The sequence below is a fragment of the Leuresthes tenuis genome, unplaced genomic scaffold (genome assembly GCF_036924035.1).
Source record: "Leuresthes tenuis unplaced genomic scaffold, fLeuTen1.0.hap1 SCAF_9, whole genome shotgun sequence".
NCBI lineage: Eukaryota > Metazoa > Chordata > Actinopteri > Atheriniformes > Atherinopsidae > Leuresthes > Leuresthes tenuis.
In genome coordinates this window covers 31,845,298-31,989,476 of record NW_027325363.1, presented here as the reverse complement: position 1 = coordinate 31,989,476, position 144,179 = coordinate 31,845,298, and the positions used below count along the sequence as shown (strand labels likewise).

Sequence of the window (144,179 nt, the reverse complement as noted above, 5' to 3'; positions counted from 1 at the left end):
AGAAGCAACTATATATGTGATGAGGGAAAGCAAAAACACAGATCACAACAGGAGCAGTGACGGAGAAGGAGAGACAGAGCAGGAGGAGATACATGTCGGCTGTGTGTAAGGAAGGGGCATTGTGCGAGGGACTGCAGGAGCAACAGTAAGATAGAGGAAGAGTTTGGGAGTCAGTTATGACTAGATAAGAAAAAAAACAGGAGCTGTAACCAGGATAGAAGCAGGAAAGCCAGAAAAAGTGTTAAACTTAGAGGGAATTGAACTTATCTTATAGTATGACATCAAACCTGAGATTACATTGAATGTTTCCGGGACGGAGGTAACTTTTCTATGCGACACAGGTGCAACACGAACTGTAATCTATCCTGATGACATTCTGGGAGTTGAGGAATCCAAAGAAATTATTTGGGTCAAATCAGCAAATGGTAAGAGCCATCCTGAGCGTTTATCAAAACTCTTGACAGTAACAGATACACGGAGTGGGGTAAGTGCTGATTGTCAAGTTGTCTTGTCCACTCTGGGTCCCTGTAACTTACTGGGAAGGGATATACTCCATTTATTCCAGCTAAGAATAGTTCCAGAAGAAAAAGGGTTAACTGTAGTTCGAATGAAGTCCGCTCAAACAATGATTCAGCATGAGACCACCTTCATACTGGTATAGTTTGGATCTTGTGTCTACAGGCCCCAGCTCTATCACGCTTCCTCTCCTTCAGAAGGGAAAAGAACACGTCTCAGGAGAGCTCACCCTCAGGTCACCACATGAAGTACACTTCACTGTGTCTTACGAATATACTCAAGGGGAGGACATATTTTATTTTTTAAACAAATGAGAAAGGTAAAACATGCTAAAGTTAAAACACTTATACTGGAATAAAGAGGGTTGTTGTGCAGTCAGCTGCTCACTCTCCCACAGCATGAGAAAGTTTTTAAGATCATGTTATGCACCCCATGTGTCACTCTCCAAACCCACAGATGACCACTGAGGGCGTTTAGGGGTGTTTATGACTGCATGTGAAGAAGCCTCAGATTGGGAGAAGGTGGAGCCAGGAATAGAGTATTCTGAGAAACTGTATGCATATACTTACTTGCATATACAAGGACAAATGTGGAAGAATAAAGGTGCCATTTACTATGAAATGTAGAACTTATACTGCCAAAGAGTTTGTTTAAATATGCTTCAGTATCGAGCCATGGAGCACGTCATGTCTCTACAGGAGGGATGGTAGCAATAATGAACAAGGTTTTTGCAGTGTATGGTTTTATTTATAATAAATGATAATATCATAACATGATAATAAAGAATTTTTGTCTAACATGTCAAATATGTGCAAAATATGATCCATACATATGGCCTAGGACTGGGGCGAGGACAGTTCCCGAGGCCGGAGGACCCTTTTCAACACGTTTGTATGGATTTCATTGAATTAAATAAAGGTGTCTCCCTGGTGATTAGTGATGTTTTACCAAATGAGTTGAAGTATTTACACATGCACAGGCAGATGCACTCTCAACACCGGTGAATTAAATGTTACCTAGATTTGGAATTCCTGAAAAAATATTATCTTCCTGATGGCAAAGAACTTAAGAATAGATCAGAAACCACTGTGCATATCATCCACAATCAGCAGGTTTGCTGGAAAGACACAATTGAATAATTAGGTCAAGACTGAAGAAACTGGGAAGAATTGGGTTTACTGTTTACCACTAGTAGTCCTAAACATGCATATTACTCTAACTAGCATAGGATTAACTCCATTTGAGATAATGTATAATGTATGACCATTTTTACTACCACAGTTAAAACTATTCACCGAACATGATGAAGAAAGAGAAGAAACCTTAGCAGGATACATGGTTAAAATGTTAGCAAGTAGAGAGATCTCTTCTGTCTAGTCTGTTCCAGGTGAACCTGTGGAGGAATCTCTAAAACCTGGAGACTGGATCCTCATCAAAGTGATAAAGAAAGAGAACTGCTCCAGCCCAAGGTGGGAAGGTCCATATCAGGTACTGCTTACAGAAACCACAGCAGCTAAACTAATATATTCTGGATGCACTTATCACACTGTAAACTAGTAAGGCCACGACCTGCGAAGTAGGGAAAGATTAGTTACCCACCACCGTTCTCTGAGGCATGAGTCTGAGTACAAAGGGGAATTCTCTCAACAGGAGGGGGTTCGTCTCAACCTCAGTGAAGAAAACAACGGCTAAAACGAGAATATAGGGTGTGGCTAAAATAAGACAGGGATAGACAGACAGCAGCCGTGGCATCCATTTAGATTACCAGGATTCACCAGCTGTGTATTGTTAATCATTATTCTTATTATCGTATTCCTAATTCTATGGGATTAAGCACAGATTAATAAAAAAAACTAAAAGATAATGCATTACAATGAATCACCCTCAGACCCATGACACAGACTGACCACAGAGATAGGAGGTCCCTCAGGTCCAACAGACAACTTGTCAACCTATTTTTTGTTGCAGGAATAGATGGGGTGGCTGACATTGACTTATGCTCAATTATTTTATCTAAAGAAGACCAAAAAGCCCATGTGTATTCTGAAAAGTACATATGTGAAATGTATGTTAATACAAAATTTCTGAAGAATCGTCTGTGTATCAGTTGGAATTTTGTTAGAATGTATACAGCATGACAAAATAACCAATCTAATTGTATTGAATGTGCAAAAGCCAGAATTTAAATTTAGAAATGAAGCATTACAATTGCATTACAATTGCAAAATTAATCTTTTGTACCTAACACAGAGCAATGTAAAACTCTCTTTGTTGTTCCCAGCAGTTAAGAAAAGAGACAACTGCCCCCAGCGTTGGCTTATAAGGGTAATTATATATGTTTCATCCACAGGGGTACAGGTAAGAATGTGGGTACACTCATGTCAGATAATTGTCAAGAATCCATCTATTGTCACTCAGGACGCAGGTAACTACTCAGCATCTTGGTTTCGGAACCAGACTTCCATGAGAGCAGACCTCTGGTGGCTGTGTGGGGATATGAAACTGAGGTCCGTCCTTCTGCCTAACTGGCAGCTGCACAATAACCCAACTACTGATGCCTTTCCGTCTGTTCCCTGTGGGGGATTTTAAGGCCTTGGGTGAGAAGCTGCAACGTCTCAAGCATTCAACTGCGTCTGGAGGTTCATTTGACAACAGAGTGTACCTGGATAGTATTGGGGTTCTGAGGAGTCCCAGATGAGTTTAAAGCTAGAAAACAAGTAACTACAGACTTAGAATCTTTTCTTTTCTGGTGGGCAACAATAAATAAAAATGTTTATTGGATAAATTACATCTACAAGGCATTGCTAAACAATTAAAATGTTTGGAACTTTTTCCTGTTCCTTTATTCCTAACAACACTTCCGCAGATGGCAGAATCACAAAGAGGGACTCGCATCACTCTCTGCAGAGCTGATAGACAATCAACGACCCCTTCACTGACATGATGGAGAATGGGTTGGTCTCTGTCTATTGTAGAGGGAGATGATGACAACGAGCGACACATGGATGATGGAGACGATGATACAGATAACATTTAAAGTACAAAGTACTTTGAATGACCCCGAGTGAATTCTCAATGATTTCTTTAATGATTATTTTTGCGTTCATATGAAAGACCAATGAACATGGGAATTGGACCTATTAAAAGACAATTCCTGAATGTAGAGCATTGTAAAGATGATATGTTGCTTTTTCCTGCTAACATTTGTCCACAGGTTAAATGAACTGCATCAGCAGCAGAACCACTGCAGGACTCAAAGTCAGGGAACTGACCAGGTTTCTGGAATTCTGGAATTCCCATCATGCCAAGATGATGGCGGAACAATCACAAATTTTTATCCACATGTGTACAAAAGGGTGGACGGCGAAGCTAAGCGCTCCACCCCAACTGAATGAAAAGCTGATTTGAAGAGTTCATTCCACCAAGTAACGTCTAACAATCTACAGCCTCCAACCACTGTATGGCTGAATTATATCCTGAAGTGTCCTAAAAGAGGATTAGTTAGGGAATAAGAGGTGGTAAAGACCTCTTCCTGGAAGTGAAGTGCTAGTAACCTCTCCTTCCAAGATAGCTTAGCAGTTCCAGACCCAGCCGGACTGATGTTCGGCCAGAAGCAGACGATTGCAGAGTGGACTGAATAAACTGCATTGTATTATTATTATTACTATTATTGTTTGACTATTCTTGATTTTCATTTATTATTATTTTTCATTTTATTAATTTTTCCATTTAATATCAATTTCATATTATTTATTAATTGCATATAATCATATTTTCGTTTATTATTTATTATTCTTATTTTCATTTCATTAATTTTCCATTTTTATTATTCCATTGTATTAATTTTGTTCATTAATCATTTAGTCATAGTTTTATTGATTTCCATTTTTATTGATTTTTGTCCTTTTTGCCATGTATTTTTGGTTGTGTATCCGTTTTGTGTTTGCTGGTCACACCTAGGTCCATCACCATTCATTGAAATTAACGGTTCGGAGTGCGACCTTTGATACTGAGTGAGTGACTAAGCGGTTGGTCGCCAAGGAGAGAATGGGGCCATAGGAGAATTTTCCCGTAAATAAAGCAAATGGGTTTTTCGCTCCTATGCACTGCGAACGATAGAAATACATTCAATGTTAATTGTACGGGGTGCAGGGTTTTTGGAGTTTTAATACTTCATAGCATAAACAGGAGGGAATGTTGGAAAAATTATATAGTTATACTATGACAGAAGAGTCATTCCATCTGTTCATCTTCAAGCAAAAGTGTTTTGACTCTGGTACTAGACTTTCCCATAATATTAACTGGTGAGAAGCACCTCTTATGTTCCTTCCCATAACAAGGAATGGGGAGAGAAGCACCTTTCCCCATAACATTGAATATTCCTACCCATAATAATGAATGGTGAGAAAAGCGCCTTTTCTCATAACATTGTGTGATCAGCAAGCATAAGCAACATAAATAGCTGGAGCACCATTTTGTCGGGAGACAACTCTGAGCAGTCTTCCCGACAGGTTGTGTGGATTTGTGCGGACTTGTCTCTTTCTTGCAAGAAATAAATGTTTTGTGTAAATTAATCGTATCCAGCGACTCTGAGCCTAATTTTACAGAGAATTTTTCTAACACCCACAGATCAAGAAAGTGGTGTAACAGAATTTTCAATGCTATACTTAGCATAAGTATGGTGAATGCTCACATAATTTACTGAAGCTCTATTCCGGCTCCTCACAAGTCTCTGAAGGTCTTTGTGCAAGACGTAACTGGTTTACTGGAAGGCTACTCCAGGAAAGAGAGCCATAAAGGGTGGAAGAAGTCATCGGGAGAAATGCCACAGAGACTCACAAAACGTTACTTTCTGTATAAGGCTGATGACCACCCAGATTCTGTCGTATGTTCTGATCGAACCCGGCCTAAAGGCCGCCGTCAGACAAAATACAGGTGTAGGCAGTGTGGGGTGAGTCTTTGTGTGATACCATGCAATGAAAGGTATCATACCATAAAAAAAGTACAAACAGTGTCACCTGGATGGATAGGTATTGGCCAATTTTGACCTCTGCAGGCAAACTTGAGGTTATCGCTCATGTGCATTTTTTCGGCCATTTATTAGAAATAATTTACAGTGTTGGTTTACTCTTTGCTATTTCCCTGAACATTTTGCATTGTCTAGCACACTGAATATAGAATATTGAATATAGCACAGAGATTAATATGGGCATATTTGGGGAACAAGGCTGCATTTCATCATTAAAACATGAAAATTTCATAAAAATTCTATTATACAAGATTGTATATTGACGCATGATGTCATAATATGCAAATTAGGTGTGTACATTTGTTTCCTACATAAACTTTGGGTCATCCTTAACATTTCTCTAATTTACAGAAAGTCTATATCTTATCAGTTTTAAAACATAGCCGTTTGAAATGTATTTGTCAAAATCAAGGATTGTAGAAAAAATGCCTACAGGGTTAAATTGAATATTAGCAGAGAAAAGTGGTGTTTGCCACATGATTGGGGAAAAATGTTATGTCTGATGGGGTCTGATGGGGCTTTTACAAAGGCTTTTACAAAGGCAAAATCAAATATTTGAAAGGGGAGCTGAAGGGAAATTCTGGTGACAGTGACTTGTGGTGGAGTGGTCTAGATGGGATTTTGGGAACTTGGGGAGCGATGACAGTTATGATGGGAATGACTGTGTTGCATTATACCATTATACTGAGGAACATTTTTAGGAGGTGGTTGCTACAATTGGTGACAAAGAGTGGAAGCAGCCAGACTGCAGCTGACCTTGCGAGGTTTGGTAAATGGACTTGTACTTGTATAGCGCTTTTCTAGTCTAACTGACCACTCAAAGCGCTTCACTACATGCCGCATTCACCCCACTCAGACACACTCATACACACTCATAAGATACACATAACTACGTGCTTTCTAATCATTCACACACATTCATACCCCCAATGATACACTGGGGGGGCAACATGGGGTTCAGTGTCTTGCCCAAGGACGCTTCGACATGTATCCTGGGGAAGCCAGAGTCGAAACACCGACCTTGGTGGGCGACTGCTCTTCCTCCTGAGCTACAGCCGCCCATTGGTCTGAGGACCAATGCATAGAAGAACTGGTCAGCAAACGAAGGGTGCCAATGAACAGTTCACAAAATTCTTTCCTTATGTGTAGAACCAAATATAGCCTAACAGGGAGATGAGGTGGTAAAGGCCTCTTTCATGGAAGTGAAGTGCTAATAACCTCTTAAGATAGCTTAGCAGTTCCAGACCCAGCCGGACTGATGTTCGAAGCAGACGACAGAATGGGACTGAATGAGCTACATTACATCTTATTGGGGGCCTAGCAGCGAAGTTTTTCCTATTATTCTTCTACTTTCTTCTGCAAGTGAAGTCTATGGTAGCCCCAAGAACGCGATAGTTATTCTCTGAAAAGCCTCCAGCTGATCCAAAATGCTGCAGCCAGAGTTCTGATGAGAACTAACAGGAGAGATCATGTTTCTCCAGTTTTAGCTTCTCTTCATTGGCTACCTGTTAGATTCAGAATAGAATTTAAGATTCTTCTCCTCACATATAAAGCTCTTAATGACCGAGATCCATCATATCTTAAAGATCTCATTGTAAGATATTTTCCTAACGGAGCACTTCGCTCCCAAACTTCAAGTTTACTTGTTGTTCACAGTTTCTTAAAGTAGAATGGGAGGTAGAGCCTTCAGTTATCAGGCCCCTCTCTTGTGGAATAAGCTGCCAGTAAATGTCCGGGAAGCAGACACCCTTTCCACTTTTAAGATTCGGCTTAAAACTTTCCTTTTTGATCAAGCTTATAGTTAGGGATGGCTCAGGTAATCCTGAAACATCCCATAGTTAAGCTGCTATAGGCTTAGACTGCTGGGGGACCTCATCTGTCACACCTTTCCTCACTTTGCTCTCTTTTCCCCCTGTTTAATTTCTCAAATGATATTATGTACATGTGACATTATTGTGGTTATTAACTTGTGTTTTGTTTCCCTGTTCCAACAGATATCCTTTGAATAGCGTTATGGTGTTTTTTTCCCCCCTCTTTTCCCTCTTCTCTGTCTTCTCAAACCCCAGCTGGTCGAGGCGGATGGCCACCCTTCCTGAGTCTGGTTCTGCCGGAGGTTTCTTCCTGTTAAAAGGGAGTCGTTCCTTTCCACAGTCGCCACAGGCATGCTCAGGACAGGAGATTGGACTGAAGACAAGTTTTGGTGCGATCTGTTGGTTTCCTTAGCTAGGATATTATTTTTTGAATTGGTTCTATATGAATTAATTGGATTCTGATTACAATGAATTGAATTCCAATTGGCTTGAATTGGACTATATTACTTAAGTGCCTTTAGATGACAATTGTTGTTATCTGGCGCTATATAAATAAAATTGAATTGACTTGAATAGTAAAAACGTTCTGGCACACATATTACTACTCATGTAGTGAAGCGCTTTGAGTGGTCAGTTAGACTAGAAAAGCGCTATACAAGTACAAGTCCATTTACCATATTCAAGACAGTGGCATTAGCAATGTCAAGAAGTTTTGTGCCCAAAAAGTTAACTCTCTAGCGCCACCAACAGGCCAAAGCTGGAAGTGCATTCAGCTGCATAACTTTGGACTCGTTGATCCAAACTTCACAAATGAGGTACCGTTGGAATCCCTGGATCAAGACGAGTCCAACGCACGCTATAATGTTAACTTCTGCCAAATTCGATTTCCACCATTTTGATTTTGTTGAAAACCTTCAAAAATTTTCAGTGGTTGCAAATTTTGACTGATTCTCATGAAAATTGGCACAGACTATCTTTGGACCAATCTGCACAAAAGTTAGAAGACGGATTTTTCAATTTCAACTTTCTTCACCCACTACAACCAATCAAATTTTGCGGCGATTGCGCCAAACAGGAAGTGAACAGGAATTGAGGCATGTCTTAGCAATCAAAAATGCATTTTTGCTCATATCCTTAGACCCGATGGCCCAAATTTCACAAATGAGGTACCATTGGAATCCCTGGATCAAGACAAGTTCACCCTATGACGTTATTTGAACCATGTTGGATTTTCCACCATTTTGAATTTCATCAAAATCCTTCAAAAGGCATTTCAGGTCACCCAGATTGTCTGATTTCCACAGGACTTGACACATAGAATCTTTAGACCAAGCCTCATAAAAGTTATGTGTATTTTATAATTTCGCTTCTGTTTGCCTGTAGCAGCCAATCAGCGCCAACATGCCAAACAGGAAGTGAGGCCATAGCTCTGTGATGCGTTGATGTATCGATGCCAAGCTTGATGTATGGACTCATGCCTTCCTGAGCAGCCATAGGCTTGCTTGCTATGCTGCTACCACTATAGCAGCTATTATTGTGATTTCCTTGTTTTATCATTGCTTTTGCTACACATATATTCCCTTTTGTAATACTTCCATTTATTCAATATATTCTATTTCATTCCATTATGGTAGATATGCTTCAATTGATCATTTTTGTTTATTACAATAATTTAGTTAAAATTTTGTGTTATTTCTCTTTTAAATCACTAATAAGCTATTTCAGGGGAATTATGTGGGGGAACAGAGCCTTGACACTGCTCTACATATTGTGCCTTGAGACGGCTCAACAACGTATTGTGTGCTGACACTGCTCGAATCAGATTTTGTTGAGGTCAGAATGAACCCTGTCCAGAGAATGATGAAGATGTAGTAGCATTCTCAGACAGCAGGCGCAGAACAGAGATTGGGTTTGGGCCACATACACACTGAATGATATAGAAAGGTATTAGAGGATGTCATTGGGAATTTCCGTGCATGCTGAAATGTACATGTCTCTGTGACCTTCCCTTAAATAAATTCCCCCAAAAGAGGCTGACCACGACCAGTCCGACTATTCATTTCTCCACAACAAAACCTAGTTATTTCTGCATTTTCATAAGGTGTATCAATCAAGTCTGTCCTGATAGTTATTTCTGAAATGCAATCACGAGGCTCTCCATCTCGTGGAGAAGGCAGCAGTGTGGATGGATTAAGAGTAGTACATCTTTCTACAGCGAGGTGTGGCTGTGAAAGGAGAACAATTATACAGGACAGGTGTCTGGAGGGAGACAGATAAGATATTTGGTTAAGTAACAATATCACAGCCACTGCATGAGGAACCTTATGTGTTCATAGGTGAAATAACACTATAGTTGGTGATGCCTGCACTGCCATAGATGCTGCTACTACTGGTTGAATGCAAAGTATTAGGGCTCTGGCCACGGATTCAAAAATACGATCTTGTCACCCTCCTCCCCTCCAGTGGAAGCTGGCCTCTGAATAACAGCAATTCAGCTGGAGGTCTTTCATTAGGAGCCCTGAACTCCCCCGTGCATGGTTTCAGCTCCGACCCTGGACTGCGGAAAGGATATCGAGATCCGGTTGGAAGGACCCAGTTATTAAGAAAATTCTCCCAATTAAGCTCAGAGTTGCTGGAGTCTGTTAACACTGATTTTATATATCCCTCTTTACAATCTGTTGTTTGGACAAAGTATTTTGAATTATCTGGTAACCCTAGATCAGCTAAACTGGTCAATAGTTGTATTATTCTTTCAAATGCCTCAATGTCCTTGTTCAGTGCTTGTGCGTGTTAGTTTAAAGAACTTGTGGACTGGCATGTTCATATGCCAGGTTTAAAACTGCTATGGCTTGGGTACAGTCGGTCCTTTATCTGCCTTTTTGGAAAGTCCAGCATTTGGGTTTTGGACTCTCACATACAGTTATTCAGTGAATAATTGAAAAATAAGGACAAAACTCCAGCACCTTAAATTCATGAAACGGACCACAAGGTAAAGTTCTAGGCATCCAAGCAAATAAGATTAACCCCATTATATAAATTCTGAATATTCTAATAAGCCAAGTCTATTTTACTGTCTGGTGAAGAACTTTGCTGCGGAATCATGAGACTGTTATGAGACTCAGCTGATCCTAAGTCAGTTTTATCTTAAGCCAAACGTGTTCCTCTTCATTTTCTCCTTTGGTATTGATTTTAAAAGCCAATAAACACCCGTCCATCTTCTATACCGTCAATCCGTTAATCGGGTAGCGGGTGGGCTGGAGCCTATCCCAGCAGTCATCGGGCGAAAGGCGGGGTACACCTTGGACAGGTCGCCAGTCCATCACAGGGCCACATAGAGACAAACAAGACAAACAACCATGCACGCTCACACTCACTCCTACGGACAATTTGGAGTCACCAATTAACCTGACATGCATGTTTTTGGATGGTGGGAGGAAGCCGGAGTACCCGGAGAGAACCCACGCATACACGGGGAGAACATGCGAACTCCACACAGAAAAGCCCCAGGCAGGGATCGAACCTGGAACCCTCTTGCTGTGAGGTGACGGTGCTATAGTGCAGCCCAGCCAATAAACAAAATTAAATAATATCTGTCTGATTTAAACCCCAGCACTTCCTCTAGAATAATTCCCTTTGTAAATTTATAAATTGTATGTAACCAGCTCACACATACCAAGTCAGTCGTCAAAACGCTTCTCTATATTCTGCACTGTGAGGACATTCTTCACTGTGGGGACATACACACTAAATCAGAACATCTTTCTTTTCTCTCACACTTTTTTTTTTTTTAGATTATACTTAGATTATATGCTCCTGTTCAGCATTATGGCAGCAGAATTGTAGTCTGAATACCTTTGATGCCAAACAGATTTGCTTTGCCAAGGGAAGTTTTATAAATGTAAAGCTCCTCTTGATGCCCATTTATTTATTTCTGTTTACAATATATGACATGTAATAGAACTGAACCGGACCGGGGGACAAGGAAAGAAGAAGAGGAAAGAAGAGGAAACAGAACAAAAATGGAAACAAAAACCAGACAACCAGCTGCTACACCTGTAAAAAACAAAACAGACAACAATCCATGGCCTCTGAGGGGAATCCAGCCTTAGCGCCACCAGGAGCACCTGAAAGCAGACAAGCAGAGAAAAACAAACACACAAACAACCAAAAACAAGCACAAGATGCGGCAATCGCATACAACACAGCTGTGGATATAGATGACCTGAGACGACATAATACATCAACTGCAGGCAGAGAGACCCAGGTCACCAGCAGCCCCCACGGAGCACAGAACCCAGGAAGCCCACCGCAGGGACAACCAGGCATCCACCCAGAAGACTGCAGAGGAAGCCCCCGGACAGAGCCCCCATAAAGCATAGGGCAGAGGCCCCCTGGGAGCCAGGGGCAACAGCCCACCGACCCCGCCAGGCCCCAGCCGCCCAGACATGGGCCATGCACCGGACCCGGGCCCCAGGAGCCCGAGCGCCCCCAAACCCCCCGGCAGAGGCCCCACCCAATACCCGGGAGGGCCAAGCGCCCCAGACAGCCACACAGTGGGTCAGCGCCTGCCCCAGCGCCCCTGGCCAAGTGCCCTGGGAGTCAAGACGTGCCCACAGGTGGGTGAAGTCGCGAGCAGCGGGGAGAGGCAGCGGGGAGAGGCAACGCCCCCCCCCCCCCCCAATCGGGAGAAGCACAGGCAGGCCAGGCGACAGCAAGTCCCAGATCCAGGCGACAGCAAGTCCCAGATCCAGGCGACAGCAAGTCCCAGATCCAGGCGACAGCAAGTCCCAGATCCAGGCGACAGCAAGTCCCAGATCCAGGCGACAGCAAGTCCCAGATCCAGGCGACAGCAAGTCCCAGATCCAGGCGACAGCAAGTCCCAGATCCAGGCCCAATCATTACCACACACACTTTCACATCCCATACATCCACACATCCTCCCTCCCTCGACTCCGCTGGGGTGTAGCGCAGCGGGCACACCAGGGAGTCCAGCAGCCCCCCAGCCACCACAGACCCCGAACCAGCAGAATAATTCCTGGCCCCTCCCGCCCGAGCAGCAACCAGGAAGCAGGTGTGTGAGAAGACCCCTCCCCTCTCCCTTCTGGCTCTTCAATATTAACCGATAGTGAGCGATTAAAATTGAGGGGCAGCCAACCTTGTAGAACGGTGGGTCTTCTGTCCGAAGGCCTGAAGCAATTAACCAGCTGTTCCATCCACACACTTTGCTGTTATCTTTTCAACATCTGATAATTCTGTTGCCTTTAGAGGAGGATCGTTGTCTACCCCAGCTGTCATCGGGCGAGAGGCAGGGTACAACCCTGGACAGGTCACCAACCAGGGCCACTCACTCCTAGGGACAATCTAGAGATACCAATTAACCTAATATGCATGTTTTTGGACAGTGTGAGGAAGCTGGAGTACCCAGAGAGAACCCATGCATAAATGGGGAGAACATGCAAACTCCACACAGAAAGGCCCCAGCTGGGACTCAGACCTGGAAAACCTCTTGCTGTGAGGTGACGATGCTAACCCCCACACCACCATGCAGCCCCAAAGCAAAGCATGGGTTATTTAATTTTCATCAGACAAAGCCTTGTATCAAAGTAAATTGCCTTGTTCTCTGAATTCCTTGCACCTTAACTGCCATAGTAATGTGGACTGAAACATCAACCAATATAAACTCTAGTGCCTAATACTCTAATGATGTTCCTGAAACTTTGCCATATTGAATCATTTCTTTTTCTATTTTGCAGTTAGGTTTGCATGTCGGTCATTACTATGTTTTCTTTTTACAATTTAGGGCATGAATGGCAGAGCAATATCTGTCGTCCAATCATGACAAAAATCAAGTGTTGACTATTGGCGCAGAAGCTGAGAGAGAGAAACATAGGCCATACTTTGGAATCACACATGTAACAATTAATGCATTCTATTTAGATGAAAATCACCAATTGCTGCTGTTTCTCTCTCAAACCAATCCAGAGACAATGGGGCATACATTTATTACCTGCAGGGTTGACTACAGTAACGATCTTCTGGTTTCGAAAAGAAAAAATCGTTTCAGCTACTTCCTTAAACCTCTGCTGCACATTTAGTCCCTACAGGAGTTATGCGTATGCACAGATATAAATTTATGATTCATTTACAGATTTACAAACTCTTTGTGGGTTCTTGTAATGTCTGTTTCTCAGATATTCTGTTGTCCAAAGAAACCTCAGATCTACTGCTACCTTTTGTTTATTTCTGACAACACACAACCATTCTGTTACTTGAGGGATAGTTCAGTTTTTTTCAGGTAGGCTTGTGTGATGTTTTTGAGTGATGTACTTGTGGCTGTCATAGGCAGCAGTCAGAGCACTCTATTTGAAGAAGCAGGGGCAAAGTTCTCTTGGGGCAGCAAAGCTAACAGCTACTGAGAGAATGGACAAAAGAAGAGCACATTATTGCCATCTAAAACAACTCATACATTAAAAAGTTTGCAGCAGTTGAGCAAACACTACAGTTTAGATTTTTTTAAATTTTTTTAACAACTCGTCACTGTTGCAGACCGTTGTCTACTTAGTAAGGCAATATTTTCACAACCAAACTCTATATCACTGCATGCACTGCGTCTGCCGAGCCTATCCTGCCGCCATTGACTTAGTTTCTGGATGAACATTTTCTCTTATGAAAAGTGTTATCGTAAGCAGAGCTCCCCCAACTGGAGGTTTTTCTATGCAAGAGAGGAGAACATAAATTGTGTTTGAACTAGTAAAAGCTTTAAATTACTGTTAAGTAATAGCAAGTGGTATAACTTATTTATTCATATAAATATGTTCCAGATTTTGACTTGAAAAATCTTTCCTAGTTAGAAGAGGTCAAGAGCAAAATATTCCAACAGCAACCCATCCAGCCATTTACATAAAACAATTCATCTTTAATGCTTGTCTTGGTTAACTTACAACATGGTTGAAGTTTTGAGTAGAAATTCAAGCCCTGATAGAGGCAGATTTCCTTCCTCAGGACACATGAATCATATGTGCCTATCAAAGGTAAAATGTTTTGCCTACAGAAGCAAGAGGTGTCATGTGTCTGACTGTTGCCTGGAAGCAGACTACATATTTAAACTAACACTTAGGTGACACATATTTATGGTTGTGAAGGAATCTATTTTAATCTGCTCTGCATGGATACTTTGGGGTAAATGACTAATATCAAGATATCTTAAACCTTTGTGCCGCCCTTGAGATTTGATTTTTTTTTTTTTCAGGAAAATTATTCCACGTGTTAGAGTGTTTTTACATAGGTCATTTCAGATAGGACCTCTAACAACTCTAACCCTACCCCAGTTCTAAATCCCCGGTTCATTTAGTGTTTGCTAAACAGTGACCTTTAGTGGGAGTTGAGTTGAGGGCTCAGAATCAAAGCTGTACTTCTGAATTCTACCTTTAGTTCTATCGTAAAAGAAATGTGTGCGTAAGAATGTTTGAGTAATTTGCTGAGCATATTCAAGCTCGCTGGCTGGATTACACTGCAGTGTATTCCTCCATGCTATTACCATGTGCTGTCTCATCAGCAGGTTCTGGGCCAACTGTCTGCCTGTCTGCATTCACTTCATTTGACATTGTAGGAGTTCACAAAGTCAAAAGCATCAAAATTAGAGCACCAGTTGGACAGACAGCATATTGCTGCATGACATCTTGTCTGTCAGTTACTGTTCCAGAAGCCTATGTGTAGTCAGTTCAGCACCACTGAAATGGAGATGATGCACTGTTTGATAACTCTGTTTAATAATTTGCTAAAGTGTCACCAGGAATTATTTTCTCTTTTAATCATGCATTTATCTGGAAGTATTTTAATGAAATAAGGCTGGGTAAAGGTATGGTTGGGAAAACTTTTATGCAGAACTGTACAGAATTGTTCAGGTATAACTGCATGAGCTGTTTAATATTCATTTTGACTAAACATTTGCTATTTAACTGGATAAATATGTATGTATGTCTCTATACATATACTGTATGATTTATCAATTTGGATATTATAGTTGTATTGCTTTTTGTGCTGTGTACACATGAATCTCCCGATGAATGTAAATGAGTTAACATCCATTTGCTTACCTTTAGTTTATTTTTACTGGTCCTGTTAATTTACCAGGCCAGATTAATCCATATGGGATGGCGAGCTAAGAAGACCAGGACTGGCAACCTTACGGACAGCAGTATCAGTCCCTACTAGTTAGGAGGCTGTTACAGCCTGTCGGCCCACACACACCTCACTCCACTGATGCCAACCCCCCCCACACACACACATACCAAAAAGGACTGACTCAATCAACCTTCACTCTGACCCCTGCGGGTTATGGCATCAGTTGGGAATCCATTTACCACTCATGGACTGGTTGTGTTGATTTGAATATTATTAGGGCCGAGCAGTGAACTGCGAAGCCATGAGGGACTAAAAGTTATGGAAATGTTTCTCAAACTTTAAAGGGTGTGGCCGTGACAAAACCTCAAAGTTTGACGACTGGCCATTGCTCGCCATGAAAAACAAAGAAGCTTTTAACTCCCACATATAATAACATATCTACCCCAGACTGCATATCTTGCACTTGGGCTCCACCCAGAACGCAAACATATGACCAAATTTACACATCTTTATAGCGCCACTTACTGGTGGCCAAATAAATCACTTCTCCATACATTGTCTGATCTTCACCAAACTTCATTTACGGTGCTTTCACATGCGTGAAAACTCACGAATTTTGGCATGCGTGTCAGGCCACGTGCACACTACGTCACAGTGAAGTTGCTTCAAAGGGACTCTGTTGCGCCCCCTACTGATTCACTAAATACACGTGTCGTCCAGCTTAGTTTTGCGTAGCTGGACAAAATTCGCTGCATGCCTTCGTCATGCCAAGGCGCACAAAACAGCCTTCGAACTTCATAGCACCAGGTCCACAGGAAGTCGGCCATTTTGAGTTGAACATGCAAATTGGTGCCATTTTGCCTTTTTACACACCTTGCATTTGATCGAACTCCTCCTACAGATTTAATGTTAACGACTTCAAGCTTGGTGTGCTTACTCTTCAGCCATGGGGGATTAAAAGTTGTGATCAAATTTTCCAAATTCTAAAAGGTGTGTCCGTGACAGACCCTCAAACTTTGACGACTCGCCACAAAACACAGTCACTCATAACTTTTGCATACATTGTCCAATCTTCATAGGCTTGCCGGGGACTCTGCCCTGACTGCATACATATGCACATACTGACACTCACCTATAGCGCCACCTGATGGTCACTCTGTTTCCACAGCTCATATTATGATCGAACTTCTACATCATGTTACAGGCTTCAAACTTGGCCATGTTACTCTTCAGTCATGGTGGACTACAAGTTGTGCAAAATTTTCTCTAACCTTAAAGGATGTGGCCAATTAACAAAACCTCAAAGTTTGACGACTGGTCATTGCTTGCCATGAAAAACAAAGAAGCTTACAACTCCCAAATACATTGTCCAATCTAACCCAAACTGTATAAGCTGCACTTGGGCTCCACCCAGAATGTATACATATGCCCAAATTTACACGTCCTTATAGCGCCACCTACTGGTGGCCAAATAAGTCACTTCTAACTTCTCCATGCATTGTCCGATCTTCACCAAACTTCATAGGCTGCACTTGGGCTCCACCCAGAATGCATACATATGACAAAACTTACACACTTACAATGTTGGTATCAAAACATTCAGCTTGTTCAGGAGATAACTGCTATGACTTTTTGCGTTCATTCAGCTAATACCAATTGGTGCAGCTTTTTCAAATATTAAGCCACTTTTGAAATATAACCGTTTCAAAAACATGAACAAATTCAAACTTTTTCTCCTCTTTTCAACCAAACTAATCCTGCATACTTTCACCAATTTCAACCATTTTGGTATCAAACCGTTCGGCTCCTTCAGGAGATTTCTGCTATGACTTCTAGTGTTTATAACTTTTATACTTTTTAAAATATCTAAACATTTTACTAAAATTTTCTGCAATTTTTCTGCAAATTTCACATTTCAACTGTTTCTTCACTTTTCAACCTAACCAATTCTGCATACGTTCACCAAGACACACCATTCAAACCTCAAACGGGCCACAAGACATTCAGCTATTACCAATTGGTGCAGCTTTTTCAAATATTAAGCCAATATTGAAATATAACGGTTTAAAAAATGTGAATAAATTTAAACTTTTTCTACTATTTTCAACATAACTACTCAGGAGATTATGTCTCTCACTTTTTGTGTTTGTAACTTTTATACTTTGTAAAATATTTAACATTTTATTCAAATTTAAGGCAAATTTCAACTCTTTCTCCTCTGATCAACCTAACTACAGCTACATACTTTTGGCATACTTTAGAAACACCATTCAAAGTTTAAACGGCTCACAAGACATTCAACTATTAGGAAATGGGTCAGCTTTTTCAAATATTAAGCCTATTTTGAAATATGACAGTTTCAAAAACATGAAAATTGCTGCTCCTTCAGTTTTTATGAAAAGCCAGCTGAGTGGGACTCAACGAGCCCCAAACTGCCCTATTTTAGAGGGCTCATAACCAGCCACACGGTATCACAGAGACATCATTCAAAGTTTGCATGTGACAGGAAAGAATCAACTTTAACTGTGGTAAAGGGCTTGTTGATAGATTATACAGCTTTGACACAAGCAGTTTACATTTTATGTAGCCAGAAGACCTCGTCTCATGCAGCTCACACTCCAACTCCCACTCTAAAATCTTTTTTTTTTTTTTTTAAACTTTCTCAAACAAATGTCTTTCACGTCCAAAATATCTGCCTGATCTGGACAAATGTTACATTAAAACGTAGGTATTTTAATCATCTTTCACCCAAAGTCACTCTCATTGAGCTTGGCCTCATAGATTTCCAACAAATAAACTCCAAGCCCAGAGAGGCGTACTCCAGCTCTCATAGTTTTCCATTATAAACCAAGGCCAAGCCATGAAATCGGTGTGAAAGACTCATTTTAATACTGACATAAAATACAAACCTCATACAGGAGCAGAATGAAGTGAAATGGCTTGCCCCATCCCTTCTGGCATTCATGGTTCAAGAATTATTCGGATACGACTTCTACTTTTCGAACAGCGACCGTTTGTTCCAGACTTGTGCTTCATTATTAAACCCCAAGATTTTAAGGTGACAAAGTGAGGACACTTTGTCTCCTGTCTTACACACATTAGTGTCTGTTGCCCACAGACACTAATGATGAGGCCAGACCCAAGATGGCTGCCCTATTGTAAAAGCTTTATGCCAGCCTGTGTTATGTATGCTCCTAATACAATGTAAGATGATGTTATCTGTCTCTCAGCGATCACAGCACAAACTTCCATTTTAAAGAAGCTGCACTTCTCTCCTTTAAACTGATAGTGAGGGCTGTGTTAAAACTGCCATAAAACCTGTATTCTACACAGGACCTTAATAGAAGATACTTAACTGTCTGCAGCATACCTTTGTTATTAACGGTTACAATTTTTTTTCACTACGATTTATAAATCTATTGAAGAAGCTGATTGTTCTGAAGAGGCAGAAGGATGTCCTAAGCCAGAGACACAGAGGAGGACAGATTGTGTGTGCTTTCCCTCATACTGGCTTGGTAAAACCTTACTGCTTTAGGTATCATGACTGTCATATTTCAGACTGGATTTGAAATATCGAATGTTTGACTGGCAACAAGCAGGTCTCTCAGCAACGCTTCTGTCTGTCAGCGGGCAAAGTTTCTTCAGAAATTGTCTAGTTATGGGTGCCAATGCCAAAGGCAAGGCAAACATATTACTATTGTGGATACTTATTATTATGGGTGCAAGCTAAGGCATTGGCATTCAGACTGGTTTTGAAATATCTAATGCTTGACTGGCAACTAGCAGGTCTCTCAGCACAGCATCTTCCAATTGCCAGTCCTTTTTGCATGTTTCTTCTCATTTCTGTACTCTTCTGCTTTTATAAAGCTCCAGCTCCTTTCCAAAACACATTTCAGGCCTTTAGAAACTACAGCAAATCATTTTCTGTTAAATGTTCACATTTTTCTTCAGTGTCTCTCTTCTTTTTGAGTTTATTAACTTTTTGTTTAGCATTTCTCTTCTGTTTCCTGTACTTTTCTGCCTTCATACAACTCCAGGTCCTTTCAAATGTGCATTTCAGGCCTTTACAAACTCCAGGAAATAATTTCCTGCTAAATATTCACATTTTCCTTCATCGTTTGTCATCTTTCTGATTAGTGCAGTTATTAAATCCGCAATTGGCGGTGGGTCTGTTATTACTGCGCATTTGGACTGTAAAATCCGCAATCGGCGGTTCTGTGGTTGTTGTGAACAGGCGATACACTAAGTGTTTGCATAAGGACAAAGGGCTAAGTTTGTTATTTTTCATGAAAATGTGGGGTGGTTTGCTACTTGGTTGATATTTTACTGTGTTGGTAGAAGTGTATCGAGCAGTCGAGACTGATCGAGAATTCCTACACTGACACAGACCTCAAGTCGTTCTGTAAAAGGGGGGCATTGGACTAGAAAATAAAGGGGAATTTAGTTAGGGTGTTACAGAGATTGTGCACTTGATCGCTGGGGGTTCTCCCAGTCTCTTCACTCGTTTTAATTCACCAGAGTAAAAGATTCTGTGTAGAAGCTTCTTGATCGGGTCCAACACTCGGGCATGGCGCCATTCACCCATTCTGATTAACACGTGAAATATCTGCATATGTCACAAACCTTTGTTGATAAGTGGAAAACATGTAAACCCGGCTCATTGGGGTCGGTATTATTTGACACGTTGACTAGACGGCAGAAAAAAAAGTTCCAAGAGAAGACGAAAAAAGAGGGACAGATAGATTTGTAAATTGGACGAGAGAAATGCAAGGGAAAGGAATGTTTGGAGGGTGTGAAAGTGCTCCACCGCAACTGAGTGATTCCTCTATGTTTTCAAAACAAGCAACAGGCAGTAGGAATCAAGCAACAGCAAAGGTATAGGAGGCAGGCTTATTGCAGAAAGCAAGGGCAGAAAAAGAAGAGAAAAAAGCAGTAACATTTCTTGCAGACTGTTAGTGTTTGTTAAATTCTCTATTAAGACACAGGCTTCTGCAAAACTACCACATCATATGCCAGACAAGACGTCATCTTCTCCAGGGACACATCCTACAACACTAGAAGATAAGACATCTTCCCAAAATCACGCATGCTCAATAACAGAAGCATGCCATTTAGCAAAAGAAAAAACTGACCATTTATACAGATTCAGCATAAACAGCTTAGGCTGTACATGTGGACATGTGTAATTGGAAAAGAAAAGGTTAGATATCCTTAGCTTTGTCATAAATGCTCTCACCCTAAGATTATTTCATCCCAACCCTGCTTCCTTCTTCCCTCACTCAGCCCTGAGAGTGAGGACAGATTCTGATTGATCATTGGCCTGTACTTAAAGAGTACCAGAGTTACATATAGTTATTTAGTCGAAAAAATTACAATGATAATGGAAGTTATTACTAGAGCATTTATCATCAATTCAGTAATTAATTTATTTTAAAATAAATTTGAATAGGAGAAATAATAAAATTGAATGGACAATCTGAAAACCGCTTTTCAATGCAAGTATCACAATGAAGAGATAAGAAGCAATAAAATTTCCAAAATAAATCCAAATGTGTAAAAAATCCAAAATAAATCCAGGAAGAACAGACTGTTTAAAACTCAATATTAGAACAAGTTTGTTGTTGAATTAAGATTTAACAGCTCTCTTAAAAAATTAAAGTCAGACAAAAATACATAGCATTTAAAACTTTGATCCTTTAATTGAAAAACTGCCTGAACAAAAGATGTTCTACAAATTGAGACTTTATGATTTCCACCTGAAGCAGGTCTGAGACCGTACAGTCATACCATATGACATATGTGAAAATATCATGATTTAACAGCAAGGTCAGGCAGATGGGTGTCAGACAGTTTATTACCATCTTAAAGCATTAAAGGTTAGCCTTTATTGTGTTAGAGATCACAGTAACATGACTTTTAAAATTTAGCTTATCTAAATGCTTCTTTTCAGCAATTCCGAGTAAATATTTATCATCAGTATTTATATTTGATCTCGTTAAACCATTTAACTATTGAACTGCAGCAGATCTATGAATCAATTGATCTGTTATCTTAACAGAGCAGCAAAGTGCTTTATATAAAGGTTTAAAGGGAGTGAGAAATTAACAAAAACACAGCAATAAAAAGGCAGTTTTATTTCTTAAAAGACAAAAACTCGAAAAGAAATTTAAAGACAGCTGCAGTGAGTCTGAGTCATAACAAGTCAAGGTTTTTTTTCATGGCACATTTAAAAACAGCCACAGCAACCAGAGAGCTGTACAGCCGAACAATATATCAATACTATTAGCAAATCCTATTACCAAATGATTCAGCTTCTTCAAATATTAAGCCAATTTTGAAATATTACAGTTTCAAAAACATAAAAATCATTGCTCCTTCATTTTTATGAATTAAAAGCCAGCTGAGTGGCACTCAATGAACCCAAACTGCCCTATTTTAGAGGCCTCATAACTCTGCCACACGGTATCACAGAGACATCATCTAAAGTTTATATGTGACAGGAAAGACTCACCTTTAACTGTGGTAAAGGGCTTGTTGATAGATTATACAGCTTTGACACAATGGCAGTTTACGTTTTATGTAGCCAGAAGACCTCACACTCCAACTCTAAAATGATTTTAAAAAAAAGAAAAAAAAAAAAAAACGTTCTCAAACAAATGTCTCTCACGTCCAAAATATCTGCCTGATCTACACAAATTTTACCTCAAACCGTAGGTATTTTTGTCCTCTTTCACCCAAAGTCACTCTCATTGAGCTTGGCCTCAGATTTCTCACAAATCACCTGAGCGCAGAGAGGCAGGCCATGGTTCCTCAGCAATAAGCCACCTGAACTATGTAACCTGCCTCTTCATTTGGACCCTCTGGAAGACACCTGAGCACGGAGTTACCCACAAAGCGATCAGAAGTGTCAAGACACTGAGGTTCCTTTGTGATCGCAGTGGGAAAATGATCACAATCAACTGCATGAATTAGCAGTTTAGTCATAGAGGCACTATGTATTCTCTCATACAGTTTATTGCCGAAAGTATTCACTCACCAATCCAAATAATTAAATTCAGGTGTTCCAATCACTTCCATGGCCACAGGTGTATAAATTCAAGCACTTAGGCGTGCAGATTGCTTCTGCAAACATTTGAAAGAATGGGTCGCTCTCAGGAGCTCATTGAATTCCAGCGGTTTATCGTGATAGAATGCCACCTGTGCAACAAGTCCAGTCGTGAAATTTCCTAGCTATTGAATATTCCACAGTCAACTGTCAGTGGTATTATAACAAAGTGGAAGTAATTGAGAATGACAGCACCTCAGCCACAAAGTGGTAGGACACGTAAAATGACAGAGCAGGGCCAGGCCTTCTCATCCAACATCAGTGTCTGACCTCACAACTGCGATTCTGGAAGTGTAGCAGCCCTTGGCATCAATAGACAGTGTAGAGTTCAACGGGTTCAAAACTTTTATTCCATCGAACACCGTGAAACAAAAAACATATCGCAAAATATTAGCATTTTCAAAAATTATTTTTACATATTAAAATCTTTAAAATTGTGTTTACTTTAAAAACACTATTACACACTACAGCAATAAACTATAACATTGCAAATTAAACTATGACTTAATTCATCAAGAATCTTTATTGTCACTCTGCAGGCATAATTAAATAAAGGAGCTCCTGGCTTAGAACACAAAAGACAAGATACACAGTATAATGATAACTAAATAATATGAAAATAAAATAAGAATAGTAAAAGTTAAAGTTACGTAAAAGTTAAGTTACATAAAGTGCAGTGTGAGTGTCTGTCTGCAGGGGTTTTTAATAATCAGTCTATGTGTCGGGGTGGGGGAGTGGATGTGTGGGGGTATGGGGTGATGGATTTTACAGCTCTGGGGAAGAAGCTGTGTCTCAGTCTTTTGGTGTGGGTTTTGACACTCCTGTACCTCTTTCCAGATGGAAAAGGCACAAACAGTGTATGTCCTGGGTGGATGGGGTGTCTGGCTATAGGACTGGTCCTCGTTTGGACCCGGCTGTCGTATATTGAGTCCAGGTGTGGGAGAGGACGCCCCACTATCCTCTGTGCCGTCTTGACCACACAGGCCAAATCCTTCCTGTCTTGTGCAGTGAAGCTCCCATACCACACTGTTGCACTAAGACAGAGGATGCTCTCTGTTGTGGCTCTGTAGAAGTTGGTCAGAAGCTGAGGGGAGAGTTCAGTCCTTTACAGCTTCCTCAGGAAGAAGAGCCTTTGTTGGACCTTCTTCACCAAGTGGGATATGTGCATGGACCAAGTGAGGTCAGATGGGATGTGGATGCCCATGAACTTGATGTTGTCCACACCGCTCCACCTCCGCACCATCAATGTGGAGAGGGGTGTGTTCTGTCTTCCTGGATCCCCTGAAGTCCACAATGACCTCCTTGGTCTTGCTGGTGTTCAGGACAAGGTTGTTATCTGAACACCATCCTTTCAGGTGCTGGATCTCCTCTCTGTAGCGAGTCTCGTTTTTGTCCGATATGAGACCCACTACAGTGGTGTCATCTGCAAACTTCACAACCATGTTGGCTGAGTGAATAGCAGAACAGTCGTGTGAGAACAAAAGTGAAAAGGGCCAGGCTGAGCACACATCCCTGCGGTGTGCCTGCCTAGTCCACAATTCTCACCACTTGAGGCCTGTTGGTGAGAGAGTCTCTGATCCAGAAACACAGGGGCCCAGACAGTCCCAGGTTGGGAAGTTTCAGCGTCAGCTTGTCCGGAATCACAGTATTGAAAATTAAACTGAAGTCCACAAATAGTATCCTGACAAAGGTGTTGGGATGCTCCAGGTGAGTCAGGGCCGTGTGTAGTGCTAGTGAGACTGCGTCCTCCGTCGATCGGTTCTCTCCATAGGCGAACTGATTTCTGTCCAGAGTAGCAGGAATGATGTCCTTGATGTGACTTAGGACAATCCTGTCAAAGCACATCATGATCACCGGTGTCAGAGCGACAGGGCGGTAATCGTTGAGGCTGGTGGCAGATTTTTTTTCGGCACCAGTACAATGATCGAGGACTTGAGGCAAGCAGGAACTGAAGCAAGCTGCAGGTTCAGGTTGAAAATGTCCATGAAAACTCCAGCCAGCTGATGAGCACACAGCTTAATAACCTGACCTGACTTCTTATCTGGTCCTGCGGCTTTGTTTGTGTTGATCCTCCTTAGGGTGGAGCTCACCTGGTGTTGATGCAGGACAAGAGTCTGGGATTGCTCCTCCAGCTGTGGCAGATGAACAGTCTCTCTGTTGCCAGGTGTGTCAAAGCGTGCAAAGAAACTGTTTAGGGGGTCAGGCAGGGTGAGGTTGTGGCTGATCTTCTGGTTGCTGATGCCTCGCCACATTTCCCTTGGGTTTTTGTTGGCAAAGTGCTCCTCAATGCACTCTCTGTACCTGTGTTTGGCCTGTTGGATGCTCTTCCTCAGTTCTGTCCGGGCCCTGCTGTAGGTCATCCTGTCACCTGACCTGTAGGCTGCATCCCGAGCTTTGAGCAGAGACCGCAACGTGCTGTCACAACATGGTTTCTGATTTGGAAACACAGTGATGTTTTTTGTGGGTAGAACAGCATCAGTGCAGAACTGCAAATAATCCAAGACAGATGATGTGTAGGGCTCCAGGTCTGAGCTATCTTTAAACACTTCCCAGTCAGTCAGTTCAAAACAGTCCTGTAGTGCTGAAGAAGCCTCCTCAGTCCATACCTGCACTGCTTTGGTGGATGGTTTTGTCCTGCAGATCAAACGTTTATATGCTGGAGTCAGCTCCACAGAAATGTGATCCAACATGCCCAGGTGAGGAGCTGCTGCAGCCTTGTATGCTCCTGGGATGTCGCAGTAAACTAATATGTTATTGTCTCTGGTGGGAAAGTGTATGAACTTCTTGAATTTTGGAAGTACTGCTTTGAGTTCCACATGATTTAAGTCTCCAGCCACAATCACAGCTGCCTCTGGGTTGGAGTTTACCAGACAGTAGAGCTCCTCTAGTGCTAGCTTAGCATTAGCCAGTGGTGGAATGTAAACAGCTGTGATGAGGATGGAGCAGAACTCTCTCACTGTCTTGAATGGCCTGTATTTCACAGCCAGGTATTCCAGGTCAGGTGTGCAGTGCATTCCGATTATGTGTGTGGCTGTACAACAGGAGTTGTGGATGTAAAACGCGAGCCCTCCGCCTCTGCTTTTACTTGAGGCTGCAGTCCTGTCTGCTCGAAACAAAGAGCATCCCACTAACTCCACTGCGCCGTCAGGTATGTTGGAGTTCCAGCCAGTTTTCCATGATAATGGCTTGACAGCTGTCCATCCTCCTCGACATGATCTTTAGTCAAATCTCATCCATTTTGTTGGCGAGTGATCTTGCATTGGCGAGGATGAGACTGGGAAGAGCAAGTTGGTGCGGGTTAGCATGTAGCTTAGCGCGCACACCGCTCCTCTTTTGTTTGCAGTGTCTCCTCCGTCTCTTAGGTGGCAAAAGCCATGGTGGTCCGTTGGAACTCTGGTGGTATGAAATCCAACTCAAGGGGTGCATCAGTTTGGCAGTTTCCACCAATGGTCAATAATTCAGCCATGCCGTACTGAACTAGTGCTTCCAGTGACTGGAGCAACAACAAAAACACGAACAAAACAAACAAAAGCCGAGAGCCCTGAGCCGCTGCGTGCATATGCGCTGCCATTAGAAGTTTTTGTTTTTTTTTTCATACCAGTATATCAAACCACACAATAGTCTTTAAAATGCCACATATCTCGCTTCGCCTACCAAGGGTGCAACCTCTTCTCATACAAATGGTCCACGGAAACAAGTACATGAACCAAACTGCACTTGAACAAAAGAAACACTTCACATGACTTTATTTAATTTAACTAAAATGATATGACCAAACAAATTAAACTTACTTGTGCTTCTTTGTTCTCCTTGCTCAACATAACCTGCTTCCTATGCGAGTCCCAGGTGAATGTGGCAAAACACAGGTGTGTGGCAATTAACCATATTTATACACATATGGGTTTGCTGAAACCCGGAACATGAATAAAGTATAACCAGTTCAGCTGACCACTAACGGGGAGAATGGTAAAAAATGGTCTTCTCTAAAAGACATGAAGATCTGGATGACTCAGAACTGTCTGCTTCTAAATTCAGACAAAACTGAAGTTGTTATCTTTGGACCTGAGCACTTCAGGGACAAATTATCTAGTTATATAGTTACTCTAGATGGTATTTCCTTGGCTTCTAACTCTACAGTGAGCAATCTTGGAGTTATTTTTGACCAGAATTTATCATTTGATTCGCATATAAAACAGTTTTCTAGGACTGCCTTCTTTCACCTTTGTAATATTGCCAAAATCAGGAACATCCTGTCTCAGAGTGATGCATTTGTTACTTCAAGATTGGACTAATGTAATTCTTTATTATTGGGCTGTCCCACATATTCTCTGAAAAGCCTCCAGCTGATCCAAAATGCTGTAGCCAGAGCCCTGATGAGAACTAACAGGAGAGATAATGTGTCTCCAGTTTTAGCTTCTCGTCATTGGCTCCCTGTTAAATTCAGAATAGAATTTAAGATTCTTCTCCTCACATATAAAGCTGTTAATGACCAAGCGCCATAATATCTTCAAGATCTCATTGAAGATATTTTCCTAACGGGGCACTTCGCTCCCACACTGCAGGTTTACATCCCAGTTTCCCAGTGTTTCTAAAAGTAGAATGGGAGGCAGAGCCTTCAGTTATCAGGCCCCTCTCTTGTGGAATAAGCTGACAGTAAATATTCGGGAAGCAGACACCCTTTCCACTTTTAAGAGTAGGCTTAAAACTTTCCATTTTGATAAAATTTATAGTGATGGATGGCTGGGGGACCTCATCTGTCACACCTTTCCTCCCTTTTCTCTCTTTTTCCCTTTTTCTAATTTCTCAGATGATATTATGTACATGTGACATTCTGGTCATCAACTTGTGTTTCCCTGTTCCAACAAGTATCCTTTGAATGGTATTATGGTGTTTTTTTCCCCTCTTTTCTGTCTTCTCAAACCCCAGCTGGTCGAGGCGGATGGCCACCCTTCCCGAGTCTGGTTCTGCCAGAGGTTGCTTCCTGTTAAAAGGGAGTCGTTCCTTTCTACAGTCGCCTCAGGCATTCTCAGGACAAGAGATTGGACTGAAGAGAAGTTTTGTGCAATCTTTTGGTGTCCTTGGCTAGGATATTGTTTTTGAATTGGCTCTATATGAATGAATTGGATCATTTTGAGATTAATTCATTGGATTTCATTGGATTATTATTACAATGAATTGAACTCCAATCGGCTTGAATTGGACTGTATTATTTTAGTGCTTTGAGATGACATTTGTTGTAATTTGGCACTACATAAATGAAAGAAAAATTCCCATAAATACACTCCTAAACCTTGTGGAAATCTTGCCCAGAAGAGTTGAAGCTGTTATAGCTACAAATGGCGGGGCAACATCATAGCAAACCCTATGGATTAAGAATGGGATGTCACTTAAATTCATGTGCGTGCAAAGACAGATAAGGGAATTTTGGCTATATATAGTACTTTTCTAATTAAAAGTGGGTTTGTTTTTATTTGATGTAGCTAAATGAACAGATGTTTTCTATTTAGATTAAATGAAATTGGCCTGAATCCATAATCTCTTTTGGTTCTGAGCAGAGAGATGCAAGTCTTCCAGAAAACTGAACCTTTCATGTCAATGTTTTTGATAGTTGGTGCAATATATGGGACAACACCCCCAAATAAGTGTAAATGTCTTTCTGAGGAGTTGATAAGGTTCATCCCTGATCTAAAGAATAATGACTATAAGAATGACTTAGATTCTGCAGATCATCTCCAATTGAATGGTATCTTGACTCAATGTTTGCTGTTTTTATTTGTTGAACTCTGAGGACCACAAAATAAACCAAGAAACAAAAAGGAAATACAGCTTTGATGAAGGCAAAGTCCGCTTAGCATACAAAAATTATAATGTAAAAAATAATGTATAAGGTAATTTGTTTTCATGACTACAGCTCTTGACTACATTCATAAGAAATGACCACTGGTTTTTCATAGTTACACTTATTCATGAAACATACAAAAAAATGAACAATAAAAAAATACAAAATAAATATATTAGTAAATGTATAACATAGAATGTCAAAAGTGTCCATAGCATAATATTTATTGCATATATTTAGAACACTTCTCAAAATGAATTCTTCTTGTCAGCCTTTAAGGGTGAACTGTTTTCAACTGCTTTATTTAGACTTCAAAGTGTGGGTTTTAGTGTGTTTGTGTTGTCACCATTTGTGTATCGTGTGTGATTGGAGTTGGGAGGGTGTGAAAATAAGTGAGACACATGGAGAGAAAAAAAGCTCCCAGTGAGGCCAGACCCACCACGTTAGTTAGCAAGCACACCGTGTCAGCCAACATTAACAGCTGAAATTCCTCAATGAGTGTAATGCTCAGTCAGACGCCATCACCCAACCATCATATCCAAATACAGTACAGCCCAAATATCCCCTTTTCTCTCTTTGTCCCTTCCACACTTTCCAAAACTGTAGGTAAAAGTTGGCATAGCAAGACACATGTTAAGTGCACCACCCTAATTTACCCTGACAGGTCTAGGTTCTTCACATATAGATGCAATACTCAACCCAAATTGAGGTCAGTGACATCATTAAAATGTTGCTTCCAAAATATTTGGACGTCAGTGCAGGGCCAGATGTTTTCCATTAGCATGTATGCTAGCCAGGACTCCCAGAGGAAGGACTCAGCTATTGAAGGTCATGTAGCTGTATACATTCTTAAGAAACAATTTTTTGTTGCTTCACAGCACATTTAAAAGATTTATTTTATATTCCAGAGTATCACTCTTTGCTCTGTGTTATATGAGGAAACAGATACATTTGATATCTAACTGAATAACAGCTAAAGTGTGATCAGTGTTGCATATCATGAGCATCCATCTAGCTTCAGGCTCATTTTTCCTTTACAAATGTTGACTTTACATATTCATCTACTGTTACATAATGCTCATATTTATACAACTGCCACAAGTAATACTAAAATAGCTGGCCTCATTGTGACAATAGACTTTGCCCAATTTATTGACCACAATCAAGTCAAACAGAGAAGGAATGTTAATCTCATAAGAGAAATACTACAATTAGTAAGCAACAAATAGTGGACTGAAATATCCACTTGAGCCATGTCATGCATGTGTTGAAAATGGGCTGCAGCATGATATAAATGTTAACGTCTTCCAAATATGGTGCGACCCACTGAAAGATTACATCATGAATGCATAAACCATTTTGTGCTGGAGCTCAGGCTGATGGAAAGTCCCTCTGTTTCTGGTGAGACGTAAAAGCAATGATTACAACACTGGCCGCTACCCCTTGCTACCTCCAGAGAGGCTGACCAATCACATAGGTATGTTCCAAACAACTGATCTGTGTGTCCTATTGTTTATGCATGTGGCAATGTGGAGATACGTGTGTGTAAAAATGCCTACAAGTGTGTGTGTCTGTGTTCCCATCAAGCAGTCTGCAGCAGGTGCAGTTGATTAACTAATCCCCCTGCTCTAAGAGGAATTTTGTAAAAGGAAAGTCTCTACTCCACTCCTCTCCCTTTGGGAACATTTGCTTTTTGTCCATTTGGCCTTCCTCCAGATTGAATAGAGAGATCTCAGCTGCTCTTGGGTACACAGTCTTCATCTACCAACCTGCAGAACTCCAGATTTAAAGCCAAAGTTGTTCAGTGATTTAAATGTGGTTATCATATCAAAATTTTCTAAAAAAAAAAACTAAAAAAAAACTGCTGCATTACAGTCTTGCCAGACAGTACTTTAGAAGGCTTTACTAACAATGCAACTGGATGCTAAGATTATTGAAACAAATCACAGCCCCAAAACAGTATAACCTTGTCCCGTAAAACCATGGACAGAAAAATAAAAATGCCTAAGACAGTAGTAAAAGTCTAAATAATAAAATTATCCTTACCCGTCTCTAAAGTCTTACTTGGCTAACAATATCATTGATATACAAGAATTAAAGATTATTCTGAGCTCTCTGCTGCATCTCACTCTTCATCAGTTAGTGATAGAAAAAGTCCTGACACCTTTGCAAAAGTCAGATGAAGTTAAGTATGACATAGTTGGGGCATGGAGTAGCTCAACTGTTTGAGCAGGCATCATCTTAGGTTTTAGAAAATAAAGGCCAATAGTGCCCAAACATCCTTTTGAAAACAGAATAGCTTATTGGACATTTACTGTTATAACACAACCCTTCATTCATATTTTTTTGTCCTCACCCTGGAAGGCTTTTTTGATGCAAAAACATGAGGTACTTCCATTACAGCAGAACGAAAATCTCTGACTGTACTCTCTGAATACACTCTGAATGTACTCACTTTTCAGCAGAGAAAACACAGGGTAAAAAGACTAAGAAACAGATGTTCACAACTACAAGTTGCACCTTGAATGTTTTGGATGTGCCTATACATGCTTTTGCATCACGGAAACTGTTAAGAAGTTTTTTTAGCTACTGGAAGAAGTGTACCCTCTCTTTATGCTGTCACCAGCATAGAGCTAGCTTTCAGTTTGTTCAGTTTCTTTAGTTACCGGCTCTGATGCTGCTGCTACCCCAACAGATGTCTACAAAGAAGATTGCACTCCCCGCCACAGACTTATAAAAGATATGCAACATCTTGGTGCAAACTCTGACATTTATGTAGACAGCTTTGATGTTGCATTTTCAGACTTGTGTGTTGTCCAGATAAACTCACAGCTATCTGTTGCCCACCATCTGCCTCTCTTCTCCAAGGATGGAAGTAGTTTTTGCTTATACATGATCCTCATAAAAATCCATGGTCATCTATTTTGTATTGTCCATGTTTAAGATGAGGTGGTTGTGCCCACACCATGGCATAAAGTGGTTGACCAGCTTTCTGCAGTCAGCCTCTTTTCCATCACTGAGTCATCTTAGTATTTCTAGAGATGACACCTACAACACCACAGGTAGAGAAGGAACGTTCCATTCACTCTCTCTCTCAACCTGGCTTGCCATCTGATAAATTGGAGATTCTTTTCCACGGGTGATCCTCAAGAAGCAGCAGTGGTTGGCTTGCGATTAGATTCGGCCTAACGCCTCCCTCCTTCAACACTTTCTTTCGTCATAACTCATTTTAACACACAACTCACAGCTGAGCAGCATCCGATGTAACAAGAGTCTGGAGACTCTGTACAGCCACTCTCAGTCACTTAAACACACTTTTGAGAACTAACGAAGCAAAGCAACTGTCATTGGTTTAACAAGAGGGTGTAATCTCTTTCATATACTGAAGCACAGTGGGGGGGCTGTGTCACAGCTACATCTTGCTCACCACTTTGCGTCAATCAGACGCGTTTACTGATCTTGCATCAGCCCATGAGAAATCAGTTAACCCTTGAAGTGCCAAGTCCCACACACATATACAGAGATGGTGGGCACTTCAACACTATACTAATATCCAGCTCTATGAATTCTGGGCTACAATAGTGTATATGTTGTTGTTGTTGTCTCGTTCGTCTCCATGACATAATTGCGTTGTACTGCCCTTATGCGTCAAGGGCCCAGTAAATCTGTCTTCGGTGTTGGTTTTCTTGTCCAAGTTTTCCCTCTTGTAAGCGTCTTGCCAGCCAAGGCTGAAGAGCATGCCCTGCTCTGGTTTGTTTCTCCGAGGTTTTCCTTCCCCGGGGTTCCTAATATGCATGCTTTTCAATCAGAATCAGAACCATGGATGGTGAAGAATTTTGGATGGTAGGAGGAAGCCGGAGTACCCGGGGAAAACCCATGCATACACGGGGATGACTGATTGAAAACATGAATTCAGCACCAGCCCTTCGCTGGTCAAGCTTGCCAGCTACTTTGTTAGCCTTTTTGGTGCTGCATTTAATGGACTTCTTTACAAATCAATGTTTTCTTTCTATGAAATTCATCAAAGAAATCACAATTTTACCACATACTCTGAGCAAATTTTGGAGAGGATGAAGAGCAAGTGGGATTTTGCAAAGCTGCTGCAGATTACATGGATTCCATAACAAATAAATGTGCATGTAGTTAACTTAAAGACATAAATGTTTATGTGCATAGAATACTTTTTAGAGATTTTCTTTTTTGGATGAGGAGGGTGGGGTCTTATTATTGTACCGCTGAAAAAAAAAAACAAGTCAAACCATTAACAAGATGAATGCGAAGTACTCTGTGCTACAGAAGTAAATATAAGCATCAGCCTTTAGTTGAGGAAATTTAATGGCATTCAATTTAATAATAATTCATTAATATATTATTTCCTCCAAAATTGGAGAAATTATATTTCCCCTTTGGAGAAATTATATTCTGCATTACAAATTATTATTAAAGATATGCTTTCGTAATAGATAAACAGCAAAATAAAATAGTGACAAACCGATTAAGAGATTGCCATGAATTAGTTGGGGTATTGTTTTTGTTGCTTGGCAACAACTGAATGAATTGGATTATTTTTAAATTAATTAATTGGATTTCATTGGATTATGATTACAATGAATTGAATTCCAATTGGCTTGAATTGGACTATATCATTTAAATGCATTGAGATGATAATTGTTGTAATTTAAATAAGTAGCTAATCTCCCCTCTACATTTAGGAAGGAGATCATACGGAACTGACACAGGACAGAGGACTCTTTCTCCTTTGGAATAAGAACGCCTCCTGACCATGATCTAAGAATAAACTGTTTCTCCCAAACTATTCTTAATTGCCTTCACAAAAACCTTTTTGATATCAGGTGCACTTTTATAAGCCTGGTAGGGGACTCCGTTTGGCCCTGGAGGCCGACAAAGCCTTTGCACGCCTGAGTACCTCCTCAACCTCTTTCCACCTAGGTGGTCTAACATCCATCTTATGAGCTATCTCTCCTAATGGTGGCATGTCAGGTGGAAGGCCTACTATTCTGCACTGCTCAAGATCTGAATATATATTTCTTAGATACTCTTCCACCTCTGACTTGCTTTAAGCTGCCCTCCTTTTTCCTGGTTAAACAACCCTTTAACAAACTTGAACGGGTCCCTGTAAAACGCAGCCCTTTCATATTATATCTTCTTTCTCTTTTTCCTTAGATATTCAGCCCTTCTGAGTATTGCTAGCCTGCTTATCAATTCTTCCTGCAAAACATTAATTCCCTCCCTCTCTTCCTCTATAGCCTTTTTTCACTGCTTTCTTAAGTTTCTTCTTTCCTTAACCAATCTCTCCATTTCTCTTTGCCGTCTAGACTTAACTAATTGTACTCTTTCAACCCTCTTTCTATCTTGCATCCCAAATCTTTCTACACCATAGGAGTAAATTATATCTCCCATCTTCTCTCGTCTATCACTTGCATTTCCTTTACCACACATCTCTTTCTTCCCTGATGCATTTTAAGGCCTCTAACTGACGTTACCTTCTGCCAGACACAATTTATGCTAGTGTAGTGGTATGATTGCCACCTTTCATGTGGGGGGGGAGATCTGGGTTCAAAACCCCTGCATGAAAGGTACTGTCTCCAGTAGGGGTCCTTAGGCAAGACCCCCTTACACTATTTGTAAGTCGCTAAAGTGTCTACTAAATGCATAAACATAAAAAACATAACAGCTAATCAAAAAGCATTAACCATAGAAATTTTTTATGATGGAAAACAACGATTGTTTGAATGTTTGTGTCAGGATCATGCTTGGCTGTGCTGTTGTTTTGGTTTCTGAGTCTTAGGTGGGCTGGGCAGGCTTCCCGGGAACCCTGGGCGGAGTCTGGTTTGCTCCTGCTATCACACCAGCTTCCCACTGGCCGTCATCAGGACGTCCTTATAGGAGCTGCAGAAGCAACCAGTCTTTGCCAGATTTTCTTACTTCCCAAGTGGTAATTTGGCTCACTCCTATGTTCAGTAGAGAGTTTATCTCCAGCGCTTACCTTGCTTTTTGTCTCCTGCAGTATTGCTGCTCGTATCCCTCGTTCGTTCTCCGTGCTCTGGTTTCCTCGTATCAGTATCATCATCCTTGGTTGGATTCCGTTCGTCTTCCTGCTCCCCTCTCTGCCTGCTCGCGCCACCACCAACTAAGGCCCTTACACCACAGCCAGCATCCCCCCCCCGCCGACCTAGAACCCCTCTGGATAACATGTAAGGACAGACCTACCTCATTGGACAATTCACCAGATGGATTAATCATCCTAATCATCTCCTACAGAGTTCCACACACTTCTAGTTTCATCTCTCAACCCTCCACTTGCACTCCTGTCAATAAATTCTTATCTCACCTTTACCCTCTCCTGTACAGTGTCTGCATCAAAGTCTGTGTTCTTGACGGCTAGTCCAATAGTCATGACAGTTTGTCTAAGGCATGGTACTCTCTTAATGCTTTTGATGACATACCATTCAAAATCAATAAAACATGTAGCTGCAAGCAGCAATGGGGGTGCATAGCAGCATAGCAGATAATCCTATGGCTGCTCAGGAAGGCACCATGAGTCCATACACAAGTTTGGCATCGATACATCAATGCATCATAGAGATATGGCCTCACTTCCTGTTTAGCATGTTGGCGCTGAGTTTGATTGGCTGCTACAGGCAAATGGAAGCGAAATTCAAAAATACACATGATAGCTTTCGTGAGGCTTGGTCTGAGGATTCTATGTGTCAAGTCCTGTGGAAATCAGACAATATGGGTGACCTGAAATGCTTTTTGAAGGATTTTAATAAAATTCTAAATGGCGGAAAAAAATGTGTATTTGACGTGATGAACTCGTCTTGATCCAGGGATTCCAACTATTTGATTCTACCAATCAAGGATAAGTGCAGAGACATCCATCTATTAATTGACTGTTGTTTCCTCAGTCAATTATTCATGATTAGATTTTACAATTAGAGCTAGTTTGGACCTAATTTTTATTCCCAAGTATGTAAACTGATCTATCACTTTAAATTGGGAAGCTTCTCTTTTCTTCTCATATTTCTGCCTCATATTTTCACATCTGTTATAGGGCTTTCCTGGTTTTGGCAACAGTGTTATTACCACCCGGTCATTGATTTTGGTAGACCATTTATTTTCTCATGTGTCTATGCATGAAATCTACACAGTATCTTTTAACTTATCTTGACTGTTGCTTGTTTTAATTCATTTGAATTATTTTATTTATTTGTATTTACATTCTTTTGCATATTTGAATGCTTTTTCTGCTCCCCACTACAATGCTTTTATTCTATGTAAAGCACTTTGAATTGTTTTATACATGAAATGTGCTATACAAATAAATTTGACTTTGACTTTGACATTCTTTTGAAGATGAAAATCTGTTTCCCCCTGATCGTAACCACTTGGTTATTTTGGATGATTTTATTTTTCAGGCCTCAGACCATCCTGAAGTGGTAAAAATGTTCACACAGTACAGACATCATAGAAATATGAGCATCATGATGTTGACTGAAAATGTATTTAATCAAGGAAAGTACAGTCGCACCATTAGTCTAAACAGTAATTATCTGGTGCTGTTTAAGAATCCCAGAGACAAATTCCAGCTGAATATACTGGCCCGTCAAATCTTCCCCTCAGAGAAAGCTCTCTTCCTGGATAGTTTTGAAGACGCTACCACAGAGAGCCGCATGGGTACTTAATCGTTTACCTGATGCACTCATGCCCAGAACAATACAGACTGACAACGGGTTTACTTCCCAGTCACTGGCCTGTTGTCTACGTTCCCAGAGCAAAGTCTTCATGTATAAAAAGGAATGCTCCTTTACTCAGAGCTCTGTACCATGTCACACTTTCGAAACGTAAAGATATCCTCACCCACTGCTCACCTGACTTTCTTAAAGCTTTTTGTGAGATTGCAGAGTGTTGAGAAGCGGTTTAAAACGTAAGCAGTTGGCTCTCAAAAGTCAAGGAGGTAGGTTTATTCTTCCCATCTTAACGACTCTTGCACCTATAATTGGTGACCTAGTGGGTGGAATCGTTAGAAGATAATAATCATGTCTCTCAGGACAGCGCAAAAGATGTTTATCATCTCATCCCATCAGTTCAAGCATTTGACTCAACCAGAGACTTGTATCAGACAAACGGCAGAGGACGATTTAGATAATAAAATGAGAGCGATACTCGATGAGCAGGGAATGACCTCTTATGAAAAAAATTAAGAAATATGATGCTCTGTTGCAAAGATACCTCACCCTAATCAAGCAAGGTCAGATGGAGGAGCCTCGGGTGACTGTGATTCTCCAATGAAACAGTCTTAATGACCCAATACCTGAATCAGATTGCAGTGAGACGGGCCATGTACACGAACCTGATCAGTTAGAATTGGATGCAACAGCGAGTGAGGTATTAAAAATCCTTCCCAAGCGCAATCGCAGAAATGGTGAATACATGTTGAGAAAATTATCTGAGAGGAATGGCTGGACCACCAGAGAATTTGTTTATCAGGGTCGCATTGTGAGAGGATCTCATTTGATTGAATTACTTCAAATCTTTTCCTCCCTTTAAAAAGAAAAGCCCAAACCCTGCAACCGATAGGTTGGACGAGTTTTCTCAATGTCCTGAATGAATTGAACATACCCATAACCTCTGTGAATGACCCACAAGCCCGTGAACAATACAGTCGCCTCAAAACGGAGCTGAACGGAATGGAGAAAATGCCTTCTGTAAAACCAAAGAAGAATATAACCCTCTCCCCACATTTTTCCAAGATCGGGACAGGGTGAGCGCGATGAGGCTGCAGATGAAAAAAGTTTGCATAAAAAGATAAAACCTCCACGCTGGGTCACCTTTCACCAAAATTTTTTATGAGAAATTAATAAAATGACACCATCATTTGTTCTCAATAAATTGTGTACAGAGTGATCACTTTCATGCATTCACAATTTGTAACAGTCTTTGAACATCTGTAAAGACCAGGCTCCATGATGAAATGAGGTACCACTATGCTTTCTGATGCATCTCTGATATTTTTGTACAAAGTTAGATCCCATCACATCATTTTTAAGAACATCATCACTGTAGGAGGATAATACTTGTTACAGAGACAACCCGCATGCCCGGTGGCAGACGCTCTGTTGACAGCACATGATGAACAGTGTTTCGAAATTGGTGATTATGGTACAATATTTTCAGGGATCGGTCTTCCAGAAATGACACAATGTCTGAGGGGTAGTGAGAAAATTAAATTAAATTAAATTAAATTTAAAAGTTTAATTCTCATATATAGGGGAAAAGGAGTCTATCGAGTCTGAAAGTGTAAAATAAACTATAACTGAAACAAACAAAATAAAATAAAACCAAACTAAAACTAAAACTAAACAATGGGGAGAAAAAGACTCAAAACTACTAGACTGAAAAAAAAACTAAATTTTACTCAACTGACTTGACTGGCAGCGCACTTCGCTTTCACTGGCGAGGGCAGAGTTTCGTCACTGGTTTACATCCAATGAAATGGCTTTGGGCGTCACAGAGGGGCTTTGATTCTTAAATTAACTTTTATAAAAGAAAAGTTAATCTCTCTTATCCCGGCATCCCAAAGCACATTCAAAGAATACATTAATACCATACTTATCACACAGACATTAAATATAAGCAATGTAAACATGAATCAGTTGACATGTTCAAACAAGAGATGACGATGGATTATGGTGAGTGACCAATAGAATTCAAAATGTATTATTCACATGGTTCATTGACTGATGGTTATGCTGTCGGTTGGACAGATGTTAATCTAACTCCAGAATCTTTCAAAGGTGGAAGGTCCTTGTTTAGAATGTTTTTTCTCTCCGTTTCTCATGATTGTAAATTAGGGGGTTTGTTATTTTGAAACCACTCCTAACAGATCAAAGAAAAAGGGTTTATTTGGGTCTCCCCGCCTTTTACTGGTCACCACGAGTACGCTACAAGCGCCTGCCTGATACATGAGTATATTTTCAACCGTGTCCAGGACAAAATAAATATCAGAAGTTATTTTTCTAAGGTGACCCTCAATCTCTGCCTTAAGTTGATACAAATCCTTGAAGTGTCCGCACCCTATATTCTGGCGATATAATTTTTCCTGCCCCACTTTCCTCCATTCAATATAAGCCCGATCCCTAGGGTCATTATGCCACATGTACGGATAAGAAATCTCTGTCAAGGCAACTTGCCACGAACCTTCCAAATTGATATGCTGGGCTAAATCCACACGGAAACTGGAACTAGTATTATTCTTAAAGACACTGAGCGTTAGAGGGTGGGGTAATATAAAACCCCTCATCCTCTACTGTTCGGCTCATGGTGTAATGTCACTGGTAAGGAGTAGTGAAGGTTCTTTTATACTCCGTGAAGGTTATTGGCTCTGAGCCAGCTGTTGAGTTTTTCAGGCCAGTTTTTCCAGTGGACAAAGACCTGTTTTACACCCCTGATGCTGCGTCGTTTTTATTATCTTCTCCACTTGATTCATCTTGTTTTTATTCAGTTTAAGTTTTTGGAGCTCCTCCACATAAAAGGAACCTTCGATAGGCTCTCCATCAAAATCTTTGAGTTTGTATACAGGAGGAGATTGAGTAATCTGCTCCATCATTCCGTCACACATCATCTGTAAAACTTTGTTCATATTTATATACCTCACAGTTTAGATATTCTTACGATATATCCTTTTTCTATCTTTTCCTTATCCTGAGTTGTACAGATTGAGTGGTAACTGTGGTTGTAACTTCCCACAAGATCCTGTGGGACGTTGAGGTATAGACGCTTGTTATTAGCAGCAAAATATCTCCACATTCTGGTTTAACACATTAACCAGTTAAACCTCTCAATCACAGATGCCTTTACTTCGCTCGGAGTAGCAAAATGCACAATTCCGTGGTTCTCTAATAAAGCCTTAAATTTTTAGTTAAAGAATTCTTTAGCAGCATCAGTTTGAAGTTTTTTTTACGGGTCTCACTTTCTTTAAAAACAGATTCAAAACCCTTCTCTCCACCTCTGCAGCTGTTTTTCTCTTCTAAGCACGAACTTAAGCTTTTTTTTTTTTTTTTTTTTTTTTTTTTAAATATGTCAATGACGGTTAATAGATAATTATACCTGTCTGTCAGTAACCAGGGGATTCAGGTCGCAGATGCAGGGTCGTGTGGTTTCAAGATGGTTTTATTTAAAAAAACAAACAAGATCACGGCACTGCAGGGCGCTCTCTCGGCAGCGCAAAAGAAACTGGCTATAAAACTCCTAAGCGCTCTCCTCCGTATCTATGGTGGAGAAGGAGCGCGGCAAGAAAGTTAACATAAAATCTCTCCAAACTGGGAGGAAAACAGAAATGCTACGAACACTTTAACAAAACTAAGTCACACTCTCAAAATGAGGCGGAATAAAACAAAGGCGCACTCTTTACAAAAACAGAGGCTCTATGAAAATTTAACTGTAACTTAAAGCTCTCCTTTAATGGAGGCGACTATGACAGGATACAACGAAAAATCACTCCTTGAAAACGGAGGAAAAACAAAGCCATGAAACTTACCGTTACAATAAATAACTAAAGCAAGGATAAATTACAAAACAAGACAGCACTGCAGGAGAGTCGCTCACTGCAGGCTCGTGGAGTCACGAGAAGAGAAGAGAAGAGAAGAGAAGAGAAGAGAAGAGAAGAGAAGAGAAGAGAAGAGAAGAGAAGAGAAGAGAATAGAAGAGAAGAGAAGAGAAGAGGCTGGTAACGAAGCTCAAAATGAGACAACATACTGGCGACGAGACAAGGGAAACGCAGACTATTTGAACACATGAGGGACCAAGGGGAACAGGTGAAAACACTTGGGAATCAGGGAAGACAATGAGACGCATGACACGGGAGGAAGGGCAAGTTACCTGAAACGAGAGGACAAGATTAGTGATTTTTCAAAATAAGACAGGAAATGACAAGACAAGACATGGAAGTTGTTTTCTTGCAGGTTTATGTAGAGTGTATGTATCTTGCTCTGACAAAAATTCTTTCACTTTTTCGCACGTAACTTTCTCATTGATCTCGTTTCAGCCATCTTACCTTAGGTTCTGGTTTGTAATGACAGAAACACTAAATGCAAGTATATTTCAATCTTCTCTTTATTCTTCGTTTTTTTTCTCCTATTGTATTATACATACACATATACATATTCATGAAAAGTAAGAATGGTAGTAATATATGATTAAAAGAAAAAAACAAAAACAAAACAGAAGGTTAAATGTTATAACAAAATCAGACATGATTACATTATTACTCTAAACACTTCTGACACAAAAAAAGATGTTACATCTCTCCTTTAACCCTCCCAAAACTTTGTCATGGTTTGAAGCTGTTGCAATTTCTTTGCATCTTCTCCGATCAACTTCTCATACATGTTGTGTATAGGAGTGTTGAGTTGTTTCACCATTGTCGGTTTGTACAAGTAAGCTTCTGCCACAGCCCTGACTCTACCATCATCCTCACAAATTTTCCGCGCAGTCAGAAGATGCTGAATAGAAGCAATGAACCGTTGATTATAAAGTCTCTGCATCAGACCATAGTAATGGTCATGGAAGAAGTCATCCTCAAGTACATCCTTGCACTGATGTTGTCGTACACCTTACATCGGGTGGCAACACCCATTCTGAAATCCCGCCATTCCGACATCCCGCTATTCCGACATCCCACCATTCCGACATCCCACCATTCCAACACGCAAACGTCCCACCATTCCGACATCCCGCTATTCCGACGTTCAAATGTCCCACCATTCCGACAAGGCTTTCCGTATAAGGAAATGTGCATTTTCAATCACACACTCCAATGCCACTTGTTTCAACTTCCGGAAATTTAATCCAGGAAAAAAAGGCTTACGGCTCCATAACACACACAAGAATCCAAAAGAAATGAAAGTTAACTAAAAGAAAGCAAATAAACAGCATGAAGTGGTCAAAATTGGTTTTACACATGCCTATGTGCATCTGGCACATGCGTCTTCGGGCTCTCCCACGTTGGTTTGTGGATGAAAGCTATATGTTCAGCTGTAATGTCACGTAAAAACAATCTCTACATGACATCTACTCCCAGGTGTGACCAGTTAGGTCCTTAAGATATCAACAGGCTGTATAAAGCCTTGCGCAACGGCTGTGTGTTTGTGCCAAATGCGCAAAGCCCATCCGCGCTTCCCAAAATTGGAGCGAGTACTCATAAATCACGTGAATAACATGAATAAACGTTTTTACTGCATTTTGTTGTGTTTTATACGTTCTATGCTGTCATTTCTCTCTTCTCCTATTGGCAAGGCAAGGCAGAGTGCTCGCAACTGTGTCCTGTGCAGTAGCCGTGATATCTGTAATTGCAATTATTACTTTTGCATATGATGACAGCGTGCAAAAGACACATGGGCTCTGTGTAGAGCTCCGCTCCAGCTGGCTGCTGTGACAGGTCACTGACACTGTATTTCTGCTTAATCAGTTTCAGTCTCGCCAGAGTTACATTAATATCTGTATTTTTATATTTGAAATTCAGGGGATTTTGATAATAGATTATTAAAGTTTGTTTGCGAGGCCTCTGTGGCCTCTGCATGTGCAGAGTTTGTGCGTCAAACTTTAGGGCGTATTTGCGCCGGCATATCATTAGTGCAAAATGTTTTGGGTAAAAAATAGGCTATTAAAAGGAACTGTCGGAAATGGCGGTATGTTAAAAAAAAAAAACATACCGCCATTCCGACCATAGGAGGAAAAAAGTGTCGGAATGGCGGGACGTTTGATAAAAAATTAGGTGTCGCCATTCCGACAATTGGAGACCCATGTCGGAATGGCGAGATGTCGGAATGGCAGCATGTAACCCCTTACACCCATAACAACATTCAATCATGAATATTTTGATGGTCTCATTCAAGAGGTGTAACACTGCAGTTTTTACAACTTTGATAAAACCTGAGGGTACCCATCCATCAAATTCATCCTCGCCCTCGCCTCTGTCATCCTCGCCCTCCTCTCCTCCGTCATCCTGAGAGCCTGCCCCAGGCCTGTTGGAAGCTGAGAGTCCTCCATCTCATCAGACTCAGCTTCCTCTGGTGTTACGACCATGGTGGATCCTACCTAGTAGAGCGTTAAGAGGCAGTCATCGGGTGCCGAAGGTGAGAACTTGATCTCGAGAGAAGAGGAGGAGGAGAAGCACTCGGCCAAAGTCGCTGGTGAAGGAGGATGATATGGCTCCTGGCTGTATCTGTCACTATCTGATGATCCAAACTGTGGTGATGTGGATGATGCAAAAGGGCTCCCTGGTTGCATCAAGAGCAATGGAGAAGCATTCTCTAAACGTTAGTGAGACGTTAGTTCTCATCCTGTTCTTTGTGTTGAACGGTGTATAACCTGTGCCACAATGTCTCCTTATAAACCTGAATGGGGTGTAGTTAATGTCTGGAGGTGGAGGTTGAGGAGGAGAAGGAAGCTCATTGGAGGCAGGTCTACAGAGCCAGTTTTTTTTTGATTGCTAAAATCTCACCCCAGTTCTGGAAGCTGCGGAAGAGCGAGGAAATCCGATCCCCTATTTCATTAATCTTTTCCACCCACGCTGCATGAGGTATTGCCAGCAATGTCCTAAATACACCACAGTCAAAGTTAAAACACTCAAGAACAAAAAGATCCCTGTCTGCCTTCTCATTAGATTTCCGGTAGCTTGCGGGGAAGAACCAGCGACCAATAATGCCTGTTTTCGATTGCCACACAGCAGTGAAAACCATCCTTCTTTTAGTTAGCTCGATGTCATACAGAGGAGTCTCCAATCTTGGACGTTTGGCTGCAGATGCTGTCGGAATTTCTTTGGGTTCTTCTTTCACTTCACATCCTCAGTTGAGTCGAAATCTCCTCCTAAATGACGGGGGATTGCTAGTTTAGTTATAAGTTAGCATACCCACTGTGGTCAGAGGTCCAAGCTTTCTCATCTTCCTCATCGAACTGATACAGACAGAGGTCACCTGTTTCATACTTGAACACTTAGCCCCATCTTCCACGCACTCCATAAGGCTCCAGTGACAATTCTTCCTGTAGAGACTCAAGCTGGGGTTGTTGTGTTCTACACTGAAACACCATACTCTTCTTGGGAGCATTTGCTATCAAGGGAGGGTCTTGATATATCGTTACTGGAGTCTCACAAATGAGAGACCGCTGAGTCCATATCCTCTCCGCTGTCTGCGTAGATTTCTCTTCTTCTACTTTCACTCTGCTTCTTGTCCTAGCCATGTTGAATCAGCTATCTTTCGTTTTCTACACATGGACTGTCTCAGGGTTTTATCCGTTACCAAAACTTTCTGGCACACAGTGGCCTGTAAAGCATCAGCACAAAATGAATGGCAAAACTGAAAACCCGTGGTCCATAAGGGTGTATTGTCCTGTGCATAACGGACCAAACGGTTTAATACGGTTCAAGAATTTTTGAGAATTTGTACTTTTAGATAATTGTGCAAATTTTGAATCAGTTAAATGCTTTGTTTTTAGGCTACGTGCTGATCAGTTCAGGAACAGGAAGAAGCAGCTTCATATCTGGAAAGAGTTTCACAATCAAAGGTTTGTTTATATTCAACGTTTTAATATCTGATGTTTTTAAAGTCTATAGTAACATAGCTTTGTGTGATCATCAACATGACAAGATTCAAAGGGCAGTTTTTAACCGTTCATTTGTTTATTACTCCATAATTCAAGGATTGAGAGACTGTGGAGAGACCTGTTTAGACCATATTATGATGTGCTTCACTACTTACCTGGTGCTAGCCTCGCCTAAGCTGCTTTATTTGTCTTGTGACACATCTAAGAACCTATTTTAAAAAATGACAAGACTCTTGTCAACGCGCTCTGCTGCAGCGCAGCTTATTGACTCTGTGCTCTGTGAGAGTCAGCTAACTTCACACGTAGCTTGCTACTGATAGTTTTGTGCAACATGGCAGGATATTTATCAGATTTTAATGACGTGGACGACAACTTTGAGTATGATGGACGTCCTTACTGGAGTGAATGAGCTGTGCTGCAGTGGCGGGCGTCGATGACGTCATCCCAGTAGACAAGTGTGTAGAAAGCCCTCTATAAGCCCCCCGATAGCTGCCAATAACAATAACATTGCAGCTATGAGCTAACAGTGCAATAGTACGCGTTCATTCATTCATTCATCTTAAAGTATTGGTGAAATAAAGACAGATAATGCCTTCTTTAGAGGCTGCATCATCTAAACCCCATTCGCTCCTTTATATGGATATACACGGATCTCGAGGAATCTAAATATCTTCCGAAGGACGCCAACTTTCACCAAACTGTTCTCGGTGAGTAGATAAACGTATTTCATGCCAGAAATAAAGTCTAGGTTTAAAAATATCGGAGTTCCCCTTTAACGGCCAATGTAAAAAGATGAGTCTTTAGAAGTGAATTACTGAGTTTTGGCAGACCTCAGAGAAAGTAGTAGACTGTTCCTCAGCATGGGAGCTGAAGCTGAAAAAGCAGTCTCCTTTGTCTGCGAGCTGTTCCGAAATAACTTAAGACAACTTGATTGAAAGATCTCAGCCTTTAGCTTTGATTATATTTATATAAAAAGCTTAATAAGATAAAGAGGTGCCAGACCATTTAGACATTTAAAAACAATGGTAAACCTGCACCGCTCCTTAGCCTCCTATGACTCAAATTTGTATTTAAAGAAAATGTCATTTAAAACACAAGTTTAAGAGAAAAATACATTCAAGAGAAATGAATGCCGACTTCTCAAAAAGCTTCTCAAAAAGCCACTTCCTATTGTTGTCTGTGGGGCAAGGAAGGTCCCATGAATATGTCAAGCTCTGCACTTTTTCTTTTTGAGTATCAGGGAGCCTGGATTCTCCTTAGAGCTGCAAAACAGAAGAGAGTAAACTCAGAAGAAAAAAGCAAGAGAGAAAGAGAGGACTGTAACATGCCGTGTTCAGGCAGTCTGTATATAGTTCCAGACGGGAGACATCTGTCGGTCTGCAGTTCTCTTTATTTACCTCTGAATACACACACACCTATAGTATCTGCTTCATCTCCTGTATGTCCGTCCCCTTATATGTTCCCTACTCAACAGATACATATCTGCTCTCGCTACAAGGACTACAATTCAGTAATACACATAAAGTTATTTTTTTTAATTGTGGGTTACACAAGATTGATTGTTTCCCTAATGTCTTGGTCTGGGCAGTCCTCCAGGGTGACAGTTGCTGTTTCAGGACTGCCACCAAGTAGAACCTGAACAAGAGCAGGGCTGAGTCCTGACAGGCGGGTTCCTCCATGAAGGAAAGAATGGCCTATCGTTCTACCAGCCACTAAGAACATATTCAATTAAATTTCAATTCAATTTTATTTATATAGCGCCAGATTACAACAATTGTCATCTCAAGGCACTTAAGTAATATAGTCCAATTCAAGCCAATTGGAATTCAATTTATTGTAATCATAATCCAATTAATTCATATAGAGCCAATTAAAAAAATAATATCCTAGCTAAGGAAACCAACAGATTGCACCAAAACTTGTCTTCAGTCCAATATCCCGTCCTGAGCGTGCCTGTGGCAACTGTGGAAAGGAACGACTCCCTTTTAACAGGAAGAAACCTCTGGCAGAACCAGACTCAGGAAGGGTGGCCATCCGCCTCGACCAGCTGGGGTTTGAGAAGACAGAAAAGAGGGGGGAAAAACACCATCAAGCCATTCAAAGGATATCTGTTGGAACAGGGAAACACAAGTTAATAACTACAATAATGTCACATGTACATAATATCATTTGAGAAATTAAACAGGGGGAAAAAGAGAGCAAAGTGAGGAAAGGTGTGACAGATGAGGTCCCCCAGCAGTCTAAGCCTATAGCAGCATAACTATGGGATGTTTCAGGATTACCTGAGCCATCCCTAACTATAAGCTTCATCAAAAAGGAAAGTTTTAAGCCGAATCTTAAAGGTGGAAAGGGTGTCTGCTTCCCGGACATTTACTGGCAGCTTATTCTACAAGAAAGGGGCCTGATAACTGAAGGCTCTACCATTCTACTTTTAGAAACTCTGGGAACAACAAGTAAACCTGCAGTTTGGGAGCGAAGTGCTCTGTCAGGAAAATATCTTACAATGAGATCTTTAAGATATGATGGAGCTCGGTCATTAAGAGCTTTATATGTGAGGAGAAGAATCTTAAATTCTATTCTGAATTTAACAGGGAGCCAATGAAGAGAAGCTAAAACTGGAGAAACATGATCTCTCCTGTTAGTTCTCATCAGAACTCTGGCTGCAGCATTTTGGATCAGCTGGAGGCTTTTCAGAGAATATGTGGGACAGCCCAATAATAAGGAATTCCAGTAGTCCAATCTTGAAGTAACAAATGCATGAACTAGTTTCTCTGCATCACCCTGAGACAGGATGTTCCTGATTTTAGCAATATTACGAAAGGTGAAAGAAGGCAGTCCTAGAAACCAGTTTTATATGTGCGTCAAATGATAAATTCTGGTAAAAAATAACTCCAAGGTTCCTCACTGTAGAACTAGAAGCCAAGGAAATACCATCTAGAGTAACTATATAACTAGACAATTTCTCCCTGAAGCGCTCAGGTCCAAAGAGAACAAATTCAGTTTTGTCTGAATTTAGAAGAAGACAGTTCTGAGTCATCCAGATCTTTATGTCTTTAAGATATGCTTGTAGTCTGACCAACCTATTGGTTTCATCTGGTTTCATAGATAAGTACAGCTGAGTATCATCAGCATAACAATGGAAATTTATGCCATGCTGTCTGATAATGTTACCTAATGGAAGCATGTATAAAGTAAAAAGAATCGGTCCAAGCACAGAACCCTGAGGAACTCCATGACTTACTCCAATGTGTGAGGAAGATTCTTCATTTACAAGAACAAACTGGAATCTATCAGATAAATATGACTTAAACCAGCGTAATGACAACGTTACTGTGATCTGTAAACCATGGCTTTGTAAATGTTTGTGGATTGTGTGTGTTGCCTATCTTAGTTTTACATCTAATCTTTATCACAAATGAGTTACCTCCTCGTGTGTTGTGCTTTCATCTATATGAGCAGTTTTTTTGGTCCAATTCCGCTCTCATGTGGATCAACTGCACTTCTTCTTTAGGTGTCTTTTGTCAGTAAATAAAAATCCTGTTGTACAGGAAATTGAAGATAGTAAAATTATACTGTTTATTTAATTTTCAACATCACCTTGAAGACACAACTTATGACAAATTAGGTAGTCGATTCACAAAAACACTAAATAATTTAAACCTACTTTGCATACCAAATAGGTAATACTAATAAAATAAAGGAGTCATGTTAGCCAGTATGTCTATGCCATATCAATACATACAAGTGGAATATTTTTGGAAACACACAGAGCTTTATAATCCATGCTTCAAAACAGATTTTACCGAAAATAAAGTTGTCATTTGCCTGGTCATTTCCATGTGGACAGATGGTGTTTCAATTTGAGGCAGAAGACTTCCACTTGGAGCCATTCAAATTCACATTTCACAACCCTGAAGACATATGGAGATTTTGTGTGAAAAGAAATTATTTGGCCTGTTGTGAATGTCGCACTGATTGAGTTTGTGTATGAGAATAAAGGTCTACAGAACATATGATCATGTTGTGACATGGTGTGTTTGTTATGTTTTCTCATTGATCACTTAATAATTTGACTTGGATTATACTGTAGATATCAAGAGTTAGGGTAGTATTTAGTGGTAATTAGGTGTTCTGTCAGCACAAGAACATAATTGGTATAGACATAGAACCAAACATGAAATTTATGATGGTTAAGAATAAAAATACAGAATAATATAACAGAAAAACTAATTTAAACAAATATATAGAAAAAGAGCAGTGCAATAAAGTCAAAATTAAACGATAATGAAATGGCAGTGAAGTACTAAAAGTTATTACTCAAGTAATAAAATGTATAGGCCTATGACATCTTATGAGATGTTGGAGGTCTGCAGTTTTATTTTCAAATGTATCGCATGCATTTCCAGTAGAGGTCTGCAGCCAGGACCTCTTGAAAATATTGTTTGAATTTTGAAAGGTTGAATTTTTTTAAACGGAAAAAATGCTATTTGAAATGTGATCCCTTTAAAATAACAACGTGAATTTTTTGTGAATTCAATTTCAACCATATGGAAATAATGAAATTGAAATGTAATTTTCAGTGGTATTTTTAATTCAAATCCTAGTAAAACATATTTACTTCCATACCTGTCACCTTTCCCCCTCCCTGTGGCAACTGGCCTCGAATCACAGCAATTCAGCTAGGGCTTTCGTAAGGAGTCCCGCTGCTCCGACCCTGCAGGATGTTGGGATCCGGCTTGAAGGACCAAGTTGTCAGAAAAATTCTCTCAAAATTAGGCCCACAGTCGCTGGAGACAATTAACAAAAAACCTTTATTCTTAAAAGAAGGAGACAAGTCCGCACAACCTATCAGGAAGCTGGCCCAGAGTTGTCTGAGTTAAAAAAATTATACTTTTACTATTTGCTCGCCATACAATATTATGGGAAAACGAGTTCAGACAGTAATGTTATGAGACATTGAGTTCAGACAGTCATAAACAGTCTACACAATGTTATGACAACTAAAAAATAGGAGGAAGCTTTTCTCAGAGTATAACTATAATTTCATGATTTTTCTAACAAATTCAGTCTGTAATGAAATATGTAGAGAAATATGTAGAGGTGAGTTGGATTCAGTCTCCATTCATCCATTTTATCAATCAGCTTTAACCTGTTCAGCTTGTTGTTAGAAAATATTTTCTTTTGTGTTTAACTCAGCTCTGAGACCATTTTTTTTACTTTATATCAGTGATCCCCAAACTTTTTCTAAAGAGGGCTAGCTTGGGCGAGGTTTGGAGGTTTTTTGGAGGTTTTACATGTAAATTAAAGTAAATATGCCTACTGTATACATCAAATCTATCTTAGCTGAATTTTAGCCCATTCAATTAAGGCTATCATTATTATTTATGTTAGGCTACTATCATGTTAAAACAATATACAAAGTCTTAAATGGAAGTGTCCAGCAAACAACTTGGGCTACATAGACAATTGGCAATCTTTCTGGAGAAAACCTGGTCTGATGAGGAGAGACAGCATCCATCCCACTTTGGAAGGAGCTCTTCTCATTTCTAGAAATATGGACGAATTTATTAGTCATCCAAAAACATGACAACCCAGGGTTGAGACCAGGATGCAGAGTTGTAGTCTTACACACTTCTCTGCGGCTTCCCACCTAATGCTGCCCCCCCTCAATCAAAAAACACAAAAGGAGCAAATCCTCTTGTGCAAAAAAATTTAAAACAAAAACTTTAACTGAACAAAAACATCGAACTATTAAATGTGGTTTGCTGAATATTAGATCTCTCCCTTCGAAGTCTCTGTCAGTGAATGATTTGATTTGTGATCATCATATTGATATATTTTGTCTTACAGAAACCTGGCTGCAGCAGGAGGATCATGTTAGCATTAATGAATCAACTCCCTCTGACTATTTAAATGTTCACATTCCTCAAACCACAGGCAGAGGAGGAGGAGTGGCAGCTATCTTCAGATCAGGGTTACTAATCAGTCCTAGACCCAAGATTAGTTTTAGCTCTTTTGAATCTCTGATTCTCAGTTTTTCCCACCCAAAGTGGAAATCACAAAAACCTCTTCACAGACCTACTCACTGCCTTAATCATACCTTTGACCTTGTGCTGACTTATGGCATTGAGAGTGAACAGTTAACAGTGTTCCCTCATAACCCTGTCTTGTCTGACCATTTTTAATAACTTTTGAATTTACATTACTTGACTAAACGGTTTCTAAGAAGAATTTTACATATAGAAGGTGTCTGTCAGAGAATGGTGTAACCAGATTTAAAGAGTTGATTTCATCATCCTTTTCTTCACTGCCATGTGCTGATATGACAGAGGACGGCTACCTAAATTTTACTCCAATAGAACTTGATTCTCTTGTTGACAGCAATATAGCTTCAATGCGTACAACACTGGACAATGTTGCCCCTCTGAAAAGGAAGTTAATCAGTCAGAGGAGGTTGGCTCCTTGGTATAATTCACAGCTGCGTGCGTTAAAGCAGACTGCAAGAAAGCTGGAGAGACAGTGGCGTTCCTCTAATTTAGAAGAGTCTCAATTAGTCTGGAAAGATAGTTTAATAACGTATAAGAAAGCACATCGTAAAGCTAGAACTACTTATTATTTATTATTGATAGAAGAGAATAAGAATAATCCCAGGTTTCTTTTCAGCACTGTTGCCAGGCTGACAAAGAGTCCGAGCTCTGTTGAGCCATGTATTCCTTTAACTCTCAGCAGTGATGATTTCATGAGATTCTTCATCAATAAAATTGTTTCTATCAGAGAGAAGATTAATGGAATCCTTCCCACTATTATCACTGATGTATCATCAAGTAGAGCAGCTTTAGAAGTATCTTTCGAACCTGATTTGTATTTAGACAGCTTCTGCCCAGTTAATCTTTCTGAGCTAACAACAGCAATAGTCTCTTCTAAACCATCAACTTGTATGTTAGACCCAATCCCAACCAGACTGTTCAAGGAGGTTTTCCCCTTAATTGACACTTCCATATTGGATTTGATCAATCGGTCTTTGTTGACAGGATACGTACCTCAGACTTTTAAGGTTGCTGTAATTAAACCTTTACTTAAAAAAACTACTCTTGATTCAGAAGTGTTGGCTTAACTATCAACCTATATCCAATCTCCCTTTTTTGTCTAAAGTTGAAAAAATAGTTGCAGTTCAACTTTGTGATCATTTACATAGAAATAATCTGTTTGAAGAGTTTCAGTCAGGATTCAGAGTGCATCATAGCACAGAAACAGCACTGGTGAAAGTTACCAATGATCTCCTCTTAACCTCTGATAGTGGACTTGTTTCTGTGCTTGTCCTGTTGGATCTCAGTGCTGCATTTGATACGATCGATCACAGCATTCTGTTACAGAGACTTGAACATGTTATTGGGATTAAAGGAACTGCATTAGGCTGGTTTAAGTCATATTTATCTGATAGATTCCAGTTTGTTCTTGTAAATGAAGAATCTTCCTCACACGTTGGAGTAAGTCATGGAGTTCCTCAGGGTTCTGTGCTTGGACCGATTCTTTTTACTTTATACATACTTCCATTAGGTAACATTATCAGACAGCATGGCATAAATTTCCATTGTTATGCTGATGATACTCAGCTGTACTTATCTAAGAAACCAGATGAAACCATTAGGTTGGTCAGACTACAAGCCTGTCTTAAAGACATAAAGACCTGGATGACTCAGAACTGTCTGCTTTTAAATTCAGACAAAACTGAAGTTGTTCTCTTTGGACCTGAGCGCTTCAGGGAGAAATTGTCTAGTTATATAGTTACTCTAGATGGTATTTCCTTGGCTTCTAGTTCTACAGTGAGGAACCTTGGAGTTATTTTTGACCAGAATTGATCATTTGACGCACATATAAAACTGGTTTCTAGGACTGCCTTCTTTAACCTTCGTAATATTGCTAAAATCAGGAACATCCTGTCTCAGGGTGATGCAGAGAAACTAGTTCATGCATTTGTTACTTCAAGATTGGACTACTGTAATTCCTTATTATTGGGCTGTCCCACATATTCTCTGAAAAGCCTCCAGCTGATCCAAAATGCTGCAGCCAGAGTTCTGATGAGAACTAACAGGAGAGATCATGTTTCTCCAGTTTTAGCTTCTCTTCATTGGCTCCCTGTTAAATTCAGAATAGAATTTAAGATTCTTCTTCTCACATATAAAGCTCTTAATGACCGAGCTCCATCATATCTTAAAGATCTCATTGTAAGATATTTTCCTAACAGAGCACTTCGCTCCCAAACTGCAGGTTTACTTATTGTTCCCAGAGTTTCTAAAAGTAGAATGGGAGGTAGAGCCTTCAGTTATCAGGCCCCTCTCTTGTGGAATAAGCTGCCAGTAAATGTCCGGGAAGCAGACACCCTTTCCACTTTTAAGATTAGTTTTAAAAGTGGAAAGTAGTTTAGATTAGTTTTCATACCTTTCCTCACTTTGCTCTCTTTTTCCCCCTGTTTAATTTCACAATTGATTTTATGTACATGTGACATTATTGTGGTTATTAACTTGTGTTTCCCTGTTCCAACAGATATCCTTTGAATGGTGTTATGGTGTTTTTCTCCCCTCTTTTCCCTCTTTTCTGTCTTCTCAAACCCCAGCTGGTCGAGGCGGATGGCCACCCTTCCTGAGTCTGGTTCTGCCAGAGGTTTCTTCCTGTTAAAAGGGAGTCGTTCCTTTCCACAGTCGCCACAGGCATGCTCAGGACGGGAGATTGGACTGAAGACAAGTTTCAGTGCAATCTGTTGGTTTCCTTAGCTAGGATATTAATTTTTGAATTGTCTCTATATGAATTAATTGGATTATGATTACAATGAATTGAATTCCAATTGGCTTGAATTGGACTATATTACTTAAGTGCCTTGAGATGACAATTGTTGTAATCTGGCGCTATATAAATAAAATTTAATTGAATTGAAGTAGCTGAAATTGCAAAATAAGAATAATAACATCAATAATGTTAGATAAGAGCCTGTTTAAGCATTTTTAAAAATCATATTTTATCCCAACATTTGTGAACTCACACAATTCTATTTGGCATAAAAACTTCCAAGAGTGAATAACAATTAAGAACATTTTAATGTAATATAAAACCATAGCTTAGAATTATTTTGTTTTGACAATTGAAAGGTACACAACTTTTTTCACATTGTTAATCAATAAATCAATAGGCCTACATATTGCAAAACTTATTTTGCAAATAATGAGTCTAATTTACTATTAATCAGCTTATTTAACAACACAATGCAGTCAAACAATTTGCAATGTATGTTTTGATAAAATCTTAAAAATAAAAAGAGCTTCTATTTTGACTAAGTGAGACAAAAATGTGTTTATGTTATTACATTTGCAGCATTCCATAAATAGGCCAGAGTCCTCTCTGAAAAAGGCTGCGCAACAGTGCCCAAACTTACCAGTGGCCAAAAAAGGAATGACATATGTACTCGCCATAGAGAATGAACAGGGAGAAATAAGATTAACACTAACGTAGCCTCCGTCAATACAGTCCTTCATTCTGTTGCCTCTGAGCTCATTAAACACCACATCTGCATGTTGTTAAAGCAGGTGAGATGACTGATATCAGCTGATGACTCCAATGTGATTCTTTCACATCAAATGAGCTTGCCAAATAAGCCAGCAGTATTTTTGAGTGTCCTGATCTGATATTTACTCTAGCAGTGGTAGTTAAACACATTACAGACAATCTTCAGTGCAAAACACACCAACAGTTCTTAAGTTATTTTTGTTGTGGACATGCATCCATTTTTATTTTCATAAACAGATCCATCCATTTTTATTTTCATAAACGGATTGTTTGAATCAGACCAGATGCTTTGGAGATGATACTTTGTCTATTGTACTTGTTTCAAAATACTGAAATTGTTATTGAGGTTCAAGGAAGAACAGGTGCTAATACCTTGCAGATTTAATTATTTTTTTCTTATCCTAATCCTTTGAAAAGCGGTGGGGGCGGTGGGGGGGTTCACGTTTTATTAGGAACGATAGAGAAAAGAGAACAAGAGTTAGACAGAGAGCAAGTATGGAATGTCTTTCCAGAACATGACCAGAGGCTACAGTGTTTTAAACAGTGCTGTGTGTGTGTATGTGTGTGTGTGGAGGGGGAGTGATGTGAGCAGATTGCATAACCTGTCGAGAACAAAGAACATGTGGCTTCTATGTTAACTTACATGTGCTGCAAGACTGTTATTGAGAAGTAAGACAAAGTTAAATAATTCCTCTGAAACCTGTGTTGGTGTCCGTCTATATGTGTGAGTGTGTGTGTGTGTGTGTGTGGCGGAGGCACTAAAGACATGGCTGACTTAGCTCTGTTGACAAGTCAAAGAGGTACACCCCTTGTATAGTTATTGTCTTGTAATGTTGCTATAAAGAGTTGCAGGAAGTACTGCACTAAAGACTATGCTTTTTACATTAATCTGACTATTAAAACAAAATATTTTCCTCCAGGTCCCCTTGGAAGCTTTCATACACATCAAATTATTTTTTCAGAATAGAACCTAAAATTGTTCTCATCACATATAAACCTTTTAATGACCAAGCTTCATCATACCTTAAAGATCTCATAGTTGGATATTTTCCCAACAGAGCACTTCACTCTCAGACTGCAGGTTTACTTGCAGTTCCCAGAGTTTCTAAAAGTGGAATGGGAGGCAGAACCTTCAACTAAAGGCCCCTCTCTTGTGGAGCCAGCTGCCACTACATATGATATTATTGTTGTCATTAACTTGTGTTTGTCTTTTTCAGCAGGTATCCCTGGTCAGATATCATGGTGTTCATTGTCCCCTCTTTCCTGTCATCTAAAACCCCAGCTGGTTCTGCCAGAGGTTTCTTCCTTTTAAAAAGGAGTTTTTTTCTTTCCACGGGCGCCTTGTGCATGGTTAGGACGGGCGATTGGATTGAAGTGAAGTTTTGGTGAAATCTGCTGGTTTCCTAAGCTGGGCAACTTTATTTTTTCTAATTGGCTCTGTTTGAATTGGACCAAATTACTTACAAACATTACTACTTATCAAACACACTCACACACACACATTAGGTCTTGGGGGGTGGTTACACTGAGAAGCATCTGGTGGGCGGGGCTCTTTGGGTATGTAGGCTGCCCAGAGGGCCGCGCTCCCAGTTCTACAAGTTTGGCTGCCCCTCAATTTTAATCGCTCACTATTAGAAAATATTGAAGAGCCAGAAGGGTGAGGGGAGGGGTCTTCTTCCCACACCCCTGCTTCCTGGTTGCTGCTCGGGGCGGGAGGGGCCAAGAGGATTAATTAATTGTTCTGCTGGTTCGGGGTCTGTGGTGGCTGGGGGGCTGCTGGCCCCCTGGTGTGCCCGCTGCGCTACACCCCAGCGGAGTTGAGGGAGGGAGGACGTGTGGATGTATGGGACGTGAAAGTGTGTGTGGTGATGATTGGGCCTGGATCTGGGACTTGCTGTCGCCTGGCCTGCCTGTGCTTCTCCCGATGGGGGGGGCGGCGTTGCCTCTCCCCGCTGCTCGCGACTTCACCCACCTGTGGGCACGTCTTGACTCCCAGGGCACTTGGCCAGGGGTGCTGGGGCAGGCGCTGACCCACTGTGTGGCTGTCTGGGGTGCTTGGCCCTCCTGGGTATTGGGTGGGGCCTCTGCCGGGGGGTTTGGGGGTTTGGGGGCGCTCGGGGTCCTGGGGCCCGGGTCCGGTGCACGGCCCGTGTCTGGGCGGCTGGGGCCTGGCGGGATCGGTGGGCTGTTGCCCCTGGTTCCCGGAGGGCCTCTGCCCTATGCTTATGGGGGCTCTGTCCGGGGGCTTCCTCTGCAGTCTTCTGGGTGGATGCGTGGTTGCCCCTGCGGTGGGCTTCCTGGGTTCTGTGCTCTGTGGTGGTTGCTGGTGGCCTGGGTCTTGTGGCCCTCTCTGCCTGCTTCTGATTGCTTGGGGGGGCTGTGGATTGTGGCCCTGTACGCTTATACACTCATAACTAAGCACGGTTATCATGTAGGTCCTGTGCCATGGGTGTTGCATGTTCTCACACACACACACACACACACACACACACACACACACATTCATTAGTCCAGTAGCATGCACGCCAAGCAGTTGATGTATTATCATGTCGTCTCAGGTCATGTATATCCACAGCTGTGTTGTATGCGATTGCCGCTTCTTGTGCTTGTTTTTGTTTGTTTGTGTGTTTGTTTTTTCTCTGCTTGTCTGCTTTCAGGTGCTCCTGGTGGCGCTAAGGCTGGATTCGCAACAGAGACCATGGATTGTTGTCTGTTTTGTTTTTTACAGGTGTAGCAGCTGGTTGTCTGGTTTTTGTTTCTATTTTTGTTCTGTTTCCTCTTCTTTCCTCTTCTTCTTTCCTTGTCCCCCCGGTCCGGTTCAGTTCTATTACATGTCATATATTGTAAACAGAAATAAATAAATGGGCATCAAGGGGAGCTTTACATTTATAAAACTTCCCTTGGCAAAGCAAATCTGTTTGGCATCAAAGGTATTCAGACTACAATTCTGCTGCCATAATGCTGAACAGGACAAGGGGGAAAAAATCAAAATGAATTGGACCAACTTGGAATTTAATGAATTTGATTTGATTGAATTACGATTACAATTAATATACTACAATTAATTTGATTCCATTTTACAGGTTGAGGCTGACGGCCACCCTTCCTGAATCTGGTTTCTTTAATGTATGGTTTTCCCTGTATGACAATATTTGGCTCTTTTTAATTTATGCTCTTGAGTGGGACTGGTGTTTCTTTTTTCCATTGGTTAAAATTAGCTGATAGACTTCAATGTTCCAGGAGAACCTTGTATTAAAATCCATCTTTGTTTGCCTTTTTTTCTTTTTTTTTAATAAATGTGGTCTAATTTTCAATGTGTACAAACTCTGTGATAGCTGAACTCAACACTCCAAGAGTTATCAATTAGTGTTGGCTTGCTGCTTATTGTTTTCACGCACTGTACTCCAATGAGGGAAGTTTAATCAACAGCCAACAAACTAGGTGGCAAAAAAGAAAAGCTGGGGTTCTCCACTATAGGACATCTGGTTTGTTCCTGGGTCTCAGAGAAGCAACGATTACAAATTATTACACATTTAATGGAAACATGGACAACATCACTTCAATGTCCATTATGGGACTACGCTGGAGTTTATCTATCACACGACCCCATCTAATACATAGATTTAATTCAGTTGTAAAGTGTATCTTAAAATATTTGTGTTAAACATTTAGCAATTACTCAAAAATTACAGTAAAGATTGACAGGCTTGTCACAGGCTTGAAAATCCCAGGCAGGCTTGACTGGGATTTTCTTCAATCTATGCCAGCAGTAGCAGCAGTAGGTAAAAATCTAAAAACTACCTTCTCCCTGTGCTCAGGGTTTGGGTTGCTACAACAACTCTGTTGTGTAACAGGTCTCAGATGGAGAACCCGTAAACAGATAAGGTTCCTGTATAAACAGGAGACAGAATGAGACAGGTGACCGTTGCTACTGTTCAGTGCAGCTTCACTCAGCAGAATAAGGAAGTCTACGATAGTCCTTTCACAAGGAGACAAGGAGAATTTTCACAGCTTTTTTTTTTATCCCAGCATCCTCTGCTTTTCAAGAAACTTAGCAATGGACTTGAGGATATTGTACCAGAGCTCTAAACGTTTAATCACATTGCTTCATTCATGTCTCAGTAATCCTGTGTTTTATCTTTTGCAGTTTGATCTGCAAATCTGATTTAAAATGATTTCTTAGCCATGCAGAGCCAGTCTCCAGCATCCTTCCACTCCCTCTTTGTTGTTATTGTGAAGCCTAACAAAAACTGTTCAATGGAAATGGTTCTGATTCTTATCAGCTATTTAAAGGTCATTGTCTACACACAAGCAGGTTTCTGTTGAACATCAAAGTTGACAGTAAAGTAAATTCTCATAAAATCTAACGCTCACCAGCCTCGTACAAAATGTATCACCCACTCCTTGGGCAAATAAAATAATGAGTGTGAACAACAGTTGGAGCTTAAATAAGTCATGTTTGGTAACTTTATTATATTTGCAAATGTTCTCAGGATCGAGCAGCAAATATTTACGCAAATAAGACGATGATAACGTCACAGAGCAGAGAAACACCAAATACAGGACCTGACAGAAAGGAAAGTGATCAGAAAGAAGATGATCAGGTAGGATTATAGCTGATAGAGGACCTGTGCACTGACACATAATATCACAGTAAAAGAGATGAAACACAAAGTCTTAGTGTCTGTTCTGTCACCGATGAAAACATGGCTTTTCTATTCATCACATGGTATGATGTGGAAAGTTCTGAAGACAAAAAGCACAGTTAAAATTAAGTAAGGCATTGTCATCTAGTATTGACTGAAGTAGATGAAGTAGTGTGATGCTTCCACATGAAGATCTGTTTTTATTCTAGTATTTTTTTAATGCAGCAAGGCCTTTTTATGTTACAGCAAGATATTTTCCATGTTAATATGACACACAGAAACTATAGTTGGTACAGCACTTTCAAACAAGAACATTTTCATACTGAAGAACATATTGTTAGATGAAAACCTTTTAATTTTTCCACATTATCAGTGGAATATCAGTATTCCACATAATTTTTCGACATTATCAGTTCCACATTACGGATTATCAGTAGTCAGTATTTCTAAATAAAAAAACATAGCATGTGCTACATTTCTCATGATATTGCGGTATATTGTCATAATAAGACTAAGGTCAAGTCAGTTAAAGGCATGATCTGTTTGTCGATATCCAGATGTGTTCAGATAAGGACAGTAAAAATTATTTATTTATTTTACCATTATTCCTAACTGTAATGACTTTCTTCTGCAGAAGGAGAACAAGGCCAAACACCAGTTCTCCCCTTGACTCAACCACTTATTCCTACACTTCTATTTTTAAGGAATAAAGTGCTCATTTCCTTTTTGGACCAAGGAGTAGTGATCATAAAGCCGTTTAACCAGGGCGTTTGGATAGCTGGACAGATAGGTGACCTCTACTTCTTCATCACCAAAACAGAAGGAACACTTTACCCCTGTAATCAGAGGCGTTGAGGACAATTGGAGGGCCTGGGGTTAGGCATAACTCCGAATTCTTTGTCAGAAACAAATATTGACAACAATCTTACCATGGATCCTTAATATTTCATGATTCATGAAATATAAAGAATGATGTATGTTGTAACATACTTTTTGGAGCTTTTTTAGGAAACACCAACATTTTCAGTTCTTTGTCAACTATTAAGACAGTGAGCAAAAAACCCTATTAAGTGGCACCAGAGTGTAAGTTGACACCACTCCAGCTCTATTTAGAGAATGTAACTTGCTGACATGGTCTTCAAGTAGCCCCATGTATCTGTGATACAGGATTGTACTCTGACTAAACACAGTGTAGAAGCTTCCATCGACCAGTGTTTATGCACCTTTTAAATTGTCAGACTAGGAAAATTAAAAAACTCTCAAGTTGATGCTAATAAATTCTTAATCGTGAGAAAATACAATGGATGTGTAGCATCAGAATGTGACATCCACTAAGACTTTTTGCTACTAAAGTGACAAAAATAGTATCAGATGGTAACATCCTATCTGTGTGGCCAATGAGGAGGTTCTTCATAATTCTAACATTTCCATCACATTTTCTACATTCTTCAACTTTGACCGATGCTGTCTTTTAAAAAATCTTGATACTTTGTTTTTTTTTTAGTGGGTTTATGGTATTTGGAGAATTTGTCTTTTATCTCTATGAACCAACTCCTAGTTTTCACATAAAGTAGTGGATGGAAAAGACATTATTTAACCTGTCTCAAATCAGGTAAAGGAAGACACTCACAGAGGTGTGAACGACCAGGAACCAGACTAATAGCTGGAGACACACACAGAGACTAGCTCCACAGTCCAGTTTCACCAGAAAACATGTTTTTGGGCTACCTGTTTTGTGAGATGTGAGGCATACAAAGACTGTTGTTTTATGTCATGAGGACAATTCTGTACAGCAGCGTCCACATGTCATAATGGGAATCGTAATGGGAATGAATAGTAAAACATGTAAGCCCTAACAATATATAATCTTCTATCCTGAACAATGCCTTTTAACTCTAAACCCTAAACATTCCTGAAAACAAATTAGAAACGTGAACTCCTTAGGTTTTGTGCAGAAGTTTGCAGACTAATACTTCATGGGATTGCATAATTTTAAAATAAAAGAACTTGTGGCAAAATCAAGCATCCAACATTCTCAGTATATCATAATGTAGTGATGTAGTCCATTGAACATGGATGTGGTGATGGATAAGCAAGACATCAAGCATCAATGTTATCCCGCAGCAAGATGAAGCAAGTAGTATTGAGATAGCTGACTCAAAAAATGAGTCAGCTATCAAGCTTCAGAAGTGAACTTAAAAAAATGAGATATTCACAATGTTCACTGCTTTCACAGTTTTATATGGATGAATGCTAGCCCTGTTTCTACAACCTTCATATTCAGTTTCTTTCAGTTTTTCTTTGGAGCCTGCTTCTATAATCTAACTGCGCAATTTATTCTTCAAGGGGCTTGTGAACATACATGTATGATGTATAAAGCCTGTAAAATATCTTCCAGATAATCCTTTAACACACTACAAAAATAGTGTGGACAGGACACTTATAGGTTATATTCCAAGGAACTTCTCAGGTTTGAGGAAGTAGAACTTACATTATGTCAAAATCACATGTGTGGCACTATACAGAGCAGGGAGAATCTTGAAGAATGAGTGAACGGAGAATAAAGACTTCTATACTAAATCCCAAAAGAGAGCTACGAGATTTAACCTGAGGGAAAGAGCTAATCCTGCTTCTCCACAGTAGAACACGAAGAATGAGTTTTTCTTCCCAGTGTCTTAAGGGTATGAAGACAGAGTGTGAAGACAATCTGAAGTTAGTTTAGTTAAAGCTGAGGAGTTTAGCAGGCAGGAAGAGCCTAGATTTGGAGATTGGAAGAGACTTTGCCACATGTTTAGATCTAAGCAATACAACAGACATGTTCTGAGATAAAATACAAAGCAGGTGCTCTCATGTAATCACATCTATGTCAAATCTAGTGTGTGTTTGATTGTGTCTGTGTGTGAGTACAGAACACCATGTTCAAGAGCATGACGTGTCACTACATAAGCAAAAAATCAGTGACAGATCTGAGAAACCTAAGAGGACAGAGGATAGTAAGCCTGACCAGAAACATTCACTTACAGTCTACAGCAAAATATTAGTGTAACTTGAGCAGCCTCCTGTTCACCCATTCATCAGAAGTCAGAGATAAGTTAGGATGGCAGAAAAGCATATCTGCATTTGGACGTGTTCTTAGAGAGGGTCTGCAGAAGACTTCTCTGGAAGTGCTCCTCTGGCATTTCAGGAATCAGGAAGTCCAACAGAAGATCGAACAAACAGTAGACCAGGTGTCTATGGGAACACAAGCAAGCAGTCATCATCTTTTACCTTAAGAATCCGAGAACATACAAAAACTATGCACATGATGAAAACAGGTCTTTCTTGGTCTACTTAAGAAAAAAGAAATTAGCATAATCTTATTTTATTAGTTGCAAAGCCTTTCTTTAATTCACAATTTCAAAGTACTGTATAATTTTGTTAGGCCGTAATAGACCAGACTGTTGCTTTACCAAGAAGTGATGTATTGTAATTGTAATCCTCCTAAGGTTTTTTGGGGCACAAGTGGATTTTAATATGAAAAGGGGTCAGAGAGAGTAGAGGAAGACATGCAGCAAAGGGCTCCAAGCCGGGACTAGAAGCCGGACTGGCTGTGTTGAGGAACTACAACTTCTGTACATGGGACTCCTGCTCAACCAGTTAAGCTATGAATTGTGAGAATCTATGCTTTAAGAGAATCTATGCTTTAAGGCATTTAAGGCAATTCTCACATTACGGCTATTACTTTTGGTGTTTATAACTTTTATACGTTTTAAACTATTTAACTTTTATTGAAAATTTTCTGTCATTCAAATGAATGGGAAATGCTTTCAACTCTTCCTCCTCTTTCCAACCTTAATACTTCAACATACGTTCAGATAGAGACACCATTCAAACGTTTAACGGGTCACAAGACATTCAGCTATTACCAAATGATTCAGCTTTTTAAAATATTAAGCCAATTTTGAAATATGACAGTTTCAAAAACATGAACATTTTTGCTCCTTCTTGATTTTTATGAATGAGAAGACAGCAGAGGGGCACACTGATCATTTTAACTTTTTCTGATATTCAAACAAATTCCTCTAACTTCCATACTGTTTAACTCAGACAAACAAATTATACCTTAAAATGTAGGAAAACTTGTCCTCTTTCAGCTGATGTAACTACTAAAGAGCTCACATTTACAGAATTTCAGCTATGTGCCTTGAACCTAGAGAAACCTTTCAATTTCTCTCACTAACTCTAATGAAAATTTGGTCTGACACCAGAGACAGGTTCAACTGTGTTCAACTCGCTGTCGTTTAAATATTTTTCACTCCATTTAAATAAAAACTACATTGCCTCGTTCCTCCAAGCCTTCTGGTTCTTACGGTCTTCATATTATTTTCCTCGCTCTTCCAGTTTTTTCACAGGAGGTCATAGTATCCAAAAAAGCCTTATCTGCAGGTTATACAGGGAGGGAGCTCGTTAAGCCGCAGCTGTTTACAAACATTCCTGTCACTGTGATGACATCACTCTTTTACTCCCCTACACTGAAGCCATTTTAACTATTACTCACTTGATTTCTGCAAAATTTTCACAAGATTCAGCTTTTTGAACATGGTCAACTAATCCCATTCAACTTCAAAAGCATTCTCACCGCTGTTTCGCAGGAACAGCTTTTATCTAGTTCTTAATAAATCTCTTGAGTTGAGAAGTTTTTCATAAGGGGTCACGAGCATATGCTTCAGAATTACTCTAACTACATTATCAAGTTTACTAAGTGCTTTAAAGCAGAATGCAAGAAAGCTTCTTTACGAGTAAAATTGTTTATATCAGAGAAGATTCCCACTATTATCACTGATATATCATCAAATACAGCAGCTTTAGAAGTATCTTTAGAACCTGATTTGTATTTAGATGGCTTCTGTCCGGTTGATCTCTCTGAGCTAACAACAGTAGCAGTCTCTTCTAAACCATCAACTTCTACTTTAGACCCCAACCCAACCAGACTGTTCAAGGAGGTTCTCACCTTGATCAAATCCAATATGGATCCAATATGGATTTGATCAATCTGTGTTTGTTGACAAGAAACAGCACTGGTGAAAGTTACCAATGATCTCCTCTTAGCCTCTATGTCTCTGCTTGTCCTCTTGGATCTCAGTGCTGCATTTGATACAATCAATCACAGCATTCTATTACAGAGACTTGAAAATGTTATCGGGATTAAAGGAACTGGATTGGGCTGGTTTAGTCATATTTATCTGCTAGATTCCATTAAATGAAGAATCTTCCTCACACACCAGGGTAAGTCATGTAGTGCCACAGGGTTCTGTGCTTGGACCGATTCTTTCCACTTTATAGATGCTACCATTAGGTAACATTATTAGACAACATGGCATACATTTCCACTGCTATGCTAATGATACTCAGCTGTACTTATCTATCAAACCAGGTGAAACCAATAGGTTGATCAGACTACAAGCATGTCTTAAAGACATAAAGACCTGCATGACTCAGAAGTGTGCTTCCAAATTCAGACAAAACTGAGGTGGTTATCTTTGGACAGGAGAGTGTCAGGGAGAAATTGTCTAGCTATATAATTACTGCAGAGCAACTGTGGGAGGGGTGCACGGGTTGACTGCATGAATGAATTAATCAATAAATGACACTGCAAGCATAACATGGACAAGTGTTTGATGGGGCTCCCATGTAAACGTAAAGCAGAGGATGAAGCATTGCCAAATTTGCTTCCAAAGCAATCTCCTTCCATGGCAAAGAAAAGAAGATATGATGACACATATAAATAATTTTAAATAAGTTTGTTATTTATTTCTCATTCTAAAAGAAGTTGAGTTGAGTTTACTTTTATTTTCTCAAAAAAGGTTGAGGTTTTTTATTAATTACAACATGTAAAACTGCAATGGAGTCTGAAAACAAAATATGCGACTGTATGTCCTGTTTACATGTTTATTTCACTGTCCTTGTGTATTTATGCTCTCCTCTTTGTGTTATAAATTTGTTCACATAAAGCATGCTGGATTGTCTCTGTATGAGATGTACTGCACAAATATACTGGCCCTGCTCAGTTTATCAATAACTCAATTATCAACACGCATCATCATACTTTGTGACCATATTATCGTGAGTGTGTGACCTACATATTAATTCTTCACTGTTACATCTCAACAGGAGCAATCTTAACAGCCAAAAGCATACCTGGCAGCAGGTGAAAGTAAAGTACAAGAACATATTTCAGAGTGGTAAGTAGCCTTTGAAGAAATGTGTTTGTCAAAAAAAATGTGTTGAGCTGTAAATATGTTGCACTGTAGCAACTGTAGCACCAAAAAAAAGATGGCCTCTACCACTGGTGGGGGTCCTCCACCAGAAAATCTCACACCAGCAGAGGAACTTGCTCTAACCAGCAATCGAGGGCGGCAGCTGGTGGAAGGAATAGAGAGAGGGACCTCCTTGGGATATGTTCCCAAAAATGTGCGGGATTAGTATGTAGAGGGTATTGATCACCCTCAAATTGTCAGTCTCTCAATTATAATAACTGATAGTGTGCCTATATTGTCAGTGATGGGAGATACCATGTGCCTGCTTGCTCCCCAGACCACATAGGACAGGGATGTCCAAAGTCGGTCCTCGAGGGCCGCTGTCCTGCAGGTTTTAGATGTTTCCCTGCTTCAACACACCTGATTCAGATGAAATGGACCGGATCTGAGGACCGGATGTGGACATCCCTGACATAGGACATCCCATGTGCGAATAGTTGCATTCAATAACTTCAATAACTGCAGTGTTTCTCCACTTGCAGTTTGATGGCAACAGCACATTTCGGGCATTCGATGATGAAACTGTGTCTGTAGACACAGAAATGCCACAGGTAGGCTATTTATTATCAAAAATGTGAATCGGTTTGGATGCGGCTGCAGTCTACCTATTCAATACCAATAGGCCTAATTATCAGCAATACACTTTACTGCAGGTTGCAACAGGAACACAAATACCAGCAGCCAAGAGTGAAGTAAGTAATTCTTCACATTACTATTACAACCTACATACTTTGTTGCTCACAGGCACATTTCCTCTATCACGGGATGTCCGAACTCTGTACAAATGAAAACTTCTGTTGGGTACAGAGAGCACCAAACTCTCTGATATAGAATATGGAATACAAGAAACTGAAAATAAAAAAGATCAAGCCTGAGATTATGAAACTAGAGAGGGATGTAAGTATAAATTTTGACAAAGGAGAAGGTCATGAATCAGGGTATCATTCGTTCTTTCCATTTTCAATTGCCAATCAAAAATCAAATAATGAAATATTGACTGGTTATTTAGTTTTTTGCTTTTCATTATAACACCAAAAATGTTTTTTCATATTTCACTTATAGGCTCAGATCAAAAATTCGAAATGGAAAAACGGGCACCAGGACAGAATTTGATTTTAATATTTAATTGGTCGGGTTTACATGACCTGGAAGTTTGGTCAGGCTGCATCAGACATACACATAGATGCCTGTCAGAAGTCAGCCATGGTGCCTGAGAACTTTAAGCAGTGAACCTGGATTTAATTTGGCCAAAGGTCATTTATATCCGTGCCCTTGTTTTAGCATGTGCATGGTTGAATGCCCTCTCCGCCCTTGTTCCTGGATCAGGATATGGCGTGAGGAGGTACGGCAAGCATGCATTGCCTCTGTCCCCAAGCAGGACACCATTGAACTCTCCTGCAGAATAAGAGAAATGTTGGTTGGATATACATGCATTAAGACTTGGCAATTTGATGCAATATGTGTCTTATATGGCTATGTATAATAAAGTATGACAAGCACTTTAAATTCCTTAAGATGACCTCTACACCTGACCTCTCATTATATTGCCAAAATTATGCCTACGCTATATACACCTTCCTTCAAAAGTAAACTCCTTTGGGTAAGTAAAATTCTCACGCCTTGTGCAAACCTCTCTGCCAGTGAGGATGCTCAGAAGATCCTAGAATCATGAACGTCAACATATCAACTTAAATTCTAAGTTATTCAATTTAATTTCAACACAAAAAGAAAAAGAATGTGGAATTTGTGGAATTTTCCACTTATATGGGGACAGTATTTTGTTTATGGTAGACAAGCAGATCATATGTAGTGATCAAGTGTAATGCTTATCCCCTGAAGCATCACTCAAGTCACAATAATATCAGCATTTTAGAAAATAGAACTGTAATGCTAACAAAATTCTCAATGCCATTTGGCAGTTTTATGTCAATTTTATGTCCAACACAAAAAATAAAGGTGTGGCCTATTTCCTTTTGTATGAGGTAATTATTTTGTTCATAGAAGGTACACACACACACACACAAACACACACAAAACACACCAGCCGTGAGCAGATCACATGCATTGTTATGCTTATCCACTCAAGCTTCATGCAAGTAACAGAACATCGGCATTTTAGAAAACTATATATTCATAAATAAAATGAATGACTATTATCAAAATGGAACTATAACTGTCTTCTCAGTTAGTGTAAATAAGCTCAGTGCAATTATGTACCATCTTAGGCATCATCACTCATTCACATTGCCATCAGATGTCAAAACTGTCATGTTACTCACCCAGGTTAGTGACTGACCCTGTGACTGAATACTGTCTGTTATTGCTTTGTATTGGCTCATAGATACTCACAGCTAGTCTGAGACTGTTTGTGAGGTGTTTGTCAGTAAGGCGGCTGCTGTACTTTATTTAATTATTTTCATCTGTGAAAATGCCATTTTACAGAGGTAAGTGGATGCAAAGTAGGCACTCACTCTTAGTGCACACGAGGTGAGGAGGGGAAACTTCTCCCTGCTGACAATTCCTCCAAAAGTTACTGTTCAGTGATCTTATTCTCAGCTCAGTGTCATTTTGCATATCAACCATCTCCATGTCAACCCCACTAGGCAGAGCAAATACCTGCTGAAATTTGGTTGCTACCTGTTCCACATCAATGGTCAAGAATGGGTTTAAGACGAATGCAGCAACATCTTCCATGAGTCTAATTCACCAAAACCGACAGGACTCTGCTGCCACTTTGTCCAGGTGAAAACAGTACTACTCAGGGTGAAAAGCGTCCTTGTCACCGATGGCCTGTGACATTTTCAGCTGTGTGTTCCAAACACCGAGCTTGGCCTTGAACGCATTCACTGCGCTTTTCATGTGGGGCAGGTGTCGGTCTTTTCCCTGGAGCCAGCGGAAGGATAGACAGAGAACTGCAGAAACAATTTGAGTCGGAGTGTGTGTATTGGACTGAAGTGTTGAGAAGAGTTGTGTCCATTGTCAAGTTTTTGACAATGATATGTGTCACCTGAAGGACACTCTCAGGAACGCTTTCTGAAGTTTCTACCCATTGAAAGTCATACTGGGCAAGCTTTATGTGAGTCTGTACTCACTGAGTTTTGATACCTTTATTTCCACTTGTGAAGAGCTTGCAATGCTGGGTTATTTTTTGCTTGTTCATATGGCTTTGTAAAAGTATATTTGAGAGTTGCACTTTCTTACACTAAATGTTTTATAGTTTGTGTTGAAGTCCATGCAACAACAGCAGCAATTCAAGGATTTTATTTTGTGATGCCGACAGCATATTCTAGTTTGGAACCCTGATCTGGGGTTTTGTTTTTCTAGAAACCATTTCAGGGTTGTTTGTAGTTAGTGACAAATGGCTTATTAAAGTTGTATCTTGTGAAGTATCTGCTGCTTGTCATCTGTACCAAAACACACACACACACGCACACACATACACACACATATATATATATATATATATGTGATATATATGATAAAGCAGGGGCCCGCACATTGGCTCAAGCCCAAGGGCCCACATCCTCCTAAATCCGGCCCTGCCTGAGAGAGATGATGTACTTAATGCAAATATGACAGCCAGTAGGCTTTACATTATCGGCCATTGTAAATGTGGAGCAGCAGCTTGAAAGGACCTGTCCCCCATTTTTCTGAGTCTGGTCCTGGGTGGGTGTAGGTCGGGTGTTTGTGAAATGTGAGAGGGAGATGAATAAGGTAATAATTTGTTTTAATGAATACCATGTTCTTTTTCATTTAATTTCATGTTCAGTACTTGTATAATTGTGTTTATTTAGTTGCACTGGCACTGACTGATTGATTAATTGATTTTTTTTCGAGACAGTGAAAGTGGTGATATATGACCACAATTTTTTTTTGTTTTATTTTTTTATACAAGACATGAGCGCGGAATTCTACCAGGTGGAACTTTCTTTCAGGAGTCTGTTTCAGCCAGTCAGACATTCTTTGAGACACAATAGCCTGCCCAGGAGCAGTCTAGTTCTGCGACATAAGTTACCATGGTTACTCAGCGGGCATTCAAATAAGCCACATTGGTGGAACGAAACTCTCTCTTAAATGAGCCAGAATTAGCGAGATAAGCCAAGCTTTCCTATAATCCAGTTTCGTGGAACACCCCTCAGGTATCCTTTTAATGGTGTTTGTTGTCCCCTTTTTTCTGTCCTCTCAAACCCCAGCTGTTCGAGGCAGATGGCCACCCTTACCGAGTCTGGTTCTGCCAGAGGTTTCTTCCTGTTAAAAGGGAGTCGTTTCTCTCCACAGTCGCCTCATGCATGCTCAGGACGGGAGATTGTAACGAAGAAAAATATTGGTGCAATCTGTTGGTGTTCTTAGCAAGTAAACTGTTTTTGAATTGGCTCTGTATGTATTATTGGACTGATTTTTTTATTTAATTAATTGGATTGGATTATGATTACGATGAACTGAGCAACTATTGGCTTGAAATGGACTGTATGTCTTGAGATGACAATTGTTGTAATTTGGCACTATATAAATAAAACTGAATTGAACTAAGTGGAGAGTTATGCAACATAAAATCAAAGTTGGTTTCACTACACAAACTATTTACCTTTGCAGCTGTGTCAGTTAAATGATAAAATCAGTTAGCTATAGCACTGTAGCTATAAGAATCAATAATAATGAAAAGTGAAAAAAATATATATTAAATAATATGATTCACTCACCCATCCAGATCATTAAATTCAGGTGTTCCAAACACTTCCATGGCCACAGGTGTATAAATTTAAGCACTTAGGAATGCAGACTGCTTCTATAAATATTTGTGAAAGAATGGGTCACTCTCAGAAGCTCAGTGAATTCTAGCGTGGCACTGTCACTGTGGAACAAGTCCAGTCATGAAATTTCCTCACTAAATATTCGACAGTCAACTGTCAGTGGTATTATAACAAAGTGTAAATGATTAGGAACGACAGCAACTCAGCGACAGTGGATGCTGAGGTGCGCAGGGGTTGCCAACTTTCTCCGGGGTCAATCGCTACAGACCTCCAAACTTCACGTGGCCATCAAATTAGCTCAAGAACAGTGCATAGAGAGCTGTATGGAAAGGGTTTCCATGGCTGAGCAGCTGCATCTAAGCCATACATCACCAAGTGCAATGCAAAGTGTCGGCCTGCGGTAATGTAAAGCATGTTGCCACTGGACTCCAGAGCAGTGGAGATGCGTTCTTTGGAGTGACAAATCACGCGTCTCCATCTGGCAATGAGATGGACGAGTGTGGTTTGGCAGTTGCCAGGAGAACAATACTTGTCTGACTACATTGTGTCAAGTGTAAAGTTTGGTGGAGGACGGATTATGATGAGGGGGTGTTTTTCAGGAGCTAGGCTTGGCCCCTTTCCAGTGAAAGGGAAATTTTGGACAGTTTGATGCTCCCAACTTTGTGAAAAGAGTTTGGGGATGGCCCCTTCCTGTTCCAACATGACTGCGCGCCAGTGGACAAAGCAAGGCCCATGAAGACATGGACAAACTGTAAGGTAGTTAACTAAATCAACCAAGGACAATCTTTTGAGAGAACAGAAAAACAAATATGATATGTATCGATAATAGTCTGTGTAATAATAATGTTAAGTGGAAAGATAATACAACACAATATGCAACATGTAAAAAGTTAGCATCTGTGACTTTCTAAAGTCCAAGAATACTACCAGTGAACTTGATCTGGTTGTTATGCGCCGGCCTTATCGGCAGCAAATCTGTGTAGCTCTGAAATTTGTTCGCCCTTTATATAATTATAAGTCACTTTAGTTTTAATCTAAACATTTTTATTGAATTTTAGTGATCTGCTTTTTATTCACATTTCGTTTTAATTTTATTTTATGACAATGTGCACTGTCAGCATTAGAGCAGTGTACACAATAGAGGAACTGTTGGCATGGTCAAGGATTGGACAGGGAATTAAACATCCAATTCCGATCAATATAAGAAAGCTGTACTGTGGATGAAGAAATAGAGCAAAACTAAAGGCAAAGAGGCACAACAGGAGGTGGATGTACAAGCCTTTTCTGTCCTCTGTGATTATGGGAAACGCTACCAACTCGCTACCAAACAAGTGTGATGAGCGAGAGGCGCTTCTGGGGAACCAACGGCTGTATAAGGAGAGCAGTTTGATTTGGCTGTCTGAGTCATGGCTAAACGACAACACAACAGACTCATATGTGGACATACCCGGCTTCACAGCTGTACAAGCGGATTGAGACCTAAGTATGAGCGGTAAGTGGAAAGGCAGGGGTATTATCCTGTTTTTTATTCAGAGATGGGTTAACCCCCACAATGTGACCGTTAAGGAGAGGGTATGCTGTCCAGACATTGAACTACTGTCAGTTGGTTTCCATGCATTCTATGTGCTCAGAGTTCCCCTACACAGTTGTCATTGTTATTTACAACCACTGAGGGCGGCACCTACAACGGCGTGTGACGTCATCCATTACGCCATTGCTAGGATACAGGCCCAGCATCCTGTGGCATTCATTGCAATCACAGAGGATTTCAACCACGTCTCTCTATCCTCCTGCCTGACTGGCTTTGTACAGAATGTAGACTGTCCACCACGTGGAGAAAGGACATTAGATCTGTTCTATGCTAACGTGAAGGAGGCTTACAGGGCAGTGTCTCTTCCACTTCTGGGTAGATCTGATCACATCATGATCTTATCTACAACCCACATACAGACCTTGTGTACAAAGACTTCCTGTTACAACCAGATCTTTCAGGAAGTGGTCACCAGAGGCGAGTGAAGCATTGAGAGACTGTATTGATGTCACAGACAGGGCTGTACTGCTGGAGGAATAAGAAATGGACATTGACATGGACAGGAGGGCCAGCACCATCACAGACTACATTAACTTCTGTAGGGACACTGTAATTCCAGTGAGGACTGTAAGGTACAATCTAAATAATAAACCATGGATCAACAGTGACATGAAAGACCTCTTGAACCAGAAAAAGAGGGCGTTCCAGAAAGGGGATGGAGAAAAGCGGACTGTACAACAGAATCTTAAAAAGACACTACGTCAAGCTAAGGTGGAGTACAAGAAAAAGCGAGTGAGACAGCTGGACAACAATAACACTAAAGAGGTCTGGAAGGGCATGAGGACTTTCATTGGATACAGACTGAAGAACTCTCAGTCTGTGGAAGGTGATGTGGACAGAGCCAATACTTTCAACCAATATCACAACAGGTTTGATAGTGTAGCTTTTTCCACCTCTACTGCTGCTCCCTCCATACCCACCACTTTAGCTGCTTCCTCTATACTGCTTCCACTGCTCAGCTGTACTTTCACCTCAATGGCAACTTGCATCGCTAAGCCTCCTCTGCCCAACTGCACCTCCACCTCTGCAGCTCTCATCAACAGGCTTCTTCTGTCCAGCTGTACACCTCTACGGCAGCTTCCACCGCCAAGCCTCCTGAGCCAAGCTGCACCTCCACCTCTGCGGCAGCTTCCACCACAGGCATCCTGAGCCTAGCTACATCTCCACCTCTACGGCACCTTCCATCGCCAGGCCTCCTGAGCCCAGCTGCACATCCACCTCTGCGGCAGCTATCTCCACCAGGCCTCCTGAGCCCAGCTGCACCTTCGTTTCTGTGGCTGCTCCCACCACTAACCCTCCTCTGTCCAGCTGCATCCCCACCCCGATCTCTATGATTTGGCACATTCCCACTGTAGGAACTTTTTGCAGTTCCTATAACCTTTTCAGGAATAGGGACGTTTTTTCACGCATACAGACATACAGGAACTAGGGACCACGGTCCTCAGTTCCTATAACCATTTTAGCACCTTCTCCGAGGCAGGGTCTTTTCTGGGGTCCATAGGAACACATATGAAGTAGGTGTTTGGTGGTTGGTAGCTACGCCCCTTGTCTGAAATGTTTACACATACAACACGGACACAACCGGCGCATCTTTAATAAGTTAAACTTACACGTTGTCTCCTTTGTCTACGGCGCTCTGCTCTCCTTCTTTCCTTCATGAAACGAAGAAGTATCGCCTGCCGCTCGATTCTTCGTCTCCTGACTCTCGCTATGTGCTCTTCCAGCTTTGATCTTAGACGCCTGATGTGATCGTCCATGATTAATATTACCGTCATGCAGACCATGAACACAGTGGCCTCCTCGCTGTCCATATTAGCTTCTTGGTGGTGTTGTTTTCTTTTCTCCTTACTTTTCGCCGGTTTTATTTTGTTGTTGTGTGTGGCGCTAAAGTAACACGTCTGTCGCAGACGGTTGCATCACATCAGTCCCTGTCAAGGTCCCTGACTCATGTGCAAATGCAAAATGAAACTATTCCCCTGGGGAAGGACAGTTCTTATAACGAAATTCGAGGTGGACAGTTCTTAGAACTGCGTTCTTAGAATATCTCTGTCTGAATGCGGCTATTGAACAAACATCACTCCTGTCGCCATCCCTCTGCTACAAATGGAGGTTGGAGCTGAGCACAGGAGAGTTCAGTCAGGGAGGGCTGCAGGCCCAGATGGAGTCTGTCCAAGGATTCTGAGGGTACTGTTCCGGTCAACTCGCAGTCCCTCCTCAGATGGAAAATGTCCCGGTGCTGTGGAAAACTTCTTGTCTCATACTGGTGCCCAAATTAGGGCAACCAGTGGAGCTGAATAACTACAGAACGGTGGCTTTGGCATCTTATATCATGAAGACCTTGGAGAAACTCTTTGTTAGTCGCATGAGATTGCAGGTTGCTGAGGATCTTGACCCTCTAGTTTGCTTACCAGAAACACATAGGAGTGGAAGACGTGATTCTGTACATGCTGCATCAGGCATATGCTTATCTAGATGTGCCATGTTCATAAGTGAGACTCATGTCCTTTGACTTCTCCTGTGCCTTCAACATCACACAACCTCCCATACTGAAAGACAAGCTTCTAGGTATGGGTGTGGCCCCCTCCCTGACATTGTGGATTATAGACTATCTGACTGCCTGACCACAGTATGTCAGAACAGGGAGATGTGTTTATGGAACACTGGAATGCAGTACTGGGGCTCCACAGGGTACTGTTTTGGTTCCTTTGCTTTTCACCCTGTACACATCAGACTTCAGGCACAATTCGGAGTCTTGCCACATACAGAAGTAGATACGGCTGTTGTGGCATGTGTGCGCAGTGGACAGGAGAAGGAGTAAAGGAACCTTGTGGAGTCCTTCAATGGCTGGACCAAAAAGATCTGTCTGCTCCTGAACACTACCAAGACCAAAGAGCTGGTGGTGGACTTCAGGAGATCTAAAACTCCATACCAGTCAGTCTGCATTGATGGAGGGAAGATAGAAACTGTTCAGACCTGCAAGTACCTGGGGGAGTTTTTGGATAATAAACTGGAGTGGCCGGCCAACATAGAAGCAGTGTACAGGAGGGGCAAGAGACATCTCTTCTTCCTGTGACGGCTCAGGTCCTTCAATGTCAGCAGTGACGTGATGTGTATGTTTTATCACACTGTCATTGAGAGTGCACTGTTCTATACTGTTGTCTGTTGGGGGAGTTGCACTACAAACAAAAACTGTAGGTGCCTGGACAAACTGGTGAAAAAGGCCAGTTCTGTAGTAGGCAGAGGGCTAGACTCTCTCAGTGCTATGGTGGAGCTACGGATGAGGAAGAAATTATATTGTTTTGGAGAACAATAAACATCCTCTCCATAGCATCCTGGCAGGACAGAGGAGCAGCTGCAGTGATACTCATCTCACTGCGCTGCAGGTCTAATATACAATCATTGTAAATGTTAAAAAAAAAAATTACTGAGCTACTTAACTAATTTTGAATTTCCCCCACTGGGGGATGAATAAAGTAGTTTTCTATTCTATTCTATTCTATCAACAGGGACAAAAAGCAGTCCTCAACCTGAGTCTAGTTGCTAAGCAGAGATGACAATGCAATAACTTTACGAATCACCTGAAAAGACATCCAAGATGGCACCGGTGTGTTTGGCCTGCCGTCTTCGCCCGTGTAGTTTGTTATTGATTGTTGTGTTGTTCCTACTTTTCATTCATGATGTGGCTTCTATGTGGGTGTACGATCGTATGATATTATTAGAAATCTGTGAAACCGTCAACAACTTGCCTTACTATGCATACAATGGACATTCAAACCCACCACCGCCATTCCTAGCATCTGTACCAGCCTATCTCTGATGTCCTTCCTTCGCGTTGATTCGCAACAAGAAGCACAGGAGGCGTGGAAAGAGAGGAGAAGTCCGTGTCAAACTCAGGGTTCACCTGGCCTCTTCTCGTTGGATGATTGTGGATCTGTGTTGAGGAACCTGCCTGTGGACTGTGGAGATTTTGACCTGCGGCGTTCTCTTGAGCACAGTTACTATTGGCTCCAGCCGGTTGTTGCTGGCGCTGAGTCACCTCGTCCGTGTTGCCGGCTGACGAGGATCCGGAGCCATGGCTGTGTGCCGGGGAATCTCCGCCCGCTTGGTCGTGCTGCGGAGCGGATTGTGAGCTGTGCATCGGCCAGTGCATCGGCCAGTGCAGCCCTCCTGAAAGTCAGATCGCTCACAAATAAGACCTTCATTGTAAATGATCTGATCTCCACACATGATTTGGATTTCCTTCTGCTTACGGAGACCTGGCAGAAGCAACAGCGCTTTCTCTGAGCTCCTCCCACCCGACTACTCTTTCTTCAGTACGCCGCGAGAGTCCAGCCGAGGGGGCGGTCTGGCTGCTGTTTTCAAACAGTTTCAGCTGCCGCCTACTCCCAACTAAAAGTTTAGGCAGCTTTGAGCTACAGCTATTTTTGGTATCGTCCACCTAAGCAAAATAAAGAATTTATAACTGAGTCCTCAGACCTTCTTGCTGCTCTAATGTCAAAACATGACTGTCTGCTGATCTGTGGTGATTTTAATGTTCATGTCTGCTGTCCTTGTAACCAACTGGCGATTGAGTTCCAAAGCCTTTTGTCATCTTTCAGCCTGGTACAGTCAGTAAATGTTGCAACACACCAACATGGGCACACACTAGACCTTATTATATCCCATGGACTCCCACTATCCATCACAGAAATAGGTGGCATTTGTATATCAGATCACCTCCCCATTATATTTGAATTCATAACCCCTTCCCCTACAGCCAAATCTCACATTTCAGCCTCACGTCGCTACTTTATCACCTCCACTACAGCTGAAGAGTTTGCTGCTGCTTTCATGATCAGTAGTTTTAAAACTCATCATGAACTGTCCCTTCCCCCGTGTCCAGAGACATTTATTTCCTCCTTTCACTCCGCATGCTCAGGAATCTTGGCTACTATTGCTCCATATCGGTCTATCTCTGCTAAACCTAAGCCTGACCTGTGGCTCAATGATGCCACCCGCACCCTTAGGCGTCGCTACATGTTTCACTTGGCATTCTGAGGGACAGTCTTAATGACTACCAAAAAGCTGTTAAAGAGGCCAAATGTCAATATTTGTCAACTATCATTTCCACCAGCTGTAATCGCCCTCAGGTGTTATTTAATACTATTCAATCTGTAGCCTCTGTTAGCCAGACTATTGGTAATGCAGCTATTGTTACTGACGTGTGTCTTTCTACAGTCACTTCGGCTGTGTTTAATGTGTTTGAGCCAGTGTCTCTGTCCCTTCTACTTGAAGTGGTCCAGGGAATAAGATCCACCTACTGCCCACTGGACATTATTCCATCCCATATACTTAAACAGGTTTTTAGCACAGTGGGTACAAGTTTCCTCATATTTATCAATAGCTGCCTCAGCATAAGGTCTGTTCCAAAAGTATTCAAGCATGCTGTGGTCAGACCTAGCCTAAAAAAAAAACAACCTCGATCCTGCAATTCCATCAAATTTCAGACCCATGTCCAATTTATAATTTTTTTCGAAAGTTTTAGAAAAAGTTGTTTTCCTCCAGCTCCAATCGTTTGTGGAAGATAATAACATTCTTGAGAAGCTTAAATCCGGTTTCAGAACTCGCCACAATACTGAATCAGCACTACGCAAAGTGCATAATGACATTCTCACTTCCCTCGATGCCAAAAAACCTGTATTGCTTGTGTTGTTGGACCTGACCGCAGCATTTGATACTGTGGAACTGTCCTCCTGGCTCGTCTGGCCCAACATGTAGGACTGCAAGGTTCGGTGCTGCAGTGGTCTAGGTCCTACCTCACAGGAAGAACTTTCTCTGTGATGATTGGCGACTTGTCCTCCTCATCAGCTACTCTGTTTTCTGGCGTTCCACATGGGTCCATTTTGGGCCCTGTTTTGTTCTCATTATATCTCCTGCCATTAGGTTCAATAATTCTAAAGCACAATGTCTCCTTTCATCTATATGCAGATTATCTACAACTCTATCTGCCCATCGTGCCCAACTCTCCAGATGCCATAGAGTCCATCCACAAATGTCTGAGTGACATTCAACTCTGGCTATCCCAAAACGAAAACAAGACAGAATGTATTTTGTTTGGCTCATCAAACCCGCCTACTACTACACCTGGTCTTGGTCCACTGGCACCCTACTGTAAAAATCTGGGAGTGAAATTTGACTCCAGTCTTAAATTTGACCCACAAATTAATGCAGGTGTGAAGGCAAGCTTCTTTCAACTTCGCCTCCTTGCAAAAGTTAAGCCGTTTCTGAGCCACTGTGACCTGGTAACAGCTACCCATTCCTTTGTTAGCTCAAGGTTAGATTACTGCAATACACTGTACATTGGACTTAGCCAAACATCTCTCCACAACTGGTACAAAATGCTGCTGCCAGGCTCCTTATTAACACCTGTAAAGATGACCACATCACACCCGTACTTTACTCCCTCCACTGGCTACCTGTAAAATTTAGGATCCAGTTAAAAACTTTGTTATTTGTTTTCCACGCAGTTAATGGCCTTGCACACCCCTACATAAGTTAAACCCTGAGGCTTCACCAATCTGGCAGAGCTCTCCGCTCTGCTGGTCAGCATCTACTGGAGGTTCCCCGGTCCAGGTGTAAGCAGTGGGGTGAACGATCTTTCGCAGTGGCAGGTCCAAAATTTTGGAATACTCTGCCCTCTGATTTACGTACCACCACTGACCTACCTCAGTTCAAAGCCAAATTAAAAACATACTTATTTAAACTGGCTTTTCACTGAAGCTGTGGCTCACTTTTCTGTTGTTGCCTTGTGTTATATGTAATCTATTTTAAATCTATTTCTGGAATTGTGAAGCACTTTGGTCAATCTCTGGTTGTTGTAAGGTGCTATATGAATAAATGTTGATTGATTGGTTGAAAAGATGTATGGAAATTGTCCAAAATTCCAAGGGCATCACATTCAGGTGCCAAGGGCAGAAGAACATTATTACATACTGAGTCCAGTGACACAATGCTGACATTGTCAAATGAGGAGGACCAGTGTTGAAAACCAGGTAAAATCATTGAGAAATTAAGCCAGCTTACATTTGTCACAAATCTATATCAAAACTCTTAACAACTAAATTGCATTTTATGACTTTTATGAGTTATCCATCACTGAGCGAACAAGTTTGCAAATGTATTTGCTACAATCTTGTGACAGCTAAGCGGTTTTCCCCTCTGGATGCACACACATCTCATGTTTGTGAAAAATAAATCTGTCGATAAACACTAAACCTCAAATTTTTTTCCATTTTGTCATTGATCTTGTTAGCTAGATTTACTCTCCCTGCACGGTGTTGTTGTGGTTAGCTCACAGTAAGAACGTTACCTCCTCCAAAAAGCATGCATGTAAGTGTGAACGATTGTGTGTCTCTGTGTGGCCTTGTGACGGATTGATGACCAGTCCTGTGTGCACCCAACCTCTCGCCAAATGGCAGTTGGGATAAGCTCCCGCCCCCAATAACCCTGAATTGGACTAAGTGGGTACAGAGGATGGATGGCTGGAAGACTGGTTTGCTAGAGTTGTTTCTGAAACTAACTGAAGTGAATACTAAAGAAATGCATTTTCATCCAATCAGCTCACGGATTCTTTTTCTCTGTTGTTCTCCAAATAGGGTCTCCTTAGGCTACAAAAAGACCTTGAATTCAAATATTCAAAATGGCAGTGCATAAACTAATGTGTGAACTCCCAGAGGTATCCTACACTCTATTATACATAGTCTTTGATTTACACGTTAAGTTAAACCTTAAACCTCTTACATATCATAAGCTTTGATGATTCAGGGTTAGCTGATCCCTCATAAGAAATTAACTATTACTGATTCCTGTAATATGTTTGACAAGAACTTAACACAGTTGATGGTGAAATCAAACCGTCATAGAAGGTACCACCCTTTCTTCTAATTGTGCAGTTTGACAAGAAGTGACAAATCTACACATTAACATCTGATGTTGAAATGCTTTGGGTAGATCCTCATTCACAGAATATACATATCACAACAGACAAATCTGGACTTTGGGAGGATTCAGGACTTTGAGAGGGCCATTCAAGAACCAAGTGTTAGCCAGCTTTGATATGTAACTGGGGCCATTAAACAATAGGACCATTAATCTGTGTTCAAGTTTCCACTGTCCATCTGATAATTTGAAATAATGCAAACGAATTCTAAGGCTAACCCTCTTTTCCATTATTACATCCACTTTGTACCTCTGAGCATGATGCTGCCACCACCATGCTGAACACTTCCAGTTGCAAGGAAAAATTATTAAACCCCCAATCATTCAATTGGGGTTGAGGAATTTTGTTGGCAACTGTGACTAATAGCTTAATTATAAGTGGTCACAGGTTATATAAACTGATAACTTCAAATCTAAAGCAGTTTAAAAGTTGCTCAAAGAGACATCCCTGAGCTGCTTAGAATTTCCAACCGGACAATATTGTGTGTTAATAAATCCAGTAAGAGTAATCATCTTTAGACAAAAGCTAAATCCATAACTGAAAGGTCATAGGCCTTGGACTTAGCTTCTTAAAACACTTAAAACAACTCTTAGGATCACTGAATGTATGTATATATAGTATGTATATTTCGGACAGTATCTGGATTTAAAAATAAACAAAAATAAGTTTAAATTTGTGCACCAACTCCTCTCTATTTATTTATTTTTAAATAAAATGCCTGAATAACAATAAACCTGCAGGATACATACTGTATATGAAATCACTGGAAGCCCAATATTGCCATGGCATTCAAGTCCCAGTCTCAGAAAATGTATGCCTCTGATTTGAACTGTATATTTCAAACTGTGATTGAATGGAAGGTGTGTAGTTACCTGTTAATGTGAGGGTCTTGAAAAGAGCCCAGAGCAATCTGCCAGGTGAGTTTATACTTATCTGAGCCCAACAAATCTGATACCACATCTACAGAAGCAAAGACATGAAAATTGATATTATACTCTGTAAATGGCTGTTGGTTACATGCATGTAACCTTCTTAATCTAAGAAACTAATTTCATCTTAACCAACTCACTTGATTAAAGATTACTTTTCAAGAACAATTTAAAAACTCTTACATTAAAGGGGAACTCCGGTATTTTTAAACCTAGACCATATTTCTGGCATGAAATATGTTTATCTACTCACCGAGAAAAGTTTGGCGAAAGTCGGAGTCCTTCGAAAGCTATTTAGAAAACTTGCGATCGGCGTATATCCCTATAACGGAGTTAATGGGGCAGGGACGATGCAGCATTATCTGTCTTTATTTCACCAATACTTTAAGACGAATGAATGAACGAACGTGTACTATAGCTCTGTTAGCACATAGCTACTGTTATGAGTTCTCCTTTAATATTAGAGCACAAAATCTGTAATGATGAATTGGCTGATATAAGTCTTTGTGTACCTGGTAGAACTCTCATCAAACAGTCTAAGGCTTGTTTCTTCGTGCTGTCCTTCTGCTGCTGGTTGCGTTCAAGTTGAAGGGTAATAGGGAGAGATCCTCCTGGCCACACAGCCTCCTGAATGATCTTAAGGTACAACACCCAGTACCTAGTACACGTTAGGTTGGCCACATTCACTTCAAGCCATCTGAAATTTAGAAACACAACAAGTTCAAGTTAGCACAGTATTTTAGTCAGAAATAGTAAAATGAAATAAATTAAAATGAAAATATCTATTTCTGTTGCAATTTTAAGAGTTGGATAGACTGAGACAGTGCCATAATATATAAAGCTCCACCTCATATCAAAGTACAATGACTTTGCAGTCATTGTAGCAGCATTTGGTTAACCCTTCAACTGAATAAGTTTAATGTGTCGTGATTTTGTATCACGCCTCATCTGACCGCCACTCCTGACCATGATCCTGTTTTCCAACCAGCTGATCTTTTTATATGTAAACCATGCCTAACTGCATTGCTACACAGATTTGAAGCTCAGAGAGCTCAGAGAGGCTCAGAGAGGCTATACAGCTGAATATGGCTATACAGCTGAAGGCCTCACCCAGAGTCCTGTTTCTGAATATTTACAGGCCCCCTAAATACTGTGCAGACTTTTCTGATGACCTCAGTGAACTGCTGTCTATGATCTGTGTTGATTTTGACTGTATAATTATTGTTGGTGATTTTAACATCCATATGGACAATCCTCAGGACAGAGGGACTAAAGACCTGAGTAACACTCTGGACAACTTTGGGCTGACTCAGCATATAACAGAGCCCACGCACAATAGGGGGCACACTCTAGACTTAGTGATCTCCAAGGGTCTAAGCATTTCAAAGATTACTGTGTCTGATGTGGGCCTGTCTGACCATTCCTGTGTTTTCTTTGAGAGTACGATTTCAGTGCACACAAATGTCTCAACAGCAGTGATCTCAAAACGGTGTATAACTGAAAACAGTAGTAAGATCTTTAACCAGGTCTTCTCTTTAACACCTGCCCTGTCCGGGGGTTCAGTCAGCGAGCTTGTCAGTAGCTTCAATACTAAAATGTTAAATGTTATGGATACTATTGCTCCCATTAAGGTGAAGGTTATCTCTGGAAGGAAGAAGTCTCCATGGCGAAATTCCACACTGGTGAAAAATGGGAAAAGAGAGTGTCGGAAAGCTGAGCGCAGATGGAGAAAAACAAATCTCCAGGTTCATTATGACATCTATAAAGAGAAACTTCACTCTTATAATTTACAACTGAGGAATGCAAGGAAATCCTACTTCTCTGACATCATCACCAAAAACAGTCATAATGCTCGGGCCTTATTTGCTACAGTTGACAGGCTAACAAACCCTCCTGTGTCAGTGGCAAATGAACTCCATTCCACCATGGCCTGCAATGGCTTTGCCAAATTCTTCATAGACAAAGTCCAAAATATTAGACAAGCAGTTGGTACATCAGCAGCAGGTTCAGCATATGTACCGTGTCCACCGAAAACCGGTTTAAACACCATGACACTATTTCAACCTATTAACAGTAAAGACCTGGAGGACATCTTACGTCACCTGAAGTCCTCCTCTTGCTGTTTAGACATCCTACCAACAGGTTTTTTCAAAGGGGTCTCAAAGACTTTGGAGTCAGACCTGTTACTGATTGTGAACTTGTCCTTAACGTCAGGTGTGTTTCCAGAGCCACTAAAAACAGCTGTAATTAAACCTCTGCTGAAAAAGGACAATCTTGACAAGACGCAAATGAACAACTACAGGCCCATCTCAAATCTCCCATTTATAAGTAAGATCATTGAAAAAGCGGTTTTTCAACAGCTTAATTACTTTTTAACACAAAATAACTGCTATGATACCTTCCAGTCAGGCTTTAGACAGCACCACAGCACTGAGACTGCTTTGACCAAAGTGTTTAATGACATATGTCTGAATACAGACAGTGGAAAAATGTCAGTCTTAGTTTTACTGGATCTCAGTGCTGCCTTTGATACAGTTGACCACAATATATTACTCAAACAACTGGAGAACTGGGCTGGTCTTTTCGGAACTGTACTAAACTGGTTCAAAACATACTTAGAGAACAGGAAGTACTTTGTATCAATAGGTAACTTTACATCTGAGCAGACAAGAATCACATGTGGAGTTCCCCAAGGTTCCATCCTGGGACCTCTTCTGTTTAACATCTACATGCTCCCACTGGCACAGATTATAAAAAACAACCAAATAAACTACCATAGCTATGCAGATGATACACAGATGTATATAACAATGTCACCAGGAGACAGAGGGCCTGTACAGGCCCTTGGTAAATGCATTGAGGAGATTAATGACTGGATGTGCCACAACTTCCTCCAGCTAAACAAAAACAAAACTGAGGTAATTGCCTTTGGAGCCAAAGATAAACGATTGAAAGTCACCACAGAGCTTCAATCTATAAATCTAAAAACGACCAACCAGGCCAGAAATCTGGGTGTAGTGATGGACTCAGACCTAAATTTGGACAAACACATTAAGGCAATAACAAAGTCAGCCTACTATCACCTTAAGAATATATCAAGGCTAAAAGATCTGATGTCTCAGCAGGACCTGGAAAAACTAGTCCATGCATTCATCTTTAGTAAGCTTGGTTATTGTAATAGCATCTTTACAGGTCTGCCTAAAAAGTCAGTTAGACAACTGCAGCTCATCCAGAACTCAGCTGCTCGAGTCCTCACTAAGACCAAAAAAGTGGAGCACATCAGTCCAGCTCTGAAGTCTTTACACTGGCTGCCTGTCCATCAGAGGATAGACTTTAAAGTTCTGATGCTGGTCTATAAAGCTCTGAATGGTCAAGGACCAAAATACATCAGTGACCTCCTGACCCACTATGAACCTTCCAGACCCCTCAGGTCATCTGGATCCGGTTTTTTATCAGTTCCCAGAGTCAGAACCAGACATGGAGAAGCTGCATTCAGCTTCTATGCTCCACATGTCTGGAACAAACTCCCAGAAAGCCTCAGATCAGCTGAAACACTCAGTGTATTTAAGTCCAGGTTGAAGACACACCTATTTTCAGCTGCATTTGAATAAGCTTGAGTTTCAAAACGGAATCATGTTTTAACTATTGATTTTATCTTTCATATATATAATTTTTTCTGATTTTATCTATTGTTCTTATTTCCTTCTTTTGTTTAAATTTTAAATCATGCTTTTTATTTCTTCTGTTTTAATGTCTCTGTGAAGCACTTTGAATCACCTTGTTGTTGAATTGTGCTATACAAATAAACTTGCCTTGCCTTGCCTTGCCTTGCCATAGAAGTCTTGTCTCGTGCAGTCTCACAGAGGGTGGTCTCAAATTGAGCCCATTTCCCTACAGCCCTCCACATTATGCCTGTATTCAAGGTCCTGTGATGAGGAAATTCAATAGGGTGTGTGTAGCTTGGGGACTCTGACCCCTGTTGTTCCTCCTAACCTTTTTATGCTATGATTTATCATCTGAAGGGTGGAAACAGTCAGTCACCAGCCAGGCTAGAGGTGATTATTTAAAGCACCAAGTATAAGCTAAAAACAACATCTCAATGCAGCTGAGGCATTCAGGCCCTGTACAGGTTGAGCAAGTGAACTTGGAGGTGATACTTGAAGTTGACAGTAGTTTAAATTACACAAAGCAACTAACTGTAAAATATTCATTTAGACTATAAGATGATTTCAGATTTCGTAACTGGAGGTTTCCAGAACTTTGAAGATGCACTAAAAATGTTTAACATCAGAGAGATGGTGTTGTGCAAGATTTTTTTAAACCTCAGGACTTAAGACACTACTGTGCTCCTTATACTGAATAATTACTGACTGTATTTTAGATTTTTCCAAATGGTGCAGCAGCAGCAAAAAAAAAGAATATTTGCAGCCAGTCAGAAGTTAACTTTTCAATAAAAAAATTTTGAGTGAAAATACCAACGTTTTAGAATCATATGATTTTAGCAGCTTTGCTTCTATTTGATAACAAAGAGACATGTTTGTGTCTCTCTGGGTACTCAGGCTTCCTCCCAAGTTAATTGGTGACTCTAAATTGTCCCTAGGTGTGAGTGTGAGCGCCCAGCCACTGGGAAGCACAAGCCAGAGTATTTCTAGTGTCGGTCCCAAACCCAGATAAACGGTGAGGGTTGCGGCAGGAAGGCATCCAGCTGAAAACGTGCCAAATCAGTGACGTGAGAGCGACTTGCTGTGGCGATCCCTGATAAAGGGAGAGACTGAAAGAAGAAGAAGACGAGTCTTCAGTCTGAAATAGTCTTGTTTTTGAGGGGCTTCTCACCCTTTTTCTGACATTTCATAGTTGAAGCAAAAATCCCTTTAGTTAAAATGAATTTAAATCAAACGCTAATCACAGCCATGTAGGCCTGGCATCACAAGCAACAAACATTCATCAACAAGGAAACAGGCCTTGAGACAAAGAAGGTACATCCACTGCAATGTCCAAGGTCATTTGAAAAAGCTAATCAGAAAATGGGGGTCTGCTACAGCTGAACAGTCATACTTAATTTTATTTAGAGTTTATCAACTATTCCTAGTTAGAATAGAAAATATATATTTAAATATTAATTTTCATGCTAGATTCAGATTTGGTAAAATGTTTCCATGTTTTATGAATCCAAAAAATCTAACTCCTCACCACTAATGTGGCACCTTGACTTTGTCTTACTTACCCAAGTCATACTGGCTGATTTGAATATCAAATCTGTCTATAATTACTGAAAACTAGAACATTTCTGAAGAAATTTTGACAGAGGCTGTTATGTTATAGTCATATTATATTGGGAACAGACATAACACAGTGGCTGACATTAACCTGATATTACAAATAAGGCCTACTTGATGAATTCAGAATAATGTGAAAATGTGAGTATGTGCGTGCTGACGTGCGTATGTGTTTAGTGAGTGACTTCATTGAGAAAAGGAATTCCGAATAATGGGAAAATGCGAGTATGTGCGCGCTGATCCCTGCATGTGTTTAGTGAGTGACTTCATTGAGAAAAGGAATTCCGAATAATGGGAAAATGCGAGTATGTGCGCGCTGATCCCTGCATGTGTTTAGTGAGTGACTTCATTGAGAAAAGATGAGGCCCAGTTGATGAATTCAGAATATTCGGAAATGACCTACTGCCTGCTGAGAGACAGAGGCTGTCATGTTTTTTAGTCATATTGTATTGGGAGCAGACACAACACAGTGGCTGATATAAACCTGTGTGATAAGTTGATTAGTTGGAGCTATTGTGATAGCAGCTGTGGGATAAATTGTTATGGAGACAGATGTGTGTATAAGAGGACAGGAGTGCGCACACTATGCCTAACTGGAAACAGACCTTGAATATGTATGCCTCAAACAAACAGTCGCTGTTCGAAAACTATAAGTTATATCTGAATAATTCTTGAATCGTGAGCACCAGAAGGGATGGCAGAAGCCACTGGTGTAATTTTTATTCTGCTTCTATATACGGTATCTTTTTATGGCAGTTTTAAAAACAGCTTTCACATAGATTTGATAAGGAGATGAGGTGACCTGGCTATAATGGCCAATTACGGCAGCCCGAGTGGTTGCTCTCTGTGCTCAGAGGTGATTTGAGAGAAAATCGTGAGGCCAAGCACAACGATGGTGACTTTGGGTGAAAGAAGACAAAACTACCTATACTTTGAAGTATAGAAAAATATAGTATAGATAGTATAGATATTGTATAGAAAAACACTTCATTCATCCCCCAGTGGGGGAAATTCAATTATCTGGGTCGGACAAACCGTGCGGGAGTAGTAGCGTGCCAAAATACGTGACGGAAACGGAAGAATGACTAGAAAAAATTATTCCTACGAAACAGCAGTTAGAATGCTAATGAAGTTGAATGGGGATAGCTGACAATGCTAAAAAGGCAGAAAAACTGAGAAAACCAGTTACTTATTGTCTTGGTTGAAGGAATTTGAAGTTGCTTTTGCCAAAACAATGTTGGACTCTGTTTTCTCTAGAGCCCTACCAAATCTGACCAGTGATGACATGTTTAGTCGCATGTCCTCCTTTCATGGCTGGTTGTCTAGATGGTGTCCAGCAAATAACGTGGTCTGATGAGGAGAGACCGCATCCATCCCATTTTGGAAGGAGCGGCTCTCATTTCTAGACATATGGACAAATTTATCAGTCATTCAAAAACATGACAACCCAGGGTTGAGACCAGGATAGTACAGAACTACAGAACTGTAGTCTCACACACTTCTCTGCGGCTTTCCACCTGCTGCTACTCCCCTAATCAATAAACACAAAAGGAGCAAATCCTCTCATGCAAACAAAATTTAAAACAAAAACTTTAACTGAAAAAAAACATCAAACTATTAAATGTGGTTTGCTGAATATTAGATCTCTGCTTTCGAAGGCTCTGTTAGTTAATGACTTGATGTGTGATCATCATATTGATATATTCTTACAGAAACCTGGCTGCAGCAGGAGGATCATGATAGTATTAATGAATCAACTCCTACTGACTATTTAAATGTTCACATTCCTCGAATCACAGGCAGAGGAGGAGGAGTGGCAGCTATCTTCAGATCAGGGTTATTAATCAATCCTAGACCCAAGATTAGCTTTAGCTCTTTTGAATCTCTGATTCTCAGTTTTCCAAAGTGGAAATCACAAAAACCTCTTCTACTTGTTGTTGTGTGTCATCCATCTGAACCTTATTCTGAGTTTCTGTCAAACGTCAAAGTCAAACTCAGATTTATTTGTATAGCACATTTCATGTACAAAACAAGTGTTTACATAAAATAAAATCATTGCAACAGGGAGCAGAAAAAGCATTAAAAATATGCAAAACAACATAAATAGAAAGAAATAAAATCATTAAAATTAATAAAAACAAGCAAGTCAAGATAAGTTAAAATGTACTGTGCAGATTTCATGCATAGACACATGAGAAAAGAAATGTTTTTAACCTGGATTTAAAAATGTCTACATTTGGTGACAGTTTAATCTCCACTGGCAGTTTGTTCCACTTGTTTGCAGCATAACAGCTAAATGCTGCTTCTACAACAATGTTTAGTCTGGACTCTGGACTGGACCAGCTGACCTGAGTCCTTGGATCTAAGAGCTCTGCGAGGTTTATATTCTCGCATCTGTTATATATCACAGATGTATTTTGGGCCCAAACCGTTCTGGAATTTGTAAATCATCAGTAGGCTTTTAAAATCTATTGACTAGTGACTATTGTCTAGTGACTGACTGGAAGCCAGTGTAAATATTAAAAACTGGTGTGATGTGTTCAGATCTCTTAGTCCTGGTTAAAACTCTAGCAGCAGCATTCTGGATGACCTGCAGATGTTTAATGCTCTTTTTGGGAAGTCCAGTTAAAAGACCATTACAGTAATCGAGTCTACTGGAGATGAATGCATGGATGAGTTTCTCCTGGTCTTTTTGGGAGAGAAAACCTTTAATTCTGTTAATGTTTTTGAGTTGGTAAAAAGCTGCCTTGGTGACAGCTTTGATGTGGCTGCTGAAAGTCAGATCTGAGTCTATCAACACTCCAAGATTATGAACTTGGTCAGTGATTGTAAGGGCCCGAGTCTCAAGATATTTACCAATGCTGACCCTCTTCTCTTTGTTACCAAACAGAATGATCTCAGTTTTGTCTTCATTTAATTGTAGAAAATTCTCTTTCACCCAGGTGTTTATTTCCTCCAGACACTGACACAGTACATCTGCTGGGCTGCAGTCGTCTGGTGACAGAGACACATAATGTTGTGTATCGTCTGCATAACTGTGATAATTGATGTTAAAGTTCTGCAATATCTAACCCAAAGGGAGCATATACAAGTTAAACAGAAGAGGTCCAAGAATTGACCCCTGGGGGACTCCACAAGTCATGGCCACTCGATCAGATTCATAGCTGCCAATTGTAACAAAATAACTCTGAATAGGACCTGAACGAGTTAAGGACCGCTTCAGAAAGTCCAACCCAGTTTTCCAGCCTGTGCAACAGGATTCTGTGATCTACAGCATCAAACCTAGCACTGAGATCCAACAGAACCAGGACTGAAACATAACCAGAATCAGTATTCAACCTAATGTCGTTTAAGACTTAGACCAGAGCTGTTTCAGTGCTGAGTTTTTATCACAGTTAGTGCTGAGTACAGATAAAGTCATTGTAGTGGGTGACTTTAATCATGTAGATGTTGAAAATGACAGCCTAAATGTTAACCAAAATTCTATATTAGACTCTATAGTGGTACACGTAGCGTGATGTGATAAGATATAAGGATTTATCCGAAAGTTCTCACTATCTGAATAAGCCTTTTTTTAACCTCGTTTTGGGCACCACCTTCAATCAAAGGAAAAAGACAGAATCTTACAATTCTGGTATGTTAAATGAATAATTATTAATTAATAATTAATAAATTCCAGTCTCATATATTCACTACTCGTTAATTCTCGTTTTGTTGGACTCGGGGAGGGTGGGTGCCTTCTGGGGGCACAGTAGCTCCCTGAATACAGTCGCTGCAGGCCTCGAGCCTGGTGGACATCAGGCCCTCCTGCCCTGTGGCAGGTCACAGGAAACGGGGGTGCCTATTGCAGCCAGTCTTTGGCTGCCCTCTCCGGGGGAGAGAAGCTCCCCCGGTTTATATCCCATACCCCTCTCCCTTCTGGCTCAGTACACAGCACACACTCACACATGTAGGGTTGTGGGGGTGTGGTTGTTCTGTGGGGTGTAGTGGATGGGGCCATGTAGGTGGTCCCCTTTGCTGCACTCTGTAGTTCCCCGCCTCTGTTTTAATTACACCTTAGACATTACTAATTATCACACACACACACATTAGGTCTTGGGGGGTGGTTGCACTGAGTGGCATCTGGTGGGCGGGGCTATTTGGGTTTGTAGGCTGCCCAGAGGGCCGCACTCCCAGTTCTACGAGATTGGCTGCCTCTCAATTTGAATCGCTCACTATTAGAAAATATTGAAGAGCCAGAGGGGTGAGGGGAGGGATCTTCCCACACCCCTGTTGCCTGGTTGCCTCTCTCCGCTGCTTTGCAGCTTCACCCACCTGTGGGCACATCTTGACTCCTGGGGCACTTGGCCAGGGGCACTGGGGCATGCGCTGGCCCACTGTGCTTGGCTGTCTGGGGCGCTTGGCCCTCTCGGGTATTGGGTGGGGCCTCTGCCGAGGGGTTTGGGGGCACTCGGGCTCCTGGGGCCCGGGTCCGGTACACGGCCCATGTCTGGGTGGCTGGGGACTGGTGGGGTTGGTGGGCTGTTGCCTCTGGTTCCCGGGGGGTCTCTGCTCTATGCTTATGGGGGCTCTGTCTGGGGGCTTCCTCTGCAGTCTTCAGGGTGGATGCGTGCTTGTCCCTGCGGTGAGCTTCCTGGGTTCTGTGCTTCGTTGGGGCTGCTGGTGGCCTGGGTCTAGTGACCATCTCTGCCTGCTTCTGATTGCTGGGGGGGGCTGTGGATTATGGCTCTGTACACTTATACACTCATTACTAAGCACAGTTGTCCTGTGCCATGGGTATTGCAAGTTCATGCACACACACACAGACAGGCATTCATTAGCCCAGTAGCATGCTCGCTAAGCAGTTGATGTATTATCCTGTGGTTTGAGGTAATTTATATCCACAGTTGTGTTGTATGCAATTGCCGCTACTTGTGCTTGTTTTTGTTTGTTTTTTTTCTGCTTGTCTGCTTTCAAGTGCTCCTGGTGGCGCTAAGGCTGGATTCCCCACAGAGGCTGTGGATTGTTGTCTGTTTTGTTTTTACAGGTGTAGCAGCTGGTTGTCTGATTTTTCTTTCTATTTTTTGTTCTGTTTCTTCTTCTTTGCTCTTCCTCTTTCCCTGTCCTGTGGTCTGGTTCGGCACTATTACATGTGAAATATTGTAACAAAAATAAATAAATGGGCAGTTGATGGGTATCAAGGGGAGCTTTACTTTAATAAAGCAAAGCAATAAGGCAAATAAGGCAAAGCTAATCTGTTTGGCATAAAAGGTATTCAGATTACAATTCTGCTGCCATTAAGCTGGACAGGACAAGGGAAAAAAAAAAAGAACACATAGACAAAAACCGATTACAAACAGATTAAAATGATATGACCAAAGACATGAACCTTAAGACAACAGTAGAAATGCTTTGAATATGGATGATTATATAAAAACCCTTAGTGAATTGAAAAGAACTAAGGGGAGGGAATGGGTGAATACAGGAATTATTCAAATCGTCTAGGTTTGTTTCTATTTGAAGTGGAAGGCTGGCAGCTTGGATTAATTTATCATTTTAACAGTGAATTCTCTTGACACCCACCGCATACCGTCTGAAATGTAAGAACACGGCAGATCTTACTGTTAAGTCAGCTCCGAACCACAGGTTCCAACCAGCGGGTCCAACTGGGTCTCTCTCGGTTCCGCGTCTCGCGGCCTTCGTTGTGGTTGACTTTCGGGGACTTTAATTAAAGTGGCCTGGACTGCTCGCTCTCCTGCGCCGGAGGGGCTTCTGGTGGCTCAGAAGACGAACGGGGTGGTGAACAGGAATTCACCGCAAATAATGACAAAATTGTCCAAGGGTCGAGTTGGTTTTTGGTTGCTGACCAACTCTGATGAGGTGAACTTAAATTCACAAAAGATTGACAAAAGCTTAATACTGGCTCGCTTGGTGAACAAAACTAGGTGATGAGGGGTGCAGCAGCAGAGTTTAAAAAAGTGCTATAAAAAGGAGACAAGATGACGGATGAACAAAAAAACGCAAAACGTATCTTTCAACTACTTTCTCATTCTCTTTCTGTCTTTGTTCGGACCTTTTTCTTCCATCTCATCTTCCTCTCCTGCCATTTTCAAAGACTCTCCACAAGACTCTAATTCACTCAATGTTAAAACTCTCTGTTCTTCATGATTCAATCTTGATTCAATCTCTTTATTGACTTTTCATCTTCTTCTGTTCTTCCGTTCCACTCTGACTTTGCGTCGCGGTTTCTGGATTTTGATTCGCGGAGGCGGGGCACGACGTATTATTACGCTACTCTTTCAGCCAATGGTATGTCTGAAACTGTTGTGACGTCTGCCTGGGCATTTTTGTAAGGCGGCCTATTCTGGCCGTAAGATTGTGGATTAAACAAAGGAACCTGGTTTCTTCATTCCTTGGTTTCATAAACATTTGTTCAGAGGATTCTGAAAACACCATAACTTAAGATATAAAGGTTAAAGATATAGCATAAACTTAGGATAAAAGGACATCAAAAACAATGTAACATGTAAATTCAGATGGATATATGTAAAGTTATGACGTATAAATAACGAACCAAACAATGTTATCTTCCTATGTTAAACATGGAATACAAGAAGAAACAGCAGGAAACATTGGTTAACAGTTGCATTACTTCATATAAATGTCAAATGTCATATAAACGTTGTTGGCTTCATTTTAGGTTAAACTATTTAGTACTACGGACCACTAGGGGGCAATGTGGCTCCATAGGCCGATTAATCATTTTCCAAAATAATGATTCTTCGGTATTCTACCATGTACATATGTATCGTGAAAAAGGTATTAAAATGCAGCTCGTGATTTCACTGAGAACCTGAAAGAACTTGCACAAAGATATAAAGCAGATTTAATACAGTTTCAAGATTCAGGTAAAAGTGATTCTGGGTGAGATCCCTTTAAGAGATCCATGCAGCAACTGTATCTGGCTTGGGTCAGAGTCAGGGCAAACTGTCACCATTGTTTACTTTGACCCAGATAGGGTCAGAAGTGTCCTGGTCTTATTTTCTTCAATACTCTCCTGAGAGGGTCCGATGTTTGTTCAGCTTAGTTAGCACCAAGTCATTAATGCATTCACCTAAATTTATGACACAGGACTGTGGAAAGAGGGGCTGAGAAACCTTCAATCTTTCATGGGCTGAAGGTTGGTGTAAATTTCTCTTCCCTGATGTAGAAATCCCCCATCTGGTATTTCCACACTGACCATCCCCACAAAAGAATGTTGGAGTCATTTAAATCTAAGTTTGTATCAAATTCCACACTTGAGTACGCAACAACTGTATTGGATTTTCTCACAGGGTTCACAGACCTACTCACTGCCTTAATCATACCTTTCACCTTGTGCTGACTTATGGCTTTGAGAGTGAACAGTTAACAGTGTTCCATCAAAATCCTGTCTTGTCTGACCATTTTTTGATAACTTCTGAATTTACATTACTTGACTATGCAGCTTCTAAAAAGAATTTTACATATAGAAGGTCTCAATCAGAGAATGCTGTAACCAGATTTAAAGAGTTAATTTCATCATCCTTTTCTTTACTGCCATGTGCAGATATGATAGAGGACAGAGACCTAAATTTTACTCCAGCAATACTTGACTCTCTTGTTGACAGCACAATAGTTTCAATGCGCACAACACTGGACAATGTTGCCCCTCTGAAAAGGAAGGTAATCAGTCAGAAGAGGTTGGCTCCTTGTAGGCCGTAAGGTGAACACAGAAAAGAGCTTCAGAAACAAGATGCCGTTCCACTCAATTAGATCTACAAGATATTTCTTCCATAATAATATGCATATTCCCAATTGTAGGAAAGTAAGTCGTTCAGCGCATGTAACCCCGCAAGAGGCGCGTAGTGAAGCCGTTTCTGTTGCACTAGTTTCATGACTGCGCCTTGATATTTTCACTGCAAAATTAGAGCGTAGGTTTATCGGCAGTTGCACGGCGTGACGTAAAGACCAGCTGTGGAATGATCTGTCAGACCAACTGGCAGAAGGCTCGAATGGGAGGCTGAGAGGAGAGATGTGGCCAATGCATCCCAGAGTGAAGTTCTTCCGTCAACGAACCCCAGTCCAACCAAGCAACTTCGCTCCAGGTCCAGTCTGTCTGTTCCAAGTTCTGGCTCTGTGCTTCCTGCGATCTGCATCATTTGCAAGAAAGCTGACAAGTATCTCACCAAAGCGGGCAAATGGCAGAAGGTCAATCTAACAAAAGCCGAAACTCTAACAGCGGGTAAGGCATTCCTCCTATACTTTCACAAACTGAACATACCTGCCGTAAGGCCATGTGTTATGTTTTTGTGCAAAGACTTTAGATAAGATAAGTATATCATGAAAGATTATCAAAATTAGGCTCACTTCAGACAGACAAATTACTCTTCATCTATCATCACAGTGTGACTGTGCAACATAAAATATTACCATATCAAGTTGAATAGAACATAGAAGAACTATGCATCACATCAGTGAAGCCCCTTACACACACACACACACGGTTGCCAGTCTAATTGTTCTCATTTGTTATTTCAAGGCAAGTTGCATGAGGCTGCCGAACTGAAAGAGGATCATAGCATCCTATTGCATATTAAGGATAAGGATTGTGTGACTCTCGAGGTGCAGTACCACCACTGCTGTTACCAACAGTACACCCGCTTTTTGACTCAACATTGCAAGACGAGAGTCACGGGAAACAGAACGGCAAGTTAATTTTTATTCTATTTTCAATAGGACACACAATGAATGAAGCATTCTATACTTTCCTCCTCTGTTATGTGTATTATCATTGCAAAACAGTACATATAGAGCCTTCAGTTATCAGGCCCCTCTTGTGGAATAAGCTGCCAGTAAATGTCCAGGAAGCAGACACCCTTACCACTTTTAAGATTAGGCTTAAAACTTTCCTTTTTGATAAAGCTTATAGTTAGGGATGGCTCAGATAATCCTGAAACATCCCATAGTTAAGCTGCTATAGGCTTAGACTGCTGGGGGACCTCATCTGTCACACTTTTCCTCACTTTGCTCTCTTTTTCCCCCTGTTTAATTTCTCAAATGATTTTATGTACATGTGACAGTATTGTGGTTATTAACTTGTGTTTCCCTGTTCCAACAGGTATCCTTTGAATGGTGTTATGGTGTTTTTCCCCCCTCTTTTCCCTCTTTCTGTCTTCTCAAACCCCAGCTGGTCGAGGCGGATGGCCACCCTTCCTGAGTCTGGTTTTGCCAGAGGTTTCTTCCTGTTAAAAGGGAGTCGTTCTTTTCCACAGTCGCCACAGGCATGCTCATGACGGGAGATTAGACTGAAGACAAGTTTTGGTGCAATCTGTTGGTTTCCTTAGCTAGGATATTGTTTTTGAATTGGCTCTATATGAATGAATTGGATTATTTTGAAATTAATTAATTGGATTTCATTGGATTATGATTACAATTAATTGAATTCCAATTGGCTTGAATTGGACTATATTATTTAAGTGCCTTGAGATGACAATTGTTGTAATCTGGCGCTATATAAATAAAATTGAATTGAATTGAATTGAATTGAATATAAACCATGTCTTATTTGTGCTTTCAGAAATTAGCCAGCATATGTCTCAAGTTACCAGTTGTTTTGCGAGAAGGTCATAAAGAGGCACTTGTCGACTTCCTTTATGCAACACGGATGCAGTCAGATCTCAGATCGATTAACAGAAATATCAGCTTGTACATATGTCATGGAGAAGAATGTCATTGTGTGGAGGGCAATCAGTCTGCCATTGCAGTTGAAGAACTGCAATGTGATCATGAGGAGTGTGACACAAGATTGTTTCTTCATGCACATCATGCTGCTCAGGAGCACAAAATTGTGATCATCAGGAGTCCAGACACAGATGTGGCAGTGATTGCTGTTAGTGTACAGGACAATTTACCCTGCAGCCTATTTTTTCACACCGGTGTATCAAACAAGACCCACATCATTGACATCAGAAAAGTGTCAGCTGCTCTTGGACCAAGAGTTTGTGAAGCTCTAATTGGCATTCATACCTTCTCGGGATGTGATTCCACAAGTGCATTCTATGGAAAAGGCAAGAGAAAGACATTTTTTTTCTAGCATGTGAGAATCAGGAGTACCTTAAGGCTTTTCAAGAGCTAGGTTCTACGTTTGACTTTGACACCAAAACGTTTAAATGTCTCTGCCAATTTGTCTGTGATCTGTATGATCAGCCATCTGCAGCAAATGTAAACGAGGCAAGATGCAAGGAATTCTGTATGACGTCATCAGCCCTGCAAGAATTGTCTATTCCCCTCACCATTGATGCCCTCTAGTAGCATTGTAAAAGAGCCAGTTACCAAGCTGCCATAATGAGATCCTCACTCAAGCTAAAAATGTGTGCTCCATCACCAGGTGGACATGGGTGGCACTTTAAATGCCACATGGATGACACAAAACCCTGCCCCAGATGGTGTTTTACATGCCATCCACTGTGGCTGTAAAGAAAGTGCCTGTGAGTCTGCCAGGTGGTCCTGTTTCTCAGCAGGACTCTCTTGCACAGATCTATGCCGGTGTACCAAATGCAACAATGTGAGAGAGCTAGAGAGAGATGATGATGACTGTCCAGACAGAGACAGTGAGGATTAGGCCTCCATCATGGAACTGTGTGTGCGTTTGTACATTTGTAAATATACTTTTGTTTTTTTAAATACTGTTTTTTTTTTTTTTTTAGTATATCATACTATTTTTCTACTATTGTATATTTTACTATTTGTTTTTAACACTTTGCTGTCACAACACTTAAAATTTCCCCACTGTGGGATGACTAAAGGGAATCTTATTCTTATTAATCTTATCTTTTAATATCTTATATTTGAAGAACAATATTTGTTTCCAAATTATAGATGTGTGCTGCTGCAGTCTTATGTCAACTTTTTTGAATAAAGATTATTTTAATTGTTGCTCTGTTTCATTTGTTTCAATTGCTTACATGAATGACTGGAAAAGGGAAAAAATAAGTTATCTTCATTATTGTGAACAAGCAAAATCTGTACACAATCACAAAATCATGGGCCATAAATTCATGTTAAAGGAGGTTGGAGGTTACATTTCTGCATACATCTAAAGGCAGTACAAATTTTAAAAGAGACAATTAAATATACCCAAATGACATTACCTCTGACATTGATAAGGAAGCCCAGTTCATATTAAGTCAATTCTATGTAAATTTGGCTACATCATTACATTGCAGTGCTTTTTGAGACAACAAAGATAACTCAATTATAGTTATTTACTATAACCCCCTGAGACGCAGCGGTCACATTTTTAGTTGTCTGCACCATAATACTGAAATCTGTAAAAACTAGAACCTGTTGACACTTACATGACCATCTGATGGTGTCAGAAGAGATTTTGTTTTATTTAAAATGATATTTTTATCGACATCATATATAATGAAACATTTATAATATACAAAAAATTATATTGGTTGGTTCCTCCTAACACCCAAACAGCTAGAAGCAATTTAAAATGCAAGCCAAACTAAGACTGGGGTCTCAGGAGGATAATGTGTCATGTGTAGTGACTGCAATGTACATAAATTCACCACATCTTCAAAACCAGCACATTTCACATTCTTAGTAATAATAAGTACTGTTTACTGGCCATGCCCCCTTTAAGTGGCGGCGATGTTTGATGACGTTTTTTATGGTTGATTTCTTCAAGCCTTCTTAGAATGCTCTTTTGACCGGTTCTGGAGCTTTGAATAAACAGCACTGTCAAGCGTGTGCGTTCTGTGGAAAACCTTCTTGGTGTTTTCAATTTCCCACACATGCTATAAGACGTTTTTCACTAAACCCCATTTTTCTTGATTGTTGATACTTCATCATGATTACAATGTATGTAGCCCTGATTGAGCTCGAGATGAGACAATTTTGACAACTTCTAGGGTGGTCTTCCTTATTATCGTAAGGTTGAATGAGGTCAGGGAAGCTTTCAGCTGACAGTCTGTTTACTAAAAGAAAGCACCGGATTGGTCTAAAATGACCACGTGACTGCGCGGCAAGGCTCACGGTCCATATTTAACTGCGCAGAAACCAAAATATTACTGCCATTTCAAAAAAATAGTACCAGATAATAGGCGCGATTACAGGACTCTTGCAGGATTTAAAGCACCAAATAAAACGGATTTAAAGAAGTAAGAGTAAGTACTTTTTTATCATTGAAAGATCCTGTAGATCGCATTTAGTGAAACGGGATGAAATGAAAACAGCGTTCACCTTACGGCCTATTGGTATGGCATAAATTTCCAATGCTATGCTGATGATACTCAGCTGTGCTCATCTATGAATCCAGATGAAATAGGTTGGTCAGACTACAAGCAAGTCTTAAAGACATAAAGACCTGGATGTCTCAGAACTGTCTGCTTCTAAACTCAGACAAAACTGAAGTATATTATCTTTAGATAATTTATCATTTGACTCACATATAAAACAGGTTTCAAGGACTGCCTTCTACAAAAAAGATCTGTCAGTCTATCAGACCATTCCACAGCTGTACTTTCTTACCGCCCCTAACCAAGTGAGAGGAAGAATGCGTGCTCATAGACGTCAATTTTTTCTTGATGCATTTGGCGCGATCCAGATTCCAGCGAAGCGGGACATCTGACTCTGAGGTAAGTGCAACTTCTTTTATGGGCAATAGCGCCCATGCAGAGAGCAAGCTATCAAGTTGGATCATGGAGCAGTAGGCTATGTTGTTGATCTCATCAAACCAGTCAACTTCTAACATACCAAACCGGGTCTAACTTTCTGCCCTCCATGGTGCTGATTTCCCGCTATTTCTCCCTCTGCCTCTCACGCCATTTATCTCATCCCTCTACGCCAGTGCTGTTAGCCACTCTTGATCCAGACCCACTGACTGATTTCCTAACTTATGACGTGAGGTTACCGTGGCTTGTGTGTCAATGATCACCAACTCAGCAGTTTTCGGGAGTTTCTGAGTCGGGAATTAAAACGCAGGCACTGTATTTTTCCACCGGATCCAGCCACGCTGCGGAATAGCTACTCCACGGCCACCGACGTTGGTCGCGTTCCACCGGGTGCACGGCGCACGTCTAGGTTTCAGAGTTTCAGCAACGTAGTCAGCTACGCTGCTTCATTACCACTGCGCATTCAGTGTCTGGGCAGGCACACGGCACAATCGGATGCTCACACCAAAAGCGTCTTGAGCGTCCGAGGCGGCCAGCTGCCATTCATTTTCAATGTAAGCTGGCGTCAATGAGCGGCCGGCGTCAATGAGCGGCCGGCGTCAATGAGCGGCCGGCGTTGTGAGCGGCGCGTCGTGAGCTTTGGAAGTTGAGAGAGGCTCAACTTTATGCAAATGAACAGCGACACGATACAGCCGATCTGGATTCCGAAGGCGGAAAAGGGCAGAGTGAGAGTAAAAACCATGGAAGAGAAACTTATTATTGCAGAAACAGATATATAGATGGATTATTAAATATACCTGCTTCAGCCTCTTTGGAAGCTTCAGCCTCTTTGGCTGCTTCGGCAGCAGAGGCGGCGGGTTGTGAGCGCCCTGTACCAACGAGCTGACATGGGTTAATTTATATTCTCCTCTCCTGATTTAAATAAACACTCTTTTGATGTAACTCCAACTTTAAAAGACTTAATTATTCAATTCAAGATCAAGACAAAACTTGATCAACATCTCTCTAAAATATTTTTTTCTAGGACAAGAACCAATTTAAAGTTTTGTCTCTCCTGGCAAGTGAGTGTGATGAATGGGGACAAATCTACCCCTTGCTGAGCCACTTGGCAGCAGTTGTGCTGGTCATCCCAGTTTCGTAAACTGTGAGTGAAACTTCTCCACAATGAATCGCGTAAGGCAAAATGGGATGACTAGAGTTGCTGAGTGGTGTGCCTAATATTTAATCCATTTACAGCGAATTGTATACAAGGGTACAAAATGTGTGTTCCAAAGGCTCCTCCTGCTTTCATTACTTTTGATTAATTGCAGTTATCTTAATTCTTAGGCGATATCAGACCTCCGTAATCAACTTCAGGGGGAACACCTCGCTGCCTGCTTGAGGATCTCCATTAATGGACCCAGCCCTGGAGATTTTAATTATGTCAGAGCTCTGTAGCTGTTCTTTGAAAAGCCTTTTGTTTCTTTGTTCAGCACCTGGGCGCAGAGTGTATAAATAGTTTGTAAATAGTCTGTCCAAAAATGTTGTTTGTTCATTCAGTAGATTGTTCAAAAGATTGTTTGTTCGAGTGGGGGAGTGAGTGAGTGAGTGAGTGAGTTAGTTTTTGGTGTTGTTTTATTCTGAATTAAATTTAAGATACTTCTGATATGCCTTTGTAAGTTCTTATTTGTCAACGTATGTTCATATTCAGCCATTTACATCCATCTCAAAATGCACTTAAGTGTGATACATCAGGCTTAAAAACGTACACACACATTAAAACACCTGAGGGTCAGAGACTCTCCCATCACAGTCTCCTAAAATTCTGTGGGGAACACTGAGCCTCCAGCTGACCCAAAATGCTGCAGCCAGAGTTCTGATGAGAACTAACCGGAGAGATCATAGGCACATTCGGACAGAGAGTTCTAAGAACTGTCCACCTCGAATTTAGTTATAAGAACTGCCCTTCCCCAGGAGAACTGTTTCATTTTGCATTCGCACATAAGTCGGGGACCTTGGTCGGGGCTGATGTGACGCAATTGTCTGCGACAGTGATGTGTTACTGTAGCACCACACTCAGAAACAAAACCCGCTAAAAGTAAGGAGAGAAGAAAACAAAACAACACCACCAAGAAGCTAATATGGAGAGTGAGGAGGCCACCGTGTTTATGGTCTGCATGACGCCAGTATTAATCATGGACAATCACATCAGGAGGAGAAGATGTGTAATTTTAACTTTTTTTTAACTAAACATGCGCCGGTTGTGTCCGTGTCGTGTGAGAAACTATTTCAGACATGGGGCGTAGCTACTAACTACCAAACACCTACGTCATATGTGTTCCTATGGAACCCAGAAAAGACCCTGCCTCGGAGAAGGAGCTAAGGAATATGATTATAGGAACTGAGGGCCATGGTAACCGAGTTCCTGTATGCCCGAATGCGCGAAAAAACAGCCTAGTTCCTGAAAAGGTTATAGGAACTGCAAAAGGTCCCTACAGTGGGAATGCGCCTCATGTTTCTCCAGTTTTAGCTTCTCTTCATTGGCTCCCTGTTAAATTCAGAATAGAATTTAAGACTATTCTCCTCAAAAATAAAGCTCTTAATGACCGAGCTCTATCATATCTTAAAGATTTCATTGGAAGATATTTTCCTAACAGAGCACTTCACTTCCGAACTGCAGGTTTACTAGTGGTTCCCAGAATTTCTAAAAGTAGAATGGGAGGCAGAGCCTTCAGTCATCAAACCCCTCTCTTGTGGAATAAGCTGCCAGTAAATGTCCGGGAAGCAGACACCCTTTCTACTTTTAAGATTAGGCTTAAACTTTTCTTTTTGATAAAGCTTATAGTTAGGGATGAATGGGGGACCTCATCTGTCACACCTTTCCTAACTTTGCTCTCTTTTTCCCCATGTTTAATTTCTCAAATGATATTATGTACATGTGACATTATTCTGGTCATCAACTTGTGTTTCTCTGTTCCAACAGGTATCCTTTGAATGGTGTTATGGTGTTTTTTCCCCCTCTTTTCTGTCTTCTCAAACCCCAGCTGGTCGAGACGGATGACCACCCTTCCTGAGTCTGGTTTCTTCCTGTTGGAGGTTTCTTCCTTCCTTCGTTCCTTTCCACAGTCACCTCAGGCATGCTCAGGATGGGAGATTGGACTGAATAGAAGTTTCGGTGCAATCTGTTGGTTTCCTTCGCTAGGATATTGTTTTTGAATTGGCTCTATATGAATGATTTGGATTAATTTGAAATTAATTAATTGGATTTCATTGCATTATGATTACAATGAACTGAATTCCAATTGGCTTGAATTGGACTATATTATTTAAGTGCCTTGAGATGACATTTGTTGTAATTTGGCGTTATATAAATAAAACTAAATTGAATTAATTACTCTTTTGCTTTTGAATCTTTGGGATCAAAAATGGACTGGAAGCTCTCTAAGCAGGGGATGTTACAGGTGAAGGAACAAGTGCTGATGGACACAGGTTATGTAGATATCATTAAGGATATCTTTCTTTGTAGAAAGATAATCTTTCTGTTATTGTATACTCTGATTTGATTGCAAATGTTTTGTGCTATATTGCCATGACCATGAAACAGACAATGTGAACAGGGGGAGAGCATTTTTATACGTTAACATGCTCATATGTAAGCATGCTGATATAGTAAGGCTGAAAGGAATTTGTTTGTTGTTTTTTTGTTGTAGAAACTATAATTTGTTGGATGCGTTTTAAGTATATGTTGCATTTCTTGTAGTACTCTGTTGTTGTTTCACACCAATGTTCAAAGAACCAAGCATGTCACCTGTTAATAAGAGTTCCAAACAGCAGCCTCATGGACCTCTGAACATTTTCAGAGCACAGCCAGCTCCACTGGTCCTTCATTAGCAGACACAAGATGTCCAGAGCCACTTCTGCCAGTGCCATCTCACCTGCTGTACCTAAAATATGCAAACCACACATAAAGGCACAGCTCATGATGACATACTACACGAGAACCACTATGGCACAGGAAAACATCAGGTATTCAGTTTGTACTGTATGTTGACTGAACAACACTTCATATATTTGTTAACACTGCCCTCGTGTGGTTACACCCAGAAGATGCTGGTTTTGCAGAGTAAAATCTCCAATCTAAAACAGTATATTTCTGTAACATTTTTTTTTTCATCAAAAAGATTTCTTGATTATTTTCTTGATTATCTGTATTTATTTCAGTACCATCTTCCATTTACTGTGAATGTGTTTTACAAGTAAAATCATAAGCAGAAAACATCCAGATGACATCAAAATTTGGGGGGGGGGGGGGGGGGGGCACCTAAAAATCCTCTGAGATCACACAGTCCTGTAGACTTTAATTGTGGCTGTAAAGCACAGGCTTCTATTAGGGGTAAATAACAACAAGCCTGAATCAGAGATGTTCTGACCCAGTTGTCTGGGTTTTTCCTTGTTAAAGTCACTTAGGTCTTTACATCCATTCTCTCAAGTGTACAAGCTGACCACAAGAAAAACTCTTCACTTAATGTTTAACATATCCTAAACCTTGACAGGTGCCTGCTTCTTCTGAGGGATCTTTAAGATTTCGGTCATCTACGAGTGTATGTCCACAGCATTTAGGGACTGGATAGTGTAGTGGTTTGATTGCCACCTTTTGTGTGAGAGATCTGGGTTCAAATCCCCTGCATGAAAGGTACTGTCTCCAGTAGGGGTCCTTAGGCAAGAGTCCCTTACCCTGACTGCCTATCTGTAAGTGGCTTTGGATAAAAGCGTCTGCTAAATGCATAAACATAAACATTTAGTACAAAGGGCAGATTTGGGACAAAAAATGTTGTGTGGCTGCCTGCAAAAAAAGACTAACCCACTTCAAATTAATCAACTAACTTCCAGAAGTTTCCAGCTTCTCAGTTGTACACCTCTCTGAGTTCTATCAATTTTCTAAATTTCAAAACTAGATACTACATTTGACTCTACCCATTGAAGGGGTGAAATAAATCCACTGTAAACAATCAACTTTATAAAACTAGATACACAGTGATTGACTGGAAAGAAAAGTTAAATGCCTCAGAACTACAAAGACCTGACACAGAATTAACGCAATTTGGATTAAAATGAATAGGGACTTCCTCAGAAAGCTCACAGAGAGAGTTTTTATATGATCTTATTTATTTATTTTTTTATTAACCTTTATTTATACAGGTAAAATCTCATTGAGACCCAGGGTCTCATTTGCAAGAGAGACCTGTTTAAATTGATAGCTATTTTTAGGGCCCGAGCAGTGAACTGCAAAAGCCCTATTGTTCCTGAGGGCATTATTAGGGCCCGAGCAGTGAACTGCGAAGGTCCCATTGGTAAATGGTAAATGGACTTGTACTTGTATAGCGCTTTTCTAGTCTAACTGACCACTCAAAGCGCTTCTAACACTACATGCCACATTCACCCACTCACACACACTCATACAGCACGTCTTAGGATACACATAACTACGTACTTTCTAATCATTCATACACACATTCATACCCTGATGGATACATCATGAGGCAACGTGGGGTTCAGTGTCTTGCCCAAGGACGCTTCGACAAGCAAGAGTTGGTGAGATTGGTGGGCGACTGCTCTTCCTCCTGAGCTACAGCCGCCTATTGTTCCTGAAGGCGTTATTATTAGGGCCTAAGCAGTGAACTATTTGTGAAACTTGCTCCACACCTCACCAATTTTGCCAGGGACGCCAGTCGAGGGGAGAAACGGCGCAATTTGGCGTTCGCGAACATTGGCGGCGCAAAATGGCTCTGTAGCGCATCTTACAACACCGCAATGACACCAAACGAATAGGGTCATTTTGCCGTACCCTGACTAAACCCGGTACATGCCTTTGGCATGCCCAGACGCAATAAAAAGTCTATGGACACCATAGTGTCAGGTCCAAATGTCATAGGCTTGCCGGGGACTCTGCCCTGACTGCATACATATATGTCATTTTAGTTTTAATCTAAACATTTTTAGTGATCTGCTTTTTATTTATATTTCGTTTTATTTTTTGACAATGTGCACTGCTACCAGCAGAGCAGTGTACACAAGAGAAGAACTGTTGGCACTGTCAAAGATTAAACATCCAATTCCGACCGAGCTAAAAAAGTTGTACCGTGGATGCAGAGCTGGAGCAAAACTAAAGGCAAAGAAGCACAACAGGAGGTGAAGGTATAAACCTTTTCTGCCCTTGGTGATTGTTAAAAAGGCCCATCTACCTTACATTATCCTTATTATTTGGTTAGTAGTTATTTATTTGTTAAATTAGCTGTCAGTCATTATCACAGTCAACCAATCACGTTGCACTCCTAGTATGTATGTAAACAGTATTAAACAGTTTGTTTAATATTATGGAGATCAAGGTTTCTTATTTTTACATTTCTCTAATTTAAATAGGCATATGGATGAATTTGTAATTATTGTGCATATACAGAAGTAATTATCTAATATTCAGCAATGTTTATTATTTTTATTTCAGAACCATATTAATGCACTTTGGCAACTTCTGTTAGTGACTGTGTGGATTTTGTAAATGGTGATGAAGCCTCTACATAAAAATTCTTAAAGTCAACTGCAACTGTATCTGTCTTTTACTGGACATACCGGAGTGGGTCAGAATCCTATACTAACCAATAGTTACTGGAGGTGAGGACAACATCAGCCAACCGTGCAGAGTCTAGTTGCTGCCTGCTGTCACACCTGTTCATCATCTACAGTCATCAAGATCCATACTTAAGGAGCAGCAGGAGCACCAGTCTTCGCCAGATCATTGTACCATTTTCATGGGATTCAGGTCGCCTTATTCTCGCTGAGATTAAGCAAGAGTTCTGTGTTTACTTACCTTGTTTCTGTCATTTAAGCCACGTTCCCCCCGAGACCCTGTCAGATTACCTGGTCACCTTTCTTGACTTACCTGCAACAGTGCCTTCGTCGGATCATCCTCCGCGTCCACTTCACCACCTGCCTCCTCACCCTACGTCTCTCTGGAATACTTCTTCCAGCAAGGCAAACTCCAGCCTTATCCACCGGCTCACAGTAAGACTGCCTTCATTTCTGTTTTTGGATCTTTTTCTGTTTTGGACTATCAAGCTAACCTGTCTCTCCTCATCCAGTTACGCCTGCCGCATAGTCTCTTGCGCCGACCGGTACTCTCCATTCCCTTGGCTCCTGATTAAACGTTCCCTACAGTAAACAATGGCAACCGAAGTGGAGCAGCTGTATTTGTCACGGTTTAGTCATCCAACCATCAATAATTTTCCATTGTTCTGCAGCCTCTTGGGAGCCACGGCCAGTTTGTCATCCGGGTACCACCCGCAATCTAATGGCCAGACTGAGAGGAAGAACCAAGAAATGGAGACGGCCCTCCGGTGTATGGTGTCACAGAACCCATCCTCTTGGTCCAAGCATCTGTTGTGGGTGGAATATGCCCACAACACCCTTAACAGCTCCGCCACCGGTTTGTCTCCTTTCCAGTGTGCCTACGGTTACCAGCCTCCTCTCTTCCCAGCCCTGGAAGGGGAGGCCTCTTGCCCTTCAGTTCAAGCCTTCATCCGTCGCTGTCGTCGGACCTGGAGCCATGCTAGGGCCTCCCTCCTGAAGGCGGCAGACCGATACTCCTCAGCAGCCAACCGTCATCGCTCTCAAGCTCCACAATACCAGGTGGGCCAGAAGGTTTGGCTCTCCACCCGTTACCTTCCTCTGCGTGTGGAATCCAACAAGCTGGCTCCCAAGTTTGTTGGGCCCTTCGATATCGAGAAGGTCAACAATCCTGTGGCAGTCCGGCTCAAACTCCCTCGGTCTATGCGGGATTCCATGTGTCCAAGGTCAAGCCGGTCAGCGAGAGCCCGCTGGTGCCTGCTGCTCCACCCCCCCCCCCCCCCCCCCCGCCTCATTGAAGGGGGACTCACGTATGCAGTGCGCCGCATCATTCGCTCTCGCCAACGTGGAAGGGGCTGCCAGTACCTCATCGACTGGGAGGGCTACGGTCCGGAGGAAAGATCCTGGGTTCCTGCTCAACACATTGTGGACCGGGGTCTCATCCAAGTCTTTCACCAGCAACATCCGGACCAGTCCTCCCCCAGCAACATCGGCAGGGGCCCTCGCCATAGGACGCCTGCTACTGGCCCTTCCACTGCCCCGGTGGGAGGACTCCCTGTCGGAGGAGGAAGCAGTGGAGCCGCCGGCGAACTCGCCTTCCTCACAACCTGAGGATGGGGAGTTCTCGGGTTCTCCCGAGTTTTAGCCCGCCTTCCTGTTCCCCTCTCCTCCCACCCTGGTTCCGTGGACTTGTTTTGGGGACGTCAGGGGCCGTCCCTTGAAGGGGGGGTTCTGTCACAGTTTAGTCATCCAAACATCAGTAATTTTCCACTGATCCTGCTTCTGCCCCATTCAGCCTGTCAGCCACACACACCTCATCAGTTCACTCCACTCACCTGTGCACACAGCTGCCTCTCATCACATGCAATCAGCCCAGCATATAGTCACCAGCTCCACACACTATCCTTTGCCAGATTGTTCTTTGCCATGCATGTCTTTCCAGCATTCTCCTGCCAGCTTTACCGGTACCGACCTCGTCTGTCCCTGATTCCCTGCTTCGTCTGCCTCCTGGTAATTCGACCCAGCCTTCTGTCCCTGACCAAGAACTCTGCCTCTCCTCTCCTGATTCCTGTTTGCCGGTTTCTAAACCATTTGTCTGTCTGCCAGAGTCTCAGTAAAGCCTTGAACTTTTTACCACTGTCTTCTGACTCCTTTGTACTGCAATTGGGTCCATACACCACTCGTTACAGTATTTGCAGTTGGAGCTTATCAGTATTTAAGAACAAATGCTTATAATGCAAATGTTGAAACGCAGGCAACAGAGAAGACGTTCACGGAGGACGAGGCAGCCGAGGCTGGGAATGGGTGAATTTACAACACTGGTTGTGAATTCACTGGTGTGAATTCACTGGCGTGAATTTACAACCTGGATAAACAAATGCACTTTAGATAATTTCGAATGTCAACGAGCTTCTTCGCCGTATACAGCAATTAAGACCGGAAAAGGCAACTGCCCCTAAGGCCCTCGTCTACGTCACGTGTAGTTAGAATTTTTTGGAGGTGCACGTCAGGTTACGGTGGAGGGGTCCACGTCGATGTCATGGCTACCTCGATGTCATGGCTATGTCGTAGCTACGTCATCGAAATAACATTGAAGCATAAACTACGAGTAAGGTGGAGTACAAGAAAAAGGCAGAGAGACAGCTGGAGAACCATAACACCAAGAAGGTGTGGAGGGGCATGAATGAGGACCATGACTGGATACAGACTGAAGAACTTTCAGTCGGTGGAAGGTGATGTGGACAGAGCCAATACTTTCAACCAATATTACAACAGGTTTGAAGGTGTGGCTTTTTCCACCTCTGCTGCTGCTCCCTCCAGCCAAACCACTTCAGCTACTTCCTCTATACGGCTTCCACTGCCCAGTAGTACTTCCACCTCAATGGCAACTCGCATCGCCAAGCCTCCTCCTCCGCCTAACTGCACCTCCATCTCTGCAGCAACTCTCACCAACAGGCTTCTTCTGTCCAGCTGTACCTCCACGGCAGCTTCCCCTGTCAAGCATCCTGAGCCAAGCTCCACCTCCACCTCTGTGGCAGCTTCCATCACCAGGCATTCTGAGCCCACCTGCACCTCCACCTCTGTGGAAGCTTCCACCACCAGGCCTACTGAGTACAACTGCACTTCCGCCTCTGCGGCAGCTTCCACCACCAGGCATCCTGAGCACAGCTGCACATCCACATCTATGGCAGCTACCCATCCCTCTACTAAAACTGCAGCTCTCTCTGTCTCTAACTATAGAGGAAGTTGGAGCTGAGCTCTGGAGACTTCAGTCAGGGAAGGCTGCACGCCCAGATGGAGTCCATACAAAGCTTCTGAGGGACTGTGCTGGTCAACAAGCAGTCCTTCTTCAGACGCTCTTCAATATGAGCATTCAGATGGAAAAAGTCCCGGTGCTGTGGAAAACTTCTTGTCTCGTACCGGTGCCCAAATTAGGGCAAGCGGTAGAGCTGAATGACTACAGACCAATGGCTTTGACATCTCATAATCATGAAAACTTTGGAGAGACTCCTTGTTCGTCGCATGAGATTGCAAGTTGCTGAGAATCTTGACCCCCTCCAGTTTGCCTACCAGAAACTCATAGGAGTGGAAGACGCAACTTTATACATGCTGCATCAGGCATAAGCTTATCTGGATGTAGGGCTGAACGATATTGACAAAATTTTATATCTCGACATTCGACATTCTGATATCTCGTTATCGATACGATACGACTACGGTTTGGTGAAAACCAAGCATTTTTCAGAAAAATAAAAACATAATACAAAAGAATGTGGAAAGTGCAGTTTTATTGATAAGAACTCACTGCGAGTCATCAACATTAACATAAAGTACGAATAAATAAATTACAAATCAAACATTCGACTGCAGCTCTGCTTGAACAATAAATAACAAATATATGCAGCAGCTGGTGTACTAACACTGATGTAGTGGATCTTGGATCTAAGAAGGATGCCACATCCAGGAGCTCTCTCGTGATTCTCTCTTCATACTTACTATTCATGTACTCCAACATTTTCTTTTTTAAGGACGTGGTCATGTCAGTGTCACCCTCCTCTGGTGCCAAGATAGTTGTGTTAAATAGGTTGAATACTGGCTTGATGTGTGAAACACTAACATAATCCTCCCCTGACAGAGCATCCGTGAATTCAAGCAGTGGTCTCAGTGCCTTGCTGACTGACTCCAGCACATCCAGATCTTGATGTCCAAGAATTAGGTGCCGGGTGTTTCTGTCCTCTGAGAGGACCTCATGGAGGGCTTTCTGCTGCTCTGGAATCCCGTTAATCATGAGCACCCTAGATCCCCATCTAGTTTGACACTCAGTTATGAGTCCATGGACTGGAAGGTTGCTTCTGGGCTTGCTCAAGTGCCACTCTCTTTTTCCAGCTGAGTGAGAAGTGGCACTCCAACTTTTTTCAGACACCTGTTGCACGGCTGATCCAGTTGTCACATTTCACTGCGTTTTCTAGAAAAATAGATGTACAAAATAATTCATGAATATAGTACAATAGCTAAATAACCACATATTAATGCAGATTGTTTCCTCTCTTTCTCTCACTCACTCACTCTCACTCTCTCTCACACACACACATCTCTCTCTCTCAAAGTTATTAAAATAAACATGGCAAAACGTACCTATAGTCGAAAGCACTGAAGGCGCCATTCACCTCCAAAGACTTTGTCACGTTTAATGCGTTATCAGTTCGCATCAAACATGCGAACTGATCAGTCCTCCTTCAAGTCCGCTAATGCACCGCTCATCTCCTGCGCAATATTATTCCCTGTATACTCCCCGGGGAAGAAGGATGTCTGCAGACAACGGGTCTTGAGTTCGAAGTTTGTTGTAATAAAATGGACCGTTAAACTGATGTAAGGTTCGGTTGTCTGGCTCGACCACAGGTTGTGGCAAAATTATCGATTTCACGGAGTTCGAATTCAACATTCATTTTACACTCATTATAGAGTTTCAGAATGTCCACTTGATTAAAATGTGTTCGGATGGTATTTAATAACGCTTGTCCAGTGTCCAAACCATTTTTTAAAAGCCCTCTTTCGAGACTGTGTACACAGGTACCATGTCTTTTGCAATGTAGTATGTTATATTGTCTGTAATGTCTTTATGTCTGGTGGACGTCAACTTGTACGGCGTAAAGCTTCTGAATGCATCAGCAATAAAACTTTGCTTGGGCTTCTTTTGGGATGACTGAGAAGTCCCCGGTGTTTCTCTCATTGCAATACACTCTTCGTGCAGCATGTGATGGTGTTGATTCAGGTGGTGAAACATGTTTGTTGTGCTGCCTTGCTTAGTCGCAATTTTCGCCAAGCATGACCTGCGCAACACCTTGCTCTGGTTTACATCATCCTTTTTAAATCCAAAGTACCTCCAAATAATGGGGGGTGATTTATGTTTTGGTACCAAATCAGATTCTACATTGTCTTCCCCACTCATGTCACTTTCGCAAAAACTATGTTTGTTGTGACTGACAGAGCTGTACATGCAGGGCGAGTGGAAATCTATATAGTTTATATCGTTGCTTTTTTTTATATTAATATCTAGAATGTTCATATCTAAATATAGATACGATAACGATATATCGTTCATCCCTATCTGGATGTGCCTGGTTCATATGTGAGAATCATGTTCTTTGACTTCTCCAGTGCCTTCAACACCATACGGCCTCCCATACTGAAAGACAAGCTTCTAGGTATGCCTGACCACAGTATGTCAGAACGGGGAGATGTTTTTCTCTGGAACACTGGAATTCAGTACTGGGGCTCCACAGGGTACTGTTTTGGCTCCTTTTCTTTTCATCCTGTACACATCTTGTACACACAGGTACAACTCGGAGTCTTGCCACATACAGAAGTATTCACTGGTGATGATACGGCTGTTGTGGCATGCGTGCGCGGTGGACAGGAGAAGGAGTACAGGGACCTTGTGGAGTCCTTCAATGGCTGGACCAAAAAGATCTGTCTGCTCCTGAATACTGCCAAGACCAAAGAGCTGGTGGTGGACTTCAGGAGATCTAAAACTCCATGCCAGTCAGTTTGCATTAATGAAGGGGAGATGGAGACTGTTCAGACCTGCAATTGCCTCAAGGATAATAAACTGGAGTGGTCTGCCATCATAGAAGCAGTGTGCAGCAGCGGCCAGAGCCATCTCTTCTTCCTGAGACGTTCAGGTCTTTCAACGTCTGCAGTGACATGATGTACATGTTTTATCACACTGTCACTGAGAGTGCATTGTTCTATGTTGTTGTATACTGGGGGAGTTGCACTACAGGCAAAAACTGTCGGCGCCTGGACAAAGTGGTGAAAAAGGCTAGTAGGCAGAAGGCTAGACCCTTTCAGTGTTGTGGTGGAGCAACGGATGAGGAGGAAATTATATTCTGTTTATAATTGTTTTGGAGAACAATACACATCCTCTCCACATCCTGGCAGGACAGAGGAGCAGCTGCAGTGAGAGGCTCATCTCACTGCACTGCAGGACTGACAGGTTCAGAAGGTCATTTGTCCCCACAGCCATAAGGCTTTTTAACAATGACTGCTGACATGTTCTTCTCAAATTTATTTATTTATTCATTTATTTATTATTATTATTTTTACTATTGTTCTAATATACTATCATTGTAAATATTTAAAAAAATGTAGTTACTTGACTAATTTGAATTTTTCTATCTCCATCTATTATATTATATTATAGTATTATATATTATATTTTCTCCTATTCATATGCAGATATCTGTTAACAGAAGTCACTGAATCAGAAACACACGGTTCAACAAGAAAGTTCCATTTCCAAGTCTTGCTTTGCTCACGCACACCTATTGTGGTATACCAAAGTTTCCCAAATATTAATATCTGGTCTGATGAATCTGTTGAGTGACTTGAAAATAGAACCAACTGGCTTTGGTTGCATGGCCTCATAATAATGGTGACAGACTAATTGGGAAGTGGTAATGAAGCTGGTCACACATAAAGGAAAACAAAAGCAGACAAGCCAGGATGAGTCAGAGTGAATGACTGTAGTGATGATGAAAGGCTGGAAGGTTAAGAATCAAGATTCAACAGCAGATTTCAGCAGTTGATTTCAGCAATGTTGTGCCAATTTGGAGTATCAGTATGATAAGAATGAAAGGCATGAGCAGATACTAGCAAACTAGTATGATGTTTCCTCAAGTCATCTGAACAAAAATACTTGATAAAGAATCCATAAAGAGTTAAAGGAATTCTTCTTATTTATACATTTATATTAATTCTGCAGCATGTGGTGCAATATTTGCACTGATCTATTCAAACAAACAGCAGCTTTGAAAGGTGTACTGTCTAAGCAACAAGGCTCTTCCTTACCATGTTCCTGACTCTGCTTTTCACTCATACCGTCATCCAGAAAGGCTCCATACTGTTTTAACACTGCACTGCCCTCCCTCTCTGCCTCGGATCGATTGGTCAGATTTTCCTGATCGGCAATGAAGGCTTGCAAATCTCCCAGAGACATTCGATTAAAAACCTTTGGAGTACAGCAAGAGAATCAAACAAAAATAAGAAACGTTCCAGCACAAATCACTAAATTAGCAAATAAAACAAAGAGATTTTCATTCTTTTTTTTCTTTTTTTTTAGGCCAGTTGTGTCATTTAACGAATGACACAACTGGCTAACTTCAACAGTAATAAACAAGAAACTTACTGTGCTTGTTTGGCCCAACCTGAACAAAACTGATGGCCTTATGTCTGAGCCATTCATAAAGGGAATGTTTTTGCCGGACAGCTTGAGACGAGACCTGAGATTACACAAACAGATATAAATAAGCACATATACATAAATCAACAATGGCAATCCGCACATCTAAAACAATTAAACCTAAACTAAATCAGAAGCCTGACATTATATACTGTGATAACATGCCAATTCTCTCTGCATTTAACACATGGATGTTCAACAAAAAGGACCAACATTTGAGAAGAGTTCATAACGGAGTTTTAAAATTACAATGCTAGACCAAAATTGTCATGGCAGAAGCCGGAATGACTCCCAAATTGGACCCAAGAGTAAACGTGTAAACAGATTTAAGTAAAAAGCAAGGTTTATGTAAAGTAAGGTGCAGCGGTGAGCCAGTGAGTGGATCCAGGTGAACGGGTGACCCTGAGAGGAGAGGGAGATGGTTAGAGTGAATTGGAGAGAATGATTTATCCAGATGAAGCTGGGTTTTTTTCCTGTGTAGCGTACTCGTGATGACCAGTAAAAGGGGAGAGACCCAAAGATACCCTTTTTCTTTCATCTATTAGGAGTGGTTTCAAAATAACAAACCCCCTAATTTACAATCATGAGAAACTGAGTGAAAAATACATTCTAAACAATATAAACTTTCCACCTTTGAAAGATTCTGGAGTTAGATTAACATCTGCTCGGCCGGCCAGAGCTGAGTTGGATAAACACTGACCCACCTTTTGGTACCAGATAGGTCAGTGGGGTGCGTACCAAGAGCGAACATTACCATCCTTATCTAAAGAATTGTAAATTAAGACGTGACACTCACCATCCGGACAAAAGACAAACCCTTGTTGGAAATAAAGAAAAGCTACAGAGCCAGTTTCAGATGGATTAATGAATCTGTTACCAATATGCCTCATAATTACCTACTGACTGTGAAATACGAAAAAGGACAGCTCAAGCATCATTTTAAGACTTTCCACAACGCTGTACATAAAACACCAGGAAAGTTAATATTACGCCGTAGGACCAGACCGTCGTGCCGTGGAACCACAGTGCCATCGACAGATGGCGACAGCGAATCTTGGAATTAAAATCATTCTGTATTTTATTCTCCTGTTTATAATATGATGACTACAGCATTAGTGCAAATTGAATGTGTGTGTGTTACAATGAACCGGAGGTCCAACTGACGGCATAACCGTCAGTCAATGAACCATGTGAATAATACATTTTGAATTCTATTGTTCACTCACCATGATCCATCGTAATCTCTTGTTTGAACATGTCAACTGATTCATGTTTACATTGCTTATATTTAATGCCTGTGTGATAAGTATGGTATTAATGTATTCTTCAGTCAGACTCTAGACTCCTTTTTCCCTTTTTGTCACTTATTTACCCTCTACTTAGACTATTTCACTTATCTTATTTTTGTTACCTTTATGAGACGCTCATTTCCTAAGCAAAATCCACGGGGCAAACTTAACCAATAATTCCTTTTTTTTTTTTTACTTGATAACACAATTTTTGTTAGGGTTATTTTTGACTCGACCCTGCTCAAAAGCCGCTCAGCCACCTGCCCGCATCATTCTGCAAAAGGCAAGCCGAACCAGAACCAGAGACTGGACCCCACGCTCCAAGGATCCTGAGCTGCTCCACCGGCCACCATTCCACCAGAGAAAGACAATCTACATGTGTCCGCTTGGGGACTCGCTCATCCAAACTCCTGGGAAGCCGGTGGCCAAATTCTCTGGATTCTGCTCAAAGTAAGGTCCACCCTCGTCTACCTCTCAAGGAACCTCGGCTGTGGTTTGGTAATAAATAGGGCCGAGTTAAAATAACCAAGTTTTCATTCACGCAGTAAGTCATCCCTATAATTAGCCAGAGACCGCTATAGAAATATTAAGTCCCATGTCTCTCTTATCCCTGATCTATTGAACTGAATCTTTGGTGTTATGTCCTCATTACCATACGTCCTGAGTGCTGTCTTAACCCCATGTTAAATAAATTACCATATATATATATATATATATATATATAATCGATCCGTGTTTCATGTTTCAATTCAGAGAGAATTCTAACCTTCAGTAACGACTCTTAATATATATGTATAGGTGGTGCCCCATCTTCTAAACGAGATTTAGAATTAAGAATTAATATCATATCTAGAACGCTACACCTGACTGAATCCAGGTGGATTTCCAGAGTGGAGGGGAGAATGCTGACTGTAGTGTAGAGGGTACTGAGTCAATGGTGGGTCGAGCAGGTGGGTGGTGAGCAGGCAGGTGTCTCGGAATCCACAGTAGAGAGCTAAATCCTTTAGCTTAGAAATCCAGAGTGCGTTGAGCAAAGGAGGAACAAACACTAGGAACATAGGAGGACAAGGTAAGTACACACAAAGAAGTGCAGAAGTCAGCCGGATTACCACTGTAGCACTGAGAACAATCTGGCAAAGAATGACTGCTCCTGCTGATCCTTAAAAAGGCGTCTTGACAAGTGCACATGAAAAACAGGTGAGAGCGCGGGAGTTGAACCAGACTCTGCCCCGGGCTTCCTAGGAAATCTGCTCAACCTCGCCTAAGACCCAGAAACCAAACAAACACCACAGCCAAGCATGATCGTGACAATACCTGTGAGAACCTAACCCCCCTCAATGGTTGCTCCAGGCAAGCCGGAAGACTCACCCTCCCTGGACCTGTTGAAGTCGGATATGAGAGACGGGTCCAAAATTGACTGACGAGCGACCCAGGAACGGTTCCAGAGGACCGTAGCCCTCCCTGTCCACCAGGTACTTGAGGCTGTGACCTCAGCACGGACGTCCAGGATGCAATTAACAGTGTAGGCAGGCTGGCCACACACAATCCGGGGAGGATGGAAGAGGATCGGCTGAATGGGAAAACCAGCAGGAAGAAACAGGTTTGATTAATGACATATGGAATGTGGAATGGATGTGCATGGAGGTTGGAAGCTTGAGGCCGACAGCAGAGGGTTGATAATGGACTCGATTTCAAAGGGGCAGGTGAATTTTGGAGCCAGTTTTTTTTAGTTGAATTTTAGAGGAATGTCCTTGGCTGCCAGTCACACCTTGTCGTTCCGCCAGGCAGCAGTTCCATTCTTTTGGAGCAGAGTCCAGAGCCATTGAGTTCTTGAAGTTGGTGCTAAACCGATGGGAACCCCAGGTCCCTCTCCTCAACAGGAAACAGAGGTGGTTTGTACCCCGGTGAACGGTTGTTGGCCCGTAATGCAGCAGAGAGCAGCCTCAAGTTCCTAATTGAGCCATTTAGTTTGTTCATTGGATTGAGGATGATAACCAGAGCTCAAGGAAACCTTGGCTTCAAGAGCGGCAAAGAAAGACCGCCATACCAAGATTTCTGAGGGAATGTCATGAAGGCAGGAAACATGGTGCACTAGCAGATCCGCAGTCCCGGAAGAAGACAGAAGTTTATTTAGTGGTATAAAGTGGGCAGCTTTAGAAAAACGGTCGATAATGGTGAGAATTGTGGTTTCACCTTGCGAGCGCGGCAAGCCCGTGACAAAGTCGAAGGGGATGTGAGACCAGGGCCGACTGGGGACCTCCAGAGGCTGCAGGAGGCCTTATGGTGGGCGATTACTATTCTTACTCCTGGCACACGTAGAACAGGCAGAGAGATACTCCCTGGTGTGTGCCTCCAGAGACGGTCACCAGAAGTATTGTTGGAGGAGAGCGATGGAGCGGTGAATTCCTGGGTGACAAGCAAATTTGGGAGTTACGAGCCCACTGGAGGATAGCGGAGCAGGTTGCAGAATGTATGAATCAACAATCGGGGGGTGCACCACCAGGATCCGGGTCCAAAACCAACCCTTGGCGGATCTGGCAGGTCGAAGGAAGAATCCACGCAGGTTCCTCCGATTCCTCCTTAGAAGCAAACTTTTGATAAGGCGTCTGGTTTGACATTATGGGACCCTGGACGGTAAACAATAAAGAAAGTGAAATGACTAAAAAACAGCGAGCAACAGGCTTGGTGGGAGTTTAACCTCTTAGCATTTTCAAGGTAGGTAAGGATTTTATGGTCGATCCACCCAATGAAAGGCTGCTTGGCTCCCCCAATCAACGCCTCTATTCTTCTAAAGCTAATTTGGTTGCCAAGAGCTCTCAATTGCCCACATGATCATTCTGTTCAGCTAGTGAGATTCGCCAGAAGAAGACTGCACAAGGATGCAGCTTAGCGATTCGGATCTCTGGGACAGTACTGCTCCCACTCGAGAGTCTGAGGTATCCACTTCCAGAACAAACTGCCAGTCAGGGATTGGCTGGATGAGGATGGGTGCCATGGTGAATCTGCCCTTTAACAGTTAGAAGGCTTGGGCGGCTTCAGGGTTTCAGTGGAAGGTGGTCTTGATGGTGGTCAGCTTGGTTAACGGGGAAGCAACAATGCTATAGTTGCGAATGAAACACCGGTAAAAGTTAGTGAAACCAAGTCATCTTTGTAGTTGCTTACAGTTTATGGGAGTGGGCCACTCAGCCACAGCCTTTATTTTGTCTGGGTCCGTCTTCACCTGCCCGCCCTGGAAAATGTAGCTGAGGAAGGTGACTGCAGAGGCGTGGAATTCGCACTTCTCGGCCTTAATGGAGAGACAATTCTCCAGGAGTCTCTGGAGAACCTTACAGACATGTTGTCAGTGCTATGTGGGAGATTTAAAAAGGATCAGAATGTCATAGAGGTAAACAAATACAAAGATCTCTGAGAATGTCGTTTATGAGGGATTGGAAGACTGCAGGGGCATTCATGAGGCTGAAAGGCATGACCAGATAATCAAAGTGCCCTAATGGTGTGTTGAAGGCTGCCTTTCATTTGTCACCCTCCAGAATTCTGACTAGATGGTATGCGTTACGGATATCAAGTTTGGTGAAGATGGTGGCTCCCAGGATGGGTTTGAAGGCGGACGAGATGAGTGGCGGAGGATATTTTATCTTGATGGTGATTTGATTCAGGGCCCGATAGTCATCTTTTTTCTGCACGAAGAACAACCCTGCTGCTACTGCTGAAGAGGATGGTCTGATAATCCCTGCTGCTAAAGACTCACGGATGTAGCGTTCCATGACCTCTCGCCCCAGGCGAGACAGATTATCAAGTCAGCTGGAAGGCAGGGGAGCTCCAGGCAGGAGGTCTATGGTGCAGTCGTACGGGTGGTGAGAAGGTAACAACAGGGTCCTGTCCTTACTAAAAACTGTGGCAATTTTGTGATATTCAGTGGGAACTAGAGACAAGTTCACCGGAGATGGGGAGTGACAACTGAGGGGCCGATCTGAAGCAGTTGAAGGCTCCAGCCTTCAATCCAAAAGTCTGACCAGAGAATGTGTGGGTTATGAAGTGCTGACCAGGAGTGACCTAGAACGGAGGGGACGCTTGAGACGGGGAACAAGAGGAACTTCATTAATTCACAGGTTACCAGGTCACAATTGAATGGTCACGAGCATTGTAAGATGAGGAGGAGTTTTATTCAGAGCTCCGCCCACCAGTAATCCTACCTCTACTGGTGGGCTTTGTCTTTTGGCCACACAGGGCAGGTGGAGATGTAATGCCCCTTGGAACTACAATAGATACACTCATTTACCTTGACGTGACAAATTCTCTCTTCCAGTGTGAGTCTTACTCGACCCACCTGCATAGGCTCGGGATCTTCCGCGGGGGAAGAAGACTGACTAGGCTGGTCCAGAGGAAGGTATGAAGTGGGAAGGCCACTGAGGGGATGGTCGAAGGGAACGGGAGACCCTCTCTCTCCTACATTCCGCTAGCCAGTTGTCAATGCATATGGCCATAGTAATTAAATCTTGAAACGAGGATGGCTCTTCCCAAGAGGCCAGATGATCCTTCATCTGGTCATTTAGCGTGTTCAAAAGGACTAACTGGAGGGCACTGGGTGGCCAACCCATTTCTGCAGCTAAGATACGAAAGTCAATAACGAACTCTGCTATAGACCGCTTCCCTCGTCTTATATTCAGTCACCTCTTAGCTGCATTCACTTTGCGGAGCGGGTAGTCGAACATCCGCCTTAACTCCTCCTGAAAAGAGGTAAATGAGAAAGAGTCAGTTGGGTGGTATCGAAAAAAGGCTAGTGCCCACTTCAGTGCTTTATCTCGAAGTAGTCCTATGATTCAGGATATCTTGGAGGAGTGAGGAACAGGAGGATGGGAAACGGGAAAAGGCGAGTGAACACTGGAGTAAAAAACCACCACACTTGTTGATGTCACCTGAGAAGTGAAGGGAAAGAAGCGTCGCAGAAGAAAGGCTCAGGTAGGACGCCATGGCTGGCTGATAGCAGAGATGGGGACTTGGGGGAGTTCCTGGGGGAGAAGCAGACAGAAGTTCATGGACATTCTGCAGTAATTCAGAAACTTGGCTTAGACGTTGGTTATTAGTAGCCGGTTGTTTGTTCAGGGAGTGTAGCGCCTTTTCATGTTCACAGAGCAATACTCCCCGTTTAGTCATAACTGAGCGGAAAGCATCCGCTGAGTCCATCTCTTGGCTAGATTATGCTGTCACGGTGAAAGCTGGGCTGACTCATAAATCGGACCCAAGAGCAGACATGTACACAGAGAGTTTTGAGTAAAAAACAAGGTTTATTTAAAGGAAGGTGCAGCGGTGAGCCAGTGAGTGGATCCAGGGGAACGGGTGACTCTGAGAGGAGAGGGAGATGGTTAGAGTGAATTGGAGAGAATAATTTATCCAGATGAAGCTGAAGGTTTTTCCTTAATGAATCCAGGTGGGTTTCCAGAGTGGAGGGGAGGATGCTGACTGTGGTGTAGAAGGTAGTGAGTCAACGGTGAGGGGAGCAGGTAAGTGGTGAGCAGGCAGATGTCTCGGAATCCACAGTGGGGAGTTAAATCCTTTAGCTTAAAAATCCATAGTGCAACGAGCAAAGGAGGAACAAACACCACGAACATAGAAGGACAAGGTAAGTACACGTAGAGTTTTCACTTGTAAAAAAAAAAGTCAGCGGGGTTACCGCTGTAGCACTGAGAACAATCTGGCAAAGAATGGCTGCTGATCCTTAAGAAGGCGTTTTGACAAGTGCAGATGGAAACAGGTGAGAGCGCAGGAACTGAACCAAACTCCACCCCAGGCTTCCTAGAAAACCTGCTCAACCCCACCTAAGACCCAGAATTCAAACAAACACCACATCAAAGCATGATCGTGACAAAAATGGATAAGAAGTCTAAGAAGGTTCTCAGCAACAAGCATTTCCATGATAACGGGCCAACTTGTTGACAATGGCAATAAACCATCAACTTGTATTTTAGAACAAATCCCAACCAAACTTCCATATTGGATTTAATCAATCTGTCTTTGTTCACAGGATATGTACCTCAGACTTTTAAGGCTGCTATAATTAAATCTTTACTTTAAAAAAACTAATCTTAACCTATATCCAATCTTCCTTTTACGTCTAAAGTTCTTGAAAAAATAATTGAGGCTCAACTTTCTACACAGAAATCTTATTTCTACACTCTCATTTACACAGAAATAATCTGTTTACACAGTTTCAGTCAGGATTCAAAGTGCATCATAGCACAGAAACAGCACTGGTGAAAGTTACCAATGATCTCCTCTTAGCCTCTGATAGCGGACTTGTGTCTGTGCTTTTCCTCTTGGATCTCAGTGCTGCATTAGATACAATCGATCATAGCATTCTATTAGAGAGACTTGAAAATGTTATCGAGATTAAAGGAACTGCATTAGGTTGGTTTACGTCATATTTATCTGATAGATTCCATATTGTTCTTGTAAACGAAGAATCCTCCTCGCACACCGGGGTAGTCATGGAGTTCCACAGGGTTCTGTGCCTGGCTCAAATCTTTTCACTTTATAGATACTACCATTAGGTAACATTATTAGACAGCATGGCATAACTTTCCACTGCTATGCTGATGATACTCAGCTGTACTTATCTATAAAACAAGATGACTAATAGGATGGTCTACTACAAGTATATCTTAAAAACATGAAGATCTGGATGACTCAACTGTCTGCTTCTAAACTCAGACAAAACTGAAGTTGTTATCTTTGGACCTGAGAGATTCAGGGAGAGATTGTCTAGCTATATAATTACTTTAGATGGTATTTCCTTGGCTTCTAATACTATAGTCAGGAACATTGGAGTTATTTAACCAGAATAACAGCGTATAATTTGATGCACATATAAAACAGGTTTCCAGGACTGCCTTCTTTCACCTTCATAATATTGCTAAAATCAGGAACATTCTGTCTCAGAGGGATGCAGAAAAACTAGTCCATGCATTTGTTACTTCAAGATTGGACTACTGTAATCCTTCTCTGAAAGGCCTCCAGCTGATCAAAAATGCTGCAGCCAGAGTTCTGATGAGGTCTAACAGGATAGATCATATTACTCCAGTTTTAGCTTCTTTTGATTGGCTCCCTGTTAAATTCAGAAAAGAATTTAAGATTCTTCTCCTCACACATAAATCTCTTAATGACCAAGCTCCATGATCTCATTGTTAGACATTTTCCCAACAGAGCACTTCACTCTCAAACTGCATGTTTACTTGTGTTTCCTAGAGTTTCTAAAAGTAGAATGGGAGGCAGAGCCTTCAGTTATCAGCCCCCTCTCTTGTGGAACCAGCTGCCATTATATGTCCGGGAAGCAGACACCCTCTCTAATTTTAAGACGAGGATTAAAATTTTCCTTTTTGATGAAGCTTATATTTAGGGATGGGCTCAGGTGACCCTGAAACATCCCATAGGTAAACTGCTATAGGACTAGACTGCTGGGGGGCCTCTTATGTCACACCTTTACTCACTTTGTTCTCTTTTTTCCCCCATTCAGTTTCTTATTTCACATTACATACATTTGGTATGTTGTCATTAACTTGTGCTTTCCTGTCTCAACGGCTAGCCTTTGAATGGTGTTTGTTGTCTCCTCTTTTCTGTCCTCTCAACCCCCAGCTGGTCGAGGTGCATGGCCACCATTCCTGAGTCTGGTTCTACCAGAGGTTTCTTCCTGTTAAAAGGGAGTCATTTCTCTCCACAGTTGCCTCATGCATGCTCAGGACAGGAGATTGGACAGAAGAGAAGTTTCGGTGAAGTCTATTGGTTTCCTTAGCTAGGAAATTGTTTTTGAATTAGCTCTGTATGTATGAATTAGACTGATTTTGAATTTAATTTATTGGATTGTATTGGATTACGATTACAATGAATTGGACTCTAATTGGCTTGAATTGGACAGTAGTCTTGAACTGCCTTGAGATGACATTTGTTATGGTTTGGCGCTATTTTAATAAAACGGAAGTGAATTGAACCCAACCCACTGATTTAGACTTTAAGGTAGGTCTGGTGAGGCAACAAAGTGGACCATGAGATGTTGTCTGTAAGAATTTCTTCTAGGCTCTTAAGGTGCATTATTTATTGGCTACGGTCCACTTTTTGTGTGTGTTTATACTTGGTCATACAGTTTTCTGGTCATGACCAAATACAAATTTGATCCTGGTTCTTTTTGCTATTCTGGTATAGAGGACTGGAATTGTCACAGTCCAAAATAACCAAAAAAAAACAAAATAATTATGCAAAAATAATTTAACGGAATGTGAAATAAATACATTTTGTACTGCTTTCATTTATGCTTTCTTTTAATTTTGCTATCTATTCACTTTGTCACCCAATTTTTTCATTTATTTCATTGGAATAAATTTAATTTCTTTATTCCGGTATTATTCATATATGTATTATTTGACCTTCACATTGAATTGATCTATTTATTCTGTCAAAACTATTTATTTCTTATTTCTTCAGCAGAAAAAGTTTTTTAATTTAATTTAAATTCTATTCATAGATGTATTTACTTCTCTATCATCCTCTCCCCCCTTTTATTTCCCCAAGCGCATTTATTTCCATGTATTCTTTTTACACTTCCTTGTCTCTCTTTTTACATTCCCATATGCATTTCTCCTTCATCATACAAATTAGACTTTAAGAATATAAACTTTTGTGAACAGTTCAATGTGAAACTAAACTAAAAAAAAATATTTTGAGTACATTTTATTCAGTAAAACAACCTACTTTCCAAGTATTAGACCAAATAAGAGACAAAGAACATACTTGCTCTTCTTGTCTGTGCATATTTTTCCTCCATCCACTTCTGCCTCATTATCTTCTGTTGGGCTCTGAGGTTCTGAGCGAGGAAATGCTGTCTTGAGAGTGTCTACAATGGCATTCACGACAATCTACATGAGCATATACACACACATATATATTGAATTATAAACCAAGAAAGAGCCTGGGTATTTGTTTTAAACATAAACATAACCAGTACACCTAACACAAATGTAGTAGACATTTGTTACGTTGTACCATAGTAAAACTACAAAAACTACCTGGCAAGAACAATGTGACATAAAGTCAAGTACTGTTCAACTTTATGTATCCAGCAGGTCATAGTTATTTTTTTAACCGGGGAAATAACTTAATAACCAGTGAGCAAAATCCAACTAACATTATGGAATGGCAGCATAACTCAAGAGGATACACTCTGGTGATACTGTAAATGGGTACATAGCATCGACCCCTCAGTTTTCCTCCGATCACCTACTGGTTGTATCATAATGAAATGTTCAGAATTAAACCTTGTCTATGCGTGACACAATGAAAGGTTTCTTGACAAAGGCAATCCTGGCATCTGTATTGAGAGCAAGGAACTCCTGCATCTCTTCACTGTTGGCTATTTCAAGGATGGCACACAATTGCTGAAAACACCAGAACAAAGAGACAAATTACAATATTTGTTTGTGTTACAGTGGCCCAACAAATATAAAAACAGTGTGTTTAAAAAGAAGAATCAACCAACTTTTAGAAACGTCTCAAGAAGCCCTTTCCTGGCCTCTATTTTGTCACTGTCCATGTTTCCAAATGGCATGTCAGGAAAAATTTTCTTTGGACCTTTCACACCTGAAACAATTAAGATTAGTAAAGCTTCAGCAGCAAGCACAAATCACTTCAAATCTGTAATTCCAAAATAACCCTTTGTGTGTGAAAATCATGTAGACAAATGACTGCTGGACAAGTGTCGGTCTCACGTGCCTTTGATGAGTTTCCGAAGTTCAGTTTTTTCTTCAAGCCGAGTTTGCAGGTTGAGGAACTCGCTGTATCGCCTGTTGACCATGTGATAGGCTACAGACTGAGTCAGTGATGCATTCTCACAGCCTGTCTCTACAGTTTCTGCATCCTCAGAACCTTGCTGGATATTTTCTGGGTTCTCACAATTCACAAATGTCTCATACTGTGAATATAAAACAAACTGTAAGGCTTTTACACTTTGCTAATTTCTGTCATTACTCACAATATTAACTTGTGGCATGTATGTAAAACGGTATAAAGCAGGAGCAGTTGCAGCCAGCAAGGACACTGTTGCACCATATTTCAGTTAAAACCAACGTGCCAGCATTCTGAAAATTCTCCTAAACATATTTCCAAGTCAATTTAAAGAGTTATGATTCAGTTCAACTTTGTGATTTAAAAAAATCAAACAGATTTCAATAGAATAAAATTAGTCTTAATTTCCATTTGAGTCAGTCTGTTTGCTAAAGTTTCCCTGATAGTTAAGTAATCCCTTACAGGAACTAAACACTTACATTCACTTCCAGCTCAGATTTTCTCTTTTAGATGTTTCGCAAGTTAGCCAGAGTGGAACAAGTAAGTTTAGTGTCGCAGCTGCTATCTATTTTCATTTTTCGTGTCTACGAGCTGAATCTTACAACCGTAAAGTGAAATGCAGATACTAGGAAATAACGTTATTTCAACAACGCAACCTTAAAAAATACAACTTATTCAAGAGTTTACATGTTTTATTTACACATGGGTTCTCTCCAGATACTCCGGCTTCCTCCCACCTTCCAAAAACATTAATATTAGGTTAACTGGTATTTCTACATTGACCCTAGGAGTGAGTGTAAGCATCCATGGTTATCTCATTTGTCTCTGTGTGGCACTGTGATAGACTGGCAACCTGTCCAGGGTGTACCCTGCCTCTTACTCGATGACAGCTAGATTGTATAGGATGAGGCAGGTATTGAAAATGGATGGATGGAGTGAGTTTTAGGGTGAGTGGACAATAATCAGGCTGAACTGAACCAGTTTTCTTTATCTGTAAAGTAAACTCTGAAATTTCTTTTTGTGAACTGGGGCTTTTAAAATAAACTGAACTGAAAATTAGACTGCACAGTAATAATGCTGAAGTGAAGATATGAGCAGTAGAGAAAACAAAAATCAATATACTGCAGATTATGAAATCTCCTTACTTTGATGGTGTAAAGTGTGTAGGGGTGTGAGCCAGTGCCGCGGTGTTCCTTCGCTGTTATTGTGCCAGTGATGCGGAGGTTCTGGATGATGACTGGTCCTTCAGGACTTCTGAGGGGCTCAAAGCTAAATGTTGGCATTGGGGAACAGCCCTGCAATGGACTGACGACAGTCAGCTCATTGGGATTCCCCATCAAAGTCTGTTGTACTCCCAAGAGGACCTCTCTGTTTTGGTTCACTCCAGGGGAACTGCCCACTGCGTCTAGGTCCTGAGTGTTGCTAAAAGTGTAAGTCCCCTCTGCTGTCCTAACTGATGATATGCCATTAAGATGTTCAACTATTTCTGAATTCACGAAGAGTTTAGGGCAAGAGCCATCCACTGAACTGGGGCAAACCTCCTCCAAGTCCATCACATTGCTGTTCTCAGTAGTTGTGTCACATTCTTTCTGTACATCAAACATACTCTCCTCTTGACCCATCATGACCAAGGAATCAATGGAACTTGCTTTATAGTCGGTCAAAGGAGAATCAAGGTCAGAGTCATTTTCCTGGTAAAATGGGTTTGACTTGCTTCCTCTGATACAATGCCTTAAAAATGGTTGAGTATTTTCATACTCTTTAGTGAGAATGTGCGGAAAGTCCACCTCTTCAGAGTTAATCACATCATAGGCAGTAAGCTCAGACATTGAACAGTCTGTGTCAATGGCTGGTTTGGTTTCTGCTCTTTGTGGAGGAACTTCACTATTCATTTGAGGTGTATTTGCTGTCTGTTGAGGTTTAACAATCATTGATTCAGTAGAAAGTGGTGGTGGGGAGGACGTAAGTGTCTCTGTTGCTATAGTTTCTTTCTGAGCGCTGGACTTATCGAATATTTCAATGATGAGGAGGTTTAACCAGTCAGGGTCAGAAAGTTTAGCAATGAGAGGGAGCAGGACATTGCAGGTGATGAGCTCTACAACAACAAACCGTCCAGAGCGGGTTTCTAAATAAGGTGACGGCACCAAAACATGAAGCAACAAATCAACAACTGCTCTGACGTAGCTGACTTCCAACATGTCACTACTCATGGCAAGGTGAGGTGTGCTAATGCTGGAATAGTCTTTCCACAACTGCTTCCTCTCATTACACTTTTTTTCTATCACCAGTTCCTTAGCTCTGAGGTAGTCCTGCAGGTGGCCACCAAACAGATTTAAGATCTTCTGTGTCAGTTCCTGCAGGAATTCAAAAGATAACACATGCCACATGAAGAACCTAGTATGGTTTTCAAAAATATAAATGTACATTTAGCTCTTCTACAAGAATCATGCTGCATAAATAATGAGAGTTTCTGTCAACCAATAATGGTGATGGCCACTGGCAGAGGCAACAAATACTGCTGTTAATCTTGAAAAAAAATAAAACAGCCCATGTCAGTGTCTGGGATATTATGCAATGCAATGTTGATTTTCAATAAATGAGCAACTGTAAATCTAAAATCTAAGTGACAAAAGCAACTCAAAGTTAAAAGACTATCCCCACATGACTTAGTTGGCGCAGATTCTGATAGCAGCCTTGCCTCCAATTACTTCTTTTGATGCCATCATTTCAAGATCACAAGTTGATTATTACAAATCTGGAATATGTTTGATAACAAGTTAATTCATCCTGTTATCGAGGGCAGCAGCAACAGAACCAGTTACCCAAAGAAACGGAACAAACTGATAAAGAAGGCTGGCTCTGTGCTTTCACCAAGATCAAAACATAACACAGTTACACAAAGTTCATGAGTACAAACACACTCCTCTGTGATGTTTTTAAAACCTCTTACCTTCCTGTCAACATATTTTACACGTAGTTTCAGCTCCATGGCCATAGATATCATAGCCTCTTGAACATCCATCTCAAAACCACTCTCAGAGGACACAGTTGAGTACCAGGAGGTAACAAAGTCCCTGATGATTTTCTTCACTGTGTTGTGGATCTCCTGGTCCAAGTGATGATCATCCTCTGCTGATGGGGGAACCTGAAATTGAAGTTGCAGGGAAATTAGTTGATATTGAAAGATACACCCATGCATCTTACAGCTGAGATTATTCTTTCCAGTAAAAAACTAATTTGTGAAACTAATGACACTAACACTGTGCAAACACAGTTAATTGTACATTTACCTGTTCCAGGGTGATAAACCTTTCCAAGTGAACCACACTGTTGGACTCCAAGATGGCCTGTGAGCCAAGCCAGCCGCCAAGCACAACTAGCAGGCTGGTGAACATGCACAAAAGCCAGATGTTGACCAGGAGGTGGAACAAAACAAGCCACACCAACATCACACCAAAGCCCAACAAGCGCCGCTGTCCCAACACCTCAGCCATGGCCCTGCAGGGGTCACTATCTTAACACCCTCAAAGACAGAACAGGGGATCAGGCTTTTCAGGATAACATCACACCTTAAGAAAAAAACAAACAAACATTAAAGGTTACAAGTTTAGTAATGAGTGCTATCGGATCAGATTAATGGCTAAATTACAATAAGATTGAGTTATTCAGTTCATGTAGACACCTTAATCTGACAAAAAAAAAAACGGATCGGATTGGGTTCAATTTAAGACCCCGAGATAATTGAGCGTTCTGCGCATGCATCGTTACCCGGAAGTCGAAGGAGACGATATTAGTATATATATATTACTGTTGTTGTCACCACCGTCAGAAAGAAATAAACAACGCGATGGAGAATATGCCGTTGTGCATCACGTTTGTGCCATAGCCAGGCTCATCACAAACTAAATGTAGAGTGATGTAGCTTCATCTTGCTCTTCGTGCGTCATCTTTCTCTAATGGCTTAGTTTTGTTGGTGGTGGTGAGGACATCAACCGGAAGTGGCTCTATTTGCGATAGTTGAAATGGGTACAGCGCTACCTATCGTACTGGGGTATGGCATACTTTGTGCCAGTGTTTCGATTCATTCACCGCCATATATCCAAATATAATTACCCTTGCTCAGATAACCCAACTATAACTGTAATCGAGTTAATCTCATCATGTAGACCCACTGACATTCAGAACAGACTGAGTGACCTTGTGGTAGTACTTAATAAAACTATGTTATGATAATAAATTTGTGGCCAAATTAGTTTTAGAAGGGAGCTGTGTGCAAAAAAGATCTATAAGGCTTCAATTGATCCTTTTTATGCCAAATCAAGTTACATATCGACTTGGCAGCTCATTTACAAGACTTGCACAGTATGTGTGTGTTCTGCAACATATCTACATATATCTACCAAGTTAATATTTTTTGTTTGTTTGTTTATTTTCATCAGGATTGTTGTATTCCTAAATTATTTTGTGACTGCAGCCTAAATTTAAATAAACTACTAGCTCCTTAAATGCAGCTAGCATAGCTGAGTTTGAATTTGATTTGTCCATTTCAAATTACAGTTGTCCTAGCTGCTTGCATGGAGTTTCGACAACAGATGACTGTAAACATACAATCTACTTAAGTAGTGTTTATCTCAGTGTTATTTTTTTTCTGCATTTATCAATTCTAATACCATTCTACAGATAGAATTATAGTTTTTGACCTAGGTGGAGCACCGTTAGACGTTCTAATATGAACACCCCACACCAGAAACCGTTCATAAAGGGAATACTTTCTCGTTTATTAGAAACAACGATTTTAGAGCTAGGCAACAACTGATTTGACTGAAATGATTTGACCTGGAGCACTATATTTACACGTAATATGTATTCTGTAAGTAAGATTTCATCCGACATCCTCCACAAACATTAATAACTATAAGATGACTTGGTGTGAGAGCGGAGTAATAATGTCCAAAGAGAAATATAAGTGGCATTATTGTTTCTTCATGTATTACAAACATGCCAAAATGAAGGCAAGATCATATTTATGTCAGCGGTAAGCATGATGTGATCCTATGTGAAATCACATCTATTAACAGCTAAAATACGGTACACTGGCTAGTCACGGAGCATTACGTTAAGAACCAACATTTTCGAGCTCATATGCTAGACATTCAGTTGCATCCTCGGAGGTGAAGAAGCGTTTTTCGTAGTTACATTTTACTTAGCAACCTAATTAAAAGAGAAAAGATATATAACCTGTACGATATATGCTCTCGTATGTAGTCTTGATGTAAACGTTTTCGTCTGTTTACTTCCTGTATTATGACGTATGCTTTAATGGGGACGCCTCTACGGAAGAGGATTAGGGCCAGTGCGGAAAGAAAAAGTGAGTTCTGACTTTTTTCTCAGAATTCTGAGATTAAAGTCAGAAGTATGAGTGCCTGTAGGGAACCGACTTCGGAGGCGCAATAGAGTAAAGGGGAGGAGAGAAAAGGAGAGCCACTGTCGCTGTGAGGGAGAGGCACCCATAGACATATAAAGAATAGACGTCGCATGGACCGCTACTGCCTATTGACGCTAACGAGCCGGGGGGTCGCCATCTTGGACCGGTCACCCGCTCCACTCAGTGTAATCTGTCTGGCAGGCGCATTGAAGTGTCAGCGCATTTCATCAATCATAACTCGCTCACGGGGGAGGGAAGGGTGGACACACACACATGATTCGGCGTATTTAGTTATTAAATTCGGATATTGCTATAAAATGAATTCCTTCACTCAAACCAAGTTAAAACTGCTTTGTCCTTCATATTTATCCATGTCTAAATAGGTTTTAACAAAAAACAACGTTGCATTTTGTAGTATAAGAAAGAACAACACTATAGCTTCCGGGATCCGAGAATAAGCTTCTATTGACGAGTTCTGTATGATTTTGGATTTTGCTATAACATGAATTCCTTCTCTCAAAGCAAGTTAAAACTGCTTTGTCCTTCATATTTATCCATGTCTAAATAGGTTTTAACAAAAAACAACGTTGTATTTTGTAATATAAGAAAGAGCAACACTAAAGCTTCAGGAATCCTAGAATAAGCTTCTTTTGACGAGTTCTGAACGATTTCAGATTTTGCTATAAAATGAATTCTTCACTCAAAACAAGTCAAAACTGCTTTGTCCTTCATATTTTCACGTATAAATAGGTTTCAAGCTTAGAATTAATCAAATTACCCTGTATGAGAAATAACGAGTTATGTACGAATTCAGATTGTGCTATAAAATAAATTCCTTCGCTCAAACCAAGTTAAAACTGCTTTGGCCTTAATATTTATCCATGTCGAAGCAGGTTTCAATCAGATGTGGGGGTGATAAAAGGTGTCGAACCTTTCTCTATATTTCCCAAGTCCTCTTTGAGGCCGCATCAAAGATAATATCCACTTAAACCCAAAGCTAGGTCAGGCATAGCTCTGATAGTGGAAAATTAGTAGAAGCATAATGTTCAGACTCTCCATGTAATAGTCAATTGTATCCTGTTGAAATGGAAAATTAATCTTATATGCATTGTATTGAGTGTTACTGTGTAAAACCAAAAAACAACGTTGCATTTTGTAGTATAAGAAAGAACAACACTATAGCTTCCGGGATCCGAGAATAAGCTTCTATTGACGAGTTCTGTATGATTTTGGATTTTGCTATAACATGAATTCCTTCTCTCAAAGCAAGTTAAAACTGCTTTGTCCTTCATATTTATCCATGTCTAAATAGGTTTTAACAAAAAACAACGTTGTATTTTGTAGTATAAGAAAGAGCAACACTAAAGCTTCAGGAATCCTAGAATAAGCTTCTTTTGACGAGTTCTGAACGATTTCAGATTTTGCTATAAAATGAATTCTTCACTCAAAACAAGTTAAAACTGCTTTGTCCTTCATGTGTATCCATGTCTAAATAAGTTTCAAGCATAACATTCTTCATATTACCCTGTATGAGAAAAAAACACACTTATGGTTGAGCAATACGCTCCTTTTGAGGAGTTATGCACGATTTCGGATTTTTCTATAAAATGGATTCCATCACTCAAAATAAGTTAAAACTGCTTTGTCCTTCATATTTATTCATGTATAAATAGGTTTCAAACATAAATTTCATCATATTACCCTGTATGAGAAATAACCACGCTTGTGGCTGAGCAATACGCTCCATTTGACGAGTTTTGTACGATTTTGGATTTTGCTATAAAATTAATTCCTTCACTCAAACCAAGTTAAAACTGCTTTGTCCTCCATATTAATCCATGTCTAAATAGGTTTCAACAAAAAATAACATTGCACCTGGCAATGTAATAAATATGTATAACAACAACAAATCTTTAGGAACCCAAGAATAAGTTGCTTTTGAGGAGTTATGTACGAATTCGGATTTTGCTATAAAATGGATTCCATCACTCAAAACAAGTCAAAACTGCTTTGTCCTTCATATTTTCACGTATAAATTGGTTTCAAGCTTAGAATTAATCAAATTACCCTGTATGAGAAATAACGAGTTATGTACGAATTCAGATTGTGCTATAAAATAAATTCCTTCGCTCAAACCAAGTTAAAACTGCTTTGGCCTTAATATTTATCCATGTCGAAGCAGGTTTCAATCAGATGTGGGGGTGATAAAAGGTGTCGAACCTTTCTCTATATTTCCCAAGTCCTCTTTGAGGCCGCATCAAAGATAATATCCACTTAAACCCAAAGCTAGGTCAGGCATAGCTCTGATAGTGGAAAATTAGTAGAAGCATAATGTTCAGACTCTCCATGTAATAGTCAATTGTATCCTGTTGAAATGGAAAATTAATCTTATATGCATTGTATTGAGTGTTACTGTGTAAAACCAAAAAACAACGTTGCATTTTGTAGTATAAGAAAGAACAACACTATAGCTTCCGGGATCCGAGAATAAGCTTCTATTGACGAGTTCTGTATGATTTTGGATTTTGCTATAACATGAATTCCTTCTCTCAAAGCAAGTTAAAACTGCTTTGTCCTTCATATTTATCCATGTCTAAATAGGTTTTAACAAAAAACAACGTTGTATTTTGTAGTATAAGAAAGAGCAACACTAAAGCTTCAGGAATCCTAGAATAAGCTTCTTTTGACGAGTTCTGAACGATTTCAGATTTTGCTATAAAATGAATTCTTCACTCAAAACAAGTTAAAACTGCTTTGTCCTTCATGTGTATCCATGTCTAAATAAGTTTCAAGCATAACATTCTTCATATTACCCTGTATGAGAAAAAAACACACTTATGGTTGAGCAATACGCTCCTTTTGAGGAGTTATGCACGATTTCGGATTTTTCTATAAAATGGATTCCATCACTCAAAATAAGTTAAAACTGCTTTGTCCTTCATATTTATTCATGTATAAATAGGTTTCAAACATAAATTTCATCATATTACCCTGTATGAGAAATAACCACACTTGTGGCTGAGCAATACGCTCCATTTGACGAGTTTTGTACGATTTTGGATTTTGCTATAAAATTAATTCCTTCACTCAAACCAAGTTAAAACTGCTTTGTCCTCCATATTAATCCATGTCTAAATGGGTTTCAACAAAAAATAACATTGCACCTGGCAATGTAATAAATATGTATAACAACAACAAATCTTTAGGAACCCAAGAATAAGTTGCCTTTGAGGAGTTATGTACGAATTCGGATTTTGCTATAAAATGGATTCCATCACTCAAAACAAGTCAAAACTGCTTTGTCCTTCATATTTTCACGTATAAATTGGTTTCAAGCTTAGAATTAATCAAATTACCCTGTATGAGAAATAACGAGTTATGTACGAATTCAGATTGTGCTATAAAATAAATTCCTTCGCTCAAACCAAGTTAAAACTGCTTTGGCCTTTATATTTATCCATGTCGAAGCAGGTTTCAATCAGATGTGGGGGTGATAAAAGGTGTCGAACCTTTCTCTATATTTCCCAAGTCATCAAAGATAATATCCACTTAAACCCAAAGCTAGGTCAGGCATAGCTCTGATAGTGGAAATTAGTAGAAGCATAATGTTCAGACTCTCCATGTAATAGTCAATTGTATCCTGTTGAAATGGAAAATTAATCTTATATGCATTGTATTGAGTGTTACTGTGTAAAACCTGCAGATGACTCCAAGATTCCACCATGACAAGGAACAATAACACCTGTTTTCTGAAAAGATTGAAAAACAGGTTTAATCCCTTTAATTGCTTCAGGCTTCAAAGGGTATTGTTCGTATGTAGTCTTGATGTAAACGTTTTCGTCTGTTTACTTCCTGTATTATGACGTATGCTTTAATGGGGACGCCTCTACGGAAGAGGATTAGGGCCAGTGCGGAAAGAAAAAGTGAGTTCTGACTTTTTTCTCAGAATTCTGAGATTAAAGTCAGAAGTATGAGTGCCTGTAGGGAACCGACTTCGGAGGCGCAATAGAGTAAAGGGGAGGAGAGAAAAGGAGAGCCACTGTCGCTGTGAGGGAGAGGCACCCATAGACATATAAAGAATAGACGTCGCATGGACCGCTACTGCCTATTGACGCTAACGAGCCGGGGGGTCGCCATCTTGGACTGGTCACCCGCTCCACTCAGTGTAATCTGTCTGGCAGGCGCATTGAAGTGTCAGCGCATTTCATCAATCATAACTCGCTCGCGGGGGAGGGAAGGGTGGACACACACACATGATTCGGCGTATTTAGTTATTAAATTCGGATATTGCTATAAAATGAATTCCTTCACTCAAACCAAGTTAAAACTGCTTTGTCCTTCATATTTATCCATGTCTAAATAGGTTTTAACAAAAAACAACGTTGCATTTTGTAGTATAAGAAAGAACAACACTATAGCTTCCGGGATCCGAGAATAAGCTTCTATTGACGAGTTCTGTATGATTTTGGATTTTGCTATAACATGAATTCCTTCTCTCAAAGCAAGTTAAAACTGCTTTGTCCTTCATATTTATCCATGTCTAAATAGGTTTTAACAAAAAACAACGTTGTATTTTGTAGTATAAGAAAGAGCAACACTAAAGCTTCAGGAATCCTAGAATAAGCTTCTTTTGACGAGTTCTGAACGATTTCAGATTTTGCTATAAAATGAATTCTTCACTCAAAACAAGTTAAAACTGCTTTGTCCTTCATGTGTATCCATGTCTAAATAAGTTTCAAGCATAACATTCTTCATATTACCCTGTATGAGAAAAAAACACACTTATGGTTGAGCAATACGCTCCTTTTGAGGAGTTATGCACGATTTCGGATTTTTCTATAAAACGGATTCCATCACTCAAAATAAGTTAAAACTGCTTTGTCCTTCATATTTATTCATGTATAAATAGGTTTCAAACATAAATTTCATCATATTACCCTGTATGAGAAATAACCACGCTTGTGGCTGAGCAATACGCTCCATTTGATGAGTTTTGTACGATTTTGGATTTTGCTATAAAATTAATTCCTTCACTCAAACCAAGTTAAAACTGCTTTGTCCTCCATATTAATCCATGTCTAAATAGGTTTCAACAAAAAATAACATTGCACCTGGCAATGTAATAAATATGTATAACAACAACAAATCTTTAGGAACCCAAGAATAAGTTGCTTTTGAGGAGTTATGTACGAATTCGGATTTTGCTATAAAATGGATTCCATCACTCAAAACAAGTCAAAACTGCTTTGTCCTTCATATTTTCACGTATAAATTGGTTTCAAGCTTAGAATTAATCAAATTACCCTGTATGAGAAATAACGAGTTATGTACGAATTCAGATTGTGCTATAAAATAAATTCCTTCGCTCAAACCAAGTTAAAACTGCTTTGGCCTTAATATTTATCCATGTCGAAGCAGGTTTCAATCAGATGTGGGGGTGATAAAAGGTGTCGATCCTTTCTCTATATTTCCCAAGTCATCAAAGATAATATCCACTTAAACCCAAAGCTAGGTCAGGCATAGCTCTGATAGTGGAAATTAGTAGAAGCATAATGTTCAGACTCTCCATGTAATAGTCAATTGTATCCTGTTGAAATGGAAAATTAATCTTATATGCATTGTATTGAGTGTTACTGTGTAAAACCTGCAGATGACTCCAAGATTCCACCATGACAAGGAACAATAACACCTGTTTTCTGAAAAGATTGAAAAACAGGTTTAATCCCTTTAATTGCTTCAGGCTTCAAAGGGTATTGTTCGTATGTAGTCTTGATGTAAACGTTTTCGTCTGTTTACTTCCTGTATTATGACGTATGCTTTAATGGGGACGCCTCTACGGAAGAGGATTAGGGCCAGTGCGGAAAGAAAAAGTGAGTTCTGACTTTTTTCTCAGAATTCTGAGATTAAAGTCAGAAGTATGAGTGCCTGTAGGGAACCGACTTCGGAGGCGCAATAGAGTAAAGGGGAGGAGAGAAAAGGAGAGCCACTGTCGCTGTGAGGGAGAGGCACCCATAGACATATAAAGAATAGACGTCGCATGGACCGCTACTGCCTATTGACGCTAACGAGCCGGGGGGTCGCCATCTTGGACTGGTCACCCGCTCCACTCAGTGTAATCTGTCTGGCAGGCGCATTGAAGTGTCAGCGCATTTCATCAATCATAACTCGCTCGCGGGGGAGGGAAGGGTGGACACACACACATGATTCGGCATATTTAGTTATTAAATTCGGATATTGCTATAAAATGAATTCCTTCACTCAAACCAAGTTAAAACTGCTTTGTCCTTCATATTTATCCATGTCTAAATAGGTTTTAACAAAAAACAACGTTGCATTTTGTAGTATAAGAAAGAACAACACTATAGCTTCCGGGATCCGAGAATAAGCTTCTATTGACGAGTTCTGTATGATTTTGGATTTTGCTATAACATGAATTCCTTCTCTCAAAGCAAGTTAAAACTGCTTTGTCCTTCATATTTATCCATGTCTAAATAGGTTTTAACAAAAAACAACGTTGTATTTTGTAGTATAAGAAAGAGCAACACTAAAGCTTCAGGAATCCTAGAATAAGCTTCTTTTGACGAGTTCTGAACGATTTCAGATTTTGCTATAAAATGAATTCTTCACTCAAAACAAGTTAAAACTGCTTTGTCCTTCATGTGTATCCATGTCTAAATAAGTTTCAAGCATAACATTCTTCATATTACCCTGTATGAGAAAAAAACACACTTATGGTTGAGCAATACGCTCCTTTTGAGGAGTTATGCACGATTTCGGATTTTTCTATAAAACGGATTCCATCACTCAAAATAAGTTAAAACTGCTTTGTCCTTCATATTTATTCATGTATAAATAGGTTTCAAACATAAATTTCATCATATTACCCTGTATGAGAAATAACCACGCTTGTGGCTGAGCAATACGCTCCATTTGATGAGTTTTGTACGATTTTGGATTTTGCTATAAAATTAATTCCTTCACTCAAACCAAGTTAAAACTGCTTTGTCCTCCATATTAATCCATGTCTAAATAGGTTTCAACAAAAAATAACATTGCACCTGGCAATGTAATAAATATGTATAACAACAACAAATCTTTAGGAACCCAAGAATAAGTTGCTTTTGAGGAGTTATGTACGAATTCGGATTTTGCTATAAAATGGATTCCATCACTCAAAACAAGTCAAAACTGCTTTGTCCTTCATATTTTCACGTATAAATTGGTTTCAAGCTTAGAATTAATCAAATTACCCTGTATGAGAAATAACGAGTTATGTACGAATTCAGATTGTGCTATAAAATAAATTCCTTCGCTCAAACCAAGTTAAAACTGCTTTGGCCTTAATATTTATCCATGTCGAAGCAGGTTTCAATCAGATGTGGGGGTGATAAAAGGTGTCGATCCTTTCTCTATATTTCCCAAGTCCTCTTTGAGGCCGCATCAAAGATAATATCCACTTAAACCCAAAGCTAGGTCAGGCATAGCTCTGATAGTGGAAAATTAGTAGAAGCATAATGTTCAGACTCTCCATGTAATAGTCAATTGTATCCTGTTGAAATGGAAAATTAATCTTATATGCATTGTATTGAGTGTTACTGTGTAAAACCTGCAGATGACTCCAAGATTCCACCATGTCCTGTTTTCTTAAATCCGTCTTCTGCATTGTGTCCTTTTTGTAATGATAAAGCTGCACTTTAGGTTTGGAAGGGATGAAGCTAGTATTTACGATTGTATCAGGGTAACCTCAGCTGTGGTTGGAGAGGAAAGGTAGACCAGATAAGACCGATCAACAATGCCCAAGGAGCGATGACGTGACAATGGGCAATATAACTTAAGTGTCTTTGCCTCAGTTGTCAGTGTAATTCTGTACTTTGTACTGTGTTGCGCTCTCTTGCAAGATATTATTATAAAAGCCTCTTATCTCCTCAGAATACATTAACTGACTCTGTGCCTTATTAAAATTTCCACAACAACCTTGCCGTCACGAACATGATCCCTCAACTGATTTACCTGGACCGGACCACATCACAGTGCCTGATCAGCCTGGACTGAAATCGGGTTCTAGCCTCATACCTCCAAGGCCTTTCGGAGAGAGAGGACTTACCGGTCCGTTTCCTGGATACCAGCGTTGAGATCAGTTCTTTTTAAACACGATAATCTGAGACTGAGAATGGGAAACAGTAAGTCTCAGACTTCTGACCCTCCTGGGGGATCTAGGTTTAGGATAATGGAAAAGAAATATCGTCCAGAGTGTAAAGTGGACTAGATATTGGATAGAAAATGGGAGTTTTTCTCCTGAAGGTTATTTTAGTATGTCAGAAATAAGAAAGTTAGAAGAAAAGGTTTGCGAATATGAGAACGAGATAACGTGGAAAAAGACAATGAAGTTTAAATATTGGGAACAGTTGGAGGAATATCAGGAAGGTATTGAATATTGGAAAAAGGAAATTAATTAAGTAAAAGAAAGAAAATGCTAAACAAATGCCAGGATGGAATGATGATAATAATTTAGTACGTGGATGAAAAGATCATTTATTTCTGACTAAGACTGAATCTCCTTTTAAACCACCACCATACTACACTCATAACACTTTTCCTTCTTCTGTCGCACCTCTTTATAAAGAGTATAAGGGTAAATACCCCACCCAGAGCGATCTCGCCGTGCTGGACCCAGACCTGGACTCCTGCCCTCCACAACTCCTACAACAACAACAATAACAACAACTACCAAACCCACCACAAGCATCTGGCCCTCAGCAAGGTGGAACTTCTTCAGAGAAATAGCACCTTCCCTACAACACCAGTTGCACCAGTCTGATGATGAAGAAAAGGAAGAAGTCCGGTTCACCGGTGTAACAAGCCAAGATCACTTTACGCAAGTCACAAACTATGGAGAGAAAATCGACTCAAAATATCTGTGCGTGCGTAGCACTTGTCTTGTGTGTGGTACTATCTGATTCGTTTGTGCGAAGCACTTGATTTGTGTGTGCGTACCATTTGATTTGTGCGTACGACTTGATTTGTGTGTGTGTAATTTGCTCGAAGTTACGGATAAAACGATAAATAGGAGTTCAAAAAGTATCCTACACACACAAATCGTTAAGTACGCACGCACAAAGCTATAGAGCAGCACTATAGCTATAGGGTTTTGAGACTGTTGTCACGCCTCCGAGAAGCCTCACAGATTCGTTCGTGCATGGTGCATTTAAGTACTGGTGGAAAGCTGGGTCAACTGAATTTTCATCTGAGTCAAGTGTTATTTCCCTCGATACTTAGTCCCCTCTAAACTTGTAACGAATGGTGAAAAATTGTGGATCTGTGTAAAAGATAATATCTCAGCACCCCATGGTTATAGCACACTTACCTTGTAATATTCTAAAATGCCTTAAATGGACAGACATGCATTTATGAGCCTTACAAATGTAATTAGATGTTTTAAAGCAACGACCGCTAGGTGGTAGACTTGTTCTTTGGCTGGGAAAAATTGACAGTTACATCGGGAGGCAAGAAGACGGTAATGGTGGGGCATCACGGTGGTCTAATTGCTATCCGATTATAATGAGACAGCCAGTATTTCAGATAACGTTTAATGTGTCCTGGTACTTTGATGCACCGTCCTCCACACATTTCTCTGTTAGCAGGAGTTACTACTTTAGCAGTTGGTTGCTAAATTGTTGTACTTAGCGTCACACGTCAGTACAGTTTGAGATGACATTTCCTCGATCCATGAAAGTTATCTCCGCATTTATCACCAGGCTAATCTATTTTTATGATGCTGACTACCATGTCGGGCTTGTCTGCCCCGACCCCTTCCCATTGGTCCAGATTCTAATCTCTAAACCTGCTAGTCAATTCAACAGGGCTTTTTCTACTAGCCTGACTGATAAACTAGTCAAAGCTTAGTTCAGTCCCAATGTCTAAAGTTCAGGTCACATTGAGTTTGTGGAAAACGTTGTTGTGAGTTCTGCTGTATATTTCCATTTTCCATCTAATGCTCAAGTAATATCTATTCAAAATCTTCCAAGATTTACTGTCCACAAAGTTTCTTTCTTCTTTCACTGCCGTTCTTCCATGTTCCATGCCGTTTCTTAATTAATTTTTGTAATCTCAGCAATCTCAATCTCCATTTTTTTTTGCTTGGTGCAGACCTACAATATTTCCCTTCTGAAACAGAGAATATATTTTCCACCACCACAGAATGTGTCTTCCAGCACTGAAGTAATTACAAGCAGCTCACTATGTTAGTAAAGGTTCTATTAATAGCTGAACCTGAAAGATATTATTCATTGTAGTACTTTTCCATGGAAGGATCAAACCACATTTCTTACTTAAGTCCAGGTGGTGACTTATATTTTTGGCCAGGCAGTGATGCCATCCTATTAATGGATTTTGTCATTTTAAAATAATGTATGTAATAATGACAATAATGCATTTAATCCCAAATTTATAATATACCAATCTTTCTTCTCTAACTTATTTTTTGGTGTTTTGAAGGAATTGCTGACACATTTTTTAAAATGGAGAGAAACCAAGAAGATACATGGGTATGTAGTTAAGCAGTATAAAACAATATGAACATTTGCAAAATAATTTTTTGAACCTGATTGTGTGATGTCATGATTTATGACGTTGCATTGGTAAAATTAATGTAAAATAAATATTGGCATGTAAAAAAACTCAATAAATAGATTACAAAAATAGAGTCTTCAGAATTTAGCAAGTACACCGACTCATTATTTAGTAATGAACACCATATCTTATTTAGGTTTAATTTATTTACGGGCTGCACGGTGGTTAGCACCATCACCTCACAGCAGAGGGTTCCAGGTTCAACTACCAGCTGGGGCCTTTCTGTGTAGAATTTGTATGTTCTCTCTGTGTATGTATGGGTTCTCTGTGGGTACTCTGGCTTCCTCCCACCATCGAAAAACATGCATGTTAGGTTAATTGGTGACTCTAAATTGTCCTTAGTAGTTAGTGTGAGCATGAATGGTTGTTTATCTCGTGACTTTTAAATATTCCCTTATTAATATCACTTTATAATTTGTGAATTGATGGTTATTCTCGCGAGGTAAGGAATCAACTGGCAAAGTTAATTTAAGAATTAAACTGATTTGAATAGAATAAGCAACAAAAACAATAGAGAACACCCCCCTCATTCCCCACTCTCACCATCCTCAATGATACTGTGACTACCGTGGAGCACTTCCAGTTCCTATGAACCACCCTTTCTCGGGACCTGAGATGGTCCAAGTACCAGAGTTCGGAAGGCCCAGCAGAAACTTGTTTGAACTGCATTTTATTTGTATACCTTGCTGTGTGAGGTTTTTTTTTCTTTTTTTGAGAGTTCTCCCAATAACTGTTTTCCATAGATAATGTATCTGGGAGCTGCAAACAATAACCGCTCAGACACCACCTTGGCCTTCTTCTGTAATGCTTTGGAAGAATTTGGGTATCCACTTAGGTAAAAGCCTTTTTGCTATCAGCTGTTTTATTAAAAAAATTGAGCAAACAACTCATGAGTCATAATTTAGTATAATCTGTACATTTTAGGTAGTGGTTTTAAAGGACCTTAACATGACTATTGCATTTTTTTTGCAAGCAGTAATAAACATGAATAATTTCAGGGTTAGAGTGGATCATGGTGGAGAGAATGTTGGAGTGGCACGTCTGATGTTGACTGTGCGGGGTCCTGATAATGGAAGCTTTATTGCTGGCAAAAGTGTGCAGGTTTGTGAGCCCAGCAAACATCTTCTACCTATGTTAACCTGGAAACAGCTTGATATTTATTCAAGCTATATACTGTAACATCTATCTATAACCTTTTATATCTACTTCTACACAGGATAGAGAGGCTCTGGCGTGATCTATGGATGGGGGTCACATGTGTTTTCTACAATGTTTTGCACTCACTGGAGGAACAGAACCTCTTAGATCTCAGCAACTCTCTGCACTTGTTTTGTTGTCATTATGTCTTCTTGCCTCGCTTGCAACTTAACCTTGACATATTCCGACATGGATGGGACAATCACCCAATGAGAACTGAGCAAAACCTCACACCATATCAGCTTTGGGAACTGGGGCAGATGGTGGATCCAGCTGTTGACCCGGAGGTACTTCAATCTTCTTAATTTATTCTGATAAATCATTACAAGTGTTCCAACAAACTATAACCTTCTTTATGTTACCTTATGTAGGTGGCATAAATCCCCCATATACACTGGGAGGACAGTGGTCTAGTTCCTGATCCACATGCTGAAGTGCGAGTACCAGAGTTAGACAGCCCACTTACAGATGATCAGATGGAGCTACTGTGGGAACACATTGAGCCTCTACGTCCTTCAGAGTCTAGTGGCATGGACATTTTCTTGCATACAGTGCTGTATTTGGAAACATTACTTGCGACAAGTTAGATGACACCATAATGTCTGTAATCACAAAGCTATTTTGATGACCATTTGTTAAAATAAGTCAATCACAAACATATCCATAGTTTGAACACTGCTAGAGCGAAAAAAAAAGTACGATGTTATGTTTGTTATGTTTATGTTTATGTATTTAGCAGATGCTTTTATCCAAAGCGACTTACAAATGAAGATATAACAAGCTATATAAAAAGCTTGTTTGGATTATTTTAGGCGTGGTGTAGGCACTGCTAGACGACAATCCTGGGACGAACGGAGAGACCGAGTTGTGACATAAGCCTTTGCAAGAGCATTCAAGTAGATGGGAGCCGTTCCATTAAGCACTTTGTAGGCTAACATCAGTGACTTGAATTTGATGCGGGCGGCTAAGGGTAGCCAGTGGAGTTCAATGAACAGAGGGGTGACGTGTGTTCTTTTAGGCTGATCGAAGACCAGACGCGCCGCCGCGTTCTGGACCATCTGCAGAGGTTTCATAGTACAGGCTGGGAGACCAGTTAGGAGAGCATTGCAGTAGTCAAGGCGGGAGATAAACATGGCCTGCACCAGGAGTTGGGTGGCATGTTGGGTTAGGTATGGTCTGATCTTTCTTATGTTTAGTAATGCAAAGCGGCATGAACGAGCAACCGAGGCAACGTGATCTTTGAAAGTTAGTTGGTCATCAATCATGACACCCAAGTTTCTAGCAACCTTTGATGGAGCAAGAGATAGGGATTCAATTTGGATGCAGATGCTGTGGTGTATGGTTGGTTTGGCTGGGAAGACAAGCAGTTCAGTTTTTGGGAGGTTAAGTTGGAGGTGATGGGCTAAATAGGTGACCGTGTGGTCGTCAGGTGGGAATGACAAATAGAGCTGGGTATCATCAGCATAACATTGGTATGAGAAGCCATGTGATCGGATGATCTGTCCCAGTGAGTTGGTGTATATGGCAAAGAGAAGAGTCCCAGTACTGAACCTTGGGGGACCCAGGTGTAAGCATGGATTAACAGTAATTAGTGCAATGAGCTCAGCAGTTTGAGCATAGAAATGTTTAGGGAGGGAGCCAGACAACAAAGTGTCAATGGAAGAGCATGCTGCAAACCCAACACAGTTAGTACCTGTGGCTGGATCATGAAAAGCTGATCCATCTACAAAATGAACCATGTCAGAGTTTGGAAGAGGAGTGTCAGAAAGATCAGGTTGGGGTGTACAAACCTGTTCCAGAACAGCAACGCAATCATTAAGCTTCTCATCATCAGGAGTCGGAAGCAAAGTGTCAGGATTTAGAACAGTCCAACGTTTAACAGTGACATTTGCCATATCAAGCAGCACAGAGGTGTATCTGAGCCAGCGAGCAGCTGAAATATGTGAAGGTGTCTGCTCAAGAAGAATAATGGCAACAGAATGAGGAACCAAAACAGTCAAACTAGCGTAGCCTACAATATCTCGGGAGGCCAGGACAGCTTTCTCTGCAGCTGCCACAGCACAAAGACAACCAGGGAGGCCTGCAGCTACAGGGTCCAATTTTGCTGAGAAAGAAGCCACTGGCCTTTGCCTGCCCCTGTTTTGCTGCATAAGAACAGATGTCATACAACCACGTTTCTCATCAACTGCCTGTATGAAAGGTTAATGAGGATTTGGGATGCCAAGTTTGGGAGCTGTTTTTTAGTAACCGGTTTAGGAATGTTCTGAACTGCAGCAACATGTTTAGGAGAAAGTGAGCACCCATCCTTGGAAATCACATAGCCCAAAATGTGACTTTGTCCTGTACAAACTGTAACTTAGAATGAAGATGTTTCAGCAGAGTCACTGTCTTTTTCAAATTGTTGTTGAGATGATCTGCCTAAAAGGATGCCATCCATGTACTGCAAAAGAGCAGACCCTGGGGTTAGTTTAAGCCGTTCCAGACTGGCTTTGAAGGCAGTATTGTAAATAGTGGCTTTCATAGTCCCCCTGGCATAACTGGGTAAAATTCCAAGATCTCCCTTCAAACTCAAAAGCAAACCAAAACTGGCTGTCAGGGTGCACAGGGACAGAGAAAAATGCGTTAGACAAATCAACAACTGAAAAAAACTGTGCATCTGATGGAATTTAAGACAAAATAGTCTAGGGATCGGGCACAGTGGACTATTTCTTCTACGCTGACAAAATCAAAACCAAAAGCATACCTGGAATCTGTGTAAATGGTGACAGATTTACTAGCTGCCAGCTTACAAGCTTCAGTAAGTGCAATGAGCTCAGCGGTTTTAGCAAAGAAATGTTTCGGGAGGGAGCCAGCCAAAGTGTCATGTGAGAGTATGCTGCAAACCCACCACAGTTAGTATCTGTGGCTGGATCACGCAAAGCTGATCCATCTACAAAAATAACCCTTCAGAGTTTGGAAGAGGAGTGTCAGAAAGATCTGGTTGGGGTGTACAAACCTGTTCCAGAACGGTCGTTGTTTAGGAAACATCAAATTTGGATCAGCAGGTGAAACGGTCCAATCCGTTTCATTTTGACAACAACAATCTCTCCCACACCTTGCCAGTGCCAATGTGTAGGTTTGACCAAGGAAGCGTGAGGGCAAGTACCACAAATATTTAAAAAAATTCTTATAGCGTTGAAGTGAGAGACAGTTCACCGCGGTTTGTGAATTCCAAAATAGAGTGGCCGTACAAATTTTTTATAAAGGAGTGCGAAACCACTTCTTCTCATAGTCATTGTCAGGCCCCAAAGAAAAGTGTGATGTGCAATGCAGATCAGCAGGTTGCATGAAATCAGAAAGGGGTGAAACTAAAGTTTTTGCTTTCTCCACGAGCAGTTGTGAGAAGGAGAGGTGGGAAGTTTCCACTCATAAGCATATGTAAGTGCCGATAACTCAACCTGCACTGCTGTAAAAACTTGTCAGGCTGCGATATAACTTTAACACCCTCTGGTGTGGAAGTTAAAATAATGCATAGTTCACACATGAGATCACAGCCCATCAGGTTAATGGGACACAGCTTTGATAACAAAAATGAGTGCTTGAAGGAGAGCCCATCGGGAGTGACACGCAATGGGCGTTGTCATTTTCTCTTTCACAATCTGACCTGATGCAGACATAGAGAAGATGTGGTTTCCACTTAGCTTTGGAGCAGGGTCAAATTCCCCTGACTCCACC

At 40.9% G+C, this 144,179-nt stretch overlaps 1 protein-coding gene across 1 annotated transcript; it reads right to left on the bottom strand.

The window, feature by feature from the left end:
* Nucleotides 1-59,449: 59,449 nt before the first annotated feature.
* On the bottom strand, nucleotides 59,450-128,522 carry LOC140314727 (sorting nexin-19-like). The gene is made up of 14 exons (XM_072393087.1): nucleotides 128,453-128,522; nucleotides 126,505-126,783; nucleotides 126,165-126,359; nucleotides 124,360-125,568; nucleotides 123,143-123,341; nucleotides 122,910-123,010; nucleotides 122,689-122,808; nucleotides 122,165-122,289; nucleotides 112,044-112,137; nucleotides 111,707-111,866; nucleotides 101,544-101,679; nucleotides 80,310-80,494; nucleotides 79,741-79,828; nucleotides 59,450-61,483 (listed from the first exon to the last, which is right to left on the bottom strand). The coding sequence occupies exons 2-14, from the start codon at nucleotides 126,706-126,708 to the stop codon at nucleotides 61,345-61,347; spliced, it is 2,955 nt and encodes a 984-aa protein (XP_072249188.1). The 5' UTR covers nucleotides 126,709-126,783; nucleotides 128,453-128,522; the 3' UTR covers nucleotides 59,450-61,344.
* Between the last annotated feature and the right edge of the window lie 15,657 nt (nucleotides 128,523-144,179).

Excerpts from the sequence above, each read along its gene's own strand:
- LOC140314727 (XM_072393087.1), bottom strand. The coding sequence starts at position 126,708 with ATGGCTGAGGTGTTGGGACAGCGGCGCTTGTTGGGCTTTGGTGTGATG. Across the intron at positions 123,342-124,359 it reads ACACACTTTACACCATCAAA|TATGAGACATTTGTGAATTG; the intron begins GTAAGGAGATTT and ends TTATATTCACAG. Across the intron at positions 123,011-123,142 it reads ACTTCGGAAACTCATCAAAG|GTGTGAAAGGTCCAAAGAAA; the intron begins GCACGTGAGACC and ends TAATTGTTTCAG.